Here is a 144179-nt window from a genome sequence, read left to right on the forward strand (position 1 = left end):
TCCCGTTAGCTCTGTTTGTGACTGTTCTGTCCGCCTGTTCTCCGGAATGTGTCATGCATAATTTAACAATGAGACAATCATCTAAAGACAGACAGGGTGTGTGTGTGTGAGTGAGTGTGAGAGCGAGAGAGAGCTTCACTATCTGGCAGTCCGATGGACAAATCTGGGTTTGGCAGATGACGGGAGAATGCTACCTGCCCCATTGCATAGTGCCAACTGTAAAGTTTGGTGGAGGAAGAATAATGGTCTGAGGCTGTTTTTCATGGTTCGGGCTAGGCCCCTTAGTTCTAGTGAAGGGAAATCTTAACGCCACAGCATACAATTACATTCTAGATGATTCTGTTCTTCAATCTTTGTGGCAATAGTTTGGGGAAAGCCCTTTCCTGTTTCAGCGTGACTATACCCCTGTGCACAAATCGCGGTCCAAATAGAAATGGTTTGCCGAGATCGGTTTGTAAGAACTTGACTAGCTTTCAGAGAACCGTGACCTCAACCCCTTCAAACACCTTTTCGATGAATTGGAATGCAGACTGTGTGCCAAGCCTAATCGTCCAATATCAGTGCCCGACCTCATTAATGCTCTTGTGGCTGAAGGGAAGCAAGTCCCTGCAGCAATGTTCCAAAATCTAGAGGAATGCCTCCCAGAAGAGTGGAGGCTGTTATAGTAGTAAAGGTGGGACCAACTCCATATTAATGCCCATGATTTTGGAATGAGATGTTGGACGAGTAGGTGTCCACATATGTTTTGTCATGTAGTGTATATCTTGAAAACTTGATTGCTGAAATGAAAACATATTGGGACTAAATCAACAATAGACTCATGAAAAAAATACCAAAATATCGTTTTTGGTTGGAGTTTTCCTTTAAAGGATAGTCTTATTCTGCGCTGCTGGTGGTTGTGTTCAGTGGTGGTTAGTAGAGTGGTCAAGTCAGACAGGGGATGAGATTGTTAGTAGAGAACCCACTGAGAGTAGTGAGCTTAGGTTGAAGAGAAAGAGAGAGAGACATTAAGAGAGAGATAAATAGAGAGAGGAAAACTGAGCGAGAATGTGCTTGCAAGAGAAAATGAGAGATTCTCAGAAGGTGAGTGTGCTGAGTCTCTAACTAGAAAAGTTTTTTGGGGAGATACTCCCAGCTGGTAAGAGGGAGGGCTGTGGGACAGAATATTCTCTCTCCTCTCCTTTCCACCCATTCACTCTCAATCTATCTTTTTTGGAGAGATACAGCCAGTCGGTGAGAGGGAGGGAGGACTGTGAGAGCATATTCCCTATTCACTCTAAATCTATTCTCAAATGTTGTTCTCTCTCGTTTTCCCCTCTCTGCTAGTGCTGCGCTGGCGGTATTGAGTGTAGAGGGCTGTATCACCCTGACAGAAAACATAGAAAGAATCTATACATCTCTGCCACCCACTGTCCACAGAAAACACACAAACAACCACACATCTACACACCACCCAGCCATGATACATAATGCATGGGATGCACACACACACACACACACACACAACACACACACACACAAATACACACACCCACACACACGAACAGCCATGATACATAATGCATGGGATGCACACACACACACACACACACACATTAGCACACACATGCACGCACCCAAGCACACAAACACACACAATAAATCGCCGCCAGACTAAAAACAGACACACAAACTTACGGGAAAAAGACATATTGCAGCAGTGCACACTTCAAAAAGAGAGGATACTCACAAACATGGACACCAACACTCTCCCATCACTTCACTACATAGGAATGACGTTGGCATATTCCTGAGACTGTGTGTATGCTTGTGTGCATGGATGTGCGTGAGTGTGTGTGTGTGTTTGTACGACGGTGGGTATCATATCAACAGCATTTCTATTAGGAATACACACACAAATCTGGATGATTTCCCAGTAGGCCTTGGGGCAGATAATGAGTTTTTAATTGTTTTGGTGGCTTCTGATGACAGATGCACACACACACACACACACACACACACACACACACACACACACACACACACACACACACACACACACACAGTCACACACAGTCACACACACACACACACACACAGCTTATTAATGACAGATAAAAATATCTGTTCACATTGTGACAACGCCTCTGGATTTGTTCTTTGTTTTTAATAAACATTACTCTTCAGTTTCAAAGCCAATAGAGGTACTCATTTTTCTAAAGTTTTTTATTTTGTTTTGGTCTTTCATCCTGTTATCTTTTTCTTCTTCCCTGTTAATCCTTTCGTGATCATGAACTCATCCTTTAATTATCATATTCATCGAAGATATCTTTGTCATTACATGACATTTTGATTAGATTATGTACATTTAGAATGCCTTCCCCTGTGTTTCTGTGAATGTCTGTGTGTGTTTTCCTGCGTGCATTAGTGAGTGTGAGTGACTCACTGAGTGTGAGTGTGACCAGTGACCATGTGATACACACAGTGCAGTATGTGATCAGAGACTGTACTGAGATACACAGTGCAGTATGTGATCAGAGACTGTACTGAGATACACAGTGCAGTATGTGATCAGAGACTGTACTGAGATACACAGTGCAGTATGTGATCAGAGACTGTACTGAGATACACAGTGCAGTACGTGATCAGAGACTGTACTGAGATACACAGTGCAGTATGTGATCAGAGAATGTACTGAGATACACAATGCAGTATGTGATCAGAGACTGTAAAGAGATACACAGTGCAGTATGTGATCAGAGACTGTACTGAGATACACAGTGCAGTATATGATCAGATACTGTACTGAGATATTTCAATGCAGTATGTTATCAGAGACTGCACTGAGATACACAGTATCTGATCAGAGACTGTACTGAGATACACAGTGCAGTATGTGATCAGATACTGTACTGAGATATTTCAGTGCAGTATGTAATCAGAGACTGTACTGAGATACACAGTGCAGTATATGATCAGATACTGTACTGAGATATTTCAATGCAGTATGTTATCAGAGACTGCACTGAGATACACAGTGCAGTATGTTATCAAATCAAAATTAAATCACATTTTATTGGTCACATACACATGGTTAGCAGATGATAATGCTAGTGTAGTGAAATGCTTGTGCTTCTAGTTAATATCTAACAAGTAATCTAACAATTGCCCAACAACTACCTAATACACACAAATTTAAAGGGATGGGAAAAATAATATGTACATATTAATATATTGATGAGCTATGGCCGAGCGGCATAGGCAAGGTGCAATAGATGGTATAAGGTACAGCATATACATATCAGATGTTGCACTGAGATACACAGTGTGATGTGCAACATAGGCACTAGTACTACTGTACTAACACTGTAGGAAATCCTTTACATAAAGTTTGTGCTGTGGCTTGAGGCAGAGTTTGTCAGCATGCATGTGTGACAGTGGGATTTACAGCGTCTTTGTGAACGTGTGTTTGCGTTTGTGTGCATGATGAAGGAGCGTGTGTGTGTGTGTGCAGGCACGTGCAGAGACAGGGGTCTACCTGTGCCTGAGCACCTGCCCCTTTTCCCTTCCACTCGCCAAGTGCCCATTTGGGTGGTGGTATAACTACACACATATATATATACACACATTTTTAAAACTTCTTAGGGCTGCAATCCCGTTAACGGGACAGCCAACGGGACAGACAACAGCCAGTGAAAGTGCAGAGCTCCAAATCCAAACAACAGAAATCTCATAATTAAAATTCCTCAAACATACATGTATCATATACCATTTTAAAGGTAATCTTGTTGTTAATCCCGCCAAAGCGTCCAATTTCAAATCGGCTTTACAGTGAAAGCACCACAAACGATTATGTTAGGTCAGAGCCAAGCCACAGAAAAACAGCCCTTTTTCCAGCCAAAGAGAGGAGTCACAAAAAGCACAAATAGAGATAAAATTAATCACTAACCTTTGATGATCTTCATCAGATGACACTCATAGGACTTCATATTACACAATACATGTATGTTTTGTTTGATAAAGTGCATATTTATATCATAAAATCTCAGTATACATTGGCGTGTTATGTTCACTAGTTCCAAAAACATCCGGTGATATTGCAGAGAGGCACATAATTTTACAGAAATACTCATTATAAATGTTGATGAAAATACAATCGTTAGACATGGAAATATAAATACACTTCTCCTTAATGCAACCCCTGTGTCAGAGTTCAAAAAAGCTTTACAGAAAAAGCAAACCATACAATAATCTGAGAACATCGCTCAGTAAACAAATAGAGATATCCGACATGTTGGAGTCAACAAAAATCTGAAATAACATTATAAATATTCACTTACCTTTGATGGTCTTCATCAGAATGCACTCCCAGGAATCCCAGTTTTGTTCCTGATTTGTTCGATAATGTCCATCATTTATGTCCAAAGAGCTACTTTTGTAAGCACGTTTGGTAAACAAATCCAAAGTCATGAAGCGCGTTCCCGAGTTGCAGACGAAATGTCAAAAGTTCCTTTACTGTCGGTAGAAACATGTCAAACAATGTATGGAATCAGTCTTTAGGATGTTTTTAACATAAAACTTAAATAATATTCCAACCGGAGAATTCCTTTGTCTTCAGAAAAGCAAAGGAACGCAGCTACCTCTCATGTGAAATGAGCGTGACCAGCGCGTGACTGCTGGCAGACCTCTGACTCATTCCTCTCTCATTCGGTCCCACTTCACAGTAGAATCCTCAAGCAAGTTTCTAAAGACGGTTGACATCTAGTGGAAGCCTTAGGAAGTGCAACATAACCAATATCCCACTGTGTATTCAATAGGGGCTGGGTGGAAAATCGACCAACCTCAGATTTCCCACTTCCTGTTTGGATTTCTTCTCAGGTTTTTACCTGCCATATGAGTTCTGTTATACTCACAGACATAATTCAAACAGTTTTAGAAACTTCAGAGTGTTTTATATCCAATACTAATAATAATATGCACATATTAGCAACTGGGACTGAGGAGCAGGCAGTTTACTCTGGGCACCTCTGGGCACCTTTTCATCCAAGCTACTCAATACTGCCCCTGCAGCCATAAGAAGTTCATTAAATAACATTTTTGTCGCTGTTATTCTGAACCCACTGCCCCCAAGTCGTCGTGTTGCAATAAAGATTGCCATCCTCCATCCATACCTCGTCTGTTGGTCTGCCTCGTATAGAGCTTATGTCCACCCGGTTTGCCTTTTTCCAAATCTTCCCTGCATTGCAAGCAGCTGGTATCCAAACATTCATGGCTTGAAATGTGGTCACCAGTCAAGTGTGTGTTGCAAGCTACCTAGTTTAAACATGAACATTTCTGACACAGCAGCATACCATTTGATTAATACTTGATCATACGATTTACATCATCGTGAATATTCGGTCTGGTTGGCTACAGACAGCAGCATTTCAGAATGTATTTCCTTATTGGATCATAGCCAAGGGAACGGTGTTGAAGGTGCTTCAGTATCTGTGATAAATTGAAATAAGTTTGCCAAATATATAGAATTACTGCTGTCTGTTGAAAAATAAATGATATAATTCAGAATAGCCTATGAGTAGGCATACAATTTAGCCACAGAGGATCAACAGCTTCTTAAAACAATTTTCCTGGCTGTGGATTGTGTGTAGCCCAATAACAAGGCATAGCCTACAGTCGGGAACAATTGCAGGAAAACACAGGTTGGAAAGCAAATGGTTCCTGCTGAAAAGAGAAGACTAATCTATCTGCTGTAGGCTACCAAAATATTTTAATCAACTTCCAAATCGGCCTATTGAGTGAACATTGTTTTAGAAGGTAAAACAAGAGAGAGGTAGGCTTTTGGCTGAAGCGCATCTGCGGGTTAAGTGAGCTGTGCATCATTGGGTGAGTCAGTGAAACTGGAAACCTCTTTTCGGACTATAATTTCCTGCTCATACTGTATGATATGTTTCTCTCAACACAACGTGGTTCAGGCTATTGATGGATTCAGATGATCTCAGATTCTCAGTTTGTCAGGCTAAAAGTAGCCTGTCATTTCAGTCATTTGTGCGGTATTAAAAAAGATTATGTCAAAGTCTACATTCATGTAAAATTACGTAGAATTGCATGAATTGCTTTCCGGTACTTCTGCACTCCCCCCTCTGGCGCTCACTTTTTGTTCCAGCTCCTCACGAATTTAAGCAATGAACATATGTAGTCTAGACTCTAACTAACCACCATATACTAAAATATCCACACAAGTCATTAGCCAGCCAGCCAGCCATGTATCATGAGTTAGAAGATGATGAATATTAGGAGATATTATGAAGTTATTATTTAAGAACATTGAAGATAAATTACAATCAGTAAAAAAATGATCAAGCTAGCTAACTAGCAGATTTACATCAATCATCAACATCAATGATCATCTTATAGCCGACCCTCTTATCCCAATGTTAGTTAAGTCTTCAGGAGGCACTTTCACTAGCTTGCTTACAAGTTGTGATGCGTGAGTGTGTTGTTGCAGATATAAACAGGCCTATGCTAACAAATGTACACATTTCCTCTACAGAGGCATCTAGTATGAAATGAATTTCGAGATATGAAATAAGTTTTTAAAATTTTATTAAGGTGGGAGCCTTTTTTCATTTTGAGCACCTGCACGGCCCTGTGTATGTGTGTGTGTGTGTGTGTGTGTGTGATTCCATAGACTTTGATCAGCCCAGGAAGAGGCAGAGACAGGCTGACAGAGGCTTAGCATCAGTGTTGCTGTTGTCATGTGTCAGTGCTGCTGTTATCATGTCTCTGCTCATCTCTGCTAGAGAAAACAAGACAACAGCAGTCACAAACCACACAGCTAAGTGACACCCACCATACCAGGTCTGTGATTGTGTGTTTGTGGGAGACGAGGGGAGGGCAAATTGTCAGTCATTCCGAGTGACACACACTCCCAGGTGCATATCTTTGTGGAAGTGTGAATGTGTGAATGAGTTCTTGTTCATGTATTTGTGTGTGTGTGTGTGTGTGTGTGTGTGTGTGTGTGTGTGTGTGTGTGTGTGTGTGTGTGTGTGTGTGTGTGTGTGTGTGTGTGTGTGTGTGTGTGTGTGTGTGTGTGTGTGTGAGAGGTTGAGAGGTTGAGAGCGCGAGACCTAAGTGACATTCCCACTAGGCTTTTCAGCTTTGTTTTTGAACCACATCGTGCATCACATCACTGACAACAGAGGAGGGGGGTTTTGCTTTGTATTTTCCTCTTCCTTGTTTTGGTCTGACACTCAGGCTTCATTTGCATAAAGCAGTCTAACCCCTGCCTGGCTATTGGTTACCAGTATCTCTCTCTCAGCAACAGGAACAGGGACAATAGATTTGCACAATTTGCAACACTTGCTCCCCCTGCAAACCTTCAACTTAAAATCTCTATACACTCCACAGTGCCGCCTCTCCTCCTGACAATAAGTGCTGGAGTTGGCCAGAAATACCATTCAATCTTTCCTGACTTATTGAACATAACTCTTTCTTCTCTCTTCCCTCTTCTCTCCTCTCTCTCCTTTTTCAAGGATCTTTCAGAAATATATTGAAGTTAAATTGTTATGAATTGCTCCCTCTCCTCCATTTCTCTCATCTCATCTCTTCTTCTCTCTCTTTCCCTCTCTCCCCTTCATATCTCTCTTCCTATGTCTCTCTTAACTCTCTCTCTCTCTGTCTCTCAGAGATAGAAATGAGCGAGGGATGCTCTTGGGTGATTGTGATAAAAAGGATGAGTGGAGGGGCAGAATGCAGCACAGAGGAGCGGAGGGATCAAGGTACAGGAACAGGGCCAATAGATTTGTACAATTCGCTCCCCTTGTAAACCTTCCACTTGAAATATCCATACACTCCACGGTGCCCCCTCTCCTCCTGAGACTAAGGGCTAAAGAAATACCATATAATCTTTTCTATGACTTACTGAGCTCATCTCCTCGGCTCCCTTCTCTTCTCTTTTCTCCTCTCTACTCTCCTTTATCCTTTCTCAAAGATCTTCCAGATATATCTTAAAGTTCAATTCCATCTGTGGCTCAGACATATGCGAGACAGGATCATATTTTTTTACAGTGCAAACAGACTTGCAATGCTATATGAATTGGTGCACATTTAAAAATCAGGGGTAAATAATAATAAAAAACTATTTTGGGGTCTGTGTCAGTCTCAGTCACTGCTCCCTGCGTGTATGACCTCAGTAGAAGGACCTCTGGTTGTAGAGCTAATGGCAGATCTGAGCATCTAGCTCTGAGGCAGAGGATCACTGGTCGTTCAGTTCAAGGGTCAGTTGGTTTCTCATCACCAAGTCTCTTGATACTTAGTACTTAACTCAGTACTTAAATTCGGTTACTACATGATTCCATATGTGTTATTTCATTGTTTTGATGTCTTCACTATTATTCTGCAATGTAGATAATAGTGAAAATTCAGAAGAATAAAGTAGGTGTGTCTAAACGTTTGACTGGTGCTGTATAGTTATAGTGAGAGTTATAGTGACAGTGTCTTAGCCTCATTTCTGAAGACATGAGACACCTTCTCAATGGTCCTGTTAACCCAACAAGCTCTCACTGTCTCACATCAGAATTAAATGTTCATACGTTTCTCAAATGTCAAAGTTTGAAGTTGTTCCAAACATCAAATGTTTTAGTGTTTAAGGTTGTGTTTAGGCATTAACTCTGCATTTTGAAGGTTATGTTTAATGTTTGGGATAGGCTTAAAACAAAAATCTCAAAAACAACTTTCGATCGCTGGATTCGAACATGCAATCTTTAGCACCAGAGGCCAATGTCCATCCCTGTCCACAATGCCCGAGTAAAACCAAAACTGAATTGAAGGGAACTGCGCTCACTGTTGCCTCTAGTGGTCGGTTTCAACGTCATCTCCTGACATCCTCAGACGTGGACTTAACGTCAAATACTGACTTGCATCACATGTGACCTGGCTGTGCTAAACAACATGTCCCCCAGTCCAGAGGATACACACACAGATACAGTAGCATCCACCCCTCCTCTTCTCCTCATCAATATTGATGCTGTGCTTCGTTGTCACTGACCCTGTGGTCTGGACCCAAAGAAAAGTGCTTGTTCGTGTAACCTCACTATGCCGTTAATTGACGTTTCTCTCATTCCCTCGCTCCTGTTCCCCTGTCCTTCCTCTGATCCCAGGAAGGGATCTTGTTACATAATGTATTGCAGAGTAAAACTCTATTGCGGACTAAACTCTACCTATACCTACAGCAGAACATGTGTGTGTGTGTGTGTGTGTGTGTGTGTGTGTGTGTGTGTTTGTATGCTTCTTCTGTGTCTAGTCGGCACACATGCACATCCTCTAATCCAGCACAATAAAAGGCAGAGTTTGATGTACGAGCTCGTCTGTGTAACTTGGGGATTGAGGCAGAAATTGCTTCGCCACTTCAATGTGAAATTCAATTAGAGCGTGTTCCAGTGATTTGCCCCTTTAATTTATTCTCTGTTCCCAGAAAGAAAGGCTGTTTCTCTCGCTGTGTGTCCATAAAGACACATCTGACTGCCAGACTGCCTCACATTAACCAGGTAAAGACCTGCTGTAACAGCCTGTAGCAGGTGAAGAGTCTATCTAATAGCCTATTACCGCATCATTTACCAATCCCCTGTTGTGGAAAGGCTGTTTTTAACCATAAGTGTTCTCTACCTCCCTACTGGGCCTTCTTCTCTTCCTTCACTTCATACTTCCTCTTTAACTCCACCAGCTATGCCTCGCTACCTCCTTCCCTTCCTCCCTTCCTCTCTTACATCCCTTTATACCTCCGACTTGAGGTGTCTGTGTGTTTGTGTGTGCAGAAGTCCTCACAAGGATAGTAAAACAAGGAAAATTGGAGAAATGTGGGGACATTTCACCAGTCCACACAAGAAAAAAGGCTGTTATAGGCTAAAGGGTTAGGGTTACAATTAGGGTTAGAGGTTAGGTTAAGGGTTACGGTTACTATTAGGTTTAGGGGTTAGGTTTAGGGTTAGGGGTTTGGGATTAAGGGTAGGGTTAAGGTTAGGGGGAAAATAGGATTTTGAATGGGGATCAATGGTTTGGTCCCCACAAGTATAGTAAAACAAACATGTGCATGTTTTGGTTATTTACTAATTGACTGAGATCAGTTCAATAATTTGAATTCCATTTTTTTCAGTTGTTTTTATGTGAGCTCAATGCACACATTGCACAGTTTCTCTAGAGATAAATCAGATCCAGCCTGAACAGTGCGATGTAGTATGGTGTTGTATTTTGCAACAGGACGATATTCTACATGGTTTAGCCAAAGACCATACAGTATGAACTGCTTCTCCAATAGAAATCCCAGATCCCACTTGTAGGCGATGTCATGGTGACGTTGGCTAGCTAAGCTCAAGTGCAGAAACAGGTCACCGGGTCTAACGGTCGTCTCATGTTGTTTTTTATGACAATGAAACGTGTCAGTTTGTCACTTTCACAAGGTTGTGCACTTTAGATTTAGAGAAAATTAACAAACTAAAGAATAATTTTTCACTTCTCACAATGACTTCTCAAACCCGGCCTGGTCTGCTTGGTCTGTTTCACAAGCATTTCCGTAAGTCTTGCGATGCTGCGCCTCTGGGTTAAGAAACTCGTGGTAATTAATTACAATGACCATAATCCAATGCACACCTACTTGTCCTGTCCTCCTGTGTTTCTTTTATGCCTGCTACTAAGAGACAGAAGAATGTGTGGTGGTGAAGGAATATAGAGAGCAGCTTCTCAGGGTATCTCTACCTGAAAATACATGATCTAAGTGATTGATAGTTGTTATTCGGCAGTCATAAAAGTATGCCTTATTTCCTTTGAAGGACTACAAAATAGTGATTTTGTCAGACAGCATAGGCAGCAGCTCTATACAGATGAGATGATGACTTGGAATGAAATAATAAAGTCATCAAATAAAACAAATGTAAAATACACAACAGCTGAAATATTGTATTAAAGTAAAGTAATGTGAATAAATGATGGTTAATAAGTGATAAGCAGTAATGGGCATCACTACCATCATGGGACTTTTATTAATAGTTTTATTCTGTGTTGTTACGTCATTCAACCCACATAATGCATAGTGCAGTTAATGTCATAAAACACTATCAAACCGAAATCGAAAATGGTGATTATTATTTTAGAATTGATCTATGGGCCAGTAACCGAAAGGTCACTGGTTCAAATCCCTGAGCCGACAAGGTGAAAAATCTGTCTGTGCTCTGAGCAAGGCACTTAACCCTAATTGGTCCTGTAAGTCGCTCTGTATAAGACCATCTGCTAAATGACTCAAATGTACAGTGAAATGTGTGTGTGTGTGTGTTGATGGGTTCAGGTCCTAAAAGGTCACAGTTCTTTTGGTTCTTCTTTATAGTTCTGACAGCTAATAGAAGTACACTTTGGTTTACATGGAAATTCTCAAGTAATGTGTCATAGTGATCTGATTTTCACTAGAGCAGAGCAGGTTAGAAACCAAAGTGATGGTAAGTGATGACAATTGCCTCTGTGTGTCAGTTTCTGTTTTTGTGTATGTGTGCGTGCATTTGAGTGTGTATACAGAGCTCTACCTCTCATTATAAATTAGATTGAGCTGTCATCAGTCAAGGCGTTTATTAGCTGTGTGATTCAAGTTGCTTTGAGGGGAAGGAAATATATAATATAATTGGATATTAGTGTCATTTCACTGTCCCATGTTGCACATATATTAGGTTATGAATTATGAAGGGCATGCTAACATTTGGAAATGCCAATCATTATATTTAATAACGCCTCCTCGTGTCTCAATCAGTTGAGGAGTCAAGGTCGTTACTCTATATTTGCTTCACAAATGGACTAGTAGTGCACTACATAGGGAATAGGGTGCCATTTGGGACACAGTCCATGGCTCTCACAGATAAAGAAATATTTAACCCCCGTGGTAATAGATTATTTATAATCAAGCAGGAAGAGACTCAAACGCTGCCTTCCTGCTACTTTGGTATACTGTATATAGGGTAAGAGAAACACACAAACACCAGCATAAACTGGCACAGACACACACACACACACACACACACACACACACACACACACACACACACACACACACACACACACACACACACACACACACAATACTTGTGTAACTGTGTGCTGTATTGGCTGGATTTAGAGAGTGAAAGTAAAGCCCCTTCTCTCTCCAGGCTCTGTTTCATGCTGCTAAGACCCTCCACTATATTAGCATATTTAAAGCTGTCTTCATAGGCAATGGTTGTTACCATATGCATGCATTTTAATATTTTGTTTGTTTAATTGCTTCAGGTTTCTCTTGGGGAGAAGGAAGAAGGGAGTACACAGGGGGATGAGAGGAAGGGGTAGGGGAGCAAGTGTAGGAGGGGAAGGATGAGAGGGAGACATAAGAGGAAGAGTGGAGGAGGAGGATGGGGAATGAGAAGAGGTAGTAAGCAGTGGTGTAAAGTACTTAAGTACAAAATGCTTTAAAGTACTACTTAAATCGTTTTTTGGGGTATCTGTATTGTACTTTACTATTCATATTTTTGACAACTTTTAATTTTACTCCACTACATTCCTAAAGAAAATAATGTACTTTTTACTCTTCACATTTTCACTGACACCCAAAAGTAGGACAGGAAAACATCAAGAAAACATCCCCGGTCATCCCTACTGCCTCTGATCTGGCGGACTCACTAAACACAAATGCTTTGTTTGTAAATGATGTGTGAGTGTTAAAGTGTGCCCCTGGCTATACGTAAATTTAAAAAATCATGAAAATCGTGCAGTCTGGTTTGCTTAATATAAGGAATTTGAAATTATTTATACTTTTACTTTTACTTTTGATACTTAAGTACATTCACTTTTGATACTTTTAAAACCAAATACTTTTAGACTTTTACACAAGTAGTATTTTACTGGTCGACTTTCACTTTTACTTGAGTAATTTTCTTTTAAGGTATCTTTACTTTTACTCAAGTATGACAATTGGGTACTTTTTCCACCACTGGTAGTGAGGAGGAGGAAGAGGGGATGAGAGAGGGAGCTAGAGAGAGGAGAGGAAACAGGACGAGAGATGACAATTCTCGGAGTGCTGGAATTCCACGGTAGTTGATCTCATTTGGGAGAGGACGGAAGTTACACACTGAGAGGAGGTTCAAAGACAAATCTTGCATGAGACGCATACACATACACACAAATCCCTCTGTGTGCGTGTGCATGCGCATGTATGTGTGTGTACAGATATGACTGCGGTGAGATTCTTGTGAAAGCAAAACTCATTTGCATAAGTTTGAGGCAAAACACAGATGCCTGGCGAATCAGCCGCCATTCTGAGGCTGAACGACCAATCATCCTTCAGAAGCTCTAAGGGTGTTGCCCTACAGGCATCCCAGAACCCCAGACTTCATTTTACAGGTTTATGTTCCTGGTTTCTCCTCTGTCAGCTGGTCTTAATTGACATTTAAATGACTAAAACCATATCGAAACTGTGTATAAATGTGAATAGACCTACATTGTGAGTCTTTTGACTCTGCCCAGCTTGCTAACAGTCATCAAAACGAAAGCTAGACAGTCAGGGAGCATCGGAAATTCAAAAAGCGATGGATAGAGGCCAATTTTAAGGTTAGGGTTTTTGACAGCAGGGAAATATAATCAATTTTAAGTGCGGCTCTCCGGACCTTGGTAAAGACTGAATGCGGCCTGTGGGGAAAAATGAGTTTGAGACCCCTGGTCTATATATTCAACGGCTTATGGTCTAGGCCCAGAGCTGCCAGCCCAGGTAAAAGCCAATGACACGCAGATCAAGCTCTCTTCCATTACATGGTGAAGGCCTACTGCATTCATTAACTTTCCTATCTGGCTTATCTCTGCCTCTCTGATTCTCTCCTCCATCCATAGGCAGCCACTTACAGACCTCCTTCTGTTCCCCTACTTTACTGCTCCCCCCACCTCTCTTCTGAGAGAACCCAGATAGCTCAACAAATCGCTACTTGGTCAAAGCACCCCACTTGGGAAATAACACTGTCTCGAGTGTGTGTGCATATGTGTGTTTGACACGCGTGCTTGTGAGTGTGTGTACTTGTGTGTGTGTGTGTGTGCGTGTGTGTACATGGTCACGCCTCTCAGTAAATCACTTTTCAGACACCTACCGGAATATCGCTGAGTTCCCCACTGCCAGGTACACCACTTGTCCCTCTAGTCAAAGCGGGTAGTGCAGGGCTGCCCAACCCTCAAATCAAATCAAATCAAATTTATTTATATAGCCCTTCGTACATCAGCTGATATCTCAAAGTGCTGTACAGAAACCCAGCCTAAAACCCCAAACAGCAAGCAATGCAGGTGTAGAAGCACGGTGGCTAGGAAAAACTCCCTAGAAAGGCCAAAACCTAGGAAGAAACCTAGAGAGGAACCAGGCTATGTGGGGTGGCCAGTCCTCTTCTGGCTGTGCCGGGTGGAGATTATAACAGAACATGGCCAAGATGTTCAAATGTTCATAAATGACCAGCATGGTCGAATAATAATAAGGCAGAACAGTTGAAACTGGAGCAGCAGCACAGTCAGGTGGAAGTTGAAACTGGAGCAGCAGCATGGCCAGGTGGACTGGGGACAGCAAGGAGTCATCATGTCAGGTAGTCCTGCATGGTCCTAGGGCTCAGGTCAGTTGAAACTGGAACAGCAGCATGGCCAGGTGGACTGGGGACAGCAAGGAGTCATCATGTCAGGTAGTCCTGGAGCTCAGGTCCTAGGGCTCAGGTCCTCCGAGAGAGAGAAAGAAAGAGAGAAGGAGAGAATTAGAGAACGCACACTTAGATTCACACAGGACACCGAATAGGACAGGAGAAGTACTCCAGATATAACAAACTGACCCCAGCCCCCAACACATAAACTACTGCAGCATAAATACTGGAGGCTGAGACAGGAGGGGTCAGGAGACACTGTGGCCCCATCCGAGGTCATGTGGTCAACCCTCTTCCTGGGGTTGGGCTGTCCTGTAGGTTTTCAATCCAACCCTAATTTAGCAGTTAGGATTCAGCTAGTTAAGGTCTTGTTGGGCAGCTAATCAGGTGTGTTAAATTAGGGTTGGACTGAAAACCCACAGGACGGTAGCTCTCCAGGAAGAGGGTTGGGCAGCCCTGGGCTAGTTCCTTCACACATGAAGGCAACAGCTGCCGGTGACCATAGCAGTGAAAAGCAAACATTATTGGTGTGTGAAAAGGGAATCGCTATAACACCATAAGCCTGCATACAAAATGTAATTACATAAAACAGAAATTATTAATCCGTGAATAGATTAGAAAACCATTATTTTATTGTTAAACGTGACTCTGAAAACGGATGATGTTAGCCAGGTAGCTAGCTAGAGGAAGTTAGCTTTTCTACTGTGATTGGTCAACAACGACGGCACTGCTTGAAAAATAAAGCATAATCCTATTTTCTCTGCCTCGGCTGAGCAGCTTCCATGGGCATGAGCACCACCAACCGCTCCGCCTGGATCGAATTTCACCCCTAGCCTAGGATTCATTGAAAATGAATGAGCCACCCAGTCCACTGCGCGCTGTCTGTGAGTGCCTTAAGGCAGGCATTACACTAAGCTCAGGAGAGTGTAAGAGCGTGTTATTAGATTTTCAGCCATCCAACTTTAAAATCAGACTTTAATCTAATCCCTGTGCACTGTGGTTATGGATGCGTGCGTTCACACTGACAGAACAGAGAATGTGTAACTTACACGCAGTGGACAATTTATTAGGTATACCCATCTAGTCCCGGGTCGGACGCCCCTGTAGCCATAAAGAGATGCACTTGGTCAGCAACAATGTTCAGATATGCTGTGGCGTTCAAACATTGCTCAATTAGTATCAAGGGACCTAACGTGTGCCATGAAAACATTCCCACACCATTACACAACTGCCGTTGACACCAGGCAGGTTGGGGCCATGGACTCATGGTGCCTATGCCAAATCTGGACTCTGCCATCAGCATGACGCAACAGGAACCAGGATTCATAGGAGCAAACAAGGTTTTTCAACTCCTTAATTGTCCAGTGATGGTTATCATGTGCCCACTGGAGCCACTTCTTCTTGTTTTTAGCTGATAGTAGGGGAACCCATCTGTGACAAGGGCCGACGAGTTCTGCGTTCCGAGATGCCGTTCTGCACACTACCGTTGTACTACTCCGTTATTTGCCTGTTTGTGGCCCTCATGTTAGCTTGCACGATAATTGCCAATCTCCTCTGACCTCTCTAATCAAGGAGCTGTGTTTGCCCACAGGACTGCTGCTGAATGTATGTTTTTTGTTTGTCGCGACATTCTCAGTAAACCCTAGACACTGTCGTGCGTGAAAATCCCAGGAGGCCAGCCATTTCTGAGGTACTAGAACCGGTGCGCCTGGCACCAATATTCATACCACACTTAACGTCGTTTAGGTCCCTTGTTTGGCCCAGTCTAAAGTTCAATTGAACAGTAACTAAATGCCTTGATGCCTGTCTGCCTGCTTTATATAGCAAGCCACGGCCACTGTCTGTAGGAGAGAACCATTTTCGTGAACGGAGTTGTGTACAGCACTCAGTGGCCAGTGGCTGATCTAACTACACACCAGTAATATTACCTTAAATCCAACACTTTGATAATCACAGTAATCTGGAGGAAAGGGAGAGTGTTAGTATTTGGGGAAAAGATGGAAAAGGAAGGTAAGGAGTTAAGGCTTCGACTTGGGGAAACAGGGATTTGACTTAAAGAGATGCTCTGGTACTTTTGTACACTTTTTAGCCAGTACCACGTCATTGCTCTCTCTCTCTCTCTCGCTCTGCTGTGTGTGCATCTTACCAGCTGTCACTCAAATGGTGAGGAGCTCATTGGTTGAACTGAAATTGCTAGGCCATGTGGGGAAGAATGTAGAAAAAATGGCGCAGCACAGCGTCCAGAAAAACAGTTGCTTTCGAACTAGGGATTTCATGGCTAATTAAGGCTGTAAACTCTGCTCATAGATTATGCATGTATGAACTACACATTAACACATCGAGCCCAAAGCGGGAGGTTTAAAAAATAGTTATTAAACCTCCCAGAAGTATTTAAACCAAAGTTCCAGAGAATGTCTTTAAATGCTGGCAGTGGTGTTTCTGTGTTTAAAATCACTTTGAGATAAACAGTTTTTTCTCGTACTGAGTGTTGCACCATTGGCCTCATTGGCAATCCTGAGGGTGTGTGTGTCTGTGTGTATTTGTGAAAAGTCCAATATCTTGAAATCTTGGACTACTGAAAAAATCCCCAATGTTTTTGAGTGGATATTCCCTTTAAGTACCGAGCTACAGGCCAGAACATAACACAAGCATTATGTCCTCCTTATTCATTCATACCCGCACTGCTCTGAGTAATCCATCACACACACATATGCACAGTAACTCACTCACACATGCGTGACTACATTCATGCACATGCAAGCGCACGCGCGCACACACACACACACACACACACACACACACACACACACACACACACACACACACACACACACACACACACACACACACACACACACACACACACACACACACACACACACACACACACACACACACACACAGTATACACTGACAGTGCACCTGTTCCAGAATAGCTCTGCTAGTGTTAATTAGGTGTCTGCAGCCTGCAGCTGCCCAGAGCAGAGCGATGATATCGTTGTCACCACAGTGATATGACACACAGTGCCCAGGGACCTGTATCTGCGACTGCTTGTGTGTTTGTGTGTGTGTGTGCAAATGTGTGTGGGTGTGTGTCTGTGTGCGTGACAACACAGAGTTATGGATCCTACTGAATAGCTGCTGTTAGCGCAGTGTCATTCTCAGATAGAGCCTTATTAGATCCCCACAAACTGTTCATTAATATTGACTGATAAGATACACCAGCCATTTGCCTGGAAAAAGCAAGACAACACTTCATGAATAATCTTCTCCAGACATCACACTGTTAACTCAATAGAAGGCCCCAGTAATATTGAAGGAACGCTGTCAGCGGGAAAGAGGGATAGAGAGGTGGAGGAGTAGAAGAACGAGGGTGTGTCAGATTGGAGCATGGAAATTAGAGAGATGGTGTGAGGAGGGAGCAGAATGAATAGAAGGAGAGTAGTGACAGAGTGAGAGAGAGGAGAGTGAAAGAGAGAGAGAGAGAAAGAGACACTCAGAGTCAGGAGGGAGTCAGAGAATGGAAGAAGTGAGGGGAATTATTCCCCCCATACTGTGCTGGCCTTGAGTCTGAGTCAGCCCCAGCGCCCCTCGGGCTGTTTGAAGCCAGATCAGATAACATGGAGAAGAGAGTTAACATAGAGAAGTTCCACTTCTCACAGACTTTACTGTAGCTTTATAGGGTGAATACAGAACACTGTGGGGAGGGAGGGAGGGAGGGAGGGAGGGAGGGAGGGAGGGAGGGAGGGAGGGAGGGAGGGAGGGAGGGAGGGAGGGAGGGAGGGAGGGAGGGAGGGAGGGAGGGAGGGAGGGGGAGGGAGGGAGGGAGGGAGGGAGGTGGCAGCCAGAGTAGATATGAAAGCGTCCAAGGAGACCAGGTTCTGTGAGTTAGAAACTGTCTATCTTTTGGTGTGTGCTTATGTGGGTGTGCGCGTGTACCTGCCTGTGTGCGTTCGTGTGTGCATGCATACGTGTGTGCGTGCGTAAGTGAGTGTGTGAAAGAGAGTAAGAGACATAGAGAGAAAAGTTTGAGTTGGGAACCATTTCATTCTGTGACAGCGGTGTCCAGGAAACCTGCTCTCTGATTGGCACCACAATATAAAACAGTTATTTTTTAACAACCAACTTTCTCACATATTGGCTCAGTGTGTAGGAGAGACAAAGACAGAGAGAGGAGAGAGCTTTTTCCCCCATGCCTGTCGGTCTGTTCTGATGGTGTGCTGGGCAGGTCTATATTGTGCAGCAGGACTTTGGCTGTAATTTCCTGCCCTGATTCTGGATGGAGATTTCATTTTGATCGACTCTTTGTGTGTGTGTGTGTGTGTGTGTGTGTGTGTGTGTGTGTGTGTGTGTGTGTGTGTGTGTGTGTGTGTGTGTGTGTGTGTGTGTGTGTGTGTGTGTGTGTGTGTGTGGATGGGGTTTATTTCCAGTCATACATAATATCAGGGTTGGTGATCCATTAAATTACCAGCAAAAATATTGTAATCCGATTACAGTTACTTTTGATTACACTAGATAATTACTACTAGGATTTTTTTTTATTCAGAAAGGATGCTTGCGAAAAAGAAAAGAAACTTAATTTTCTCTCAATGACATTCAAATCAGCATCGAAAAAAGGCTTAAGTTTAAGTTTGTTCTGCATGAGCGAGTCATACCACAAGTCACAGACCATTATGATGACACACCAAATGTCATTGATGGATCATGGGAGAAGAGCAGGAATAGGTTTTGTAGGCTACAGTCCAAGCTATGTCTTCCAACGCTGTCGGCATCCAAAGATGATCCAACTTGTATAAATGCTTGGAGGTTAGGATGACAGCAGTGGTGTAACCTACGGGTGATACGGATGTCACTTATTGAATCTACATAGCTCATTGATGTGAATCACACTGCTGCTCTCTCATTTAGCTACTTGTGCCTTACGGATTGTGGTTGTTGTGGATGGCTGTTCACAAATGTACAACATATGTGTGTTGTAACCCAATAATGGTTGAATTAAAGAAGTATAAGCTGCCTATCAATCATTGATTTTGAGATCAATGGACAGACATTGAAAAATACTCTTGCAACAGCTGCATAGTGCGTATCCCAGCCTATGGAATAGAAGTTTGAAAAATATATTTTTTAAGTTCCTCCCTTCTAAACTCCTCTGTGGTAGTCTATAAAAAACAAGTTCAATTTAAGAAGACCACGGGTGGGACTTTTATTGCTCAATCTAATTTGTGCTGATATAAACATACATATTTTTTTCCAATGGGCCTAATGGACACATGTTCAAACTCACACATTTTTGATAGACTTAAAGGGGGAATAAGTAGTTGCTACATCCATTTTCTGACTTAGATATGAATTATGTATACCTATTTATTCTTGAAGAATATAATTTATAAATACCACATGAGCTTAGTTCAACTGTCACACCCCATGAGAACCCAACATATAAGCTTGTTTTTCGTCAAAGTTTGTAAATATTGTAAATGTAAACAAACTCTGTACAGCCTGAAAATATGGTTAAAACAATACTTTTGATATCACAAATGGTATGTCTATTAATATGAGAGTGGTTACATTTCTCCAGGCCCATCCCTCAGTTTTTTACCAAAACAGAGGCAGGGTGCCTGCTTTGTTATTGTTTCAACTATGGATTCTCCCTTTAAAAAGCTGCTTTCAACTGTGGATTTGCCCTTTAAAAAGCTGCAAATTATCAAGATATCAAAGTGTCACCAACAAAACACAAACAATAGGCCTATAGCAAATGCAGCATGCAAATTGCACTTTTCAGTAGTGCTCTAAGCATGCCATTTCATGAGAGCAGCATTTATTTTTCAACTCGAAGCAATGAGCCCAATCAGTCCTCCATGACAATCAAATCATAAACAACAGGCTAATAAGTCCGTAGTTTTTGGGTTATGCTCTGGCAAAAATAATTGGGCTAATCTATCTTTCCATATTTCAAAGATCTATTCTTGAAGATCAAGGGCTATTAAAGTAATTGGAATGACTGGAAATATGTCAGACTTTGATTTTTAATGTAAAGATATATCCTAATCATATTATTATCTGTAGTAGAAAGCATTGGGTTAAAAGAACCTTACATAACCAACCCATAAAATAAATGCAACATCCATTTATGGCCAGCTATGTAAATTCTAACATTGATTTATCCTGCAATAGATGTAATCATTTTTGTATTCTTCTAATCCCTCTTAAGGGGAAAGTAATATAAAAGTAACTGGAAGTAATCCGATTGCGTTACTGAGTTTGAGTAAACTGAAAGTTATGTTACAGATTATCATTTTGGACAGGTAACTAGTAACTGTAACGGATTACATTTAGAAAATAACCTACCCAACCGTGCATATTATTCCGCTGAAGTAGTGTGTGTGTCCCTTGGGAGAAGGCCTTTGATATGAGCCTGGTTGTCCTTGAGAGAACCAGAAGAGACGGTCCATCTCCATGGACCAGGGACATTGTACCTCACTGAACCCATCTGGGAGAAACATGAAGAAATGAATAATTCAGACTTAATACGAAACCATTTCTCACTCCTCTGTCTTCTCTCTCTTTCTCTCTCTCACTCACACACACACACACACACACACACACACACACACACACACTCACACACACACACACACACACACACACACACACACACACACACACACACACACACACACACACACACACACACACACACACACACACACACACACACACACACACACACACACACACACACACACACACACACATGCACTCACTTGTGCAGACAAACACACAAGAAATAAACAGTCCAGTCCAGAGATCCCTGTTAATTTCCAGTGATACTTTCTGACATGCCCTATGATAGATTCATGCCCTGTGATAGAGACTCATGCCCTGTGATAGTGATTCATGCCCTGTGATAGTGATTCATGCCCTGTGATAGAGACTCATGCCCTATGATAGTGATTCATGCCATGTGATAGTGATTCATGCCCTGTGATAGTTATTGGTGTGAGTGTGTATTAGGGATGCATCTCAGTGCTAGAGGTGACACTACAGACCCTGGTTCGATTCCAGGCTGTATCATAACCAGCCGTGACTCGGAGTCCCATAGGCTGGCGCACAATTGGTCCAGCGTCGTCCATGTTTGGCCGGATTAGGCCGTTGTTGTAAATAAAAATTTGTTCTTAACTGACTTGCCGATTTAAATAAAGGTTACATTTAAAAAATATATATATAATATGAGCAGGCAGACACAGGCAAGCTATATATTAACTAGAGGCAATTAACGATTCAGTGAGTGTGCACATACTGTACATGTGTGTGTCTACAGTATATGTCTATGACATTGTGTGAGTGTGTGTGTGCACGCATGCGTGCGTGCATGCATGCGTGGATGGGGATGCATAACTCAAGCTAATTAACAGTCTTGCGTCCCTGTTCCCTCTAGCAGATTCCCCAGGGAGATCGTTCAAGATTGACTTCAAAATTGGCCGTCTATCCATGTCCTGAGGACTTCAGGAAATGCCTTCATAACCGGCCAATAGGGGCAACAGTGAGCACTATTACCATCAATAAATAATAATAATGATTATTATTTATTCAACTTCTATGTCACTTTTCACTGCAGAAATGATCAAAGACTGATTTAAACAGGAACGAGAATCAAATAAAACAAACAAGAATAAAATAAAACAGCTATATGACAGAGTAGGTCTGGGCTACGATTTTAGGCAAGCGTTGAAAGTTTGTTGTTTCAAGCCTACAGTAAATGGAGCGACAGACAAGAGGGATCCACATGGCTTGAGGGAGAGGGAGGAGGTAATCAATGGCGGAGATGAGGAGGTCCTCTGGAGGCAACACAGTTAACTCTCCATTCAAGGCTTGTCACCGTCGCATCGCCGTCCCCGCCATCTGACTGTGGCTTCTTTGTAGCTGTTGACTCCTTATGCCGGTCTTGTAGAATGAGATTATGTTTTTGAGCTCTCCACTTGGAAGTAGGCTTGGGTTTTGGGTTTGGAGGATGGGTGTAATCTCATGACTCTGGATCAGAAGGTTGTGTTTGATCCCAGTCGTGGACACTGTTTTTATTTCATTTGATTTATATCCCAAACCTTAACCCTTACCTTAACCATTTAGAATGAGTGCCTAAATTGAACCCTTAGCTTCACAATGTTATGTTTGATGAAATGGAACGCTACAGAGCAGCAGGAGCAACAAAAACACTTTGAAATGTGACATTTGGAGCAACTTCAACAATTGACATTTGGAGAATGATCTAATTCTGCAGTGAGACTGTGAGAGCTTGTTGGATTCCCAGTCCACACATCAGCCTTTCCCCCAGTACAATGAGAAGTCTTTGAGTGAGAGAGAAAGAGAAAAAGAGAGTAAGAAAGAAAAAGAGAAACAGAGAGACCAAGCGAGTGAGTGACAAAGAGCATTGCATGCTGTTGATCATATCGAACTGTATATTGGGCTTTATCATTCATCTAATGTATGGTGTAGTAGTGTCAAGCCAAACGATTGAGAACTATTGAGAACTATTGAAACTATAAAACTATGGTATTGGTTTGTAGTATTAGACCATACTACTGGGCTTTAATACTACAGCTGAATGATTTACATTTTCACACGTGAGTTCTAAATATCTCTAACGGTCGCCCCAGCATCAGTTTTTTTTATGCACCTGATGTCAGAATGTACTCACTGTTCCAAAAAGTGATTGTTACGCAACAGGACAGTTAACTCGTGCTGCCCTCAAACCAAGACACAATGTTTGCTATTTCACTATGTTTCAACTTGTCAATTTCTAATTATTTTCTAACAAGTTTTATTTTCAAACAACAGTTTGAATAGAGGTGTGTTCTGCCTCATTAATTTACATGGAAGTAGTCCATTTCACTGTTGCAGACAATCTCTTTGATGAGAGCCCAGGCACTTCCCTAATGTTTACGCAGATCAAGACTGCAGAGTATGCAGACATTTGCACAGTCTTGCACAAACGTTTTCCCCCTGGCACATTTTCTGGCTGACGCTCGCATTGCCTACATTGTTGTTTTCCTTACAAATAATAACTTTGGATATGTGTGCGTTCCTAGTACAGTGCCTTCGGAAACTATTCAGACCCCTTGACTTTTTCCACATTTTGTTATGTTACAGCTTTATTCTAAAATAGATTCCATCTTTTTTTCCCTCCTCATCAATCTACACACAATACCCCATAAGGACAAAGCAAACACAGTTTTTTTATTTAGACATTTTTGCAAATTTATAAAAAATATAAAACTGAAAAATCCAAATTACTTAAGTATTCAGACACTTTACTCAGTACTTTGTTGAAGCAACTTTGGCAGAGATTACAGCTTTGAATCCTCTTGGGTATGACGCTACAAGCTTGGCATACCTGTATTTGGGGAGATTCTCCCATTCTTCGAAGATCCTCTCAAGCTCTGTCAAGTTGGATGGGGAGCGTTGCTGCACATCTATTTTCAGGTCTCTCCAGAGATGTTCGATTGGTTTCAAGTCCGAGCTCTGCCTGGGCCACTCAAGGACATTCAGATTCTTGAACCGAAGCCACTACTGCGTTGTCTTGGTTGTGTGTTTTGGGTCATTGTCCTGTTGGAAGGTGAACCTTTGCCCCCATCTTAGGTCTGGAACATTTTCATCAAGGATCTTTCGATACTTTGCTCAGTTTATCTTTGCCTTGATCCTGACTAGTCTCCCAGTCCCTGCCACTGAAAAACATCCCCACAGCATGATGCTGTCTCCATCATGCTTCACCATAGGGATGGTGCCAGGTTTCCTCCAGATGTGACGCTTGGCCTTCAGGACAAAGATTTCAATCTTGGTTTTGTCAGACCAGAGAATCTTGTTTCTCATGGTCTGAGAGTCTTTAGGTAACTTTTGGTCAACTCCATGTGGGCTGTCACGTGCCTTTTACTGAGGAGTGACTTCCATCTGGCCACTCTACCATAAAGGCATGATTGGTGGAGTGCTGCAGAGATGGTTGTCCTTGTTTCCAGAGAGGAACTCTAGGGCTCTATCAGAGTAACCATTGGGTTCTCGGTCAGGTCCCTGACCAAGGTTCTTCTACCCCGATTCCTCAATTTGGCCGGGCGTCCAGCTCTAGGAAGAGTCTTGGTGGTTCCAAACATCTTCCATTTAAGAATGATGGAGGCCACTTTGTTCTTGGGGACCTTCAATGCTGCAGACAGTTTTTGGTACCCTTCCCCTTCCCCTGTGCCTCAACAAAATCCCGTCTTGGACTCTACGGACAATTCCTTAAACCTCATGGCTTGGTTTTTGCTCTGACATGCACTGTCAACTGTGGGACCTTATATATACAGGCGTGTGCCTTTCCAAATAATTTCCAATCAATTGAATAACTTTTAAAGCTTCATACAAATGATCATGGAGTCTACCATCAAACAGCTGGACAACCTGACTAAAGATGTACAAGACATTTAAACCAGCCTTCAGTTCCCACAGAACTTTCCAGAAACTGTTCCTCTATGCAGAATGAAATCACCACAGTAAGGGAGGGCCTGCAGAACATGTCTATGAAGCCTGAATACCTGGATAGACAATCGAGGAGAAATAATCTTGTAAAAGATGGTATCCAGGAGAGCCAAAGTGAGACATGGGCTGAATCAGAGGACAAAGTTCGAAAGCTGTTTGGATCCACAGGTCGAGCTGGAACGTGCTCACCGGTCTGGAAAATCAGGGGGCACTGATGGTGCCAATGGTGGTGCCAATGGAACCAGACCCAGGCCAATTTTAGTGAAATTCCTCAGGTTCAAAGATAAGCTTGCAGTCCTTGAAAAAGCCAAATGCCTTAAAGGATGCTACATCTTCATCAATGAGGATTTCTCTGATGCAGTCCGTCCTAGACGAAAGAACTAATACCAGCTATGAAGGCTGCAAGAGAAAAAGGTGACATAGCATACCTGAGGTATGACAAACTGATTGTTCACCCTCCTCCCCAAGGAGTTAGGAGTAGCAACAGACATAAGTCATTCCAGCGCCCCCCCCCCCCTACTGTAAATCTACCAAAGAAAGGAATGTTAATTGCTCTCTTGAATATATGCAGTTTAAGGAACAAGATTCATGAAATATGATCATAACTTGGTTGCACTTACTAGTAACTAAAATACCAAAGGCTGGTCCTAAGGTAATCTACAGGTCCTACAGAGGGTTCAATCAGGACTCACTCACTAGGAAAACTAAAATACCAAAAGCTGGCCCTAAGTTAATCTACCCAAGGTCCTACAGAGGGTTCAATCAGAACTCACTCACTAGGAAAACTAAAATACCAAAGGCTGGCCCTAAGGTAATCTACCGAAGGTCCTACAGAGGGTTTAATCAGGACTCATTTGTTGATGAGAATAAGAATGTACAATAGTTATAAGTGTGTAGTAAGGATGATCCTGAAATGTCACTAAGTTTGTGTATTAAATGATTTATGAATATAGCTGATAAGCACGCCCCTTTAAGAAAATGAACTGTGAGGTTAACAGTTCATGATCAATTACATCAAAAGCAGCACTGAAATCCAGCAACACTGAACCAACTAAATTCCTGTCATCCATACTCTTTAACCAATCATCTGTCATTTGTGCTGAGGCCGTACTCGTAGAATGCCCTTCTTTGTATGCATGCTGGAAACCCGTTATCAGAGCATTACATGAGAAATAATCCTTGATTTGTACAGATGTACAATTTTTTCCAATAATTTACTTAACACAGGCAGCAAGGTTATAGATTAGGATCAGTGAACGCAGATTTTTCATTCTTAGTTAGTGGAATAACCTTTGACTCTTTCCAGACCTCTGGGCACACCCCACACATCAAGCACTTATTGAAAATATGAGAGATTGGGATAGATATTTGGTTAGCTATAACTCTAAGCAATTTGAGAATCAAGATTATTTGTACCATTTGACTTGTCAATCAAAAGAGACAACAGCATTCTTTCTACCTCTTCCCTTTCTACTTGGTGAAATTTGAACATGCATTGCCTCTCCTACAATATTTTGTAAGTGTATATGACATGGAGCCATCAGTTGGAATCATAGCATTCCTCAACCTGTCCAACTTGCCTGTAAAATTTGAATTGAAGTCGTTTGCGATATAGTGTGGTTTTGTAATAAATACACCCTCTGATTCAACAAAAGAGGCGGACATGTTCCAATTCCTACCAATAATAGCGTTCAATGTTCTCCACAATTTTTTCCCATCACCCTTTATCAATGTTGTGCTGATAGAATCTCTTCTTTACTTTGTTAAGCTTGGTCACAAGATTTCTTAAATTACAATATTTTGCTTATCAAGCAAAGTTTCAGAATGATCTTTTTTGGCATCATAACGTTGAATCATTACATTTCTCAGCTCATCATCAATTCATGGGGCACCGTTTAATAGGTAAACTGAAATGTTATGGTTTTGTCACGTTCTGACCATCGTTCGTATGTGTTTTCCTTGTTTTAGTGTTGGTCAGGATGTGAGCTGGGTGGGCATTCTATGTTGTGTGTCTGGTTTGTCTATTTCTATGTTTGGCCTGATATGGTTCTCAATCAGAGGCAGGTGTTAGTCATTGTCTCTGATTGGGAACCATATTTAGGTAGCCTGTTTTGTGTTGGGTTTTGTGGGTGATTGTTCCTGTCTTTGTGTTTTGCACCAGATAGGGCTGTTTTTGGTTTTCCACATTTATTGTTTTTTGTTAGTTTATTCATGTCTAGTCGTCTTTATTAAAAACATGAATAACCACCACGCTGCATTTTGGTCCGCCTCTCCTTCACCTAAAGAAAACTGATACAGGTTTTAAGTCTGCAGCTCTATCCTGGATGGAAAGCTATCTATCCAGGAGAAGGCAAAAAGTGTTCTTTAATGGTAGCTTTTCAAACAGTAAAGATATACACTGAGGTGTCCTCAAGGAAGCTGCCTAGGCCCACTTCTCTACTCTAACTTTACTAATGATTTACCTTCAGTAATGAACAAAGCAAGAGTGGTAATGCATGCTGATGACTCTACAATGTATAGCGCAGCATCAGGATGTAATGAGCTAACAGATGTACTGAGTAGTGAACTAAGAATGGTGTCTGAGTGGGTTGATATGAACAAATTAGTGTTGAACATTTCTAAAACTAAATATGTTGTATTAGGTTCAAGATATATGCTTGTTGATGATCCCCAATTGAATTTGTCGATGAATAGAACGCATGTTTGGCCCTGTCCGGGGGTGACCTCGGATGGGGCCACAGTGTCTCCTGACCCCTCCCGTCTCAGCCTCCAGTATTTATGCTGCAGTAGTTTATGTGTCGGGGGGCTGGGGTCAGTTTGTTATATCTGGAGTACTTCTCCTGTCCTATTCGGTGTCCTGTGTGAATCTAAGTGTGCGTTCTCTAATTCTCTCCTTCTCTCTTTCTTTCTCTCTCTCGGAGGACCTGAGCCCTAGGACCTGAGCTCCAGGACTACCTGACATGATGACTCCTTGCTGTCCCCAGTCCACCTGGCCATGCTGCTGTTCCAGTTTCAACTGACCTGAGCCCTAGGACCATGCCCCAGGACTACCTGACATGATGACTCCTTGCTGTCCCCAGTCCACCTGGCCATGCTGCTGTTCCAGTTTCAACTTCCACCTGACTGTGCTGCTGCTCCAGTTTCAACTGTTCTGCCTTATTATTATTCGACCATGCTGGTCATTTATGAACATTTGAACATCTTGGCCATGTTCTGTTATAATCTCCACCCGGCACAGCCAGAAGAGGACTGGCCACCCCACATAGCCTGGTTCCTCTCTAGGTTTCTTCCTAGGTTTTGGCCTTTCTAGGGAGTTTTTCCTAGCCACCGTGCTTCTACACCTGCATTGCTTGCTGTTTGGGGTTTTAGGCTGGGTTTCTGTACAGCACTTTGAGATATCAGCTGATGTACGAAGGGCTATATAAATAAATTTGATTTGATTTGATGTAGAGCAAGTGAAAAAAACTAAACTACTAGGCATCATCTTGGATGCTGCTTTATCATGGTCAGAACACATAGATAATATTGTTATTAAGATGGATAAGGGAATTGCTGTTACAAGAAAATGTTCAGAATACGTAACATCTTGCTCTCTGAATCAGGTGATTCAATCCCTGGTCCTATCACACTTAGAGTACAGTCCAGTTATATGGTCAATCCCTGGTCCTATCACAGTTAGAGTACAGTCCAGTTATATGGTCATCTGCAGCAAGGAAAGATATAATAAAGCTAACATTCACTCAAAACAAGTCTGCCAGATTAGCTCTTCATTGCTCTACTCATATGAATATTATCCAAATGCATCAGAATCTCTCATGGATTCATGTTGAAAACAAATTACTATCCAGTCTTCTTATTTTCTTTAGTTAGTACATACTAGCAACACGCATAATCACCAAACCAGACAGGTAAATTCAGGGCTTCTAAGACAACCTAAGCCAAGGACAAATCACCTTAAATCTACAATTTGATATAGATCCATAGCTGAATGGAACTCTTTACAAATCCATATTACTCAGGCAAAAAGTAAATCCACCTTCAAGAAAATAAATAAAGAACATCTAATGCGATATGACTGGATATGAAATAGAAAACATGAACAGAATGTTACATGTGTTTCCTGTCAGATATTTTAATTGTCTGTATTGTCTACTTGTTAAATGTTTGTAAAGTCTTAATTTGTAATTGTTTGTAGTGTCTTACTAATTGGTATTGGACCCCAGGAAGATAAGCTAGCGTTACAATGTTAGCTAATGGGGATCCTAATAAAAATTCACAAATTCACCTGAGTTCAATTTTGAATCTCTTAGTAAATCGTTTGAATATTTATGTAAATAAGGTATTTCAGTTTTTTTTTATACATTTGCAGAAATGTTTAAAAAAATCTGTTTTCGCTTTGTCATTATGGGGTACTGTTTGTAGATTGCTGTTGAATTTGTATTTATTTAATCAATTTTAGAATAAGGCTGCAAAGTTACAAAATGTGGAAAAGGTCAATAGGTCTGAATACCTTCCGAGCAGTAATTGCCTTATTTTCGGTATATTGTGTTGTCGTTTCTACTGTAGCATACAATATGTATGTATGTATGTATGTATGTATGTATGTATGTATGTATGTATGTATGTATGTATGTATGTATGTATGTATGTATGTATGTATGTATGTATGTATGTATGTATGTATTGCCTTTAAATTGTTTAACTTGGGTCAAACATTTTGGGTAGCCTTCCACAAGCTTCCCACAATAAGTTGGGTGAATTTTGGCCCACTCCTCCTGACAGAGCTGGTGTAACTGAGTCAGGTATGTAGGCCTCCTTGCTCACACAAGCATTTTCAGTTCTGCCCACACATTTTTTATATGATTGAGGTCAGGGCTTTGTCATGGCCACTCCAATACCTTGACTTTGTTGTCCATAAGCCATTTTAACACAACTTTAGAAGTATGCTTGGGGTCCATTTGGAAGACATTGTCCATTTGGAAGACCCATTTGCCAACAAGCTTTAACTTCCTGACTGATGTCTTGAGATGTTGCTTCAATATACCCACATCATTTTCCTGCCTCATGAAGCCATCTATTTTGTGAAGTGCACAAGTCCCCCCTGCAGCGAAACATCCCCTCAACATGATGCTGCCACCCCCGTGCTTCACGGGTGGGATGGTGTTGTTCGGCTTGCAAGCCGCTCCCTTTTTCCTCCAAACATAACGATAGTCATTATGGCCAAACAGTTCTATTTTTGTTTCATCAGACCAGAGGACATTGCCCAAAAAGTAGGATCTTTGTCCCAATGTGCAGTTGCAAACCGTGGTCTGGCTTTTTATGAAGGTTTTGGAGCAGTGGCTTCTTCCTTGTCGAGTGGCCTTTCAGGTTATGTTAATATAGGACTTGTTTTACTGTGGATATAGATACAGAACGTATCTCCTTCCTGAGCGGTATGACGGCTGCGTGGTCCCATGGTGTTTATACTTGCGTACTGTGGTTTATACAGATAAACGTGGTACCTTCAGGCGTTTGGAAATTGCTCCCGAGGATGAACCAGACTTGTGGAGGTCTACAATTTTTTTCAGAGGTTTTGGCTGATTTCTTTAAACTTCCCATCATGTCAAGAAAAGAGGCACTTGGTTTGAAGGTAGGCCTTGAAGTACAGCTACAGGTACACCTCCAATTGACTCAAATTATGTCAATTAGCCTATCAGAAGCTTCTAAACCCATGACATAATTTTCTGGAATTTTCCAAGCTGTTTAAAGGCACAGTCAACTTGGTGTATGTAAACTAAGGGCCCACTGAAATTGTGATACAGTGAATTATAAGTGAAATAATCTGTCTATACAATTGTTGGAAAAATGACTTGTGTCATGCACAAAGTAGATGTCCTAACTGACTTGCCAAAACTATAGTTTGTTAACAAGTAATTTGTGAAGTGGTTGAAAACAAGTTTTAATGACTCCAACCTAAGTGTAATTAAACTTCTGATTTCAACTGTAGGTATGTATGTATGGAGCATAATGTATTTACATTTTTATTCACGTTTTCAAGTACTGGTGACAAATCATGCATTCCGATTCTTGCATATATTGTAATGGACACATATGATGTGTGTAAAATACTTATTTGAAGTTTGTACTAATTATGATGAGATAGTGCTATTTGCCAGCTATGTGTGGCACCATGTTTGTTGACATTATACAATGCATTCTGGGTGTCACGTCAACATCTGTCAGAACAAAGATGTTATAACAAAATGAGGTGAAGGGATAGGAAATTTTGAGTTAACTTCCAGAGGTGAATGAAGGGAAGTGAATGATGGAATACCACATACCCCCTTCAACATGCATACTTCAAACAGACAAAACTAATCTTGTCTCCTCTTCTTATCTTTGGTTGATGTGAAAAAACATGGCGATGGGCACAAACTACCCACCTTCGGATTACTTTCGACTTTCAGAAAGTGTTTTATTCAATTATTTCAATCAATGGTGAGCTCACCTGTGATGTGATGAAATTTAAATAGAATTTGCTATTAGCTAATTCATATTATGGTTTCTGTCAGCCGAGAGTTAGCTAAATATGACCGCTTGTATTATGTCAATCTTTCCTCAGTTAGTGCTACAACTCATGTGCCTACATTTTCCAGTTTGGATGAATGTGTTATGCTGTTGCTACTTCTGTGAATGTCTGAACATTGCATCCAAAAATAAACTGGTCACATTCAGGACATAACATAAGGTCTGTTTTTGTGCGAAATGTTTCTGGAAAAAAATTTTGGCCAGCTCAAACGCTGACTGTTGCGTCAACCAAAACAAGACGTTCTAAATAAATGTTCTAATTACACCGGTTTGAGAGTGCTCTGCAGGGACCACTGTAGAATGAACACACCTGTGTGGTGGTACGTGTCAAAGGGTAACTGATAATTCCTCTACTTAAGTTTCCTTTCCAAGGCCACTCTCTCAACAAAATTCTCAGGGCACCTTCCACAGAGTGATAATGTTATACTACCTCTCTATCTCTCCTCTACCTCTCTCCTATACCTCACTCCTCTACCACTACTCTACCTTCTCTACACCTCTCGTCTACATCACTCCTTTTCACGTACGAATAGCAAAAGCCCATAGAGAAGTGTTTCAAAGCCATAATTTCTGCTCCATAATTATACACAGATGGTTAGTGGTTTGCCGTAATGGGAGCCCTATTACCTCTAACTGAAACATAACTGATCTAATGAGGATGATTGTGCATCAACACAAGGAAGTCATTAGAGGAACAAAGCAGGTGTGTGTGTTTGTGTGTGTAAGTGGCCATGGATGTGCAGGCGTGTGCGTGTGTGTGTGTGTATATTAATCCGTGTGATAATTAACCCAACACAGACACACATGATTGGATAATGAAATATTGGCTTATTTATGTGGAGTTCATAAGAGCCCCCATACCAGGACCTATTGTGTGTGTGTGGCGGGGGGGGGGTTGTAGACCTGTGTGTGTGTGTGTGTGTGTGTGTATGGCGATGCATAACACTCAAGCTAATTAACAGTCCTGACTCCCTGTTCCCTCTAGCAGATTCACACTCCACACATCAGCCTTCCCCAGCACAGTGAACAGATCGAAAGAAAGAAAGGAAGAGAGAAAGAAAGAAAGAGAGTATTGCATGTAGTTTATATTATTGCACTCATTCAACTATGGTATGGTGTAGTAGTGTCAAGCCATACTATTGTAATGTATTATTTAACTATGGTATTGGTTTGTAATATTGGGCCCTCATATTGGCTTTTAATACTACAGGTTAGCTGAATGATTTAGCCTATGAATCATCCACTTAACTTTCCTTTCCAATGTGAAGCCTATCGTCAAGGCTACCGTCAACAAAACGCTCAAGGAACAGGAGGCGTATAGCCACTCTGACTATGAGGCGCAAGAGGAGAGTTAACAGGAGAAGACGTTATGTCCCCTACTAACCATCAGCTCCCTGTTAGGTAAGAGTCATTTGGGCAAAAGTCTTCTATAACCTTTTCTTTTTATTGTTAGATGGTTATTAGTTTATTTTCACGTTTTTTGTGTGTTTGGAATGGCACAGTTAGTACGGGAAATGATGCTGTCATAAAGCATTTCATGTAAGCGTTTGTTAATCTGTGGAATGACTAGGTCTACATTACCTCTAACATTCATTGATTGGACATTCTAAATTACCATGGCAATTATGCATCACAACAACAATTTTAATTTTGCAACATGCAGCAATCCACAGTACAGTACACTGTTAAAATAGAAAGACACAAAACACCATCACTGTGTAGTGAAACCATGAAAAGTAGTGCACCTAAGTTGAGATCTGGTGTTTGGATGGTGTTTGAATGTAAACCCAATGTAAGTGTTTTGATACACTGAATGTACAGTATTTAAGAACAGAATGGAAGTACTCTGACACACCCAAAGTGGCGCCGGAGAAGAAGGAAGGCGTTTTACATGTACCCATCCGTTTGTGTTTTTTTGTTCATTTATTTGTGTTGTTTGTAACTTATTTTTTAACTTATTTTGTACATAATGTTACCACTACTGTCTCTTATGACCAAATATAACTTCTAGACATCATTACTGCGATTACTCACCACGGATTGGCAGAATCCTGCTTGTAAAAAGACACACGCGCAAGATCAAACTACCAACGGGACATCCAAAACTGTAATATCTTATGCTTCACGGAGTTGTGGCTGAACGACGACACTATCAACACACAGCTGGCTGGTTAGAACAACGGCATCTGACAAGGGGCGGCTGACTATATATTTTTGTAAATAACAGCTGGTGCACGATATCTAATGATAAGCTGTAGACCACACCATCTACCTAGAGAGTTTTCATCTGTATTTTTCGTAGCTCTTTACATACCACCACAGTCAGAGGCTGGCACTAAGACTGCATTGAATAAACTGTATTCCGCCATAAGCAAACCTGAAAACACTCACCCAGCGGTGACGCTCCTAGTAGCCGGGGACTTTAATGCAGGGAAACTTAAATCCGTTTTACCAAATTTCTATCAGCATGTTAAATGTGCAACCAGAGGGAAAACATCTCTGGACCACCTTTACTCCAGACACAGAGACACATACAAAGGATTCACTCGCCCCCCATTTGGCAAATCTGACCATAATTCTATCTTCCTGATTCCTCCTTGCAAGCAAAAATTAAAGCAGGAAGCACCAGTGACTAGATCAAAAACTGGAATATGTGGAATATGGATTCCTCCGATGGCATTGAGGAGTACACCACATCAGTCATTGGCTTCATCAATAAGTGCATCGATGACGTCGTCCTTACAGTGACTGTACGGCCACCAACAAACTAACATGGTCCAAGCACACCAAGACAGTCATGAAGAGGGCACGACAAATCCTATTCCCCCGCAGGAGACTGAAAATATTTGGCATGGGTCCTCAGATCCTCAAAAGGTTCTACAGCTGTACCATCGAGAGCATCCTGACTGGTTGCATCACAGCAACCGGCCTCCGATCCCAAGGCACTACAGAGGGTAGTGCGAACGGCCCAGTACATAACTGGGGCCAAGCTTCCTGCCATCCAGGAACCCTATACCAGGCGGTGTCAGAGGAAGGCCCTAAAAATTGTCAAAGACTCCAGCCACCCTAGTCATAGACTGTTCTCTCTGCTACCGCACGGCAAGCGGTACCGGAGCGCCAAGTCTAGGTCCAAGAGGCTTCTAAACAGCTTCAACCCCCAAGCCCTAAGACTCCTGAACACCTAATCAAATGGCTACGCAGACTATTTGCATTGTCCCCCCCTCCCCCTCTTTCACCCTGCTGTTACTCTCTGTTGTTATCATCTATGCATAGTCACTTTAATAACTCTACCTACATGTACATATTACCTCAACTAACCAGTGCTCTCCTGTATATAGTCTCCCTATTGTTATTTTACTGCTGCTCTTTAATTACTTGTTACTTTTATTTCTTATACCTAGCCATACTTTTTTAACTGCATTTTTGGTTAGGGGCTCGTAAGTAAGCATTTCACTGTAATGCAAACCACTGCATTTCACCTGTTGTATTCGGCACATGTGACTAATAAAATGTGATTTGATTTGATTCTCAGTCTGAATATTGGTGTTTTTAAGAGGGCCTTGTGAAAACCATTGTTGGTGTTTCAATGCATGTAAAGGTAGCATTAAAACACAAAGTGTGTTTTGGCAGACAGTGTCTCTCATACAATCAAATGGTTTTGAAATGCCAATTGTTTATAGCTTAAATATTGATTGATAATGATTTTCAGAAAAGATTTGAATGAACATTTTAAGGAACAGACTGGGAATTTAATACTTTTCATAGGGTAGAAAATCACTCTAATTATAGGCTACAGTTGCCAGGCCAATTGTACGATTATAAATTATGTTACGATAAAAATGTTTAGGGCTACGTAAGTTATAGCTGGGTTAACATGAGGTGAAATGCTTCAAATGGATCTTCATATGGAAAGGTGGATGTGAACCCAGGTCTCCTGCTTGTCAAAACACTGCCTTAGTCCACTCAGCCAGTCTGCAGGAAGAAGCTTATCTGCTGAACCACCCTTGTTATTTTCAGCACATGGGGCCCGATTCAGGTTTGAGAAAAGTTAATGGATTCATTAAAGCATGGACCTAAGTAAAAAATATATATCTACATTGAAAGTAGAGGCCTTCACGGGGCCAAAAAGTTGAACCTGTTCCGAAATGGACTTGGTGCTTTCCCATCCGAACCTGATAAGACTACATTTATTGTTTTAATACATTTTAATTTCATCTTCCATTGATTAGATATCTCCTAACTTTTGCTCCACATGGAGGCTCCTTGACTGTAGCCTATTGCCCCTTTGATGACTTAAAATTGGCCAACAACAAGCTACACATGCCACTCTCGTGAAAAGCAAAGAGCAGCAGCATAAATTACACAATTTCTCTCTTTCTACCACAGCAGTCACTTTCAGGTCTGTTTTGGTCCTTCTGGACAAGTCAGTACAAATTATACATACCCGAGATCTGTGACAAATCAGATCCGACCCAGACCTGTGACATTATTTAGAATTCTCGATGACGACGACCCGCTCGCAACCCGGTAATCATTAAATCAACTCAAATCTCAAGTCTGAATAGGAATTCCACCTTTAGTTTTTCAAAAACAAATGTTAAATGAAACGCAAACTGTGAAAAATTGTGCTGTCGTACTGTTCAGAATTGGAGAGGGCATTCACATCAAGTGTGACCTCTAGCAAACTCTATGGTCAAGTATTAAAACAGGCAAGTTAGCATTCACCTTAGCATTCACCTCCCCAGTCCTTCACAAACCCAGACAGTAAAGAGCAGAACAAACGCTCAGGTGAAACTTTCCAAAACATTCCAAGAAAGTAGTGATGGGGAAACTCAGCGTCCAGAAGCGTTTATGCTTTCCAGACAATAGTATCAAAAACAGGTTCATCTCTCTCAGCTTCATTATTCGTTCACAATGCACATTAGTGACATCTGCTGGTCAGCAATAAAAAGCAATGTGTGATTATCAGATTTGAGGTTTTAGGTTTTTATTCTCCATTGATTTGATCAAACTCTGTGGCACATCGGTACGTCATTGGCTTTAATAGCCTTTAGTTAGTTATATTACCAGGTTTGCATCTCGCTTCCCTTTTTTACCTTCAGGTTGATTATCTTTAACAATGTTTTAGGATGCTTAAAACAGAAGGTTATACTATACAAAATAAAACAATTTATTTGAAGAACAGCGCAGAAAGTGTCGTTTCACATAAAACTATTTTCAAAATAGTTTAACTTCAGCAGGATTCAACCTCATACCCTCACTTCCCTGAATGTTCCATGGTTCCCAACTCTACCTGCTAAGCTACCAGACAAGGGAAATCCTAAAATGTATTTATAAGTACAGTATCCAGTCAAGGGCAGTGTTTGAAAGCAGTTTAATCGAAGAAACCACCGGAACCAAGCCATTAAAAAGTATGTGTTTAAACAAAGCTTCGGACATCATTGATTACGTACTTCTGATAAAGTGATACATTGGTACACTGCTTCCAAGTTATCTGTTTAGCTACTTTGAAGCATGCCTCAGAGCTTCAGTATCAAACATAACATCACTACAATAACGTATGTGTCAATGACAATGTGAGTACAACATATTATTACACTGAAGAGGAAACTGAAAAGCAAATCACTCAACAATAACATTTGCTTTGTGTAGACATTTCGGCTGCTAATGGTCACTAAATGCTTATAGTCCAAATCAAATAACCATTTTGATTCATTGATCAGTTTTCTTGATGCTACATGTAGTTGTTAATTGACACGTTGTTGTTTGCACTTTTCGTGCACTTGTTTTCTGTGCATATTAAGGCCTTTTTGTTTTTTATAAGGCTGCTTTGTTTGCTTTACATAAGCTTTATGAGCTTTACATATTGTTCGATGCTTGCTGTATGTCAATTTAGCCTGCTCTAGCTCTGGCCTACCACGCCAAATGTTATTGCATCCAACGTTTGACATTCATATTATTATCTTGTTTCTACAGTGTATTTGCCTCACTTCATTCATTTATATGCATTGTGCATTTTGCTATTGATATGATTAAAGGTCCAACGCAGCCGTTTTCATCTCAAAATCGAATCATTTCTGGGTAAAAATGAAGTGCCTTATTCTGGTTGTTTTCAATTAGCTTCTAAGCCAAGAGCAATTTCTCAAGTAAAAATGTTGATAGAACTGTCTGGGAGTGGTCTGAGTGGGGAGGGGAAAACTGGTTTGGAACCCTCTCTCTTAACGGTCTCACCAGGCATTCCATCCCACCAAAACTGGCGGTTTTTCAAACAGCTCCTACACTAAGAGGGCATTATCATTTTCACAATTTCACAGTATTAGTCCAGTGTGGAAAAATATATTAAAAACAGGAAATTATGTTTTTGTTTTCACTGGGCCTTTAAAAATTGTATATTCACATTACAATTTATTAATATCAAAGACGTTCATAACTGAATTATCCAGTCATTTGCTAATTATCTGTGTTCCTGCAGAAAAACATGCATACATACTTTGTTACCTACAGGCTGGATGGACAATCCTAACCAAAGCCAATCAAGACATGGATCACAAATTAATGCTAACTATTGTCAATCATGTCATCTATGTGGACACCCCTTCAAAGTAGTGGATTTGGTTATTTCAGCCACACCTGTCGATCAAACAGCCGTGCAATCTCGATTGATAAACATTGGCAGTAGAATGGCCTTACTGAAGAGCTCAGTGACTTTCAACATGGCACCGTCATAGGATGCCACCTTTCCAACAGGTCAGTTTGTCAAATTTCTGCACTGCTAGTGCAGCCCATGTCAACTGTAAGTGCTGTTATTGTGAAGTGTAAACATCTAGGAGCAACAACGACTCAGCCACGTTATGCCACACAAGGTCACAGAATGGGAGAACAGAGTGCTGTAGTGCGTATCATCTGTCCTCGGTTGCAACACTCACTACCGTGTTCCAAACTGCCTCTGGAAGCAATGTCAGCACAATAACGGTTTCTTCGGGAGCTTCATGAAATGGGTTTCCTTGGCTGAGCAGCTGCACACAAGCCTAAGATCACCATGCGCAATGCCAAGCATTGGCTTGAGTCTGACGAACGAATCTAGGTTTGGCAGATACCAGGTGAACGCTACCTGCCCCAATGCATAGTACCTATTGTAAAGTTTGTTGGAGGAGGAATAATGGTCTGGGGCTGTTTTTCATGGTTCGGGCTAGGCCTCTTAGTTCTAGTGAAGGAAAATCTTAATGCTGCAGCATACAATGACATTCTAGATTTTACTGTGCTTCCAACTTTGGGAAAGACACTTTCTTGTTTCAGCATGACAATGCCCCCGCTCACAAAGCGAGGGCCATATGGAATACCGACTGCGAGCCAGGCATAACCGCCCAACGTCAGTGCCCGATCTTACTAATGCTCTTGTGGCTGAATTGAAGCAAGTCCCTGCAGCAATGTTCCAACATCTAGTGGAAAGCCTTCCCAGAAGAGTGGAGGCTTTTATAGCAGCAAAGGGGGGACCAACTCCACATTACAGTTTTTCTCAATTGCTAAAATACCATTTCTGAAACCTTGTTCCATTTCCTGAAAACATTAAACACAAAACCTCATCTTCAAGCACTATTTACATAACCTCTGACTCCTCTTGCAAAATGAAACATTCGCCTCAAAACAGTTTTACCTGTGTTCAACAAAACAAAGTGATCAAAATGATATACACTCTCAAGCAGTCAGTGAACAATACACCGAAAAATAGAAAATACATTGTTCAAAACATACAATTCTCAGGGAGAAGTACATTTTTAATAAAAGAAAATGTCTTTTGATGAATGAAAACATGTTCTATCATAGTAGCTCAAAATTGATCAGAAATTACTACTCTACTTTGCTCTTTGCAATTTTGTTTTTTGTTCTTCCTCCTCCTTGTACCCCTATTTTTACAGTACTGTACCCTGCATCTCACAAACTTGTCCTTTGTCTCTGTGATACTGTAATTCTTGTTCTTTGTTGATATGAATCTGCAACCAGTCAAAATCTATTGAGCAGTCAGTACTGTTAATAAATGGAAAGCACAATGTTCAGGGCCATACAATTTGTCCATTGTACAGTATACAGCCTACAATGCACTGTACTACAGTATCCATTCTCAGACTTTCTCCTTCCCACCTTCAACAACCTGTTCGCTCTCTGAACTGGCTTATATTGGTTGTGTCGCATCATTTGAAACAGGTTAAATCTATTTTGAGTGGTTGTGTTCAATCAATGACATATGTTCTCTATTTGTATTTGATTGTTGCCACTTGTGTTTACCAGTATGGATGACATGTGCATTAGAGTGCAGAATGTGTTTTGAGAATAAGAATGTGTTTAGAGTTTGGCTGAAAAGTCTAAGTGAGATCTGCAAATTGTGCTTTACCATGTGAAATGGTTTATGGTATTGACAACAGACTGCATAATTAGCTAAATGAGTCCAGGCAACTGAGAACTTTGTTCAGCCAATGGGTTTTATTGTTTTAGCAATTGAGAAAAACTGTAATGCCCATGATTTTGGAATGAGATGTTCGACGAGCAGGTGTCCACATACTTTCATGTAGTGCACATTAGCTGTATGAGTGCTAATGCTTACATTATCAGTAATTGCCTGTCTTTTCTTCCATTACTGTGAAATATAATGCCATATTTCCCTTGATTTTGAAGAATATGAATATGATAAATATATCAATATAAAAATGTGAAACATCTGTTAATGTTTTGTTGTCATTTGATAATTTGCAAAGAAAAGATAAAGCATTTTAAATTTCAAAATAATGTCTTAAAAAAGAAATGTTTTATCCTGGACAAACATATTAATTTGTATTTTTACAAAACTCTATTTTCACGTATCTTTCGTTTGACCATAATACCGTACATGAGATATTTTGGAATTACTAATGAGGAGTTTATCAGCACACCATGTAAGAGTGGGGAATATACAGAAAGAGGAGGGATGTAATTAAACAGGACTCAAAACACCATAATAGTGTTTTCAACCTTTTCCGGGTTAGTGCTCCCAGTCTCTTGCAAGGTGTTGCACAACTCTTGATTAAGTGGTGTTACAACACACCATGTCATGTTTCAGAAAACCTTAGGATGAGTGTTTCAGTGCACATTAAATCTGTCTCGTAATCCCTTACACCCGTGTGTTTCCAACTCCAGCGAAATTAAGGTTTTGTCTCCTTAAAATTGGTGGCAGCTCAGTTGCCACTAGTTGTAGCAAAGATAGGCTAAAACTGCTTCTCCAATAGAAATCCCTGATCACACTTTTAGGCGATATCATGGCGACCTTGGCTAGCTGAGATTATGCGATCCGAACTGTGCATATGCAGGCCGTCAACTCAAAGACACTCGTTTGATATAAAGTACTTTAAAAAAAAAGGAAAACGTGTCAGTTTATCACTTTCACGAGGTTGGAGTAATAACATGTTCCACCACTTAAGACAATGGGTCAAATCTAGGTTGATTTCGAGAAAATTTGATTTTGAGAAAATGAACAACTAAGAAAGAATTGTTCACTTCTCTCATTGACTTCTCAAACCCCAAACACTATCAAGCATTCCTGAAAGTCTCCTAATGTTGCACATCTTGGTTTAGAAACTCTGGTTGTACGTAGTGTTACAAAACACTTCATTTTTACGGTGGCGTATTACTGCCACTCAGAGTATATATTTTTTTATCACTATTATGTGACAAGATCACGTTATTATGAAATAATTCAAAAACTCGTTATTATGAAAAAGCTAATGATATAATGAGAAAGATAATATTTCTTGTCATTTAAAAGTCTCTCATTATATCATTGTCTTTTTCATAATAACGAGTTATTGAATTATTTCATAATAACATAAGATTTCTTGTCATTTAAAAGTTGACCTATTTATTTATTATGCTGAAATGTTGGCATAGGCTACTTGGCAAGGTTACATGACTTCCCCTCATGGACAGTTTGACATTTTGGCAGGTTTGCTTGAGTTCATCAACTTGTATTTTTCTCCTCAGTTTGATGCATTGGGAGATATTCATGTCACTGAGGAATATAGATGGTGTTGTCATTCGTTTACCTAGATTGCGGAAAAATCTGAGTTCTCTATGGCTCGACAGTTAATGTAAAAAATCTAACCTTCTTGACATAGCGTTGTTCCTTGTTGATCAACTGGGTGGACATGGGAAACTTCATGGATACAAGCTAATGCATCTTAAATGCATCCAAACAGATGCAAAACACAGTCAGGCATTTACTTCATATTCTAGACCCCCCATGGGGTGCACATTTGAGGAAGTCTCTGGGATGGACATTAGCTAACTAATTACCTTCAACTGCAAGTCTTTTGGGGTATGTCTCTATAATGTGGGGTGTGTGAGGTATGTCTCTATAAGCTTACATCTAGCCACTGGGATTTCTGCCCATTCTTCAAGGCAAATCTGCTCCAGCTCCTTCAAGTTGGATGGGTTCCGCTGGTGAACAGCAATCTTTAAGTCATACCACAGATTCTCAATTGGATTGAGGTCTGGGCTTTGATTAGCCCATTCCAAGACATGTTTCCCCTTAAACCACTCGAGTGTTACTTTAGCAGTATGCTTATGGTCGTCCTGCTGGAAGATGAACCTCCATCCCAGTCTCAAATCTCTGGAAGAATTAAACAGGTTTCCCTCAATAATTTCCCTGTATTTAGCACCATCCCCCATTTCTTCAATTCTGACCAGTTTCCCAGTCCCTGTCGATGAAAACATGGTATGGTATTCTCGGGGTGATGAGAGGTGTTGGGTTTGCGCCAGACATAGCGTTTTCCTTGATGGCCAAAAAAGCCAATTTTTAGTCTCATCTGACCAGAGTACCTTCTTCCATATGTTTGGGGAGTCTCCCACATGCCTTTTGGCAAATACCAAACGTGTTTGCTTATTTTTTTTATAAAGAAATTGCTTTTTTTTTGGCCAATCTTCCCGTAAAGCCCAGCTCTGTGGAGTATACGGCTTAAAGTGGTCCTATGGACAGATACTCCAATTTCCACTGTGGAGCTTTGCTGCTCCATCAGTGTTATCTTTAGTCTCTTTGTTGCCTCTCTGATTAATGCCCTCCTTGCCTGGTCCATGAGTATTGGTGGGCGGCTCTCTCTTGGCAGGTTTGCTGTGGTGCCATAGTCTTTCCATTTTCTAATAATGGATTTAATGGTGCTCCGTGGGATGTTCAATGTTTTAGATATTGTTTTATAACCCAACCCTGATCTGTACTTCTCCACAACTGTGTCTCTGACCTCTTTGGAAAGCTCCTTGGTCTTCATGGTGCTGCTTGCTTGGTGGTGCCCCTTGCCTAGTGGTGTTGCAGACTCTGTGGCCTTTCAGAACAGGTGTATATATACTGAGATCATGTGACAGATCATGTGGCATTTAGATTGCACACAGGTGGACTTTATTTAACAAATTATGTGACTTCTGAAGGTAATTGCTTTCACCAGATCTTATTTACGGGCTTCAAAGCAAAGGGGGTGAATACATATGCACGCACCAATTTTCCTTTTTTTTTTTTAAACAAGTTTTTATTCTTTATTTTACTTCACCAATTTGGACTATTTTGTGTATGTCCATTACATGAAATCCAAATAAAAATCTATTTAAATTACAGGATGTAATGCAACAAAATTTGAAAAACGCCAAGAGGGATGAATAGGCACTGTACTTGATGGGTATTCGACCTGTCCTTAAGAAATATGTGTTAAACAGTTCAAGCAGTTCATCATTATGCAATCATTCATTCACAATCATTCTGCCATTGTGTGTGTCGACACAAGAATAAATGGTGTACCCCTCCTTATTTGTTTAGTTATTTAACTCTAGTAACTCCCCATCCCGGGTCCGGGAGCGTAATCATCGACTGACACTAATTAGCATAACGCAACGGACATAAATATTCCTAGCAAAAATTCCTATTCATGAAAATCACAAGTGAAATATATTGAGACACAGCTTAGCCTTTTGTTAATCACCCTGTCATCTCAGATTTTCAAAATATGCTTTACAGCCAAAGCTAGACAAGCATTTGTGTAAGTTTATCGATAGCCTAGCATAGCATTTTGTCCAGCTAGCAGCAGGTAACTTGGTCACGGAAATCAGAAAAGCAATCAAATTAAATTAAATCGTTTACCTTTGATGAGCTTCGGATGTTTTCACTCACGAGACTCCCAGTTAGATAGCCAATGTTTCTTTTTTCCCAAAATATTATTTTTGTAGGCGAAATAGCTCCGTTTGTTCTTCACGTTTGGCTGAGAAATCGCCCGGAAATTGCAGTCACAAAAACGGCAAAATATATTCCAAATTAGCTCCATAATATTGACAGAAACATGGCAAACGTTGTTTATAATCAATCCTCAATGTGTTTTTCAAATATCTATTCGATAATATATCCACCGGGACAATTGGTTTTTCAGTAGGACCGATTGGAATAATGGCTACCTCTGTATTTTACGCGAGAATCACTCTGAGAGCCATCAGGTGACCACTTGCGCAATGTAGCCGCTTACGGGTATTCTTCAACATAAATGCGTAAAACTACGTCACAATGCTGTAGACACCTTGGGGAATACGGAGAAAAAGTAATCTGGTTGATAGCCCATTCACTGCTCAATAGGGACACATTGGAACGCAGAGCTTTCAAAAGATGAGTCACTTCCGGATTGGATTTTTCTCAGGCTTTCGCCTGCAATATCAGTTCTGTAATACTCACAGACAATATTTTTACAGTTTTGGAAACTTCAGAGTGTTTTCTATCCTAAGCAATTACATGCATATTCTAGCATCTTGTCCTGACAAAATATCCCATTTACTACGGGAACGTTATTTTTCCAAAAATGAAAATACTGCCACCTTAGTCACAAAAGGCGGTGTGTACATTTCCAAGCCTACTAATTCCAAGCCTATTTGAAATAAAATGAGCTTAACTTAAATTCAATTCCAAAGATCAGTCAACTCAATTGTCCCTACTTCTTAAATTCAGTTCTGGAGAGTACAGGTATTCTTACAACCATTATTACTCCTTTAGACAAATTGTCTAACTTCCCCAGTGAGAAACATCCTGTAGAGAAAACATGTTTTTAACAGAGACAGGAAGTGCAACAAAAAAGTTTTCAACCAATTTAGAGTGTGAAATTGTCTTCCCAGATGAGGTGAGGACCCCACGTTGCTTCCAGAGTGTACGAAAGTCATGCAAAACCCCAAACGCATACCTGCTGTAGGTATACATCTTAACAGTTTTATCCATAGCCAAAATCCATTCTCAGCTTGGGCTGACAGATGTGGTGGTAATTTAGCACTCTCTAGGGAAGTGGCAGCCGTAGCGCCAGTATGTACTAGAAAAATTGATTGAAGGTTCAAGGGTGTCAACTGTCTCTACCTCGCGTCAGTCCATATGTGGGTTGTTTTTGGTGGTGGTCCAGTTTTCCAATCTCCCCCTACTGCCTCCTGTTTAGTAAGTTTGCTTTGACATGTTCTGGTGAAATGTCCCTCCTGTCCACAGACATAGCAGGTCAAGCTATTACCTTGTGGTGTCTGTCGTCCAACCCGTCCATCAGCACTGCCTCCCCTTCCTCTTCTCCCTCTACCCCTTCCTTTTCCTCTCTGTCCATCGTTTTGAGGGCCTCCCTGAGCCTGCCACTGCTGGACCTGTCCTTGATAGAAGGCCACCTGTGCAGCTTGTAACTTCACCCACTTCTCTTCCATTCTCTGTTTCTTCTTATCTTCTTGAGACAGTTGCTGCCTCAGTCCGTTTACAGTGTTCAATGACTGTCTGTAGAGTAGTAGTTTCCCAGCCAATGCAGGTCGTCTTAAACTGTTTACCAAGGGAGGCCAAAAGTCCATTCATCAAGAGGCTGTTATAGTCATTGTAGGCGATGTGTAGAACGAGTTCCTTCTGCTCTGGGGCTGCCTCTGAGGAGTGTGTTAGTCCCAGAAATCTAAAATTTGGACTCATCAGACCAAAGGAAAGATTTACACCGGTCTAATGTCCAAAGCTGAAATAATGATGGACTGTTGTTTCTCTTTGCTTATTTGAGTTGTTCTTGACATAATATGGACTTGGTATTTTCCTAAATAGGGCTATCTTCTGTATACCACCCCTACCTTGTCCCAACACAACTGATTGGCACAAATGCAATAAGAAGGAAAGAAATTCCACAAATTAACAAGGGACACCTGTTAATTGAAATGCATTCCAGGTGACTACCTCATGAAGCTGGTTGAAAGAATGCTAAGAGTGTGAAAAGATGTCATCAAGGCAAAGGGTGGCTATTTGAAGAATCTCAAATATAAAATATTTTTTGATTTGTTTACACTTGTTTTGTTACGACATGATTCCATATGTGTTATTTAATAGTTTAGATGTCTTCACTATTTTTCTACATTGTAGAAAATAGTAAAAATAAAGAAAAAAACTTGAATGAGTAGGTGTGTCCAAATGTTTGCTGGTACTGTAAATAAAATTACTTGGATACAGACACATTACAGAGATAGAGGTGAAAAAATGCTCAACCTCCAGATGAGTATGAGTGGTGAGTTTAATTAAGTACAATTATTACAAGCTTGTTTGGCTGGTAGCTTATTCTTTAGAAGTTTGAGGCTGCTGGTGAACCATAATGTGCAGGCATAATCAAAGTGACACTGGACTAGCGAGTCTTTAGGGGGTCCATACCTACACGTAGGTTTCAATCCAATTGGCGAGACTTTCTGGTGAGTATTCTAAAATCTTGATAAAAACTATATGTAATTTCAGAGTTTCCTTTAGGAAAATTTGGCGCCGGACAACATGACATGGAAGATTTTGATATACTGGACATTTGAGAAATTTTACAAACATCCATATGCATTCAGATCCCACCTGTGGCAGCCAACACCATCAATAAATGAGGGATGTTGGTCAAATGAGCCACATTTACGTACCTAACCCTCTACAGTCTAGACCCTCTCTACTATCCAAACTTTGAGCCAGTGTTCGGTCTAGTCTCCAAAGCTTCAGGTTTAAAGATAAATAAAGAGGGATAGAAGCAGGATATGATCCTTCCTTCTGATCTTTAAAATGCCCCGTAACCACGGAGATTAAGATGGTGATCTCATCCGCCATCTCCGCTAATCTGATTAAGATTTCAAGGTTCTACAGTTTTGTTGCCAATCTTTAAGAATTCATTTTCTGTAAGGTTTTCTGGGAGTTTTAACATTTTCCCCTCTCCACAAGTTCAAAGATGTCTACCTACTTGTGATTGATTTTCCTGGAACTTTGAGAACTTACAGCTGTGGTCTAGGTTAGAGGATGGTGTTGATCACGCCAGTTCATGTCTTACTTTGACATTTCTGTCATAGTTAAAATCAGACATCCAAGGTAATAGGATAGACATCAAATAATACAGTTAATGTTGGTCATCCATGTTGTTTAGGAGATATGGTCACTCTGCTGGAGGTACAAGGTCAAAGATGCCTACCAACATGTGGTTGTTATGTCAATGAAGATTTCCTCAAATCAAATCAAAGTTTATTTGTCACGTTTACTGACTACAACAGGTGTAGACCTTACAGTGAAATGCTTACTTACAGGCTCTAACCAATGGTGCGGGAAAAAAAGTAGTTGTGTGTGTGTGTGTTGTGTGTGTGTGTGTGTGTGTGTTGTGTGTAGGTAAGTAAAGAAATAAAACAACAGTAAAAAGACATTTGAAAAAAAGAGTAGCAAGGCTATATACAGACACCTATTAGTCAGGTTTATTAAGGTAGTATGTACATGTAGGTATTGTTAAAGTGACTATGCATATATGATGAACAGAGAGTAGCAGAAGCGTAAAAAGATGGGTTGGCGAGTGGTGGGACACAATGCAAATAGCCCGGTTAGCCAATGTGCGGGAGCACTGGTTGGTCGGGCCAATTTAGGTAGTATGTACATGAATGTATAGGTAAAGTGACTATGCATATATGCTAAACAGAGAGTAGCAGCAGCGTAAAAGAGGGGTTGGGGGGGGGCACAATGCAAATAGTCCGGGTAACCATTTGTTTACCTGTTCAGGAGTCTCATGGCTTGGGGGTAAAAACTGTTGAGAAGCCTTTTTTTCCTAGACTTGGCACTCCGGTATCGCTTGCCATGCGGTAGTAGAGAGAACAGTCTATGACTGGGGTGGCTGGGGTCTTTGACAATTTTTAGGGCCTTCCTCTGACACCGCCTGGTGTAGAGGTCCTGGATGGCAGGCAGCTTTGCCCCAGTGATGTACTGGGCCGTACGCACTACCCTCTGAAGTGCCTTGCGGTCGGAGGCCAAGCAATTGCCATACCATGCAGTGATGCAACCGGTCAGGATGCTCTCGATGTTGCAGCTGTAGAACCTTTTGAGGATCTCAGGACCCATGCCAAATCTTTTTAGTTTCCTGAGGGGGAATAGGCTTTGTCGTGCACTTTTCACGACTGTCTTGGTGTATTTTGACCAATCTAGTTTGTTGTTGATGTGGACACCAAGGAGTTTGAAGCTCTCAACCTGCTCCACTACAGCCCCGTCGATGAGAATGGGGACGTGCTCGGTGCTCCTTTTCCTGTAGTCCACAATCATCTCCTTAGTCTTGGTTACGGTGAGGGTTAGGTTGTTACTCTGGCACCACCCAGCCAGGTCTCTGAGCTCGTGTTGAATGGTGTTGAACGCTGAGCTGTAGTCAATGAACAGCATTCTCACATAGGTGTTCCTTTTGTCCAGGTGGGAAAGGGCAGTGTGGAGTGCAATAGAGATTGCATCATCTGTGGATCTGTTTGGGCGGTATGCAAATTGGAGTGGGTCTAGGGTTTCTGGGATAATGGTGTTGATGTGAGCCATTACCAGCCTTTCAAAGCACTTCATGGCTACGGACGTGAGTGCTACAGGTCTGTAGTCATTTAGGCAGGTTGCCTTTGTACCAGGGACTATTGTGGTCTGCTTGAAGCATGTTGGTATTACAGACTCAATAAGGGACATGTGGAAAATGTCAGCACATGCCCAGAGCACACGTCCTGGTAATCTGTCTGGCCCCGCAGCCTTGTGTATGTTGACCTGTTTAAAGGTCTTACTCACGTCGGCTACGGAGAGCGTGATCACACAGTCGTCCGGAACAGCTGATGGTTTCATGCATGCCTCGGTGTTTCTTGCCTCGAAGCGAGCATAGAAGTGATTTAGCTCGTCTGGTAGGCTCGTGTCACTGGGCAGCTCGCGGCTGTGCTTCCCTTTGTGGTCTGTAATAGTTTGCAAGCCCTGCCACATCCAACGAGTGTCGGAGCGGTGTAGTATGTCTAGGATAATGGATGGAAGGACACCGTCGTCCATGTCGATTAGGGGACATGGTCATTGAGTGTCCCTGCAGTTTCTGTAGAGCGGTTGGGCGGAGACTATCTGTCATACAGAACAGGACAACAGCAGCATTATCAGATGACACTCATTAGAGAACACAAGCTACTCAGCAGGACAGTCCTTAATGCCTGACACACACACACACAGAAACAGGTACGCACACGCAAACAGACACACACATACTACTCATTCCCACCTGTGCTGTCCAGGAGACTTACCAAGCTGCTTACCAAGTGTCAGTATAAATCACCTCTTTGATTGGACGGTGAAGCCCCCCACTCCCTTTCTTTCTTTTTTGTGTAGTAGTCCACTATAAAGGGAATATGGTACCCTTTGGGACTCAATCCCCAGCTTCATTTTCTCATTGGCTCCTCTGGCTGCTGATCAATCATTCACTAATAATCCTCCTTTATTTGTTTATGTTATGTTCTTCTTAAAGAAGATTGTCCTAATTAAAAGTTTGATTCCCTGGTGAGTTTAATAGATCTTGTCCTTGCATCTCATTACGTTAAGGTTAAAGCCCTACTGGGTCCGAAATAGCACCCTATTACCTATAGGGCCCTATGGGCCCTGGTAAAAAAGTAGGGCACTATATAGGGAATAGGGTGCCATTTTGGATTCAGCAGCAGTGAATGATAAGGACGTCCTTCGCTAGGCTAAACTCTACAGCTAATCGACTAACAGAGGTAATTTAATGGAGGCTACTGTGACGGTTAGGAAACCTGAGCCTGTATATCCTATCCTCCATTCTGGTGTCCTCTCACTCACCTTCACTTTCTCTTCCTTTCCCATGGATTAGCCTCATTTCATCTTCTCTGTTGCCCTGCGATAGACTGTCATCCTGTCCAGGGGGGGTACTTGTTACTTGTACATCAAGCTGACTCAAGCTACAGAAACAGTAGAATAGCCATTCTGGTTCAGACAAGGCTACTTACTTTCTTCTCGCTCTCCCTCTGTCTTCCTCATAGTCCTACAGTAGTAAACCCAGTGCTTATACAGCCTTGTGGGTTTCGCTCCAACTGTAATCTAGCACACCTGATTCTAATAATTAGCTGTTTGCTAAACTGAATCATGTTAGTTCTCCAGGAACATAGTTGGAGAGCCCTGCTAATATAGCATCTATAGCTGACTTTATTACCTTCTTTAACACAGGCCTCTATACCAACTTCCACCTTGTCAATGTGTTCTGGAAATGTTTTTCTGCCTATTTTCTCAATACATGTCTCAAAATAGTAAATGTTTTTCTTTCACTCATTGAGCAGGTGAGGTGTTGAATATATCAGGCTGAATTCAGAGCATAAGAACAATAACTACTTTGATTTGAAGTAATTGACTAGTTTGGCTCTTTGAATGAAAGAGACCAATTGATATAGCAGAAAGGAGAGTGATGGGAGGAAAAATATAGGTTTGAATGTTCTTCTGCTCTGCCTGATGGAAATGCATTAGCTTCAAGTGCGGAGAGACTCAGAGAGAGAGAGAGAGAGAGAGAGACTCAGAGAAAGAGAGAGAAAGAGAGAGAGAGAGAGAGAGATAGAGAGAGAGAAAGGCACAGAGAAATAGAATGGGTGAGGCAGAGAGAGATTGGCAATAAAACACATTTAGAGTATTTTTCATTTTCAGAGGAAATGATCCCATACTCACTTGTCCCTCCAGGCATCAAAACAACCACCCAAGAAACACAATGGAAGTGTGTGTGTGTGTATATCTGTGTGTGTGTGTTTGTATTTGTGTTTTTGTTTGTGCTTGTATGTGTTTGGGTTTGTGTGTGTGTATGTGTTTGTGTATATGTTTGTTTGAAAGTGAGTGTGGGTGTGTTTGTGCTTATGTCTGCATGTGTTTGTGTGTGTGTTTGCGTTTTTGTTTGTACTTGTGTGTGTTTGTGGGGGCTTTTTCTAATAAATAGTCATACTCCTCTTGTAGGCATGTTAAACTCAATAACAACATTTTCTTATCGAAGTTTGATATATAGTATTTCCTGAGCTTTCAAATACCATTTAAACAGTTGAGATGGTAACCAGTTGAGAAGGTAACCATTGTTTTGTAAAAGGTCAAATGTGAGAAAATAATATCGTCATCCTTTCGAATGCAATATTTTTGGTGTGAAATCACAAAGTCCATGTTGTGATTTTCATTCGATAATGAAAAGAGCAAGTGGAGTTTAACATATTACGAGCTGTCGTGTTTTCACTGAGATGATGTTATCAGCTGACAGAGACTGATAGTAGCGCCTTGGCTTTATTCTTTCTGACACAGCATTTATCTTACGTTGACAGGGATATGTGTCCTCAATGGCACCCTATTCCCTATTGGCCCTGGTGAAAAGTAATGCACAGTATAAGGAATTGGGAGCCATTTGGCACACAACCATGGAGACAATCATTTATCTGAATGACAACTGTTTCATATTTTAATTTCTGTTTCCTTTTTTAGATTTGCAGATATGACTGACTCTACGGCTGACCCATGCCATAACAACACACATTTTCAAATGTTTATTGTTATGTCCACTAGTACAGTGATATCCCTTTCTTGCTCTTTTCCAACAATGCAGTAGTACTATAAAACATAAATAAAAAAGTCAAGTAGAACAAAAACACGAGAAACAGAAATAAGAAGAACAGGCCTCCCGAGTGCCACAACAGTCTAAGGGACTGCATTGCAGGGCTTTAGGCATCACTACAGACCCGGGTTCAATCCAAGGCTGTGTCATAACCGGAAGTCCCATAGGGCAGCGCACAATTGAGCCAGTGTCGTCCAGGTTGGAGGAGGGTTTGGCTGGGCTAGTAATTGCGCCGAAAGTGATGGCTGCCGATTTACGGGCTCCTAACACATCAGGCAGGTGTTAAGAAATGCGGTTTGGCGGGTCATTTTTTGGAGGACGCATGACTCGACCTTCACCTCTCCCGAGTAATGAGACAAGATAGTAATTGGATCGCAATTGAATATAACATAATTGGAGAGTAAAAGGGGGTAAAAAATTTTTTTTTAAAGAAGAAGTACATGAGAAAGTAAATAAGCTATACATGCCTATTCCTAGTTGTTATACAATCTGAGAGAAAAAGAGAGGAATAAATAGATAAAGGGAGGATATTAAAGGAATTATAGAGAGAGAGAGAGAGAGAGAGAGAGAGAGAGAGAGAGAGATATGATTGATCATGTCTGTCTCTCCTGTTAATAGCCCATCCAGTAGCAGCTTGGCTGTTTTATATTAGACACCTAAATCACCATCACACACACACACACACACACACACACACACACACACACACACACACACACACACACACACACACACACACACACACACACACACACACACACACACACACACACACACACACACACAAGCTATTGTTTGAGGAGAGTGCACAATTATGAACTTGAATATGTATTAATAAACCAATTAGGCACATTTGGGCAGTCTTGATACAACATTTTGAACAGATATGCAATGGTTCATTGGATCTGTCTAAAACTTTGCACATACACAAATCTAAATTGCGCCTAGAGTCTGTCTAAAACTTTGCACATACACAAATCTAAATTGCACCTAGATTCCTAAGTCTTACATTGGCCATTCTCTTGCATTTGAAAGATGATGGTATAGAAAATATAAAAAATCATGTTTTACCAGATCTAATGTGTTATATTTATATAACAGTTATAGTTATATCCTATGTTAAATGTTAAATGTCCACAAACTTCAAAGTGTTTTTATTCAAATGGTACCAATAATATGCATATCCTTGCTTCAGGTCCTGAGCTACAGGCAGTCAGATTTGGATATTTCATTTTAGGCGTACATTTTTTTTAAAAATCATAAATTACATTAAATAAAACAAATTAAAATTAGGGAGTGGTGACTGGCCTTAAATCCAATCTTGTCTACCCCCTGCAGCACTTCCATCCCCTACCAGTGTCTCCTTTGGTCTCTCCCTGTTTCTTCCTGCCTTCCCCTTTTTGCTCCCATTGTCTCTACAGCTGCCTCTCCTTCTCTGTCACTTCTTTCCCCCCTTTAATCTGCCTTCCTTCCTCCCCCTGCCTCCTCCATCCCTCCTTTATAGTAAATAAAGAAATTAACGATGATAGTCATTTATCTTCATTCAGATAAAATATTTATGGATGCAGGAGAGTGCAATGTGACATCATCACAAATTGGGAACTGGATATGTACAGTACAGTATACACAATATATAGTGCCTTTGGAAGTATTCAGACCCTTTGACCTTTTCCACATTTTGTTACGTTACAGCCTTATTCTAAAATAGATTAGATAAAAAAATGCCCTCAGCAATATACACACAATACCCCATAATGACGAACCAAAAACAGGATTTCAGAAGTTTTTGCACATTCATAAAAAAACAGAAATACCTTATTACATAAGTATTCAGACCCTTTGCTATGAGACTCGAAATTGAGCTCAGGTGCATCCCGTTGATCATCCTTGAGATATTTCTACAACTTTATTCTAGTCCATCTGTGGCTAAATTCAATAGATTTGACATGATTTGGAAAGGTACACACCTGTATATACTGTATAAGGTCCTACAGTTGACAGTGCATGTCAGAGAAAAAAACAAGCCATGAAGTTGAAGGAATTGTCCGTAGAGCTCCAAGACAGGATTGTGTCAAGGCACAGATCTGGGGAAGGGTACCAAAACATGTCTGCAGGATGGAATGTCCCCAAGAACACAGTGGCCTCCATCATTCTTAAATGTAAGATGTTTGGAATCACCAATAGTCTTTCTAGAGCTGGCCACCCCACCAAACTTAGCAATCAGGGGAGAAGGGCCTTGGTCAGAGAGGTGGCCAAGAACCTGATGGTCACTTTGAAAGAGTTCCAGGGTTCCTCTGTGGAGATGGGAGAACCTTCCAGAAGGTCAACCATCTCCACAGCAGTCCACCAGTCAGACCTTTATGGAAGAGTGGCCAGACGGAAGCCACTCCTCAGTAAAAGGCAGATGACAGCCTGCTTGGAATTTGCCAAAAGACACCTAAAGACTAAGACTAAGACCATGAGAAACAAGATTCTCTGGTCTGATGAAACCAAGATTGAACTCTTTGGCCTGAATACCAAGCATCACATCTGGAGGAAACCTGGCACCATCCCTACGGTGATGCATGGTGATGGCAGCATCATACTGTGGGGATGCTTTTCAGTAGCAGTGACCGGAGACAAGTCATGATTGAGGCAAAGATGAATGGAGCAAAGTATGGGATATTCTCAATGAAAACCTGCTCCTGAGCACTCAGGACCTCAGACTTGGGTTAAGGTTCACCTTCCAACAGGACAATGACCCTAAGCACACAGCCAAGACAATGCAGGAGGGGTTTCGGGACACGTCTCTGAATATCCTTGAGTGGTCCAGCCAGAGCTCGGACTTTAACCCAATCGAACATCTCTGGAGAGACCTGAAAATAGCTGTGCAGCGACGCTCCCCATCCAACCTGAAAGAGCTTGAGAGGATCTGCAGAGAAGAATAGAAAAAACTCCCAAATAAACGTGTGCTAAGCTTGATGAGTCATACCCAAGAAGACTCGATGCTGTAATCACTGACAAAGGTGCTTCAACAAAGTACTGAGTAAAGGGTCTGAATATTTATGCAAACATAATATTTCAGTTTATTATTTGTAATAAATTAGCAAAAATGTATAGATACCTGTTTTTGCTTTGTCATTATGGGGTATTGTGTTTACATTGATGAGAAGAATAAACAATTTAATCAATTTTAGAATAAGGCTGTAAAGTTACAAAATGTGGAAAAAGTCAAGGGGCCTGAATACTTTCTGAAGGCACTGTATATCAACAAGGGGTGAGACCCCTGAAGTCAAACAAGGAGCATGTCCAAAGAAAGCTATCATAGCAAACTGGGAACATTTCCAGAACATTACCTAAGATTCCTATTAATTTCTAGTTAGGTTTTTACCTAACATCCCAAAAACATTGATGCTTTTTGAAAAACAATAAATGTATTTATAAAAAATGTCACATTTGTCTATTCTTTAATGATTCCCCGGATGTTTCCTTAGGTTGTGGTAACATGTGGGGACATGTTTTTTGACGTTCATAGCATATTTGTTTTAGGTTTAACATAATATTCATCCAATATACATTTTACCTTGTCTTGAAGGTCCTCAGAACATTTGAAGAACGTTTAGAAAATGTTATATTTAAGTTTCACCACAACTTTCGAGTCTTTTATCTACTACACCACCAGAGAAGATAGCTTTCCTTGTCTTTTTTTCTGTATATATCCATGGCAGTGTGGTCAAACAGGAATTCTATACTTCCTTTTTAGGCTTGTTAAACACAATTTACCCAGGGAAATACTGGTAAGTGGGTTATTTACCATCACCTCACGCATCTTTTTTTATATACTGCATACTTCTGGGCCCATTATTACAAGGTATCTGTTACGCACGCCTTTTGTGAAGAGGGAACGCAACACCCTGCTACAACACAACTCCCCGTGAAGTGAAAGAGGTATGGACTGTAGGTGCGAGTAAGGATGACAAAGGCAGAGAGAGTGGTACCGTTAACAAGGAATTTATTCCGTCACACGGTAATATGGGGAAAAGGGGCTGGACGGATCCAGCCAAAGCAAAGAAAGTAAATCTAAAAGCCCCCTCTCCTACCTTACCTGCCTACCCACTACTTACCACCACCTGTTGCCCTAACCAAGATACAGGGGGTGGTCCGCCCAGGTCTTACCTAGTGTGCCTAGACAGTGAATATACTACGGGTATATGTATGCCCGCGGGCCTCTTGCCTAAGCACTCCCTAGGTGCCTTCCCCTTCTCCCCTGGGAACAAATGAAACAGAATATTATTAACAATTTCACAAACACACTGAGAAACACAGGACATCAAATAAGCTCTGACTGAGCAACAAACTCACACAGAACATAACAAATCTCTTAGCAACAACCAACATGATTATAACCATCAGCTCTCTCTGTCTCTCTGTGTCTCTCTCTCTCTCTCTCTCTCTCTCTCTCTCTCTCTCTCTCTCTCTCTCTCTCTCTCTCTCTCAGCAAAAATCTTTCTGCAATGATCTCTCTCCTGAACAACAGAACAACAGAACAGGACGAGAGGGCGGGGTCAGCTACAATTAGCCCTAGAGTCGACCAATCAGCTGCTTGGGGGATTTCCGGAAGCCATCAAACGCACACTCAAATACACAAACTACAACACAGAAAGTGGGGAACTTAACATGCCCACCACAAAAATTGCAAACATACAGTTTGTAATAACAAAAACCAACGCATGCACAGTTAGTAAACCCGTGATAGAGCGTCGGCAACCACATTCGCGAGCCCTTCACATAAGCTATCTGTACATTATATCCTTGGACAATCAGAGCCCACCGCATAAGGCTGCGGTTCTGATTGTACATTTGCTTCAAGAACACCAATGGATTATGGTCCGTGAAGACCATTACAGGCTAGGCACTGGAGCCCACATATACCTCAAAGAACTGTAAGGCAAGCAACAAAGCCAGAGTCTCTTGTTCAATTGTAGAGTACCTTGACTGACACGCGTTGAACTTACGGGAGAAGAAACTGACGGGCCGATCCACTCCATCTTCATCTTCCTGTAAGACAACCACACCCACCCCCACTATACTAGCATCGACCTCCAACTTAAAAGGTCTGTCAAAGTTGGGGGCGGCAAGCACTGGGGCACTACAAAGTAGAGCTTTAGCGGACTCAAAAGCATAGTTACAGTCCTTGGACCACTTAAATGGTACCTTGGGACTAAGCAGAGATGAAAGGGGAGCTACTACCGTCGAGAAATTCTTACAGAATGTACGATAGTGCCCTACCATCTCTAGGAATCTGTGCAACTAGAGGCGAGTCGTGGGAGCAGGAAAAGCAACAATTGCTTCCACTTTGCCAGTTACTGGGTGCACTTGACCTTGTCCCACTTGTTTCCCTAAGTAAGTCACAGTAGCCTTCCCAAACTCACACTTGGCCAAATTGAGGGTTAAAGAAGCATTCTCCAACCGCTCAAACACACTTTTCAAAATGGAGAGATGATCAGACCAAGTAGACGAATGAATCACCACATCGTCAAGGTAAGCAGTACAATTTGGCACATCTGCAAACACAATGTTAACTAGCCGCTGAAAAGTAGCAGGTGCATTACAACCGGCAGAGATAAACAGAGCATAGACAGGATCCGGTTTCTCAAATTCTGAATCAATAACTCGATCCAATGGACGAGCCAAAGACTTGACTAAACCCAAACTTTTCATTTTTGGGGACGGTGACTGGGACTGTTTCGGTTTATTTTTCAAAACTGGGCAGTCCGCAATCAGGTGACCCTTTTGGTGATAGTAAAAACATTCACGGATTTCATGAAAACGCTTAGGGTTGTCAGTGGAAAAAGCGACCTGAAGGAGGCACTGATGACGTAATCGTCCGGCCTTCAAAACGCGGCGCACCAAAGACAGTCTTGTGTGTCAAAGCGTACTCATCTGCCAACACTGCTGCCTGGGCCAATGTCCCAACCTTCTGTTCATTTGAATGAACTACAATTCTATCAGGGAGGTTGCTTTTAAAGTCCTCCAACATCATCAACTCCCGAATATCAGCAAAGGTGTTAGCTTTACTGGCTGAACACCAACGATTAAACAGAGACCCTATTCCCTAGCAAACTCAACAAAAGTACGGTGAGATTTTTTTTTTGTGGTTCCTGAAGCACTGCCTATAGGCTTTAGGCACCAACTCATAAGCCCTAAACACGGTAGTTTTAACTGTATTGTAGTGTAAACTGTCTTCCAGGGAGAGAGCAGCTACTACTTCGTTTAAAAAAAAAATAACCGTCAATTTTCACACATTTTATTCATAAAATTCTCAATTTCTGACTAAATGTATAAATCTGGACAAAGTAAAGACATCCTCTCCTTTAGTAGAGTATATCTAAGCCTGAATAATAGCCTGAATAAAGGAAACATGGTTACATAACATGTGGGATGGAACTTGCAATCTTTGGATCTGCAGCCAGATCATCAACACTCTGCACCACCAGGGGAATAGCTATAGATCATAAAATACAGTGTAACAACTACAAAGCATATATAAAGGATGGGATCATTTTAACCTCTAAAAGCTCAAATATGGAATTGTTTTAAGATGGTCATAGCATTGATCCTGTAGGTATATAAAAAAAACATTTCAAAATGATTTGATAAAATATTTAATTTGGCCTTTATTACTATAGTCTATAGAAACATCATTGGAATAAGGGTATGAAGTGTCTTTCCTCTATCTAGGACATAAAAGAAAGCTATGGATTTTTTGGGGGGGACATCTATATTAACCCCTTTTTTGTTGGCACAAAACTACCTCCATATTTCCATTAATGCTTAAAATTGGTACTGGTTACCTTCAGATGAGAATGGCAACGTGTTCGTGAGAATCTCTCCTTTCCATAGAAATGTCATATTAGTTTGTAGCCCAAACAGTTCGGACGCTATAGACATTTTTGTGAGAATACAGATTTTTGGGATGTCTCATGGTCTAACAAACACAGGTGTAGCTCCTCCACCTTCCACAGCAGATTCAGAAGGCTGACAAAAGGTGATGTGGTGGATTGAGACTCAGCCGACACAAAAAAAACCCAGATATATCTTCTTGCTTAAACTGATCTATTTTGATGGGGATTTTTTTTATTATGTTACTTAGATTGATGCATGGGCGCATCAATAGACTCTCAAGGATTTAATAACTTTTCTGTCTTCTGTGTCCTGATTGACCATATTTAACTGAAAAAACCCCACAAGTCCATAGCTGTCCCCTGGTGGCACAGAGGGTTAATGATCTACAGTAGTTAAGGAACCAAACATTTTAGATTCAAACTCCAAATGTGCAGCTTGTCACCATATTTCACTTGTTTCAGGAAACTAGGCATATGTCACATGTCACTACTTCACAGGAGAAGAATTTGAACATAAAAATTGTGTTTATCAAAACGCATTTTTTGGGCAACAATGCCTTCTCAAACATGTGAACTTTCATGTTATTCCAAACTTCTGTTCCATCCGCAAATACGAAAAAACGTGCTCAATTATGAACCTAGTTGGTTTAGCCATGGAAAAACTTGACAGGAACCTTTCAGTTAGCCATGATTGGCTGAGATAATGAATGGGCTGGACATGCCGGGAGCTGAGTTTGGATTGGTCTGCCATGTAGCATGCTCTGTCTATAACGGGAGCTGCTCAGTATGTGTTGATAGTCTTTCTACTGCTCAGTTTTTGAAAGATAACGCTAGCCATCGAGAACTACAAAAGTTTTGCTACTTTTCTCAACATTGATGCCCTGAATTTAGCATGCAGAATTTAGTTTATAAGCATTTTCTTCACATGAATCATCAATTTAGATAAGTGTGTCAGGTAAGCGTCATCAAATTGAGTGAAAGGATGCCCAAGAAAAAAACACTTCTTTCTGAAGGAAATGGCACTACTCAAGCTTCACTTTATACCCTGTCTCTTTCAGTCTGTTCAGAACTATCTCTATAAGGGCACAAGGCGAGACCCAGATGCAGACACAAGAGGCAGATGGTTTGAGTCTTTGATATTTAATAATCCAAAAGGGGTAAGCAAAAGAATGGTCGTGGACAGGCAAAAGGTCAAACCCAGTTCTGGTTTTGTCCAGGAGGTACAGTGTGGCAGGCAGGCTTGTGGTCAGGGCAGGCAGAGTGGTTAGGCAGGCAGGTACAGAGTTTAGAAAACAAACAAGTGTCAAAACTTGGAGGACTAGCAAAAGAGAATAGAAAAGGCAGGCACACAGGAAAAACACACTAGTTGACTTGGATCATACAAGACAAACTGTCACAGACACACAGAAAACACAGGTTTAAATACCCATGGGATAATGGGGAAGATGGGTGACATATGGAGGGGGTGGAGACAAGCACAAGGACAGGTGAAACAGGTGGAAATTATAGGCATTTAGCAAGACACCCCCAATAAAGGAGTGGTTCTGCAGGTGGTGACCACAGACCACTTCTCAGTTCCTATGCTTCCTGGCTGATGTTTTAGTCACTTTTGAATGCTGGCGGTGCTTTCACTCTAGTGGTAGCATGAGACAGAGTCTACAACCCACACAAGTGGCTCAGGTAGTGCAGCTCATCCAGGATGGAACATCAATGCGAGATGTGGCAAGAATGTTTGCTGTGTCTGTCAGCGTAGTGTCCAGAGCATGGAGGGGCTACCAGGAGACAGGCCAGTACATCAGTAGACGTGGAAGAGGCCGTAGGAGGGCAACAACCCAGCAGCAAGGAGGAGCAGGAGGAGCACTGCCAGAGCCCTGCAAAATGATCTCCAGCAGGCCACAAATGTGCATGTATCTGCTCAAACGGTCAGAAACAGACTCCATGAGGGTGGTGTGAGCGTCCACAGGTGGGGGTTGTGCTTACAGCCCAGCACCGTGCAGGACGTTTGGCATTTGCCAGAGAACACCAAGATTGGCAAATTCGCCACTGGCGCCCTGTGCTCTTCACAGATGAAAGCAGGTTCACACTGAGCACATGTGACAGACGTGACAGTCTGGAGACGCCGTGGAGAAAGTTCTGCTGCCTGCAACATCCTCCAGCATGACCGGTTTGGCGGTGGGTCAGTCATGGAGTGGGGTGGCATTTCTTTGGGGGGCCGCACGGCCCTCCATGTGCTCGCCAGAGGTAGCCTGACTGCCATTAGGTACCGAGATGAGATCCTCAGACCCCTTGTGAGACCATATGCTGGTGTGGTTGGCCCTGCGTTCCTCCTAATGCAAGACAATGCAAGACCTCATGTGGCCGGAGTGTGTCAGCAGTTCCTGCAAGAGGAAGGCATTGATGCTATGGACTGGCCCGCCCGTTCCCCAGACCTGAATCCAATTGAGCACATCTGGGACATCATGTCTCGCTCCATCCACCAATGCCACATTGCACCACAGACTGTCCAGGAGATGGCGGATGCTTTAGTCCAGGTCTGGGAGGAGATCCCTCAGGAGACCATCCGCCACCTCATCAGGAGCATGCCCAGGCGTTGTAGGGAGGTCATACAGGCACGTGGAGGCCACACACACTACTGAGTCTCGTTTTGACTTGTTTTAAGGACATTACATCAAAGTTGGATCAGCCTGTAGTGTGGTTTTCCACTTTCATTTTGAGTGTGACTCCAAATCCAGACCTCCATGGGTTGATACATTTGATTTCCATTGATAATTTTTGTGTGATTTTGTTGTCAGCACATTCAACTATGTAAAGAAAAAAGTATTTAATAAGTATATTTCATTCATTCAGATCTAGGATGTGTTATTTTAGTGTTCCCTTTATTTTTTTGAGCATTGTATACTATCTAAGTATACTAACAGTATCTGAAAGACTAGGTCACTCATAGAAACTTGCATGAGTTGTTGAAACGTCGCAGGCCCATTACAAACCACCAAAATCAATTATAATCAAGACATGGGTGGAATAAATCATGTTTATCTTCAACAAATATAAATTAAACAAGGTTTTCATCACTATTGATGTTAATTGCTTTGAACTGAAGGACACATTTTACATACACTATTTCACGGAAATGATAAATGAGTCCCATTGAACACAAATTTAGAATGGTCTACACACCACGAGGGACAGAGTTTTACTGTATGTGTGTTGCAAATGTATTTCTTGCACTTGATGCATGTGTACTGTGTCTTCCTGTCTTTCTTGGGTCCACATACATCGCAGCACTTCGTCTTGTTGCTATCGGGCTGCAATCTAGAATGATGAAAACACTTAGCTCAGGAATTTTACTAAAATCTCACTCACTCACATATATATTCACAGCAGGCCAAGGTAGGAGAGTCAGACAGCCACACATGCAACAACATCACAAATCAAATCAAATCAAAATCAAATCAAATTTTATTTGTCACATACACATGGTTAGCAGATGTTAATGCGAGTGTAGCGAAATGCTTGTGCTTCTAGTTCCGACAATGCAGTAATAACGAGCAAGTAATCTAACTAACAATTCCAAAAAAAACTACTGTCATACACAGTGTAAGGGGATAAAGAATATGTACATAAGGATATATGAATGAGTGATGGTACAGAGCAGCATAGGCAAGATACAGTAGATGATATCGAGTACAGTATATACATATGAGATGAGTATGTAAACCAAGTGGCATAGTTAAAGTGGCTAGTGATACATGTATTACATAAGGATGCAGTCGATGATATAGAGTACAGTATCAACGTATGCATATGAGATGAACAATGTAGGGTAAGTAACATTATATAAGGTAGCATTGTTTAAAGTGGCTAGTGATATATTTACATCATTTCCCATCGATTCCCATGATTAAAGTGGCTGGAGTAGAGTCAGTGTCATTGACAGTGTGTTGGCAGTAGCCACTCAATGTTAGTGGTGGCTGTTTAACAGTCTGATGGCCTTGAGATAGAAGCTGTTTTTCAGTCTCTCGGTCCCAGCTTTGATGCACCTGTACTGACCTCGCCTTCTGGATGGCAGCGGGGTGAACAGGCAGTGGCTCGGGTGGTTGATGTCCTTGATGATCTTTATGGCCTTCCTGTAGCATCGGGTGGTGTAGGTGTCCTGGAGGGCAGGTCACTCACACGTCCGTCCGGTATTGGAGTTGTTGGTTCTGTGGGTCGGCCGGATGGGGCACCAGCATCCTCCTCTTGAATCCTCCTCACAATGGCTGCAGAAGCCGGGGTCCTTGGGATGTGTTGCCTCCTCTGGATTTGAGGTCTTACCAATGCCTTGCCAAGCTCCTCAAGAAAGAGCCGTCTCCACTGGAGCTTCCCTTTGTTCCAATCTGGGTTCAACTGGTTGTACGCCGAGATGTCCAAGATGTTGAAGAATATCACAAGTGGCCAGAATAGAGTTGTTCTTTTGCAGCTGTAGCCAGTCACCACCTTGTCTAAATTGTCCACCTCTCCTTTTGTGGCATTGTAATCCGTTATGATTTCTGTTTTTTGATGTTCCTGGCCACAGATTATCCCATCCCTATGCAGCGTACTCATGAGTACCACATTTTTACCTTTCTTTGGCACGTAAGACACTAAGGACGTGTCGGCCGTGAACACAAACTTAGAGGAATTGATCGGCCTGCTCCGTGTATTTAACAGCTGAGATGGGAGCTCTGGCTTGTTTTTTCTTACCATCGTCAGCTTCCTCTTGAGGAGCTGCTGTCCCAGCTTGTGCGAAGTAAAAAAGTTAGCGCATGTGATGTTGCAGCCACAGAGTACCTGTGTCACGTCTAGGACATCCCTTGGTTCTTCTCAGAGGCTTATTCATCTGGCTTCCCTGTATATACTTTCCACGCATATGATGAAGCAGAATCACAGGCAGCCCAAATATTGATTCCATATTTTGCAGGTTTAGATGGTATGTACTGACTGAAGTGGAAGCGGCCCCTAAATGGCATAAGCTGCTCTTCAACAGCAAGGTTGGGCCCAGGGTTGTAAAACAGGGGAAGGCGGTCCACCCACTTGTCCCACACTGACCTGATTTCAGCTAACTTGTCTCTCTGCCGCCGAAATGGTCTGGTGTCTCAGTTATCGAAGCAGATAATCCCGGAAATAATGTGGAAGTTTTCCAGAGACATTGTTGCACGGAAAAGTTCTCTGCCAGTTTCTGCATCCCACAGGGATTCTTTGGATTCCCCATTAGATCTTAAAACACCAGCAAGGATAAGAACCCCAAAGTATGCATGTAAATGAGTTGATAAATGAGTGATCCATCTCCTTCCATCTCTCTCCAGAATCACACATTCCCTCCTAAGTAGTGCAGTCCAGAATGATTTTATGGATGGTGTCTGGAATCAACAGTTCGAAAGAAGACTTTTTGTCCTGCACATGAGTAACCGCCCTCTGCGTCAGCCCTGGTTGCATCCTTATCACATTGGCAGCCATGCGGGGTGGCTCATTCCTTGGGCAAGAAGTCCATTCAGTTTCATTTTTTCATTTTTTTACATCAATATTTCTCCTCCTGCAGGCAGCTGATGAGCTGGTTGATGACAGGCTGGTCCTGGGGCTGGCTGAGGGTCAATCTCATCCTCTTCTTCCAACTCTCTGTCAGACTGAGAATTGACAGAGACATGATACTCATATTTGGAAAGTTCTTCATCTTCTAAAGTGGAAGACACTTCTTAGACAATAGCTTCTCTCTCTCTGCAAAAAAAAAGATTTCTAAGGCCCTCTGACATAGATTATGTTTGCCATAATGATTGATTGTGGAAAAGGAGCCACACATGCATAGCTATTTATTTGTTGTGTCTCTCCCACAATTTGAACCTCGCTGGGGTAGTGTGGGAAAAGCCAGCATTTTTAACAATGTCTTGAAATGATGTGTTTTAATAATATTGTGCAGATTCCCACAAGACACTACACAGGGTAAAGAGTGTGAAAAAAGTGGGAGACAGGCAGACAGGCAGGGAGTCAGACAGGTTCTTGCTGCTATGTTGAAACAGCCGGCCCAGGGAGGAGGAAGACAGAGTGAAGGCAAACAGCAAACCTTTTAATTTCCTTTTTACATGTTTTCACCTACACACACACTTTTCCAGTGGATCCAAACACCACATACAGTGCCTTGCAAAAGTATTCGGCCCCCTTGAACTTTGCGACCTTTTGCCACATTTCAGACTTCAAACATAAAGATATAAAACTGTATTTTTTTGTGAAGAATCAACAACAAGTGGGACACAATCATGAAGTGGAACGACATTTATTGGATATTTCAAACTTTTTTAACAAATCAAAAACTGAAAAATTGGGCGTGCAAAATTATTCAGCCCCTTTACTTTCAGTGCAGCAAACTCTTTCCAGAAGTTCAGTGAGGATCTCTGAATGATCCAATGTTGACCTAAATGACTAATGATGATAAATACAATCCACCTGTGTGTAATCAAGTCTCCGTATAAATGCACCTGCACTGTGATAGTCTCAGAGGTCCATTAAAAGCGCAGAGAGCATCATGAAGAACAAGGAACACACCAGGCAGGTCCGAGATACTGTTGTGAAGAAGTTTAAAGACGGATTTGGATACAAAAAGATTTCCCAAGCTTTAAACATCCCAAGGAGCACTGTGCAAGCGATAATATTGAAATGGAAGGAGTATCAGACCACTGCAAATCTACCAAGACCTGGCCGTCCCTCTAAACTTTCAGCTCATACAAGGAGAAGACTGATCAGAGATGCAGCCAAGAGGCCCATGATCACTCTGGATGAACTGCAGAGATCTACAGCTGAGGTGGGAGACTCTGTCCATAGGACAACAATCAGTCGTATATTGCACAAATCTGGCCTTTATGGAAGAGTGGCAAGAAGAAAGCCATTTCTTAAAGATATCCATAAAAAGTGTTGTTTAAAGTTTGCCACAAGCCACCTGGGAGACACACCAAACATGTGGAAGAAGGTGCTCTGGTCAGATGAAACCAAAATTGAACTTTTTGGCAAGAATGCAAAACGTTATGTTTGGCGTAAAAGCAACACAGCTCATCACCCTGAACCCCCCATCCCCACTGTCAAACATGGTGGTGGCAGCATCATGGTTTGGGCCTGCTTTTCTTCAGCAGGGACAGGGAAGATGGTTAAAATTGATGGGAAGATGGATGGAGCCAAATACAGGACCATTCTGGAAGAAAACCTGATGGAGTCTGCAAAAGACCTGAGACTGGGACGGAGATTTGTCTTCCAACAAGACAATGATCCAAAACATAAAGCAAAATCTACAATGGAATGGTTCAAAAATAAACATATCCAGGTGTTAGAATGTCCAGACCTGAATCCAATCGAGAATCTGTGGAAAGAACTGAAAACTGCTGTTTACAAATGCTCTCCATCCAACCTCACTGAGCTCGAGCTGTTTTGCAAGGAGGAATGGGAAAAAATTTCAGTCTCTCGATGTGCAAAACTGATAGAGACATACCCCAAGCGACTTACAGCTGTAATCGCAGCAAAAGGTGGCGCTACAAAGTATTAACTTAAGGGGGCTGAATAATTTTGCACACCCAATTTTTCAGTTTTTGATTTGTTAAAAAAGTTTGAAATATCCAATAAATGTCGTTCCACTTCATGATTGTGTCCCACTTGTTGTTGATTCTTCACAAAAAAATACAGTTTTATATCTTTATGTTTGAAGCCTGAAATGTGGCAAAAGGTCGCAAAGTTCAAGGGGGCCGAATACTTTCGCAAGGCACTGTATGTAATATCAATGTGTAGGGCAGTGCACAGTGTGCACACAATTAATATGTGTTATTTTACATGTTCTTCACATAAAATTAGCTAAGGCCAATGAGTCTCAGGTTGAACAAAATAATTCATTGTATAATATTTATTTTAGTAAAGTTTGAAAATGGGTCCCACAGACCCCTTGCGTAGACTGTGGCTACGGAAGATGCAGGTACATGTACAGTATACCTACTGTACCAGCCACACGGGCAGCTGAAGACTTTTCAATGACATCATTTCTGCACTCGCTGAAAGGCTTCTCTCCAATCAGAATCCAACTCACACCTAGAGTTGTGTCAAACTCAGCATGGACTAGTTGTCGGCATCTGATGATGATATTCATTCCAAGGAAACCTGGTACTGTAGTCTGTGACTGCTAAGGATCTTTGACTACCAGGAAGCCACATACAGGTAAAGTTGTCACCATGGTCTCTAAGTCTAACTCAAGGTAACCTAGGTAAGGGATGTCCAACCTGTTAGCTGCAGTTATCTTAAGCCATCCTGCTATTGAAAGCATGTCTTTATCATCCCCTAATAGGAGTTATCTGAAGAATGACCCCCCCCCCAATATTGAGATCTGCAACTGGACATTTGCCCACTGCATGCTCAAGAAATCTGTCACGACTACAAGTACTGTCTGGTAAGCCTACATATTGTCCCCGAATTGCCTGGCTCTTGGCAACCTAGGATGCTTGCTTTCCTGCACACAAGCAGCTTGTGTGGTAGTGCTCATTTGCAGACATGCTCTTCTTTGTGCACTGCAAATGGGCTGACCGTCATCAGTAAACTACAGTTTTCCTCTAGGTTTCCTACCTGTGCCATTACCAGTCTTCTCCTTGTTCAGATCAAGACCCTGGACTGAGTTTGTTAGCTTCCTAATGGACCTCCAGTGACCAGGCGATGGCTTCCTCACGTACATCAAACAGAGTAGACTGAGGCCACTTCCTGACTAACTTCAACCACTCCCTCTTAAGAGCAGTATCTATGATGCACAAAATTAACTGGTTTCTGACAGTTTTATCAACTTTATCCTCTGGAATGGCGTCTTGTTCTTGTTTCAGTACATAACTAAGTATATGCAATAGTGTACGTGAGTAATCATAAGAAAATCCTCCCCCTCTCCCTAATGGCGGCCATAGAAGGTGTGCAACAGCAGACATACACTGGGCTTTTCTGTATAAGCTCCACTTAGATATGAGAACAGGTCACTGGGCTACTTTGACTCCCCACCCATGCATAACCACACTTCCTCTAAGGCTGACCCCCTCTACAGAGATCGTATGAAATGTACATTTTCATCAGTACTCTGATCTCTGGCTCAAATTACACATTCAACCTCCTCAATGAACTCATCAACTAACCAACCAACCATCTTTAGAGACATCACCACTAAAAGGCTGGATCTTACACTCTCTAGGTACATACACATATGACCTTGTGGACCCATTACCTAGAGCTGCAATTGTTGCCATTGCTTCGTCATATTTCCTATTTAGCTCTGCAATCTGTAACTGTAAGTCAACTACAGGGCTACCCTCACCACCTGGGGCCGCGTCACCATCACCTGCTGACTCTGACATTGTGAAATGGTTGTACTCAAACTCAGTTCAAGGATATAATGTAGAGTAGAGACAATCTCTGAAAGTTGCTAGATGGATGGAGGTGATGGCAGATGGTGGCAGATGGTCCTCTTCAATGCTCTGTGATGATCTACAATGGTTGACAGCGTTCTCTGGATTTTAGCAGTCTGGTTACAGAAGTTCCACAGCCACCCCAGGCAGGCATCATTGCCCATTCTCAGATCCCCTGGCACAGTCCCTCATCAGATTGCTCTGGCCCAGTACCACTCTTCATCACTGCCGAAATTATGCAATTCACTAGCCTAACAAAGCTATCAGAACTGCACTCCTGGTATCAAAATGTGTAACCTGGCAAAAGTAAACCCAGCACAGGACACAAACTAATTTGGAGTTGTTTATTTTTTCGAAGCTTACAATTCAAATAGGATAATGTTGGAGGGAAATCACCAGAAGGTGAGGACACCATGAAGTAAAGTTCAGTCTAAATCACAATCAAGTGAAATAAATATGTTAGTAAAGTGCATAAAAAATAATCTCAGTACAATAATTACAAAGTGAAATGTATAAAAGGTAGTGGCTCTGCTTTAAACACACTGTCCACATGATACCCTAACCCCACATGGAACAGTAGATCCTCATCTCACCCATATAGCAGCTTCAAATAATGTTATGATCATCAACTCCACAATGTGGTTCTGAGATCACTGGTATTCAGCTAGCAAGAAGCTAACATCCTCATGTCAATCCATCTAAAGTATTGTTGGACCCACAATGAATCTCAACAGCTCTCTAGTGTAATTGCTTGCTCTCACTCTTACACACTGTGCATGCACCATCCCATAACCACTTGCACACATTATTTATGGATCTCTAAAAGGGACAGTGCCATCTAGTGGATATAAATGAATACAGCTATGTGCTTTAACCACCTGGCTACTTAATAATTATACAATATTTCAAACATGTTTTTATCTGGACACTTTCTGTTTTTGGTTTTGCTTCTCTGCAAGTAACCATTCCACTGTACCGTTTACGCCTTCTGTATCCTGTGCATGTGACTAGTAAACTTGTGTTTACCAGAGACGATAATGTGAAGATCGAAATGAACTGAACCAAAGTCAGACTAGCATATATGCAAAGGACTAGATCAAGTGTATTTTTATTTGGAGTTTTTCCTTATTGTAGGCTACTACTTTTACTACCTTTAGTCTTGAAATCTTTCATTGCTTACTGAACTTCTCAGTCTATTTAGCACATGGCCTCACGTTTGAATCCTTAAAGAGATGCGTGGGGCTATGGCTTAGGATGGTGTGACTTTGGGATAGGTGGCACAGTAGCGTCCCACCTGGCCAACATCCGGTGAAATGGCAGAGCGCCAAATTCAAATTAAATTACTAGAAATATTTAACGTTCATGAAATCACAAGTGCAATACATCAAAATAAAGCTTAACTTGTTGTTAATCCAGCCAAGGTGTCAGATTTCAAAAAGGCTTTAGGGCGAAAGCTAACCAAAAAACAGCCCCAAAGCATGATGTTTCCACCCCCATGCTTCACAGTAGGTATGGTGTTCTTTGGATGCAACTCAGCATTCTTTGTCCTCCAAACACAACGAGTTGAGTTTTTACCAAAAAGTTATATTTTGGTTTCATCTGACCATATGACATTCTCCCAATCTTCTTCTGGATCATCCAAATGCTCTCTAGCAAACTTCAGACGGGCCTGGACATGTACTGGCTTAAGAAGGGGGACACGTCTGGCACTGCAGGATTTGAGTCCCTGGCGTCGTAGTGTGTTACTGATGGTAGGCTTTGTTACTTTGGTCCCAGCTCTCTGCAGGTCATTCACTAGGTCCCCCTGTGTGGTTCTGGGATTTTTGCTCACCGTTCTTGTGACCATTTTGACCCCACGGGGTGAGAACTTGCGTGGAGCCCCAGATCGAGGGAGATTATCACTGGTCTTGTATGTCTTCCATTTCCTAATAATTGCTCCCACAGTTGATTTCTTCAAACCAAGCTGCTTACCTATTGCAGATTCAGTCTTCTCAGTCTGGTGCAGGTCTACAACTTTGTTTCTGGTGTCCTTTGACAGCTCTTTGGTCTTGGCCATAGTGGAGTTTGGAGTGTGACTGTTTGAGGTTGTGGACAGGTGTCTTTTATACTGATAACAAGTTCAAACAGGTGCCATTAATACAGGTAACGAGTGGAGGACAGGCGAGCCTCTTAAATAAGAAGTTACAGGTCTGTGAGAGCCAGAAATCTTGCTTGTTTGTAGGTGACCAAATACTTATTTTCCACCATAATTTGCAAATAAATTCATTAAAAATCCTACAATGTGATTTTCTGGATTTTTTTTCTAATTTTGTCTGTCATAGTTGAAGTGTACCTATGATGAAAATTACAGGCTTCTCTCATCTTTTTAAGTGGGAGAACTTGCACAATTGGTGGCTGACAATACTTTTATGCCCCACTGAATATATACATTACCAGTGAAAAGTTTGGACACACCTACTCATTCCAGGGTTTTTCTTAATTAATTTTTTACTATTTTCTACATTGTAGAATTGTGAATTGTGAAGACATAAAAACTATGAAATAACACATATGTAATCATGTAGTAACCAAAAAAGTGTTAAACAAATAAAAAATATATTATTTGAGATTTGAGATTCTTCAAAGTAGTCACCTTTCGCCTTAAAGACAGTTTTGCACACTTTGGGCTCCCTTATGGCGCAGTGGTCTAAGGCACTGCATCTCAGTGGAAGAGGCGTCACTACAGTCCCTGGTTTGAATCCAGGCTGTATCACATCTGGTTGTGATTGGGAGTCCCATAGGGCGGCACACAGTTTGAACAAAAAATCCTCCGCAGCATAGGTAACTCTGGATCTTCCTTTCCTGTGGCGGTCCTCATGAGAGGCAGTTTAATCATAGAGCTTGATGGTTTTTGCGACTGCACTTGAAGAAACTTTGAAAGTTCTTGAATTTTTCCAGATTGACTGACCTTCATGTCTTAAAGTAATGATGGACTGTCGATTCTCTTTGTTTATTTGAGCTGTTCTTCCCATAATATGGACTTAGTCTTCTACCAAATAGGGCTATCTTCTGTATACCACCCCTACCTTGTCACAACACAACTGATTGGCTCAAATGCATTAAGGAATGGAAAACTAGTCACTTCTACAATGTTTACATATCTGGCATTACTCATCTAATATGTATATACTGTATTCTATACTATTCTACGGTATCTTAGTCACTTAATGTTTACATATCTGGCATTATTCATCTCATGTGTATATACTGTTTTCTATACTATTCCACAGTATCTTAGTCACTTAATAATGCTTACATGTCTGGCATTACTCATCTCATATGTATATACTGTTGTTCTATACTATTCTACTGTATGTTAGTCCGTTCCGCTCTTATATCACTCGTCCATATGTATATAGTCTTAATACATTCCTACTTAGATTTGTGTGTATTGGGTAAATATGTTGTGTAATTTGTTAGATATTACTTTTTAGTTATTACTGGACTGTCGGAGCTAGAAAAACAAGCATTTCGCTACTCCCGCAATAACATCTGCTTATCATGTGTATGTGACCAATACAATTTGATTTGTGAATGCCAAGAGAGTCCAAAGCTGTCATCATGGCAAAGGGTGGCTACTTTTAACAATCTCAAATATAAAATATTTTTTGATTTGTTTAACACTTTTTTGGTTACTACATGATTCCATATGTGTTATTTCATAGTTTTGATGTCTTCACTATTACTCTACAATGTAGAAAATAGTAAAAATAAAGAAAAACCCTTGCATGAGTAGTTGTGTCCAAATGTTTGACTGGTACTGTATATAAACAGCAAATTCAGAAGTTGCTCTAAAAGTCACTTTTTGATATGTTTGTTGACACCATACTGCCTATCACTGGGAGTGACCCTCGGATCTTACTGCCTAGACCTCATGAGTCTTGATGTCTGCATCTGTTAAAAGAGATCAGAAGACGAGGAGACAGGAAGATGGAAAAAAAAACAGTTAACCTCACTCAACCTATTCATGGAGATTATTATGCTATTTCAGCACAACTAGGAAGCTCAGATGAATGACAGTGTAAATGAAGAAAAGACAGATGGAAAGAGTGTCTGAGGATCACATGCTCAAGTCTTTTTCCTTACCTTTTTAGAATTATTATGTTTTGACTCTGGCACAGAATGACTTACTGTATTTCCTAGTTGAAGGTTTTTATGACAGAATAGTTCGAATGAAGTGTGTTTTATTATGCAAGTTCCCTGCTCGGACGAATGTGATTCTGCACTACCAGTGATATTAAATTAAGGGATATTAAACAGCTGTGTTTTCACGTGCGTGTGAGTAATATTTCTTCTGTGTTTCTACAGGGATATCAATGGGGTCTTACAGGGACATAAAAGAAGCCTTAGCAGTCACACTCAGAGTAAGCATTGGTCTATGAAAATGACACAGCTAAGCGTTCCCGCATTGACTGGCTGGATGTCTAATCGTGCCAACTAGCTCGCTGATAGCTAGGCCTGGAGGCGGGATACACACACACACACACACACACACACACACACACACACACACACACACACACACACACACACACACACACACACACACACACACACACACACACACACACACACACACCCTGGCTATTACACAGATTGGATTCCTCCTAATACCAAGCTTATGTACCAATCAGCGGGCTGATAGCTTCAGGAGGAGAGGAGCTGTTGCTGCCGCTCTCTAACATTCATAGGCTCACAGCGATGTCTGAGGAAACGTTAACTCACTTTACTGATATAAATCTTCTTTTTATTTTAAGGCGTTGTCTCAAATGGCAGCATATTCCCTATATAGTGCACTACTTTTGACCAGAGCTCTATAGGCCCTAGTCAAAAGTAGTGCACTATATAGGGAATAATAGGGTGCCATTTGGGACGTTATTTGTTCTTTTGACCAATCAGATCAGCTCTGAAAAAGCTCTGACGTGAAAAGATCAAATGTGATTGGTCAAAAGGCCAATTAGTAGAAAAAATATCAGAATTGTAAATGCAGTCAGGGGCTTATATTATCTGGGATGGCTGATTATGAGGCTCCCTGCATGGGTCGAATGGTCATTAGGACTGAGTGTGTGTGTGTGTGTGTGTGTGTGTGCGTGTGTGCTGGGATTTAGTGGGGCTGTAGTCTCTTGGCCCAGGCCCATGGGTGGCCCAAGACGCAGCATAATAAAAGTTTTCATAAATAATAAGAAAAATAAATAAATGTATATATATATTATACATACAGTATATATTATATATGTAGTATATATTTTATATTTTTCCAATGCAACCGCCAACCACAGGAAGACTCAGGAGCCCGTGTACACAGCCTAATGAGTGTAGACAGCCTACTGCTGCCACTCTGCTAATCACCAGATTAGGGAGGAGAGGAGGTGGGGGTTAATTTGGGAAACTGGGGGGACCAGCCTTGGTTGGGTAACTGATGAATAAAAAAATGTATGAACTGCATAATAAATAAATGTGACTGGTCAGTTGTGTGAGTCTGGGGCTAGGCCCAAGCCCGTACGGGCCCGAGAGGCCCAAAAAATAATAATTTGGTCATTTTTTCAGGAGCCCGCTCTCAATGTTCAAAATACACTAGAGAGCATAATTTAACCACAGAGGATCAACAGTTAATAAAAAATAACTGTAGATTATAAGCTTTACAGGTATCTGCCAAAATTAAGGAAACACTAACCTAAAGTGTTGGGCTACCACGAGCTGCCAAAATACATCAATGCACCTTGGCATAGATTGTACAAGTGGCCCTAAACCATGCCAGGAAAATGCACAGAAATAATCAAGTGTTTCTTTATTTTGGCCATAGACATTTAATCCATAGAAAGATTTTGTAACCTCTGACCATGGAAATTTGACTGGTAAACTCATGGGTACACTAGCAATGGTTACCAGTCCTGACTTGAATGGGAACTGTCATCTATGGATTATACACTGAACAAAAATATAAATGCAACACGCAACAATTTCAAAGATTTCACTGAGTTACATTTCAAATATATTCATTATGCCCTAATCTATGGATTTCACATGACTGGGAATACAGATATGCATCTGTTGGTCAAAGATACCTTAAAAAAAGGTAGGGGCGTGGATCAGAAAACCAGTCAGTATCTGGTGTGACCAGCATTTGCCTCATGCAGTGCGACACATCTCCTTCGCATAGAGTTGATCTGACTATTGATTGTGGCCTGTGGAATGTTGTCCCACTCCTCTTCAATCGCTGCGCGAAGTTGCTGGATATTGGGAAGAACTGAAACATGCTATCGTACACGTCAACCCAGACCATCCCAAACATGCTCAATATGTGACATGTCTGGTGAGTATGCAGGCCATAGAAGAACTGGGACAATTTCAGCTTTCAGGAATTGTGTACAACTCCTTGCGACACATGCTGAAACATGCTGAAACATAAGGTGATGGAGGCGGATGAATGACATGACAATGGCCCATGACAATGGGCCTCAGGATCTCATCACGATATCTCTGTGCGTTCAAATTGCCATTGATAAAATGCAATTGTGTTCGTTGTCCATCGCTTATCCCTGACCATAACATAACCCTACCGCCATCAAAGGGCACTCTGTTCACAATGTTGACATCGGGGCGGCAGGTAGCCTAGTGGTTAGAGCGTTGGACTAGTAACAGAAAGATTGCAAGAAATCCCCGAGCTGACAAGGTGAATATCTGTCATTCTGCCACTGAACAAGGCAGTTAACCCACTGTTCCTAGGCTGTCATTGAAAATAAGCCTTTGTTCTTTACTGACTCGCCTAGTGAAATAAAGATAAAATAAACAATAATAAAAATCAGTGAACTGCTCGCCCACAAAATACCATACTGCTATCTGCCTGGTACAGTTGACCAGGATTAATCCATGAAGAGCATACTTCTCCAGTGGCCATTGAAGGAAGGCATTTGCCCACTGAAGTTGTTTACAACCTGAAATGCAGTCAGGTCAAAACACTGGTGAGGACAATGAGCATGCAGATGAGCTTCCCTGATACTGTTTGTGCAGAAATTATTGTGGGTTGTGCAAACCCACAGTTTCATCAGCTGTCAAGGTGATTAGTCTTAGGTGGTCCAGCAGGTGAATAAGCTGGATGTGGAGGTTCTGGGCTGGCATGGTTACATGTTGTCTGCGCTTGTGATGAAGGTTGGACGTACTGCCAAATTCTCTAAAATGACAATGGAGGTGGCTTGTGGTAGAGAAATGAACATTACATTCTCTTGCAACAGCTCTGGTGGACATTCCTGCAGTCAGCATTTGAATGCATGCTCCCTCAACTTGATACGTCTGTAGTATTGTGTTGTGTGACAATACTGCACATTTTAGAGTGGCCTTTTATTGTCCTCAGCACAAGGTGCACCTACTGTATATAATGATAATGCTGTTTAATCAGCTTGTTGATATGCCACACCGGTCAGGTGGATGGATTATCTTGGCAAAGGAGAAATGCTCAATAACAGGAATGTACTTGACTTCCTGACTTGCCTAGTTAAATAAAGGTTAAATAAATAAATAATAAATACACAAATGTGCAGACATAATTTGAAATAAATAAGCTTTTTGTGGGCATGGAACATTTTTGCTCATGAAACATGGGACCAACACTTTACATTGCATTTATATTTTTGTTCAGTGTATTTCCATGGTTGTTTGCAGCTGCTGTTTTGCAGATTTCAAAATACAATGCCGGGAAAAACGAATGCAATTGCCTACTGCTAAAAACAAAAGACTAATCTTTACATTACAAGCAATTTCGAGCAAACAGCAGCAATGTTTTTCAAAGTAGCTCATCTTGAGATAAGCTGTTGCCACAACAAGCGCATCGGCCATCATCGTAAGTAGCCTATGGCTTCATCTTTATCATTAGGTGAGTCACTGTGCCACTGGAAATTTGATTTAGTATCCTACTGTAGCCTATGATATACAGTGCATTCGGAAAGTATTCAGACCCCTTGACTTTTCCCACATTTTGTTACGTAACAGCCTTATTCTAAAATGTATAAAATTGTTTTTTCCCTCATCAATCTACACACAATACCACATAATGACAAAGCAAAAATTGTTTTTTCGAATTTTTGCAAACGTACTACAAACAAAAACAAAGGGAAAAAACACATTTACATAAGTATTCAGACCCTTTACTCAGCACTTTGTTGAAGTGATTACAGCCTTGATTCATCTTGGGTATGACACTACAAGCTTGGCATACCTCTATTTGGGAAGTTTTGTCATTCTTCTCTTCAGATCCTCTCAACCTCAGTCAGGTTGGATGGGAAGCGACGCTGCACAGCTATTTTCAGGTCTCTCCAGAGATGTTAGATCGGGTTCAAGTCCGGGCTCTGATTGGACCACTCAAGGACATTCAGAGACTTGTCCTGAAGCCACTCCTGAGTTGTCTTGGCTGTGTGCTTAGGGTCATTGTCCTGTTGGAAGGTGAACCTTTGGCCCAGTCTGAGGTCCTGAGCACGCTGTACCAGGTTTTCATCGAGCATCTCTCTGTTCTTTGCTCCGTTCATCTTTCCCTCAATTCTGACTAGTCTCCCAGTCCCTGCCGCTGAAAAAAATCCTCACAGCATGATACTGCCACCGCCATTCTTCACCGTAGGGATGGTGCCAGGTTTCCTCCAGATATTATGCTTGGCATTCAGGACAAAGAGTTCAATCTTGGTTTCACCAGACCAGAAAACCTTGTTTCTCATGGTCTGATAGTCTTTCAGATGCCTTTTGGCAAACTCCAAGCGGGCTGTCATGTGCCTTTTACTGAGGAGTTGCTTCCGTCTGGCCACTCTACCATAAAGGTCTGATTGTTGGAGTGCTGCAGAGATGGTTGTCCTTCTGGAAGGTTCTCCCATCTCCACAGACGACCTCCGGAGCTCTGTCAGATTGAACATCGGGTTCTTGGTCAACTCCCTGACCAAGGCCCTTCTCCCCCTATTGCTCACTTTGGCCGGGCGGCCAGCTCAAAGAGTCTTGGTTGTTCCAAACTTCTTCCATTTAAGAATGATGGAGGCCACTGTGTTCTTGGGGACCTTCAATGGTGCAGAAAAATGTTGGTACCCTTCCCCAGATCTGTGCCTTGACACAGTCCTGTCTCAGAGCTCTGTGGACAATTCTTTCGACCGCATGGCTTGATTTTTGCTCAAACATGCACTGTGAACTGTGGCAACTTATAGACAGGTGTGTGCCTTTTCCAAATCATATCCAATCAATAGAATTTACCTCAGGTGGACCTAATCAAGTTGTGGAAATTAAGGATGAGATGGAAACAGGATGCACCTGAGCTCAATTTTGACTCTCGCAGCAAAGGGTCTGAATACCTATGTAAATGTATTTTTACATTTTATTTTTACAAAGAACTCTAAAAACCTGTTTTCACTATGGGGTATTGTGTTGTTTGGTGAGTACACTCTCTGATGCTCCCTGTGGTGAAGAGTCATTCCGTAATGTGTGCGCTGGGAGTCGGGAAGTAAGTTCAGGGAGTGAATAATTTAATAAATGAACAAAACATAATACAAAACAACAAACACAAACAACTCACAGACATGAAACTGAAACAGAAATAATGACACCTGGGGAAGGAACAAAAGAGAGTGACATATAAAGGACAGGTAATCAATGAGGTGGTGGAGTCCAGGTGAGTGTCATTATGCGCTGATGTGCGTAACGTTGGTGACAGGTGTCCGCCATAACGAGTAGCCTGGTGACCCGAGATGCCGGAGAGGGAGCACCTGTGACAAATTAATGCATTTTAGAATAAGTTAATACAATGTGGAAAAAGTCAATGGGTCTGAATTCTTTCCAATTGCACTGTATCTACTGTATATATCACCTCCTAATATTGTACAGTCTGTGTCATGGGCCTGAGCTATTTGTTTGAATTCAAGACCAGATTGAAATCAGTTTTTCAGTGTCAGTGTAGCCACTCATTTCAGTCATTTGTGTGGTATTCAAAAATATTCAGCTAATGTTTTTGTCATGTAAATGATAATGAATTGCATGAAATGTGTTTAAAAAGCTAAAACAAAGCCGCTGGACTATGATTTCTTAATCCAGCTCTGTGTGTGTGTGTGTGTGTGTGTGTGTGTGTGTGTGTGTGTCCATCCTGTCTGTCTGTCTGTCTGTCTGTCTGTCTGTCTGTCTGTCTGTCTGTCTGTCTGTCTGTCTGTCTGTCTGTCTGTCTGTCTGTCTGTCTGTCTGTCTGTCTGTCTGTCTGTCTGTCTGTCTGTCTGTCTGTCTGTCTGTCTGTCTGTACCTCATCTAAGAGCTAAGAGCATGCTATTTCAGCCTTGTTCCATACCTCCTGGGGTTTATAACACAAGCATGTTCTCGTGCTCTCTTGTCTTACTCTCTTGTCTTCGGCTACCCTCACCCCCTAGCCTTACTCTTTCTCCCTCCCACGCCCGCTCCCCTCACGCCCCTAGCCTTACTCTTTCTCCCTCCCTCCCACTCCCCTCACCCCCTAGCCTTACTCTTTCTCCCTCCCTCCTACTCCCCTCACCCCCTAGCCTTACTCATTTTCCCTCCTGCTCCCCTCGCTCCCTAGCCTTACTCTTTCTCCCTCCCTCCCTCCCTCCCGTTCCCCCATCCCCCTAGCCTTACTCTTTCTCCCTCCCTCCTGCTCCCCTCACTCCGTAGCCTTACTCTTTCTCCCTCCCTCCTGCTCCCCTCACCCCCTAGCCTTACTCTTTCTCCCTCCCTCCCGCTCCCTTCATCCCCCTAGCCTTACTCTTTCTCCCTCCCGCTCCCTTCATCCCCCTAGCCTTACTCTTTCTTCCTCCTGCTCCCCTCACCCCCTAGCCTTACTCTTTCTTTCTCCCTCCCTCCCGCTCCCCCTCCCTTCTGCTCCCCTCACCCCCTAGCCTTACTCTTTCTCCCTCCCTTCTGCTCCCCTCACCCCCTAGCCTTACTCTTTCTCCCTCCCTTCTGCTCCCCTCACCCCCTAGCCTTACTCATTCTCCCGCCTGCTCCCCTCACCCCCTAGCCTTACTCTTTCTCCCCCTGCTTCCCTCACCCCCATAACCTTACTCTCTGTCTCTCTCCCTCCCTCCTGCTCCCCTCACCCCCTAGCCTTGCTCTTTCTCCCTCCCGCTCCCCTCACCCCCTAGCCTTACTCTTTCTCCCTCCTGCTCCCCTCACCTCCCTAGCCTTGCTCTTTCTCCCCTCCCGCTCCCCTTACACCCTAGCCTTACTCTTTCTCCCTCCCACTCCCCTCACCCCCTAGCCTTACTCTTTCTCCCTCCCTCCTGCTCCCCTCACCTCCCTAGCCTTGCTCTTTCTCCCTCCTGCTCCCCTCACCTCCCTAGCCTTGCTCTTTCTCCCTCCCGCTCCCCTTACACCCTAGCCTTACTCTTTCTCCCTCCCTCCTGCTCAACTCACCTCCCTAGCCTTGCTCTTTCTCCCTCCTGCTCCCCTCACCCCCTAGCCTTACTCTTTCTCCCTCCCTCCCGCTCCCCTCACCCCCTAGCCTTACTCGTTCTCCCTCCTGCTCCCCTCACCTCCCTAGCCTTGCTCTTTCTCCCCCCCGCTCCACCTAACCCCCTAGCCCCCTCACTCCCCTAACCCCCTTAAGCCTTACTCTTTCCACCCCACTCCCCTCACCCCCTAGCCTTACTCTTTCCACCCCACTCCCCTCACCCCCTAGCCTTACTCTTTCACTCCTCTCTCTTGAAGGAGATTGATGTCCAATGGGTCTTTGTCTGGTTTGTAGGCTTCAGACAGACTCAGACAGACTCAGACAGACTCAGGTACTGTATAGTACATGGGGGGAGGAAGTGTTTGTGTGTGTGTGTTTGTGTTTGTGCATGTGTGCGTGTGTGCGTGTGCGTGTGTGAGGCTGTGGACAGAACCAGTGTGTGTTTATGGCCATTACTCATCATGTCCATGCCTCACTGGGCTGCTGCTCTGTTGCCGTGGGGATAACTGCTGGGTAAGCAGGGCCGAGGGAGTCTGCCTCTGTCTGTCTGCTGTGGACTGATGCACAAACACACACACATACACACAAACACGCACACACACCCGCCTCATATCTCTCTCTCTCTCTCTCTCTCTGCCTTAAGGAAAATCACAGCCAGGGTGAGAAAGGACATAATGCTAACTGATGCCTAGCTAACATGCACCAGCCAGAGAGGTACCAGGAGGACAGGGAGGACAAGGAGATATAGATAACTGCCAGAACGTTCTCTGTGTACCCTGATCATTTCCCACACACAGACGACAGGGGGACCTGGCCATGACGAAGAGGTCGCCATGCCAACGTGTCGCTGACACCTGTTTGGCCCAGCGTTACTGAGCTGTCACCCGCAGAGAGCCCTCCGCCAGGTCGTGTTTAGCCTGTCACCATGACAATGGGATTATCCATGACAGGGGCCACCTGAGTCAGACCCTGATGGGTCAGCCACCTGCAGCTGAGTCTTGGTCTGTGTGTGTGTGTGCGGTCAGGTTGCTCAAGATCCAAGTCAAAATTCAACATCTGTCCAGATACTCAGGACGTCGGGAGTTGATTCAAAGCTGGCCACAAGGGGCAACTGTGAAGTAGGGTAAGGTTTTGCTAGGGTGTTGTGGAAAGGGATGGAGGATGGCTGAAGGTGCGAACTCCTGCTCCGAGGCTCGCGTATTCAATCCCAGTGCTAGGCACTCGTTTTTATTTTAACCCCATCCCAAACCTTAACCCTGACCTTAACCTTTCGGTATAAATGCTTACACTTTCGAAATTTGGCGTTTATGGACAAACCTCAAATTCTGAAGTGAGACTGTGATAGCTTGTTGGTGTGTTTATGTGTGTCTGTGAGTGTGTGTTACAGCCATACTGGTCATTCCACCTGCAGCATATTAGAGATCCTTCCTAACAGTGGCAAATAAATGACACTCAAATCACTATTCCTGAAGCTGACGAACAAGCAGACAGACAACACGTGAGTCATTCTAGGAGCCAACAACAACACTGTGGCTTTACTGACCTCATCTGAAGGAGTTGGCCTGCATCCCAAATGGCACCCTATTCATATACCTTACAAAGTGCACTACCTTTGACAAGAGCCTTAATAGGCCATGTCAAAAGTAGTGAATAAAGGTAATAGGGTGCAATGTGGGATGCAGACCTGGTCTGTCCAATCCACAGTGTGTGTAGATCTGTGCTGCTAACCATGGCTCTGTCCCAGGGTGCCTTGCTGTCTTCTCCAGACATCTCATGATGCCTTGAGGGTGATTTATGCACCTCTATCCTCCCCTGTTCAGTGGCTCGGTGCCCTGCCATGGTGCCTTCTGGGTAAACACGGAGGGTGAGTGGCTGAGAGGTGAGTTATTAAAGAGGAGTGATATTCCTCTGTCACGCTCGACCTCTCAGTGTGTGTGTGTGTGTGTGTGTGTGTGTGTGTGTGTGTGTGTGTGTGTGTGTGTGGTTGATGTATTTGTTACCGTTCCACTTATTCCGCAGTCATTCGAACGAGCGCGTTCTCCCCAATTAAGGTGCCACCAACCTCCTGTGGCGTGTGTGCAATTGATTGTCCTCTCCCAGGGTTTTCTCATTATGTGTTTCTATGTGAAACATGCCCTGCTCATAAAGCTGTCTGTATTCCTCTTCCTCTCTCCCCACTTTTCTCAAAACGAGGACTTCCACCGAGGGCGCAATGTGTGTCTGTGTGTGCGTGTATCTTGTATCCTGATAAGAAGACTCAGTGCTTGTCTGTAGTCAGGAGAGCTGTGGCCCTGTAGCTCTAAACCTTTTATCAGTACTTGGTACACATACACTGTAAAAAAAATATATATATATATAGTACCAGTGAAAAGCTTGGAGTCACATACTTATTCAAGGATTTTTCTTTATTTTATTTTATTGTAGAATAATAGTAGAATAATAGTGAAGACATCAAAACTATGAAATAACATATATGGAATCATCATAAAAAGTGTTTTTTGCTTACAAAAAATTCTAAACATGTTTTAAATTTGAAATTCTTCAAAGTAGCCACCCTTTGCCTTGATGACAGCTGTGCACACTCTTGGCATTCTCTCAACCAGCTTCATGAGGTACACGTAGCCACCTGGAATGCATTTCAATTAGCAGGTGTTATTTTGTGGGATGTATTTCCTTCTTAATGTTTTTGAGCCAATCAGTTGTGTTGTGACAAGGTAGGGGTGGTATACAGAATGGTATTGAAAACTTTTCAAGTGCAATCGCAAAAACCATCAAGTGCTATGATGAAACTGGCTCTCATGAGGTCCGCCACAAGAAATGAAAACCCAGAGTTACCTCTGCTGCAGAGGATAAGTCCATTAGAGTTACCGGCCTCAGAAATTGTAGCCCAAATAGATGCTTCACAGAGTTCAAATAACAGACACAACTCAACATCACCTGTTCAGAGGAGACTGCGTGAACCAGGCCTTCATGGTCGAATTGTTGCAAAGAAACCACTACTAAAGGACACCAATAAGAAGAGAGACTTGCTTGGGCCAAGAAACACGAGCAATGGATACTTTAGAGTAGTATAGAATACAGGATATACATATATGAGATGAGTAATGCAAGATATGTAAACATTATTAAATGACTAACGTTCCATTCCTTAAAGTGACCAGTGATTTCTAGTCTATGCTTATAGGCAGCAGCCTCTAATGTGCTAGTGATGGCTGTTTAACAGTCTGATGGCCTTGAGATTAAAGCTGTTTTTCAGTCTCTCGGTCCCAGCTTTGATGCACCTGTATTGACCTTGCCTTCTGGAAAGTAGCGGGGTGAATAGGTAGTGGCTCGGCTGGTTGATGATCTTTTTGGTCTTCCTGTGACATTGGGTGCTGTAGGTGTCCTGGAGGGTGGGTAGTTTGCCCCCGGTAATGCATTGGGCAGATTGCACCACCCTCTGGAGAGCCTTGCGATTGCGGGCGGTGCAGTTGCCGTACCAGGAGGTGATACAGTCCGACAGGATGCTTTCAATTGTGCATCAGTAGAAGTTTATGAGGGTTTTACCTACATTTCTTCAGCTTCCTGAGGTTGAACAGGCTCTGTTGCACCTTCTTCACCACATTGTCTGTTTCAGTTTGTTTCAGATTGTTTCAAATACATCCCACAAACCTCAGATTTCTCACTTCCTGGTTGGATATTTCTCAGGTTTTGGCCTGCCATATGAGTTCTGTTATACTCACAGACATCATTCAAACAGTTTTAGAAGCTTCAGAGTGTTTTCTATCCAATACTAATAATAATATGCATATATTAACATCTGGGACAGAGTTGGAGGCAGTTCACTCTGGGCACGCTATCCAAAAGTGAAAATGCTGCTGAAAATCCCTATCCCAAAAGAGTTTTAATCGACATATCATCACCTATTTAAACTCACTACCTCTTGGTTCATTGTATTCCAATCTTCCTGCTACACCACCATTTCTTTGTCAGTTATCAGTTAATCTGACTATTCTCTCATCATCGATTTGATTACTTATTTAAGCAATTTCTGTTTTTTCTTATAGTTGTGCAAATGTCGGTGAGCCATATCACACTTTTTTATGTTACTTCTTAATCCCTATGTTAAATAAAATTGTTTTCTTGAGTGTACTTTTAAGAGCTGAGATTTAAGTGGAAAGTGTAGCAATACAGGTGAAATCAGTCATTGACACAAACATTGTGGCATCGCAGGGAAATTGGATTTCTATGAACCAAGAGGTTGTGAGTTCAAATCCCAGGTATGGGATATGTTGAATAATAATGACTTTATAATTGAACTTGCACAATGTAATCATGTCAAATATGTATGTTGAAAGCATTGTCTGTTAAAAGCACTGTGTGTGTGTGTGTGTGTGTGTGTGTGTAACTAGCTCCATTGTCTTTTTTTCAGGTAAGATGCCCAAATAATAAGTTAGAGTTGAATGAACATATGAGACAACTTGAGAAAACACATCATTTTAAGTTGACTGAATTTGTGCCTACATTTGGGCCAACTAAAAATGTTAAGTTCAGCTACAAACAACAACAAAAAAGGCTGCGGAAACAACTACCCAGTCATATTTATTTGAAACAACTACCCAGTAATATATATTTGAAACAACTACCCAGTAATATTTATTTGAAACAACTACCCAGTAATATTTATTTGAAACAACTACCCAGTAATATTTATTTGAAACAACTACCCAGTAATATTTATTTGAAACAACTACCCAGTAATATTTATTTGAAACAACTACCCAGTAATATTTATTAGAAACAACTACCCAGTAATATTTATTTGAAACAACTACCCAGTAATATTTATTTGAAACAACTACCCAGTAATATTTATTTGAAACAACTACAGTGTTAGAGTTTGGTGTGTGTGACAGTGACACAGTTTGCTTATCAGGCAATCTGTGTGTGTGTGTGTGTGTGTGTGTGTGTGTGTGTGTGTGCCCTGTCCACTGATAGATTTGTCTATGAGTAGCTTTCACAGGGATAAAGATTACCTCTCGCTGTAATTGGTCAGATAACATCCATAAACTACACAGGTAATCTTTCCTCCGTTTATTAAGATCTGATCTACGACCTGCTCCTGCTGTGGAGATCACAGGCCTTCATTAACTCTACCTGCTGTCCTATCTGATCTAAGGCCTGGGCTGCAGTAATTTTCTCCCACCCTGACAGACAGACGGATCAACATTAACTGATATGATAACACTGTGTCCCTCAGCAGTTTCTCATACTATGGTGTTTGGGTTTTTAAGTGTGTGTTGATGATGTGGCTCTTTTTTACCACCACATAGCAGTGAATTAGTCATCTTCCCTCCTCTTTCCCTGTCACTAACTATATTCTCAATGGCTTCAGAATGCAACAGACATGCAGATACTGTACAATATATGAAGTCAACTCTGTCTACAACTCTGAAGTAAAGATGTTTCACCACAGTGTTCTGTATTCACCATATAAAGCTACAGATTGATCAATCACTCAATAAAATGTATTTATAAAGCCCTTTTTACATTAGCAGATGTCACAAAGTGCTATACAGAAACCCAGCCTAAAACCCCAAACAGTAAGCAATGCAGATGTAGACGCACTGTGGCTAGGAAAACTCCCTAGAAAGGCAGGAACCTAGGAAGAAACCTAGAGAGGAACTAGTCTCTGAGGGGTGGTGTAGCATTATCTAAAATAAGAACGCATGATAACGAGGTTCTAGCTCCAGAATGTTTACTAACCTAACCCTCACATGTCATACATAGGTACGGATACCCCCAAGGGACATCCTACTACATCTTCCCCTCTTCCATGAACAAGAACTCAACATGCATAACCATTGAAGCATAACTGAAATGCAATTTGGAAACCAGTATTATTCTGTAACATGCTTCTTCACATCCTGAAACAGTATGAAAGCATTAAATTACACAGTATGAACATTAACTTAGGTACACTCTCTTTTTGCTGGGTATGGTCCCCAATAGTATGTTTTCTTTTCACGTAGCATAGTCTTTCAGCCACTCTGGTGGCTTCACATCCCTTTTTGGGCGCGCTTGTGGCTCTGTGAGCATTCCCTCTCACAACCTCCCCATTGAGTTTAATGTCTGAATGCCAGCCAGCATTGTTTTCCCTTACTTCTCCTAGAATGATGCTGTCCTGCTGTACCTCCTCTGAGACCTCATGCATTTGCTTTAATCGACAGACAGCTGAAAAGTATCCTCTCCTGAGACATTTCCTGCATTCCACATCCTTTGCTGGGCAATCTTTCCATCTGTGGAAAGGGGATATCCCACATTTGCGACAAACACTTGAACTAGCTACTGGTGCTGTCTGTGATTGTTTTCTCCACATCTGTCTCTGTTCTGTGTTCCCCTCCATTTGTTTAGCTCGGTATGAAAATGCATTTATTTCCTCACTCTCTTCGCTCTGCAAGGAGCTGCTGTCGAGCAGCATCGTCTGCTGTCTTTTTACTGTCTCACTCTGCTTAACCTGGTTTACAGCTTTGGACAAGGTAAGCTGGGAATCCAACTCTAACTTTTCAGAAAGTGCTATATTTCTTATTCCCACTACAATCCGATCTCGGATCAGCTCTTCCCTGAGCGTGCCAAACTGACGTGTTCTGCTAGTTTGTGAACAGCTGTGATAAAACTGTTGGTGGTTTCACCCTGTTCCTGTTTGCGCATATTAAAGCTAGCTTTCTCAAATATAATGTTGCGTCTCACTACAAAATGTGTTTCAAAACAGTCTTTATTGGCACTGTAGTTAAGTTTTTCTTCCTTAGTCAACGATGAAGCATTTAATATATCCTCTGCTTCATCATCCATAGAGTAGACGGGTTAGGGGACCCTTTTGGGAACGACCCCTCCCCCGTTCAGCTGGAACGTGGCGCATGGAACGCAAAAATATTCTTAGAAATATTTAACCTCCACACATTAACAAGTACAATAGCTCAAATGAAAGATAAACACCTTGTTCATCTAGCCAGCAAGTCAGATTTCTAAAATGTTTTACGGCAAAAACATAGCACATATTTTTGTCAAACCACCACCAAAGACAGAGCTAATTTGAATAGCCACGGTGAACAAAATATGCAATCAACAACCGCAGGATTAAAAGAAAAATAATTCACTAACCTTTTGAAAAGCCTTGGTTTCATGCATGTTAACAAGCCTACTCCCTAAGTTTGTTTTACTCACTGCTTTAGCACACTCTGCCAAACCGGATGTCTTAGCCATGTCTGAATCCTGTCTTAGGAAAACCTCCAAAACCCCTAAAATCTCCATCCCTAACTGTAACATTTTTCACCAAGATAGAACTGCCAAAGGGGGTGGTGTTGCAATCTAATGCAAAAATAGCCTGCAGAGTTCTGTCTTACTATCCAGGTCTGTACTAAAAAAATTCGAGCTTCTACTTTTAAAAATTCACCTTTCCAGAAACTAGTCTCACATTGTTGCCCCTTGCTATAGACCACCCTCTACCCCAGCTATGCCCTCGATACCATATGTGAATTGATTGCCCCCCATTTATCTTCTGAGCTCATGCTACTAGGTGACCTAAACTGGGACATGCTTAACACCCCGGCCATCCTACAATCTAAGCTTGATGCCCTCAATCTCAAACATATTATTAATGAACCTACCAGGTACAACCCCAAATCCGTAAACACGGGCACCCTCATAGATATCATCCTAACTAACTCGCACTCCAAATACACCTCTGCTGTTTCGACCTGGCCGGGGTATCCTGCAATGACATTGACCTCATCCCGTCAGTAGAGGATGCCTGGTTATTCTTTAAAAGTGCCTTCCTCACCATCTTAAATAAACAGGCCCCATTCAAAAAATGTGGAACCAGGAATAGATGTAGTCATTGGTTCACTGACCCCATCACAGACCCCGTGATATGCAACTTTTCAGAGAAGTTAGTAACAAATATACACAGGCAGTTAGGAAAGCAAAGGCTAGCTTTTTCAAACAGAAATTTGCATCCTGTAGTACAAACTCAAAAGAGTTTGGGGCACTGGGACACTGTAAAGTCCATGGAGAATAAGAGCACCTCCTCCCAGCTGCCCACTCCTGTGAGGCTAGGAAACAGTGTTACCACCGATAAATCCACAATAATTGAGAATTTCAATAAATTCCACCTGGCTAATCCTACCCCGGTCAACTGCCCGGCACCCTCCACAGCAACCCGCCAAAGCCCCCACCATTTCTCCTTCACCCAAATCCAGATAGCTGATGTTCTGAAAGAGCTGCAATATCTGGACCCCTGCAAATCAGCTGGGCTAGACAATCTGGACACTCTCTTTCTAAAATTATCTGCCGAAATTGTTGCAACCCCTATTACTAGCCTGTTCAACCTCTCTTTCGTATCATCTGAGATTCCCAAAGATTGGAAAGCTGCCGCGGTAATCCCCCTCTTCAAAGGGGGTGACACTCTAGACCCAAATTGCTACAGACCTATTATATCTATCCTACCCTGTCTTTCTAAAGTCTTCAAAAGCCAAGTCAACAAACAGACTACCGACCATTTCGAATCCCACCGTACCTTCTCCGCTATGCAATCTGGTTTCAGAGCTGGTCATGGGTGCACCTCAGCCACGCTCAAAGTCCTAAAAGACATCATAACCGCGATCGATAAGAGACATTACTGTGCAGCCGTATTCATCGACCTGGCCAAGGCTTTCGACTCTGTCAATCATCACATTCTTATTGACAGACTCGACAGCCTTGGTTTCTCAAATGATTTCCCCCCCCCTCCATGGTTTACCAACTGCTTCTCTGATAGAGTTCAGTGTGTCAAATCGGAGGGCCTGTTGTCTGGACCTCTGGCATTCTCTATGGGGGTGCCACAGGGTTCAATTCTCGGGCCGACTCTCTTCTCTGTATATATCAATGATGTCGCTCTTGCTGCTGGTGATTCTCTGATCCTCCTCTACGCAGACGACACGATTCTGTATACTTCTGGCCCTTCTTTGGACACTGTGTTAACTAACTTCAAGACTAGCTTCAATGCCATACACCTCTCCTTCCGTGGCCTCCAACTGCTCTTAAATGCAAGTAAAACTAAATGCATGCTAATTCAATCGATCACTGCACGCACCTGCCCTCCCGTCCAGCATCACTACTCTGGACGACTCTGACTTAGAATACGTGGACAACTACAATTACCTAGGTGTCTGGTTAGACTGTAAACTCTCCTTCCAGACTCACATTAAGCATCTCCAATCCAAAATTAAATCTAGAATTGGCTTCCTATTTCACAACAAAGCATCTTTCACTCATGCTGCCAAACATACCCTCATAAAACTGGCCATCCTACCGATCCTCGACTTCGGGGATGTCATCTATAAAATAGCCTCCAACACTCTACTCAACAAATTGGATGCAGTCTATCACAGTGCCATCTGTTTTGTCACCAAAACCCCATGCACTACCCACCACTGTGACCTGTACGCTCTCGTTGGTTGGCCCTTGCTTCATACTCATCGCCAAACCCACTGGCTACAGGTTATCTACAAGTCTCTGCTAGGTAAAGCCCAGCCTTATCTCAGCTCACTGGCCACCATAGCAGCATCCACTCATAGCACGCGCTCCAGCAGGTATATCTCACTGGTCACCCCCAAAGCCAATTCCTCCTTTGGTCGCCTTTCCTTCCAGTTCTCTGCTGCCAATGACTGGAACGAACTGCAACAATCACTGAAGCTGGAGACTCATATCTCTCTCACTTGCTTTATGCACCAGCTGTCAGAGCAGCTAACAGATCACTGCACCTGTACATAGCCCATCTGTTAACAGCCCATCATCTACCTCATCCTCTTACTGTATGTATTGATTTATCTTGCTCCTTTGCACCCCAGTATCTCTACTTGCATATTCATCTTCTGTACATCTGGCATATTTATTACCTTAACTCCCTTATCTTACCTCATTTGCACTCAGTGTATTTATACTCCTCCCCTTTATTTATTTATTTACTACTGTATTATTGACTGTATGTTTTGTTTATTCAATGTGTAACTCTGTGTTGTTGTATGTGTCGAATTGCTATGCTTTATCTTTGTAACGGTTTTCTATGTGTGAAGGAGAGTCGGACCAAAATGCGGCGTGTAGATTGCGATCCATGTTTAATGATCAAACGTAAAACACAAATCAATATTCAACACTACAAAACAAAGAACGTAACGAAAACCGAAACAGCCTACACTAGTGTAAACTAACACAGCGACAGGAACAAGGACACTAAGGACAATCACCCACAAAACCCAACACAAAACAGGCTACCTAAATATGGTTCCCAATCAGAGACAATGACTAACACCTGCCTCTGATTGAGAACCATATCAGGCCAAACATAGAAATAGACAAACCAGACACACAACAAAGAATGCCCACCCAGCTCACGCCCTGACCAACACTAAAACAAGGAAAACACATACGAACGATGGTCAGAACGTGACAATCTTGGCCAGGTCGAAGTTGCAAATGAGAACTTGTTCTCAACTAGCCTACCTGGCAAAATAAAGGGGAAATAAAATAAATAAAATTAAATGATATGCGCTGTTTTATTTCCAACACTGTGCCCTCCCTGCTTTGAAACAGCCTAAATGTATGATGTACTTGGTACGTCCTTCACGTTTATGTGATTATTAAAACCACTTCTGACACCATGTAGTATTAACTAAAATAAGGACGCATGACAACGAGGTTCTAGCTCCAGCATGTTTACTAACCTAACCCTCGCATGTCATACATAGGTACGTACACCCCCAAGGGACTTCCTACTACAGGTGGCCAGTCCTCTTCTGGCTGTGCCAGCTGGAGATTATAAGAGTACATGGCCATTAAGGCCAGATTGTTTTTCATGATTTTCAGACGTTAATAGATGACCAGCAGGGTCAAATAATATTCACAGTGGTTGTCTAGGGTGTAACAGGTCAGTACCTCGGGAGTAAATGTCAGTTGGCTTTAAATAGCTAAGCATTCAGAGTTCGAGACATCAGGTGCGTTAGAGAGAGAGAGAGAGAGAAAGAGAGAGAGTCGTAAACAGCAGGTCCGAGACAAGGTAGCACGTCCGGTGAACAGTTCAGTGTTTCATAGCGGCAGGCAGAACAGTTGAACCCTGTGGCCCCATTCGGCCCCATCCAGCCCCGTCTGGCGATACCCCTGGACAGGGACAACCAGGCAGGATATAACCCCACCCAATTTGCCAAAGCACAGTCCACATACCACTGAGCAGTGTTTCTCCATGTTAACTCTCTTTTTCAAACAGACCGAGGGGTGCTGAGGCTGACCAGACTCGAACATAGCATGAGGTGAATAATTCCCCTCACTTCTTCCTTTCTCTGAATCCCTCCTGACTGGGTGATTCTTTCTTTCTTTCTTTCTTTCTTTCTTTCTTTCTTTCTTTCTTTTTCTTTCTTTCTTTCTTTCTTCTCTTCTTCTGTCTGTCTGTCTGTCTGTCTGTCTCTCTCTCTCCCTGGTGTGTAGGTCCCATCATTCTCTCTCTCTCTCTCTCTCTCTCTCTCTCTCTCTCTCTCTCTCTCTCTCTCTCCTTGTAGTGTGGAGTGTGCAGGTCCCATTCTCTGTCTGTCTGTCTGTCTCATACTCCAAAATCTTTCTCTCCTGACTGAGTGACTCTCATCTTACTCTTTCTCTCCCTCTATACTTCTCTCTTTCCCTTTCACATCAGCGGAGCTCAGAAGTTGTCCGGTCTCGCTGTCTCTGTCTCTCTTTCTCTCATGGCTCTACAGTATGGCAGCCTTCCTGCCAACTGTAGAGTACTGAGTGTCTGATCCTCAGTGTTTGAAGACAGACACAGATACAGCCCTCTGACTCTGATAAGACTGGATGGCTTCCTCAGCTCTCCTTTCAAACTAGCTCTGTCAGCTTCACTCAACTTCTATCTCCCTAACTTAGAATGACTGTTGAATACTGACACTACTCACCATTCCCACACTGAGAATCAATGTATAAAACTGAGACTGATGAGCAACAATCTTTAGCTGTAACACACACCGCTTGGAAGTATATGAGCACATGGGTAAGCGAGTAAGAAGGCACGCAAGCCTGTAGTCTGGCCTTCACATGCACACACACACCAACAAAATCTCACGGTTTGACTTCAGTATTCGACATCTGTCCAGGATGAAACAACTGAAAGGTTAAGTTTAGGCATTCATTCAGAAAGGTTAAGGTAAGGGTTAAGGTTTGAGATAGGGTTTAAACACTTTAATAAATATTTGTGCCTAGCTCTGGAATTGAACAAGCAAACCTCAGAGCCAGATCTCGCGACTTATGCCCATTCACCATTCCCATCTACAAAGCCCTAGCAAGCCGCAAACTTTATTGATGGTAATAGAAGTCACCATTGCCCCTAGTGGACGGTTTTGAAGGCATCTCGGAAGTCCTGAGGACCTGGATGAAAAGGACAAGAGACTGGTTGAATATAAGAATTGCAATTCTGCCTTGGACTGCACGCACGCACGCACGCACACACACACACACACACACACACACACACACACACACACACACACACACACACACACACACACACACACACACACACACACACACACACACACACACACACACTCAAAAGTGACCTGGCTACCTATGCACACACACACACACACACACACACACACACACACACACACACACACACACACACACACACACACACACACACACACACACACACACACACACACACACACACACACACACACACACACACACACACACACACACACACACACACACACACACACACACACACACACAAATTCTAACCAGAAAGGACAAGAGACTGGTTCTTTAAACAACCACTTTTTTTATATAAGAATTGCAATTCTGGAGCGGTTAACAATCACTCAAAAGGTGCAGAGTTAAGAGCCCAACGAACAAGAGTTGGGTCTCAACTTTTATAACCTTTGTCTACCTGACAGTTTAGCAGGTGTTGTACATCATGATGGGAACATAGTGTACAAACAAGTGATAACGCCAGTTTTGTTACTCCTTTCTGTTGATAGAATTGTTGCTGTTGTTCAAGCTAGTGTCTGTTCTCTTCATATCTCCACACAGCTGTGCCCTTGAAAGACAGGAAAAAAAACAGGATGGACCAAAAACTCGTTACTCTCAGATGGCCCTTTGTCTTTGGCCACGATTATGTTGGAGTGACTAATTTTCTCAAAAACAAGAGAGGAAAAACACTGGCTTCTTCTTATATGAGAGAAAAAGACAGTGGACATGTACAGGTTTAAGGCTCATACAGTTCATGTGCATAACACCATAACACACACACTTACTCTTATGCCTTATGAATAAACCTTGGAAATAACGCATCCCTATCCACTCACTCACAAACCAAATCTTAAACTCGCACACCGTTTCTTCCTGCATTCCTATAGCTCTTAGATCAGGCTATGCCATTCAGTAACTCTAACATGTTGAATTACTACAGGTGTAGGATTTTCAATTGGAATTTTTGTAGGTGATGATCGATCAAGTCGGAAAGGTCAAAGTGGAATTTACAAACTTCAGAAGCCATTTTAAACATCAAACACACTACAAGTTGAACATCTCCTGCATTGCATTGTATTCTGACCTTGAACTTAAGCATGAGAATAGCTTTCTTTTCACCCACTGTTCATTCGGGGTGTAGAGCTAAGAAATGAAGGTGTGGTGGAGGTGTGTCTACAGATACGCTGCATTCTGACCTTGACTTAATTCCCTCATAATTCCACCACCTTTACGCATGAGGACACCATGAATAAGGTAGAGCAAACCTGCCAGTTCCAATTGGAAAAAACATCAACTTTCTTTAAAAAAAAAAGAAGTTTTTTATCATTATATTACACACCTACTGGGGCGGCAGCGTAGCCCAGTGGTTAGACTAGCAACCAAAAGATTGGAAGATCAAATGACCGAGCTGACAAGGTACAAATCTGTCATTCTGCCCCTGAACAAGGCAGTTAACCCACTGTTCCTAGGCTGTCATTGAAAATAAGAATTTGTTCTTAACTGACATGCCTTGTTTAATAAAATTAAGCTAACATTGTGCAATCATTTGGGACATGCAGCCTATTTAAATCATTATGGAGCTAAGACCACATGTAGGTTAAGCTTGGAGCCGGCGGCACGGTTCACGACAACTGGACCATTGTCATAAGGTTCAATAATTAATGAGAATTAAGGTAGATTTACAGGACTATTGTTCAACCCCTACTATACATTTTTCCCACCTTCCAATATTTAAACGATTGAACGTGAAAATGATCTAAATCATCTATAAAGTCTGTATTTTTTTAAATCTCAGTTGGTGCTGAAACGGAGATGAATAGATGGCATTTTTTCATTGATCATGTATTCTAGTCTGTTGACAAAATTCTAATTAAAGGTACACCATATTTAAAGGGATGGCTTAAGATAAATGTACTGAAAACCTGTTGGCCAGCAAGTGGGAAGGTTTTCAGCGGTTAAATTATGTTTATTAAGCACGTGCAAGGGAACCACGCCTGCAAAACCCATTACGCACCTTCAAAAGGTCTGAATACCAACAACTGAGAAGTGCATAGGAAAGGCGTACGTAAGAAAGGTGTGATTCCCTAAGTCGGGTCCGATGTGCTTAGTTTGGAGGTGCAGTACGCATGAAATTACTTTGATGTAGATATATGAATGTTGACATGCACACACAGCAGCATACTTATACTGCAGAGAATAACAGATAGAGCGGATGCAACTGGCAAACAGGTACAGAATACACTGTGTTATGAGAAGGACAGGTTTCAGCAACAGTAATATACTCTATTGAGATAATATGAAGTTTATTCTGTTCCAATTGTTTACTGATTAATCTCCACACACACACACACACACACACACACACACACACACACACACACACACACACACACACACACACACACACACACACACACACACACACACACACACACACACACACCTCTACTGGTGGGCTCATCCATACTGCATTGATTGGAAAATAATTGCTGCAGTGGACCTTGGACACAATAATGGATGGGGGGATGGAGAGAAAGAGAGCGAGAGGGAGAGATATGAAATTGTTCCCAACACTCTCTCTGTGTTTTCTCTGGGGAGTTATCCCTCTCCTCCCATGTTGGAATGCTGAAGTGGTGTCATGCTGAGTTTGGAAGCGCCTGTGTGTTTACTTTCACTACGCTCTATTGAGAAATGCATAAAGGCCTGAAATTATATGTTAGAATGAGGGAAGACTCACTCAGAAACCACCCATCAGGAATGGTTCAAATTACTTCATTAAACTGAGTTAAAATCTGGTTGAAATAATGTAGTTTTGTCCACTGGGTAGCTCCTACTTTACTACCATACACACCCTATAGGGTCGCAATCAGAAACTAAAGAATACGCGAGAGGGAGGGCAGCTAGAGAAAGTACAGCAAGATATACAGTAATGTATTATTGCTATGTGATTGCTTTATATAATAGTACCATGTATGTCAAATGTAACAAAACAATGCCAGGAGTGTGCAGAGCTGTCATCAAGGCAAAGGGTGGCTACTTTGAAGAATCTGACAGAGACAGAGAGAGAGAGAGAGAGAGAGAGACAGAGAGAGAGAGAGACAGACAGACAGACAGACAGAGAGAGAGAGAGAGAGAGAGAGACAGAGAGAGAGAGAGAGAGAGAGAGAGAGAGAGAGACAGAGAGAGAGAGAGAGAGAGAGAGAGAGAGAGAGAGAGAGAGAGAGAGAGAGAGAGAGAGAGAGAGAGAGAGACAGACAGAGAGAGAGAGAGAGAGACAGAGAGAGAGAGAGAGAGACAGAGAGAGAGAGAGAGAGAGAGAGAGAGAGAGAGAGAGAGAGAGAGAGAGAGAGAGAGAGATTTTACTATAGTACTGAAGTCGAAAGGTTGCTGGTTCAAATACCCGAGCCAACAACTTGAAAAACCTGTTGAATGCCCTTGAGTAAGGCACTTAAACCTAAATTGCTCCAGGGGCGCCATGCTACCATGACTGACCCTGTAAAACAGCAAATTTCAGGGCCCATATCCAGTGTACGTGGCAATAAAACATCTTTATTTATTTGTTATGTTTTGGTGAGATGAGGGTAGAACGCTGACTGTTGTGGTTTGGAACTGACTGAAATGTTGATGAAAAGCAGACTGATGAAAATGTCTGTGGGGGGGGTAGCTGCCTCAGCAGAACAAGTGTGTGTGTGTAGAAACAGAGACATTTCTGACAGACAGGGGGGTGAATTACATCTGAATCTGACCGTCAGCACTGCCAAAAAACTGTCATAACCCAATGTGGGATCAGTTACTCCAACACTAAAAACACAATGTCATTTATTTCTGCTTTAGGCAACAGTAGCAAAGCTTTAGGCTGCAGGCAGGGTAAATATCTCAGAAACTCACTCTGTCTCCTGAAAGGTACATCTTCCTTCACTTCAGAGACTGTGAACTGTGCAACAAACACCTGGATTATTGACCTGAACCAACCTGTAAAACTGATCCACCTGTCAAGCCCTGATCTGTTTAACCTGTCCTTGTGCTTGTCTCCACCCCCCTCCAAGTGTTGCCCATCTTCCCCATTATTCCCCTGGGTACTTATACCTGTGATCTACCAGTTCATCTTGCTTGTCAAGTCAACCAGCGTTTTGGCTCTGCTCCTGCTTTCCCTATTTCTCTCTTTTTCTCGCCCTCCTAGTTTTGACCCTTGCCGGTCCTGACTCTGAGCCTGCCTGCCTGACCACTCTGCTTGACTCTAAGCCTGCTTGCCATCCTGTACCTTGCCCCTACTCTGGATTATCGACCCCTGCCTGTCTTGACCTGTCTTTTGCCTGCCCTTGTTGCTGTAATAAACATTGTTACTTCAACACAGTCTGTATTTGGGTCTTACCTGAAACGTGATACCACCAACAGTCATATCTTGTGTGTGTTTGCTTGTGGCTGAGAAAGAGTCCATGTGTGAATGATAATGTATTTGTGTGTGTGTGTGTGTGTGTTTCTGTGTTTGTGTGTGTGTTTCTCTGTGTGTGTGTGTGTTTCTCTGTGTGTGTGTGTGTGTGTGTGTGTGTGTGTGTGTGTGTGTGTGTGTGTGTGTGTGTGTGTGTGTGTGTGTGTATGCTTTTGTCTGTGGTTCTGTGTGCAGTTGCATGCATGTGTTTGCAGAGGTGGAAAAAGTACTGAATTGTCATACTTGAGTACAAGTAAAGATACAATAATATAAAATGACTCAAGTAAAAGGGAAAGTAACCCAGTAAAATACTTTTAGACTTCTACGTAGTATCAGATTTTAAATGTACTGAAGTGCAGTGGTGGAAAAAGTACTCAACTGTACAAAGTAAAAGTAAATGCTATACATCAAATTCCTTATATTTAGCAAACCAGATGGCACAATTTCCTTTTATTACTTTATTTTGACAGACGGGCACACTCCAACACATTTACAAAGGAAGCAGTTATGTTTAGTGAGTCCACCAGATCAGAAGAAGTAGGGATGACTAGGGACATTCTCTTGATACTGCAGGTGTGTGAATTTGACCTTTTTCCTCTACTGCTAAGCATTCAAATTGTAACTAGTACTTTTGGGTGTCAGGGAAAATGTATTGAGTAAAAAGTACATCATTTTCTTTAGGAATGTAGGGAAGTAAATGTAGTCAAAAATATAAATAGTAAAGTACAGACCCCAAAAAACAACTGAAATAGTACATTAAAGTATTTTTACTTAAGTACTTTACATAACTGTGTGTTTATGTGCATGCGTGTTCATGTGCCTGTGTGTTTGCATCCGGGTTAAGGTGTATCCTGGAGAGCCTGAATCCAAGTCTCTACTCCACTCCTCAATCAACGTCATTGATCCATCCATTCCCCTCAATGCTCTGTCTACCTCTCAGGCTAAATCCCCAAATGGCACCCTATTCCCTATGTAGTGCACTACTTTTGACCAAAGCCCATAGCAGTGTAGTGTATAGGAAATAGGATTCCATTTGGTCCTGCAGCAGACACAGTTACTCTGTACACTAACTGTGTGACAGAGTTGTGAAATGGATGGGTCTGCTCTGAGTAATGGGATTGGATCACTTCAAAAACGTCATTTTTGGCTCCAGGACCCAATGCTAAATATCATTATTTAAAGATGGATATCCACAGCACAGCAGCACTGGACGGCATGCAGTTCTACAGCACTCTCAGGCTATTTTACTACAAGTCTGTCTGTCTCTCTCTCTCTTTCGCTGTCTCTCTCTCCTCTCTCCCTGTCCTAACTGCACATCTACGTCTCACTTTCTCTTTCCCTCTGCTTCTCACTGTTTCTCCTTCCTCTCTCCTTCTCTTGGTCCCTCTCTCTCTCTCTATCACTCTTTTGTTCTTTCTCTCTCTCTGTTTCTCTTTCTCTCTCTCTGTTTCTCTCTCTCTCTCTCTCTCTCTATCTACTTGTACTACTATAGTGTGATATTATTCATTAGTTCTGAAATATTTGTTATTTTATTTCTATTTAACCAGGTAGGCTGATATTATTTAACCAGGTAGGCTAGTTGAGAACACCTTTATTTAACCAGGTAGGCTATTTTTATTTAACCAGGTAGGCTAGTTGAGAACACCTTTATTTAACCAGGTAGGCTAGTTGAGAACACCTTTATTTAACCAGGTAGGCTAGTTGAGAACACCTTTATTTAACCAGGTAGGCTAGTTGAGAACACCTTTATTTAACCAGGTAGGCTAGTTGAGAACACCTTTATTTAACCAGGTAGGCTAGTTGAGAACATGTTCTCATTTGCAACTGCGACCTGGCCAAGATAAAGCGTAGCAATTCGACACATACAACAACACAGAGTTACACATGGAATAAACAAAACATACAGTCAATAATACAGTAGAACAAAAGAAAACAAAAAGTCTATATACAGTGAGTGCAAATGGGGTAAGTTAAGGAAATAAATAGGCCATGGTGGCGAAGTAATTACAATATAGCAATTAAACACTGGAATGGTAGATCGGCAGAGGATGAATGTGCAGGTAGAGATACTGGGGTGCAAAGGAGCAAAATAAATTAACAAATAAATACCAGTATGGGGATGAGGTAGGTAGATAGATGGGCTGTTTACACATGGGCTATGTACAGGTGCAGTGATCTGTAAGCTGCTCTGACAGCTGGTGCTTAAAGCTAGTGAGGGAGATGTGAGTCTCCAGCTTCAGAGATTTTTGCAATTCGTTCCAGTCATGGGCAGCAGAGAACTGCAAGGAAAGACAACCAAAGGAGGAATTGGCATTGGGGGTGACCAGTGAGATATACCTACTGGAGCACGTGTTACGAGTGGGTGCTGCTATGGTGACCAGTGAGCTGAGATAAGGCGGGGCTTTACCTAGCAGAGACTTGTAGATAACCTGTAGCCAATGGGTTTGGCGACGAGTATGAAGCGAGGGCCAACCAACGAGAGCGTACAGGTCGCAATGGTGGGTAGTGTATGGGGCTTTGGTGACAAAATGGATGGCACTGTGATAGACTGCATCCAGTTTGTTAAGTAGAGTGTTGGAGGCTATTTTATAGATGACATCACCGAAGTCGAGGATCGGTAGGTTGGTCAGTTTTACGAGGATGTGTTTGGCAGCATGAGTGAAGGATGCTTTGTTGTGATATAGGAAGCTGATTCTAGATTTAATTATGGATTGGAGATGCTTAATGTGAGTCTGGAAGGAAAGTTTGCTGTTGCGCAGCAACTCACTGCCTTCCTGAAGACAAACAATGTTTATGAAATGCTTCAGTCTGGTTTTAGACCCCACCATAGCACTGAGACTGCACTTGTGAAGGTGGTGAATGACCTTTTAATGGCATCAGACCGAGGCTCTGCATCTGTCCTCATGCTCCTAGACCTTAGTGCTGCTTTTGATACCATCGATCACCACATTCTTTTGGAGAGATTGGAAACCCAAATTGGTCTACACGGACAAGTTCTGGCCTGGTTTAGATCTTATCTGTCAGAAAGATATCAGTTTGTCTCTGTGAATGGTTTGTCCTCTAACAAATCAACTGTAAATTTCGGTGTTCCTCAAGGTTCCTTTTTAGGACCACTATTGTGTTCACTATATATTTGACCTCTTGGGGATGTCATTCGAAAACATAATGTTAACTTTCACTGATATGCGGATGACACACAGCTGTACATTTCAATGAAACATGGTGAAGCCCCAAAATTGCCCTCGCTAGAAGCATGTGGTTCAGACATAAGGAAGTGGATGGCTGCAAACGTTCTACTTTTAAACTCGGACAAAACAGAGATGCTTGTTCTAGGTCCCAAGAAACAAAGAGATCTTCTGTTGAATCTGACAATTAATCTTAATGGTTGTACAGTCGTCTCAAATAAAACTGTGAAGGACCTCGGTGTTACTCTGGACCCTGATCTCTCTTTTGAAGAACATATCAAGACCATTTCAAGGACAGCTTTTTTCCATCTACGTAACATTGCAAAAATCAGAAACTTTCTGTCCAAAAATTATGCAGAAAAATTAATCCATGCTTTTGTCACTTCTAGGTTAGACTACTGCAATGCTCTACTTTCCGGCTACCCGGATAAAGCACTAAATAAACTTCAGTTAGTGCTAAATACGGCTGCTAGTATCCTGACTAGAACCAAAAAATTGGATCATATTACTCCAGTGCTAGCCTCTCTACACTGGCTTCCTGTCAAAGCAAGGGCTGATTTCAAGGTTTTACTGCTAACCTACAAAGCATTACATGGGCTTGCTCCTACCTATCTCTCTGATTTGATCCTGCCGTACATACCTACACGTACGCTACGGTCACAAGACGCAGGCCTCCTAATTGTCCCTAGAATTTCTAAGCAAACAGCTGGAGGCAGGGCTTTCTCCTATAGAGCTCCATTTTTATGGAATGGTCTGCCTACCCATGTAAGAGACGCAAACTCGGTCTCAACCTTTAAGTCTTCACTGAAGACTCATCTCTTCAGTGGGTCATATGATTGAGTGTAGTTTGGCCCAGGAGTGGGAAGGTGAATGGAAAGGCTCTGGAGCAACGAACCGCCCTTGCTGTCTCTGCCTGGCCGGTTCTATTACAGGGGCTGAGTCACTGGCTTACTGGGGCTCTTTCATACCGTCCCTAGAAGTGGTGCGTCACTTGAGTCGGTTGAGTCACTGATGTGATCTTCCTGTCTGGGTTGGCGCCCCCCCTTGGGTTGTGCCGTGGCGGAGATCTTTGTTGGCTATACTCGGCCTTGTCTCAGGATGGTAAGCTGGTGGTTGAAGATATCCCTCTAGTGGTGTGGGGGCTGTGCTTTGGCAAAGTGGGTGGGGTTATATCCTTCCTGTTTGGCCCTGTCCGTGGGTGTCCTCGGATGGGGCCACAGTGTCTCCTGACCCCTCCTGTCTCAGCCTCCAGTATTTATGCTGCAATAGTTTATGTGTCGGGGGGCTAGGGTCAGTTTGTTATATCTGGAGTACTTCTCCTGTCCTATTCGGTGTCCTGTGTGAATTTAAGTGTGCTCTCTCTAACTCTTTCTTTCTCTCTCTCGGAGAACCTGAGCCCTAGGACCATGCCTCAGGACTACCTGACATGATGACGACTTGCTGTTCACAGTCCACCTTGCCGTTCTGCTGCTACAGTTTCAACTGTTCTGCTTTATTATTATTGGACCATGCTGGTCATTTATGAACATTTGAACATCTTGGCCAGTTTCTGTTATAATCTCCACCTGACACAGCCAGAAGAGGACTGGCCACCCCACATAGCCTGGTTCCTCTCTAGGTTTCTTTCTAGGTTTTGACCTTTCTAGGGAGTTTTTCCTAGCCACCGTGCTTCTACACCTGCATTGCTTGCTGTTTGGGGATTTAGGCTGGGTTTCTGTACAGCACTTTGAGATATCAGCTGATGTACGAAGGGCTATATAAATACATTTGATTTGATTTGATTTATAGTCTAACCAGACATCCAGGTATTTGTAGTTGTCCACGTATTCTAAGTCAGAGCCGTCCAGAGTAGTGATGCTGGACGGGCGAGCAAGTGTAGGCAGTGATCGATTGAATAGCATGCATTTAGTTTTACTTACGTTTAAGAGCAGTTGGAGGCCACGGAAGGAGAGTTGTATGGCATTGAAGCTCGTCTGGAGGTTAGTTAACACAGTGTCAAAGGAGGAGCCAGAAGTATACAGAATGGTGTCGTCTGCGTAGAGGTGCATAAGAGAATCACCAGCAGCAAGAGCAACATCATTGATGTATACAGAAAAGAGAGTTGGCCCGAGAATTGAACCCTGTGGCACACCCATAGAGACTGTCAGAGGTCCGGACAACAGGCCCTCCAATTTGACACACTGGACTCTATCAGTGAAGTAGTTGGTAAACCAGGCGAGGCAATCATTTGAGAAACCAAGGCTGTCGAGTCTGCCAACAAGAATATTGTGATTGACAGAGTCTAAAGCCTTGGCCAGGTCGATGAATACGGCTGCACAGTAATGTCTCTTATCGATGGCGGTTATGATGTTGTTTAGAACCTTGAGCGTGGCTGAGGTGCACCCATAACCAGCTCTGAAACCAGATTGCATAGCGGAGAAGGTACGGTGGGATTCTAAATGGTCAGTAATCTGTTGGTTAACTTGGCTTTCGAAGACTTTAGAAAGACAGGGTAGGATAGATATAGGTCTGTAGCAGTTTGGGTCTAGAGTGTCACCCCCTTTGAAGAGGGGGATGACCGCGGCAGCTTTCCAATCTTTGGGGATCTCAGATGATACGAAAGAGAGGTTGAACAGGCTAGTAATAGGGGTTGCAACAATTTCGGCAGATCATTTTAGAAAGAGAGGGTCCAGATTGTCTAGCCCGGCTGATTTGTCGGGGTCCAGATTTTGCCGCTCTTTCAGAACATAAGCTATCTGGATTTGGGTAAAGGAGAAATGGTGGGGGCTTTGGCGGGTTGCTGTGGAGGGTGTCGGGCAGTTAACCGGGGTAGGGGTAGCCATGTGGAAAGCATGGCCAGCCGTAGAGAAATGCTTATTGAAATTCTCAATTATAGTGGGTTTATCGGTGGTGACAGTGTTTCCTAGCCTCAGAGCAGTGGGCAGCTGGGAGGAGGTGCTATTATTCTCCATGCTCTTTACAGTGTCCCAGAACTTTTTTGAGTTAGTACTACAGGATGCAAATTTCTGTTTGAAAAAGCTTGCCTTAGCTTTTCTAACTGACTGTGTGTATATTTGTTCCTAACTTCCCTGAAAAGTTGCATATCACGGGAGCTATTCAATGCTAATGCAGAACGCCACAGGATGTTTTCGTGCTGGTCAAGGACAGACAGGTCTGGAGTGAACCAAGGACTATATCTATTCCTAGTTCTACATTTCTTGAGAGGGGCATGCTTATTTAAGATGGTGAGGAAGGCACTTTTAAAGATTAGCCAGGCATCATCTACTGACGGGATGAGGTCAATATCCTTCCAGGATACCCCGGCCAGGTCGATTAGAAAGGCCTGCTCGCAGAAGTGTTTCAGGGAGCGTTTAACAGTGATGAGGGGTGGTCATTTGGTCGCAGACCCATTACGGATGCAGGCAATGAAGCAGTGATCGCTGAGATCTTGATTGAAAACAGCAGAGGTGTATTTGGAGGGCAAATTAGTTAGGATGACATCTATGAGGGTGCCCGTGTTTCCTGATTTGGGTTATACCTGGTAGGTTCATTGATAATTTGTGTGAGATTGAGGGCATCAAGCTTAGTTTGTAGGATGTCGGGGTGTTAAGCATGTCCCAGTTTAGTTCACCTAGTAGCACGAGCTCAGAAGATAGATGGGGGGCAATCAATTCACATGTGGTATCGAGGGCACAGCTGGGGACAGAGGGAGGTCTATAGCAAGCGGCAACAGTGAGAGACTTGTTTCTGGAAAGGTGAATTGTTAGAAGTAGAAGCTCAAATTGTTTGGGTACAGACTTAGATAGTAATACAGACTTTTGCAGTAGATTGCAACACCGCCCCCTTTGGCAGTTCTATCTTGGCGGAAAACATTATAGTTAGCAATGGAGATTTCAATGTTTTTGGTGGTTTAACTAAGCCAGGATTCAGACACGGCTAAGACATCTGAGATGTCCAAGTGTGCTAAAGCAGTGAGTAAAACAAACTTAGGGAGTATGGCTTCTAATGTTAACATGCATGAAAACAAGGCTTTTACGGTTACAGAAGTCAACAAATGAGAGCACCTGGGGCGTGGAAGTGGAGCTAGGCACTGCAGGACCTGGATTAACCTTCATATCACCAGAGGAACAGAGGAGAAGTAGGATAAGGGTAGACTGTACGAACTGGCCATCTAGCACGTTCAGAACAGAGAGTAAAATGAGTAGGTTTCTGGGCACGATAGCATAGATTCAATGCATAGTGTACAGACAAAGGTAAGGTAGGATGTGAGTACATTGGAGGTAAACCTAGGCATTGAGTAATGAAGAGAGAGATATAGTCTCTAGAGATGTTTAAACCATGTGATGTCATCGCATATATAGGAGGTGGAACAACATGGTTGGTTAAGGCATATTGAGCAGAGTTAGAGGCTCTACAGTGAAATAAGAGAGTAATCACTAACCAGGACAGTAATGGACAAGGCATATTGATATTAGAGAGAGGCATGCGTAGCCAAGTGAACATATGGGTCCAGTGAGTGGTTGGGCTGGCTGGGGACACGGCGATTCAGACAGTTAGCAGGCTAACAAGCTAACAGTTAGTAGGCCGGGGCTAAACAAGCTAGTAGCTAGTAGCTAGTAAACTGGGGCAAGCTAGCAGTTAGCATACCGGGTTAGCAAGCAAGCAGTTAGCATGGGCTAGCAGTTACAGACCGGGCAGGTAAACTAGCAGTTAGCAGGCCGGCAGCTAGCAGTTAGTAGACCGGGGCAAGCTAGCAGTTAGCCGGCCGGGTTAGCAAGCAGTTAGCAGGGGCTAGAAGTTAGCAGACCGGGTTAGCAATCAAGCAGTTAGCAAGGGCTAGCAGTTAGCAGACCGGGCAGGTAAGCTAGCAGTTAGCAGACCGGGCCCGGCAAGCTAGTAGTTAGCAGACCGGGTTAGCAAGTAAGCAGATAGCAGGGGCTAGAAAGTTAGCCTTTGGGGACGTCGCAATGGGGGTAAGTCTGTTTTTGCCTCTTCGTGCGGTGACGTCGATAGACCAGTCGTGGAATTAGTAGGGTTCCAAGTAGTTCTAGGTAGCTAGCAGGCCTAGCTTGTTAGCATAATGGGCCTTCAGCGGGCATCGCGCCAGAGGGGCCTGTTGGAGTCCTCGGGCAGATTATGTTGGTATTCCAGTCGTAGGAGATCTGCGGGGTTCCATGCCCGTACCGGCTGTATAAGGGGTCCGGATATTGTAGCCCAGGAGTGGGCTTCGGTGGTAGCCCAGGAGTATACTTTGGTGGTAGCACAGGTGCCCTGGCCGGGCTAGCTTCAAGCTAGTTGGTGCTTGCTCTGGGATGGAAATGCTAGCCAGGAGTAGTCATCCGGGATTGCGGTTAGCTAGTTGTGAAGATCCAGATGAAAATGTTCAGTTTGCGGTAGGAATCCGGGGATAAAAATAACAGGTCCGTTATGCTCTGGTTAGAGTCACGTTGTTCGAACTGACGAGAGCTTTCCGAGCTGAAGGTTAGCTGATGACCGCTGGCAATGGTTTGCTGACTGATAGCTGGTAGTTAGCTGGCTAGCTTCAGCTGAGGGACTCCAGATCCGAAGTAAATATTTAAAAAAGCAGATCCACGCCACATTGGGTGAGGCGGGTTGCAGGGGAGTATTTAAATGTTGAGATTTAGCTAAATATTTTAAAGGATATGCGGCAAAAAATATGTAAAACGATATATACAAGGGACACGACAGGACAAAGACGTCTGACTGCTACGCCATCTTGGATTCAGAAGTTGAGGGGTTAGGATCAGGGTAATTTACCATGTTGGAAGCAGTGATTCCCAACAGGGAAATTATTTTAATTCATCGGTCCAGTTACACAATCTCTCATTTACACTACAAACAACATTTCTAGGACAGCAAGGTCACCAAAGGTAAATGTTTCGATGTACTGTGGGTGCATGGGTATGTATTTGCTGTGTATGTAGATTGTACATAAGAGGAAACTGTCAAATGCATGTGTGAGCTTCACACTATGGATATGCTTTAAGAGCAGAGTGTTGTAACCATGTAAACTATTGGCCTTTACTTACTGCATTTTATCTTCCATTAGTGTCATGAGAAAGACTGGAAAAAACATGTCCAAAACATCCATTTAACTCTCGTTCTATCACTCTACCTCATCTAACCTCCCTGCATTCATCCGAACTACCGCTCTCAGCTTCTTCTCTTCCCTCTTTCTTATCTCACCCACTCTGTCTACCTACATCTAAACCTTCCTCTCTTTTTTCCAGCAAAGTCGCTTAAGAATCACTTAGGAATTGGACATGTATCCATGTCCCAGAGACGTCAGGAGATGCGCTCAAAAGCTGCCACTAGAGATGACATTGATTGCTATTATCATCAACTATGCTTGGGTTTTGCTAGGGCACGGCGAATGGGTATAAGTCACAAGTTTCAATCCCAGTGGTACATTTTTAAATACCCTATCCAAAACCTTAACCATTAACCTAACCATTCGGAATGAACACCTAAACTTTATTTGTTTTCTTTATAATTATTTATTACAAAAAACACAAGGAAGGGGTAACATTAAAGTATTAGAACATAAAGGACAAACACTACAGCATCAAGACACTATCAAACATGTATCAGTCTTTCCGCAACAGAGCCATCCTTATGTGTGAGGGTGCGTGTGCACGATAGTGATATAAAATATATGTCATAGTTTCCTTTTTCATGATCACAATCTTGTGAAACCCGAAACTTCAAGATCCCCCCACGGTTCCCCAATAGCTGTCCCTTAACCATTCGAGACCCATCCCACAGTCCCCCCGAAGAAAAATAATAATAATAATAATTCCATTCCCCACCCCCAAGAACCCCCCAATGCACCAACAACCAAGAGAATAAACTAAAGAGAAAGAAGGAAAAGACAGAAGAAAACAGTAAACAATGCAAAAGAGAAAAGAAAAAAATAATACATTTAAAACAAAGGACATCAAGGACAACTGAAATCATAACAGCAATGCCTACTGTATATGTTTGTGTGCATGTCTGGCACTATTACATGTATCTGTGTGTTCTTGTATGTGTTTATTTGAATGAGAGTGTGTGTATATGCATGTGTGCAAACACCTGCACGGCATCAGCCTCAGGCAAACCGGCATCAGTTGTAAAAACACGGCCCCTTAGTGTCATTCAAATGTACTATGATTAGGATTTATTTTGACTTTTTTTTCTCCTTTATCTTTTGACCATCATTCTTTCTCTCACACAGCAACTCCACTCCCACTTTTCTCCAATTCCACATACCAACCTCAGCTTCCCTCAGCCCCTCCCATCTATCTCTGCTGGCCACCCACTTCGTGTTTCTACGCAACACATATCTTTCAACTATGCTATGATGTTTAACGTACAATTTCAATCTATCTAATCGAATAGACTCTACAGCGTGTTGAAGATAAATACTTTTACTAAGAGTGTTAGTATATTAGTAATTGACTGACCCGATTTCCTAACAGTACTATTTCTAGGGTCAATTTTAGATCAATGCTATGCATTTTCAGCCATTCCTGAACCTGAGACCAGAAACAGGCTACCTGAGGGCAATACCAAACTCAATGGTCTGTTGATTCTGTATACTCACAACAAAATCTGCAGAGCTTCGATGATTTTATGCCCCAAATATTCAACATTTTGTTGGTGGCAAGAATTCTATATAATAATTTTAGCTGAAAAGCAGTCTTGAATCTTGAGTTGTTTTACATATCAACTCATACACCCTGTACCATGGAATCGGTACATCAAAAATCTCTTCCCAACTATTTTGCAATCTGTATGACACAGTTGTCAACATTCTGGTCCTCAAATGAAACTGGTATACTTTCCTATTTATGCTATTTTTATTCCTCCGCCAGTTTTGATCCTTTATATTGGGCAGACAGAGCAGTTCCCTACCACCTCCCGCTGCCACCCGCCTCCTCCATTTTGGGGGCAATGCTGTAATCATTTGATTGTACTCTTGGATTGAGCAGACCTTCCCGTACTATTCTGATAACTCCATGAAGGACATAACTCTACCATTACAATTTGCAATATCATTTCAGAACAAAACACCCTGTTCAAACATCTTCCCATAAATACAGGTATTTTATCAACCAGCACATTTGAGTTCAGCCATAATATTTGTTCTATCTTTTCAGGGGGGTGAAATTGAAATTGTAGCCAGCTCTGCAATGCTTGTTTGAAAAAGACAGATACTTTGAAAAAAAGTATAATTTTCAATTAATCGAAAATGAGACATTGCAATCTGCACAAAGGCAAAAAGGCCATTTTTAAACAGTGTATGAGCTTTTCTTATTAATCTACTTGAGAACCATTTAGGGTTCAAATAAAACTTTTGAAGGAGTGAAGCTTTTAGAGAGAGCTTTAGTGCTTTTATATTTAATAATCTCAACCCACCCAATTCATATTCATTATATAGATAGGCTCGTTTTATTTTGTCTGGTTTAGCGTCCCAGATAAAGCAAAATATATTTTGCTAATATGATTTGAAAAACTAATCATCAGGAGTAGGCAGCGCCATAAGTAAGTGAGTAAACTGAGATATGATTGAGATAATCAGGGCAATTTTTAAAAAAAATAGACAGGTATTTACCTCCCCATGGTTGCAGGATCTTGTCTATTTTTACATGTTTTCTATTGAAATTCATTGTGGAGAGCTTATTTATATCTTTTCTATGTCTACTTCACCATCAGACCATTTTATAGGTAAGCTGCAGGGTAATGTAAAAGTTGTATTTTTTAAGGATCCAATACGTAGCATTGTACACTTAGCATAATTAGGTTTTAGTCCAGAGAGTACATAAAAGTGATCTAGATCTTTAATGAGACATTGCAGGGATCTAGCTTGAGGACCTAAAACATAAGACTTGAGTCATCAGCATACATGGACACCTTTGTTTTTAAGCCTTGGATTTCTAATCCTCTAATGTTGTTATTGGATCTGATTTTAATAGCTAGCATTTCGATGGCCATAATGAATAGATTTGACAGCGGACACCCTTGTTTAAATCCTCTTGACAATTCAAAATTTATAAGAGAATTACCAAAAGTGAAAAAATCCAGGCTTTTATAAATAAAATCCAGTCTTACTTTATCAATGCCTTTTCAAAATCCGCTATAAATACCATTCCTGGCTTCGTATATGTTTCATGATGTTCTATTATTTCTAGTAGTTGTCGTATATTATCTCAAATGTATCATCCATGTAAAAAACCTGTCTGATCAGGATGAACAATACCTGGTAAACCCCTTTTAATTCTGAGTGCTATGCATTTTGTTAGTATTTTTGCACCACAACATTGAAGTGTAAGGGGCCTCCAGTTTTTTTAGATAGACTGGGTCTTTATATTTGCCATCTGGGTCATGTTTTAATAATAGAGAAATCAGACCTTCCTGCTGAGTACCTGACAGACTACCATTTCTATAGGGGTAGTTTAAATAATCTAACAATGGAGCTTTTAGTATATCAAAAAATACTTGATATACCTCTACCGGTATGCCATCCCCTGTAATTTGGCCTCCACATGGATCTTTCTGTATATTTGTTAATTTTCCATTTCTTATATTATTTGGTAATAATTCCTTACTGTGATCTTCATTCAGTGGGGGAGGATGAGACAGAAAAGAGAACATCTGCCTAAAATAATTAGCTTCCTCTTTTAAAATATAATTTGGAGAATCATAGATGACTCCGTCCTCAGTAAGGAGTTTCTGCAAATAATTTTTGTTAGTGTTCCTGTATTGGAGATTCAGGAAAAAATGTTGTGCATTTTTCTCCATATTCCATCCAGTTTACTTTATTTTTGTAATAGATTATATTAGATCGTTCTTAAATAAGTTCCTCAAATTCTTTTTGTTTTTCCTCTAACTTATTTTGTATCTCTGTAGTATTGTTTTTATTGCTATCTACCTGTACTATTAGTTCATGGATTTCCCTTGTTAGTCTTGTTTCTTTAGCCAGAAACTTCTTTTTTAATATTGATGAATATTGAATTGAATGACCCCTGAAGGTACATTTAAAGGTATACCAAACAATAAGGGGATTTGCTGAACCCATATTATACTGGAACATTTCAGTTTTAAATGATTTTGTCTTAGTTATAAAATAAGTCCTCCTGTAAACTTTGATTACATTTCCAATATCCCCGTCCACGTGGAAAATCTATAAGAGTTATGTGAAGGCCAATTAGATGATGATCCGATCGCATTCTGCCTCCTAATTAAACTTTTTGAACCTTTGATGCAAGAGAGAAAGAGACAAGAAAGTAGTCAAGACGACTAGCTTGATTAAGTCTCCTCCATGTATATCTCACTAGGTTGGGGTTTTTTAGTCTCCAAATATCCACTATTTCTAATGTGTCCATAATATTTGTGATTTCCTTAAGAGCACGGTGATGATAGTTTGTAGATTGATTACCTTTATGGTCCATTGAGGTACTTAACATTGTGTTATAGTCTCCTACCACAATGATTAGATCATTTGTTGCCTGTAAGTTCAATAAATTGGTATAAATGTTTTCGAAGAAGTGTGGATCATCCTGATTTGGACCATATAGATTAATGAGCCAAATCTCTTTTTCGTCCACTTTCATATTCAAAAGGATCCACCTTCCTTGCGAATCATTCCTGATTATTTGCACATTCATATCGAAATATTTGTTAATTAATATCATCACACCCTTTGAGTTCCTTTGTCCATGACAGAAAATGATTTCACCACCCCATTCCTTTTTCCACGCAACTTCATCTAAGGATGTAGAGTTTCCTGTAAACATACTGTATATGTTATATTCCTTGTCTTTTCACCATGTCAAGACTGATCTTTTTTTATAATCTGCCAAACCGTTACAATTATAACTAGCTATACTTATTTCACCCCTTACCATACCTAGATACTATTCTCAGGCTAAATTGACCATAATTAGTGCTTGTAAAGTTACTGCCATCAGAGGTATGATGAAGGTCAAAACTAGAGCTTTCAAATGTCTGATATTTAGAATTCAAGAAATAGTTTCAAGCAATATTTATTTTATTCCCTTGCCTGTTTGCCTGTGAGCCAATGCAACAGATGTTAGAAAATTTAGACAAATTATGTGTGTAACAAATCTGAGTAGGTTGATGTGTATGATATTGGATATGATATAATGAGAGTGTGTATTATGTCTGTATAAGAGTAAGACTATAATGTGTGATGTCCAAATAAATAATAACTCTGCCAATTTGCATGTTTGAGTGTCTATGTGTGTAATATGTAGTGTGTATAGCCTTAATATTCATAATTCTAATCCATATCGTATCACCATAATAGTTGCATCATAATTAACTTTAACATCATTGAAAACACATCCCAGCATTTCCATAGCAATTGACATTTCACATGATCATGAAAGAGACCTTGCATTACTCTAGAGACGGCTTCACTACAGTACAAATGTATTCCATACAATATGTTATTATTCCTTAATGCCCCTATTCTGATATCTTCCCCTTGCTTGTTGTAAACATATATAAACTTGTAGACAAATACCTAAAAAAGATAGACAAACAATACACACATTAAATTATAAAACAGTTCTCGACAATAGCGAGAGAGGGAGAGAAGAGAATAGAGAGAAAGAAAGAGTGAGAGAAGAGAGCGAGATCAGGTGTGTGTGTATGTATAAGTCCGTATGTGTAAGCAAGCATGTAGTTGAGTATGTGTGTGTTCATATCCACTTCATAATGTTCAGACATTTTAAACAGTTCCCATACCTTCTTTTTTTTGTAGCCTGAAGTCGCTGTAGAATTTAATACAGCCACGCTGTTATGGAGCTGTCTCAGAATAGCTGTCCTTCTATAAAGAGTTTGTCCACAATGATAAAGGCACAGAAATAGAAATATTTAACCTTCATGAAAATACAAGTGTCATACATCAAATAAAGCTTAACTTCTTGTTAATTCAGCCGCTGTGTGTCAGATTTCAAAAATGCTTTACAGCGAAAGCACACCATGCGATTATCTGAGGACAGCGCCCCGCATACAAAAGCATGAATAACATTTTTCAACCAGGCAGGTGCGCCACGAAAGTCAGAAACAGCGATATAATAAAAGCCTTACTTTTGAAGATCTTCTTCTATTGGCACTCCAAAAGGTCCCAGCTACATCACAAATGGTCCTTTTGTTCGTTAAGTTTAGCTGGCGCGCTTCATTCAATAATTCACCTGTTTCCCTCCTTCAAAATGCATTCAAAATGAATCCCAAACGTTACCAATAAACTTCTCCAAACAAGTCAAACAATGTTTATAATCAAATCTCAGGTACCCTAATACATAAATAAATTATAAAATTTAAGTAAGTGAATCGTTATTGTCTTTACCGGAGATAAACAACAAAGAAAGCGCTCTCATCGACACGCATAAAAACATTACAGCCAAAATGGGAGCCACTTAGAAGAACTACAAATTCTAGCTCATTTTTCCAAAAACAAGCCTGAAACTCTTTCTATAGACTGTTGACATCTAGTGGCAGCCCTAGGAACTGTAATCTGCGAGGATTTTGCCTCATAATAATCATGACAGCCATTGGAAACAGTGGTAGGCTGAAAATGATTATTTTTTGGATGGTTTGTCCTCGGGGTTTCGCCTGTCATATCAGTTCTGTTATACTCACATACATTATTTTAACAGTTTTAGAAACTTTAGAGTGTTTTCATCCAAGTCTACCAATTATATGCATATCTAGCTTCTGGGCCTGAGTAACAGGCAGTTTTTCATCCGACGTCAAAATACTGCCCCCTAGCCCAAAGAGGTTAATGAAGGAGAAGCAGCAGACGGAGAAGCAACCCAGGGTGTCAAAAACACCTCGACATTTGACGTTTGGAGCAACTTCAAAATTTGACATTCGGAGAAACACGAACAAATGTCATTATCTGAAGTAAAATTGGTCAAACTGTGAGATCCTGTTGCTTCTTTCTGCCGTATCTCTCGTTCTTTCTATACCCTCCCTCTCTCCACCACAGCTCATTTTATTAAGAGCTGCATTTTAAAGGACTCTCTCATAATTTCATTCACAGTCAGCTTGCTGCTTGAGGAGGATGTGGAGGATGCAGGGAGGGGTGTGTGTGTGCGCGCGCGTGTGTGTGTGTGTGTGTGTGTGCGTGTGCGTGTGTGTGTGTGTGTCTGTATCATGTGTGTGTGTTTTCTGCAGGAATGCTGTGCATCACAGAGAATACTCTAGCAGCTGCAAATCTCAGATTATGTCAGCTCATTCATCTGTGCTGAGCCAACTGCCCCTCCCTCCCTCCCTCCCTCCCTCCCTCCCTCCCTCCCTCCCTCCCCCTCCCTCCCTCCCTCCCTCCCTCCCTCCCTCCCCCTCCCTCCCTCCCTCCCTCCCTCCCTCCCTCCCTCCCTCCCTCCCTCCCTCCCTCCCTCCCTCCAGTATCTCTCTCTCTCTCCCTCTTTACCCAGCATTCCGCTGCTTGGACAGCCAATCAGAGAGTTCATGACGCACTTCTTTACTATGACTGAAGACGTGTATCTCTGTGTGTGTATCTCTGAATACACACTCACTGATCTCTGAGGACACTGCAATTACACACTGTGCAACCACAGAGTATAGGAAAACATGAACATATTGATCAACACATACCTGTATATTATATGTACAGACACATCCTGCCAGATGTGCATTCACTCACCCTAATGCAAAAACACTTATGTAATTCAAGCAGTTTTGAAACCATCTTCAGACCTCTAAAGGAAGTGAGGATGACTTAAGAAAGATAGAGGGAGGGAGATGGAGAAGGGAGAGGGCAAAAGAGATGCAGATGAGAGAGAGGTAAGGAGATGGAGAAGGGAGAGGGCAAAAGAGATGCAGATGAGAGAGAGGTAAGGAGATGGAGAAGGGAGAGGGGAAAAGAGATGCAGATGAGAGAGAGGTAAGGAGATGGAGAAGGGAGAGGGCAAAAGAGATGCAGATGAGAGAGAGGTAAGGAGATGGAGAAGGGAGAGGGCAAAAGAGATGCAGATGAGAGAGAGGTAAGGAGATGGAGAAGGGAGAGGGCAAAAGAGATGCAGATGAGAGAGAGGTAAGGAGATGGAGAAGGGAGAGGGCAAAAGAGATGCAGATGAGAGAGAGGTAAGGAGATGGAGAAGGGAGAGGGCAAAAGAGATGCAGATGAGAGAGAGGTGGAGAAGGAGATGGAGAAGGGAGAGGGCAAAAGAAAATGCAGATGAGAGAGAGGTGGAGAAGGAGATGGATGAGAGGGTAGAGATGGAGAAGGGAGGGCAAAAGAGATGCAGATGAGAGAGAGGTAAGGAGATGGAGAAGGGAGAGGGCAAAAGAGATGCAGATGAGAGAGAGGTAAGGAGATGGAGAAGGGAGAGGGCAAAAGAGATGCAGATGAGAGAGAGGTAAGGAGATGGAGAAAGAGGAAATATGGTGAGAGAGACTGATAGAGAACAAGAGAGGTAAGGAGAGATACAAAGAATGAGAGGTAAAGCGAGAGACTGATCGAGAACGAGAGAGAAACTGTTAGAGAATGAGAGAGGTAGAGAGAGAGAGAGGTAGAGAGACAGAGAGTGAGAATGAGAGCGAGAAATTGAGTGCCTGGGGTGTGCCTGGAGCCCTAGCATTGGTCCATTGACTAATTGCATTGTCTTGCTGGGGAGAAAGTGCACATCATTAGCATCATTAAGGGTAATCATCCCCAATTATGAGCACAGCTCGCGCCCACCCTCCTCTCACAGCACATAGACCACTGTTCTCTACCTCTCTCTCTACCTGCCTCTCCCTCATTCCATTCTGTATCTCATTATCTTTACCTATTCTCTCTCTCCACCTCTCCCCTATCTCTCTCTCGCCCTCTCTGTCTATTCCTCTCTCTCCCTCTCTCCATATATCTGCTGTGTGTCTCTATCCTGCTTTGTTTTCTTCCTCTGTACTGTTTCTCTGAACAATTGGAAACTAGACAGATGGGAATATCGAGAAAACATATCCATCCTGTGAACAAAAATTCATTAACCACATATCTGAAAGCTCAGCAGAAACATCTTTGTAAAGAAAAAGTAATTGTTTGGCTCTTTTCTAGAAATATAGTCCTTTGTTTGGCTGTGGATTACCAGGACCTAGTCTGATATGAACCAAATACAGGCTTAAGACGCAGAAGGAGAATTAGAAGTGTGCATACATGTGTAAGAGAGATATATGAGAGAAAAGGAGAGAGGGAGAAAGAGATACATAAGGGAGAGATATATTAATAAAAGATAGAGCAAGTGAAGAGCAACTTGAGTGTATGAGGTCAGTGTAGCCTCAGGTGGTGTGAGTAACAAGCCAGCCAGCAGCCAGCCAGCAGCCAGCAGCCAGCCAGCAGCCAGCCAGCAGCCAGCCAGCCAGCCAGCAGCCAGCCAGCAGCCAGCCAGCCAGCCAGCCAGCCAGCCAGCCAGCAGCCAGCCAGCCAGCCAGCAGCCAGCCAGCAGCCAGCCAGCCAGCAGCCAGCCAGCCAGCAGCCAGCCAGCCAGCCAGCCAGCAGCCAGCCAGCCAGCCAGCAGCCAGCCAGCCAGCAGCCAGCCAGCCAGCCAGCCAGCCAGCCAGCCAGCCAGCCAGCCAGCCAGCCAGCCAGCAGCCAGCCAGCCAGCCAGCCAGCCAGCAGCCAGCCAGCCAGCCAGCCAGCCAGCAGCCAGCCAGCAGCCAGCCAGCAGCCAGCCAGCCAGCAGCCAGCCAGCCAGCCAGCCAGCAGCCAGCCAGCCAGCAGCCAGCCAGCCAGCCAGCAGCCAGCCAGCCAGCCAGCCAGCCAGCCCAGCCAGCAGCCAGCCAGCCAGCAGCCAGCCAGCAGCCAGCCAGCAGCCAGCCCATGTACAGTATGAGTTGAAATCATACAGCATTTATATCACCTGCATTTTACAATACGCAGAACAGTTTATTCTGTATTAGTAAGAGAAGTGGCTGGTATGCATCCCAAATGGCACCCAATCCCCTATATATATATATATATATATATATATATATATTTTAGGCAAGTCAGTTAAGAACAAATTCTTATTTTCAATTATGGCCTAGGAACAGTGGGTTAACTGCCTGTTCAGGGGCAGAACAACAGATTTGAACTTTCAACCTTCCGGTTACTAGTCCAACACTCTAACCACTAGGCTACCCTGCCACCCCAAATATATAATGTACTACTTTTGAACAGGGCTCTGCCAGTATGTTTCTGTCCCAAATGGTATAGGGTGCCATTTGGGATGCATCCTGGAGTGCTGGACTCCGACAGAACTGTAGAGAGAGGCATTAGTCTACCTCAGATTTTCCCAAACATGGTCCTCGGGACCCCAAGATGTGCATGTTTGTTTTCATGCAATACACAGCTGATTCATATAATCAACTAATCATCAAGTTTTGATTATTTGAATCAGCCGTGTAGTACAAGGGCAAAATCCGAAACGTGCACCTGGGATCCCCAGGACTGAGTTTGGGAAACGCTGTTCTACCTGCTGATGTATAATGTGAGGAACAGATCGTTCTGTCTGTCTGTCTGTCTGTCTGTCTGTCTGTCTGTCTGTCTGTCTGTCTGTCTGTCTGTCTGTCTGTCTGTCTGTCTGTCTGTCTGTCTGTCTGTCTGTCTGTCTGTCTGTCTGTCTGTCTGTCTGTCTGTCTGTCTGTCTGTCTGTCTGTCTGTCTGTCTGTCTGTCTGTCTGTCTGTCTGTCTGTCTGTCTGTCTGTCTGTCTGTCTGTCTGTCTGTCTGTCTGTCTGTCTGTCTGTCTGTCTGTCTGTCTGTCTGTCTGTCTGTCTGTCTGTCTGTCTGTCTGTCTGTCTGTCTGTCTGTCTGTCTGTCTGTCTGTCTGTCTGTCTGTCTGTCTGTCTGTCTGTCTGTCTGTCTGTCTGTCTGTCTGTCTGTCTGTCTGTCTGTGTGTGTGTGTGTGTGTGTGTGTGTGTGGATAGATGGGTAGGCTAATTGTACGGGACTGCTGGCAGCGACACCACTCATCGCAGGCCACGCACCCTTTACCACCCCACAACACTCTAATCGAGCAGCCATTATTACTCTCTATCTTAATGTGTGTCACACTACATGACACGGCTGCTCTGTCTGCTGCCACTATGCATCTGGGTTGCAATGGTGATGGGAGAGAGGAAGGGGAGGATGGAAGGGAGAGAGATGGATGGGAGAGAGGAAGGGGAGGATGGAAGGGAGAGAGAGAGAGGGATGGTGGTATGGGGAGAGAGGAAGGGGAGGATGGAAGGGAGAGAGATGGATGGGAGAGAAGAAGGGGAGGATGGAAGGGAGAGAGAGAGAGGGATGGGAGAGTGGTATGGGGAGAGAGGAAGGGGAGGATGGAAGGGAGAGAGAGGGATGGGAGAGAGGAAGGGGAGGATGGAAGGGAGAGAGAGGGATGGGAGAGTAGTATGGGGAGAGAGGGAGTGGAAGGTGAGGGGGAGAGAGAAGAGAGAGAGGGAGTAGAAGGTGAGGGGGAGAGAGAGAGAGAGAGAGAGGGAGTGGAAGGTGAGGGGAGAGAGAAGAGAGAGAGAGGGAGTAGAAGGTGAGGGGGAGAGAGAAGAGAGAGAGAGGGAGTGGAAGGTGAGGGGGAGAGAGAAGAGAGAGAGAGGGAGTGGAAGGTGAGGGGGAGAGAGAAGAGAGAGAGGGAGTAGAAGGTGAGGGGGAGAGAGAAGAGAGAGAGAGGGAGTGGAAGGTGAGGGGGAGAGAGAAGAGAGAGAGAGGGAGTAGAAGGTGAGGGGGAGAGAGAAGAGAGAGAGAGGGAGTAGAAGGTGAGGGGGAGAGAGAGAGAGAGAGGGGAGTAGAAGGTGAGGGGAGAGAAGAGAGAGAGAGAGAGAAGGTGAGGGGGAGAGTGGAAGGTGAAGGGAGGGGGAGAGAGAAGAGAGAGAGAGGGAGTGGGTTGAGATTTAAAGAGAGAGGGAAGACTTTAGTCTGTTCTTAGTCTCACTGGCTGTTCACATTGATTAGTGAGGCACCGTATGTCCATGCAATGTATGTAAATATATGGCAGTTAACCAAAGCGACTAACACTATAGTAACCACCATCGTTACACTGAACTATAATAAACAACTACAGTTGAAGTCGGAAGTTAACATACACTTATGTTGGAGTCATTAAAACTCAACAAATGTCATGCTAACAAACTATAGTTTTGACAAGTCGGTTAGGACATCTACTTTATGCATGACACAAGTCATTTTTCCATCAATTGTTTACACCCAGATTATTTCATTTATAATTCACTGTATCACAATTCCAGTGGGTCAGAAGTTAACATACACCAACTTGACTGTGCCTCTAAACAGCTTGAAAGCTTCTGATAGGCTAATTGACATCATTCGAGTCAATTGGAGGTGTACCTGTGGATGTATTTGAAGGTCTACTTTCAAACTCGGTGCCTCTTGGCTTGACATCATGGGAAAATCAAAAGAAATCAGCCAAGACCTCAGAAAAACAATTGTAGACCACCACAAGTCTGGTCCATCCTTGGAAGCAATTTCCAAACGCCTGAAGGTACCACGTTCATCTGTACAAAAAATAGTACGCAAGTATAAACACCATGGGACCAGGCAGCTGTCATACCACTCAGGAAGGAGACGCGTTCTGTCTCCTAGAGTTGAACGTACTTTGGTGCGAAAAGTGCAAATCAATCCCAGAACAACAGCAAAGGACCTTGTGAAGATGCTGGAGGAAACAGGTACAAAAGTATCTATATCCACAGTAAAATGAGTCCTATATCGACATAACCTGAAAGGCCGCTCAGCAAGGAAGAAGCCACTGCTCCAAAAGCGCCATAAAAAAGCCAGATTACAGTTTGCAACTGCACATGGGGACAAAGATCGTACTTTTTGGAGAAATTTCCTCTGGTCTGAAGAAACAAAAATAGAACTGATTGGTCATAACGAAAAAGGGGGAGGCTTGCAAACCGAAGAACACCATTCCAGCCGTGAGGCACGGGGGTGGCAGCATCATGTTCTGGGGGTGCTTTGCTGCAGGAGGGACCGGTGCACTTCATAAAATAAATGGCATCAAGAGGGAGGAAAATTATGTAGATATATTGAAGCAACATCTCAAGACATCAGTCAGGAAGTTAAAGCTTGGTCGCAAATGGGTCTTCCAAATGGACAATGACACCAAGCATACTTCCAAAGTTGTGGCAAAATGGCTTAAGAACAACAAATTCCAGGTATTGGAGTGGCCATTACAAAGCCCTGACCTCAATCCTATGGAAAAATGTTGGGCAGAACTGAAAAAGCTTGTGCGAGCAAAGAGGCCTACAAACCTGACTCGGTTATACCAGCTCTGTCAGGTGGAATGGGCCAAAATTCACCCAACTTACTGTGGGAAGTTTGTGGTAGGCTACCCGAAACGTTTGACCCAAGTTAAACAATTTAAAGGCAATGCTACCAAATACTAATTGAGTGTATATAAACTTCTGACCCACAGGGAATGTGATGAAAGTGAAAACTGAAATAAATCTTTCTCTCTACTATTATTCTGACATGTCACATTCTTAAAATAAAGTGGTGACCCTAACTGACCTAAGACAGGGAATGTTTACTAGGATTAAATGTCAGGAATTGTGAAAAACTGAGTTTAAAAGGTATTTTGCTAAGGTGTATGTAAACTTCTGACTTCAAATGTTTTTCTCCACAGCCAGCGCGATACTGATCTATAATAAACACTTATTTGTCACGACTTCCGCCGAGGTCGGCCCCTCTCCTTGTTCTGGCGGCATTCTCCTTGTTTGGGCGGCGTTCGGCGGTCGATGTCACCAGTCTTCTAGCCATCTCTGATCCACCTTTCCTTTTCCATTGGTTTTGTCTTTCTTTTCTACACCCCTGGTTTTCATTCCCCAATTATATGTTCATGTATTTAACCCTCTGTTTCCCCCATGTTTTCGTGCCTGATTGTTTCTATGTTCATTTCGGTTCATGATGGCTGTTTTTTCGACTGGTGCTGTTTTCACCCATGCGTAATACTTACCATTTGTATTTGGTCAAGTGTATTTTGTTACCTTGGGCCTGTTTTTTTAAGAAAAGTACGTTGCTCACTCATTTTGCTCTCATGCGCCTGACTTCATGCACCAGCTACACTCACCTTCTGACCCTATTTCTCCATATCCAGTGGGATGCTGATCTATAATAAACACATATTCCTCCACAGACAGTGGGATACTGACCAGTAATAAACACCTATTCCTCCACAGCCAGCAGGATGCCTTATCATAGTCCCCATCTGCTCCTCCCAAAATAAATGTTTTATTTCTCACATACTTTGAAAACATGCGAGTCAAAAAGTTAGTGCAAAAATGGTCAGCGCAAGTGGTTCGGGTAGATATTTGTTTAACTAACTACAGTGCATTCAGAAACTATTCAGACCACTTGACTTTTTCCACATTTTTGTTACGTTTCAGCCTTTTTCTAAAATGGATTAAAAAAAACAATCCTCATAATCTACATGATAATAATGACAAAGCGAACCATATATGTAAGTATTCAGATCCTTTACTCAGTACTTTGTTGAAGCACCTTTGGTAGCGACTACAGCCTTGAGTCTTGGGTATGACGCACAAGCTTGGCATACCTGTATTTGGTGAGTTTCTCTCAATCTTCTCAGCAGATTTTCTCAAGCTCTGTCAGGTTGGATGTGGAGTGTCACTGCACAGCTATTTTCAGGTTTCTTCAGATGTTCGATTGGGTTCATGTCTGGGCTCTGGCTGTGCCACTCAAGAACATTCAGAGACTTGTCCTTAAGCCACTCCTGCTTTGTCTTGGCTGTGTGCTTAGGGTCCTTGTCCTGTTGGAAGGTGAACCTTCGCCCCAGTCTTAGGTCCTGAAAACTCCGGAGCAGCTTATCATCAAGCATCTCTCTGTACTTTACTCTGTTCCTTTTTCCCTCAATCCTGACTAGTCTCCCAGTCCCTGCCGCTGAAAAACATCCCCACAACATGATGCTGCCACCACCATGCTTCACCATAGTGATTGTGACAGGTTTCCTCCAGACATGATGCTCTTTTCAGCCTCTTGAGGGAGAAGAGGAGTTGTTGTGTCCTCTTTGTGATTGAGTTGGTGATAGATCCTTAGTGATATGGACACCGAGGAACTTGAAGCTCTCGACCCGCTCCACTACAGCCCTTTGCCTTGCTGATGTTAAGGGAACGGTTGTTGTACTGGCACAACGCTGCCAGGTCTCTGACCTCCTCCCTATAGGCTATCTCATTGGCTTCAGTGATCAGGCCTCCCACCGTCTTGTCATTAGCTAATTTGATGATGGTGTTAGAGTCGTGCGCTGCCACACAGTCGTGGGTGAACAGGGACTACAGGAGGGAACAAAAAATGTTGAGGGTCAGCGTGGCGGATGTGTTGTTGCCTACTTTCACTCCCTGGGGGCAGCCCTTCAGGAAGTCCAGGATCCAGTTACAGAGGGAGGTGTTCAGTCCCAGGGTCCTTGGCTTAGTGATAAGTTTGGAGGGCAGTAATGGTGTTGAATGCTGAGTTTTATTCAATGACCAGCGTTCCCACATAGGTTTTCCTTTTGTCCAGGTGGGAGAGGGCAGTGTCGAGTGCAATAGCATCATCTGTGAATCTGTTGTGGCGGTATGCGAATTGGAGTGGGTCCAGGGTGTCTAGGATAATGGTGTTGATGTGAGCCATGACCAGCCTTTCAAAGCATTTCAGATGTGAGTGCTACTAGGCGATAGCTACTAGGCGTTAAACATTTAGACAGGTTACCTTGGCGTTCTTGTGCACAGGGACAAGAGCTCTGCACAGGAATACATTGTAAGCCCGAGCTCTACCTGTAGCAATGGCCCCGCTTGGGCTGCTCTGCTCAATGAAGACACATGAGACAGCAGTTAACTGTTAGCTACATTTTCTCACTCTAAACTCTAAATTATTTTCTGTGAAATCTCTTCTGTCTTATATTTGACACCGTTGAAGGACTTCTAACACCATGATATGATCTTAGTCAGTTATGACTGTACTGCACAGCAGAGCACGTGCAAATGGCTCAGATACAAAATGTTAGTGATCCACCTAACCCGATGTATAATGAATCTCAGGGCCCATCGAGCTAGGGTTAGGGACTATAATGGTGGTCTGCTTGAAACACGTAGGTATTACAGACTGGGTCAGGGAGAGGTTCAAAATGTCAATGAAGACACTTGCCAGCTGGTCAGCACATTCTCTGAGTATTTGTCCTAGTAATCCATCTGTCCCTGCGGCCTTGTGAATGTTAACCTGTTTAAAGGTCTTTCTCACATCGGCTATCGAGAGCATCACATATCCAACGAACGTCGGAGCCGGAGTAGTAGGATTCGATATTAGTACAGTATTGAAGCTTCGCCTGTTTCATGGCTCACCGGAGGTCATAGCAGGAATATATATAAGCGTACGGATTAGTGTCCCGCACCTTGGAAGCGGCAGCTCTAGCCTTTAGCTCAGTGCGGATGTTGTCTGAAATCCGTCGCTTCTGGTTGGGATATGTACGTACGTTCACTGTGGGGATGATGTCATCAATGCACTTATTAATGAAGCCGGTGACTGATGTGGTAAACTCCTCAATGCCATAGGATGAAACATATTCCAGTCTGTGCTAGTGAAACAGTCCTGTAGCTTAGTATCTGCTTCATTGGACCAATTCTGTATCGAGAGCATCGCGAGGGAGAGCTTTGTATGCGTTTCTGTGTGTGTAAATGTGACCTAGAGTTTTTTTGCCTCTAGTTGCACAGATGACATGGTAGAAATTAAGTAAAACGGATTTCAGTTTCCTTGCATTACAATCACCAGCCACGTGGAGTGTAGAATCTGGATGAGCATTTTCTTGTTTGCTTATGGCCCTATACAGTTTGTTGAGTGTAGTCTTAGTCCCAGCGTCGGTTTGTGGTGGTAAATAGACAGCTACGAAAAACATAGATGAAAACTCTATTGGTAAATACACTGAACAAAAATATAAATGCAACATGTTTCATGAGCTGAAATACAAATTCCCTGAATATTTACATAAGCACGAAAAGTGCTGAGGAGTCTAAGGTAAAACAATATCTAGACCTAGGCCTATATCATAAGATATTTGAGTAACTTTGGTTCGGGTTATGTTATGACCATAGGATACTAGTCTGAGAGGATATTTCTGTCCTGCCCTTTGGAGCAATACATGAAATGTTCTTTTCATTGCAAAAGTCCTGATCTTCTCAAAAATATATCTTTGCCGGGTTGTGTCCAGTCCAGGGGATGCTTCAAAATCTCTGGGAGGAAGGACGTCAACATTGCACAGCAGCTGAAACTTGGTTCCATCTGAGTGAAAACTTCTTGGCCACAATGAACACCAGGCTCCAGACAATTAATGTTTTAACCTGCTTCCAGTCAAACAATGGCAGTGCAGACACAAGATAACTAGCTAGCTAGCTAGCGAACTCTGCCTATGTCGCTATAACATAACATGGGATTTGATTAGCTTGCTAATCGATTAGCATTCACACCACAGTGGCTATTTTCGGTAGCTAGCTAATTAAACATGTCAAACTGGTAAACATGTCAAATATCATCATCATGTCATGCATGTCTTAGCATATCAGCAATCAACAATAACAGCAGAATGCAACTGTCCAGCTCAGCCAACTATCTGTCTTAACATTGCTTCGTCCCGCAGCGATCTATCTGTAAACAATTGCTCATTGCATGACGAAGCATGCTATAACAGTATCTGTATGCAACTCTTTAGTTAGCTATATAACTAACAATAGTCAGCAATGAAAACAACACTTTGATACAGTTGAGACAATAACGTACAGTATGTAGCTATCTTGGCATTTTAACTGTAGACTTAATAGTGTATGGATGACGATGATTCACGGCAGACTGAAACACATTGAAAATAATCCATCATACTTGGCTTCAACCAGTCCAGACTGCTTTAGCCACAGGAGACAGAGCTGTCTCGATACCAGCAGCTGTATTCAGGATAACACTGGTATTGAAAGCTGTAGCTACACTTTGCATGTAGTCCATGGTGAAAATATTTGTAAATCCAATGGATCTTTCAAATATCCGCAGTAAAGGAGTGCAGGATGTGCCATTTAACAGAGAAGCCTTGTGACAGAATGGACTCTATCTCATGAATGTCTCAGCCTCCTCATTACCTCAACCAATCATATCTCGCCAAGATTCTGTATTTTCTCTGTGTCGAAACAGCTTTGTGATTTCACATTTTATTTATATTTACAGATTACACATGAGTTTGTTATGAAGGCACATGAAAATTCACATGTTCAAGAAGGCATTTCTGCCCAAAAAATATGTTTTTCACATTCAAATACCTATACTCTAAAGTAGTTACGTGTGACATACGCCCAGCTTTCTGTAATGGGTCACAATTGACCAGGAGCCCGTTAAATGGCGGCTATCCATTGTAGCACCATTCTCCCATGCAGGATGCAGCCAAGCGACAAGTTTAATTTGTGTGTGTGTGTAATAGTGTCCAAAACATTAGGAACACCTGTTCTTTCCATGACATAGACAGACCAGGTGAATCCAGCTGAAAGATATGGTTCCTTATTGATGTCACTTGTTAATTCCACTTCATTCAGTGTAGATGAAGGGGAGTAGACAGGTTAAGCATTTCCCACTCAAAATGTACAACTGTTACTTCCCACTGCAAAAAAAAACATTTCACGTTTAGTACACAAAGTAAAGTTTAAAGTGGAACTGACAGCATTTTCACGACATTTTAGATATTAAACCAACAGACAATCATAATAGATTCTATTTGACTCAACATTCCATGATGTACACTAAGGCATTGTTTGCAGAATAGATGGATGCAGTTCAGTGCATGATTCATATAATTCACCAATACATTTCTTGGTAGTCAAAAAAATATTGCTATCAGGTTGTAAATCACAGCTGACCTGGTACATTGTTTGCTGCCTCCATTCGGGATGTAATGTTTCAGTTTCAATGACTCAATATTCTGGACTAAAATCTAATCTAACTAAGGCTGGGAATGTCAATACAATCAAACGAGCAACGGCAATGATCACAAGTCAGTCATAACAAGGATATTTATGTAGAAAGCTAAAAACAGTTAACCTAAAGTTAGCTAGATAGCTAACTAGCTGCTAGGAGGATGTCATATCATGCCATTGGAGGAGTGTGTGAGTGACTGACTTTTTTCCCTCATATCATTTTTTGGTGGCTATACACAGCTAGAGTTGCAGGTGTCATTTGGTTAGCTAGCAAAAACTTGAACAACTATTATACAGTTAGTATATCTCTTTGCATTCGCAAATTCACTCAGGCTATCTGTAACGATCGTCTGTTGAAGAAGGTGTGGACCAAAGGGCAGCGTGGTAAGCTTTCATTCTGTAACGATCGTCTGTTGAAGAAGGTGTGGACCAAAGCGCAGCGTGGTAAGTGTGCATTCTGTAACGATCGTCTGTTGAAGAAGGTGTGGACCAAAGCGCAGCGTGGTAAGTGTGCATTCTGTAACGATCGTCTGTTGAAGAAGGTGTGGACCAAAGCGCAGCGTGGTAAGTGTGCATTCTGTAACGATCGTCTGTTGAAGAAGATGTGGACTGAAGCGTAGCGTGGTAAGTGTTCATACTTTTATTTCAACTGAACACTAAGTAACAAAAATCACAAAGCGAATGAACGAAAACCGAAACAGTCCTGTCAGGTGCAGAAACACAAAACAGAAAATAACTACCCACAACAACCTTGTAGGGAAAGCTACCTAAGTATGTTTCCCAATCAGAGACAACTATAGACAGCTGTCCCTGATTGAGAACCATACCCGGCCAAAACAAAGAAATACAAAAACATTGAAAAGGGAACATAGAATGCCCACCCAACTCACTGTCACGCCCTGACCTTAGTATTCTTTGTTTTCTTTATTGTTTTGGCTAGGTCATATTGTGACATGGGTGATGTATATGTTTTTGTACTGTCTATGGGTTTTGTAGGTTTATGGGGTCGTTTACTATCTAAGTGTTTATGTATGTCTATTGTTGCCTAGATTGGTTCTCAATTAGAGGCAGCTGTTTATCATTGTCTCTAATTGGGAACCATATTTAGGCAGCCATCTTCTTTGTGTATTTTGTGGGTTATTGTCTATGTCTATATCTAGTTGCCTGTGTCTGCACTAGTGGTATTATAGCGTCACGTTCAATTTGTTTTGTATAGTTTGTTAAGTGTTCTTCATCTTCATTAAAATATCATGTATTCACATCACGCTGCGCTTTGGTCCGCTTCTTACGGCGAAAGTGACACTCACACCCTGACCAAACCAAAATAGAGACATAAAAGCTCTAAGGTCAGGGTGTGACACTATCTACGATTTCAGAGCCCTCTCGGCTGAGTGTGCCAGAGCGCAGAACAACTGATACATTTACAAACACGCAACACCCGCTGAATATGACCGGTGTCAGTAAACGTAGGCAAAAAAAGTAATAGTTAGTCAAGAACGCTCTAGATAACATGTAAACAGCCTAACCATCTTTGCTACGGTGAGTAAAATGGTCAGAGTGAGTTATTTAGCCAGTTAGCTTGGGTGCTTGTTTGGGACAAGCATGCATTGGCAGGCAAGCTGCAGAAGGACAAGAAGACTACAATTCTCCATTGTTTATTAGTGCAATATTGACAGCCAACTAGCTGAAAAAGTTTGAGAAATGTTATCTAATGTTCCTTCGTTTTGAGCTCATCTTGCTCTGACCAGCATTAGTTGTTGATCTTGTTGTTGTTGTTGATGTGCATGACTGAGGGAGAGAGAGCCTACCTTTTTATTGTTGTTTGATCAATAGGACTGTAAAGATTCCAAATGTAAGAGGACTCCGTGGTGTTTACATATTTACAAAAATCCATTCAGGTGTATTTTGTGGTTTTGGCGAATGTGTTCTAATCTAAAGTCCTGCTGTTGCATTTGCCTGTAAACACACAGTCAAGTTCAAAGTGAATGATGGCAGGCCTGTGTGGCAAATGGCTTGTTTGTATAAAGGTCTACTGTTGCTCTGATTGGCTATAGTGCATGGGTCTGTGTAGACTCTGTTCCTGGACGAGACAGATGTTTTTTATTCTGTTTTATTTACTGCAGTGTCTATTAATTGTCCAAATGCACAGCCGCTTTCCCACTCTATATTGGAATAGAATTTTCACCAATACCTTTTATATATATATATATATATATGTATAAAAATATTACAAATATGTAATTCTCAAACATTCTAAGAATTTATGAAATTGTGAAAATGGCCATATCTAGTAAGTGTCGTTTATCGTATTCTTCCTGGGGGTGAAAATGAACAGATTTTAATAAGATTTCCTGTTGCTAAAATGCTTGATATGACTTTGAGAAGGGATTGCGTGATGATTAGCTTAGCAACTGCATGACGCAGCATGGCAACGTGAACACGATTGGTCAACAGTCTTCTGGATGGGGCGTTATACGTTCCTTCATTCATTAGATTCTTATGTTGTGTCTTTTTTTTTGTGATTTTTACCACTTTTTCTCCCCAATTGGTAGTTACAGTCTTGTCCCATTGCTGCAACTCCTGTACGGACTCGTCCTCTGAAACACAACCCCTCCAAGCCGCACTGCTTCTTGACACACTGCCCGCTTAACACGGAAGCCAATGTGTCGGAGGAAACACCTTACAGCTGGCGACCGAAGTCAGCATGCATGTGCCCAGCCACCACAAGGTGTCGCTAGAGCGTGACGGGACAGGGACAAACCCGCAATGGGACAGGGACAAACCCGGATCTGTAGTGACGCCTCTAGCACTGTGATGCAGTGGGCTAGACCGCTGCGCCACTCGGGAAGCCCTGCCTATGTCGTTTCTATAATATCTCTAGCAATGGCACCATGCTATGCACCCTGGACTAAAGAGGCAAACAAATGTGACCAACCATCTCGAGTTGGTCATAAACTCACAACAAGATCATTATTTACAAGTTAATGATGAGGGAATTACAGAAAATAACTTACGGTTGTGAGTGTGATGAAATAAAAGCAGTGCATTCTACCGCAGAATTTTAGAACTTGGACACTCTCTCGTTGGCCTAACGTTATATCCTAAATTGACTTTGATGCAGGTTATGTTGTTCTTCACATTACCGTTTTCAGTAAACACACACTATATCAAATAAAATAAAAGTTTGTCACATGCACAGGATACAGAGCTGTAAACGGTACAGTGAAATGGTTACTGGCATAGTGGAGTCTTTTGTTTAGACATGTAGCTAGCTAGCTAAACAATGAACCATAATCCCAACTCATAAAATTACTACCCCGCATGAATCTGCTGGTAGCTAAAAATAACCAACTAGGTTCAATGTTAGCTAGCTAACTAACATTAGGCTATAACTAGCAAATGCAAATGGCTCTGAGATTCAAATAATATTACTACACAGATCATACATGTAGGTTAACGTTAGCTAGCTAAAAGTACTATTTAACTTGCAATGAAAACGACTTTCTGTCAAAACGTATAATATCTGAAAATATAGCTGGCTAGACTCTCTATCCCGAATACATGGATGAACGCTTCTCCCCTTCTGTCATGGATTCCATGGTTGCACTTAGTTTCAAGATGTAATCCGGAGGTGCTTCATACAAGAGCTTTCTGCTTTCTCTTTTTGACTCCCTCCACATATTTGCAATCAAACACCAGAATTTTTTACATCTCCATAGCGATCATGCTCTGCTTCCACCGGACATTCCACTTATTTCAAAACTTGGTCCTCCAGAAAGTGGACAGCTTTTTTCAAAAAAGCCACATTGGTAAGAATTATCTACATTATCTCAGCCAATACTGGCTAGCGGGAAGGTGCCTGTCAATTTCTGTGGCTCAACCAACTAGACTCGTAATTTAACAATTTTATTTGTGTTTACACATGGCATACACGTTTGTTATTAAGGCACATGAAAGTTCACATGTTCCAGAAGGCATTTCTGACAACAAAAGTTTTTCGATATTTAAAAAAAAAATGTTTACATTGAAATACCTCTCATGTAGAGTAGTGACGCGCGACATACGCCTAGTTTCCTGAAACAAGTCACAAATAAGAAAAATGTGCTGTACCCTCAGTTAAATTACACATTTCTAGAGGTAGGAATATCGCAAAAATATGATAAATTGCTCATTCGAGAGAAGACATCCTCCCAAGTCATGACATCGGCCAGTATTGAAATCTGACATGTAATGATACATGTTTTCGTCATCCAAGAGTCCTATTCCTATTCACTTCCTGTGTAGTGAGAGCGACTATATCATACCGGACGGATTTCTGCCTGCTTGAATGCCAATTACTCAGATACATAGGAAAACATGAAATGACCCAGGGAATCGATAGAACATAACTCAGAGATGCACAAAAACAATATAGCATTCAAAATGGGTGAACCTTTACTTTAAGTGCCTTCAGAAAATATTCATACCCCTTGAATTATTCCACATTTTGATGTGTTACAGCCTGAATTCAAAATGTATTAAATTGACATTTTAGAAATTTTAGCAAATGCATTGAAAATTAAATACAGAAATGTCTAACTTACATAAGTATTAAGACCCATTTGCTATGACACTCGAGATGTCACTACAACTTGATTGGCAAATTCAATTGTTTGGAAAGATACACACCTGTCTATATTCAACACTGTGTGTGTGTGTGTGTGTGTGTGTGTGTGTGTGTGTGTGTGTGTGTGTGTGTGTGTGTGTGTGTGTGTGTGTGTGTGTGTGTGTGTGTGTGTGTGTGTGTGTGTGGAGATTAATCAGTAAACAATTGGAACAGAATAAACTTCATATTATCTCAATAGAGTATATTACTGTTGCTGAAACCTGTCCTTCTCATAACACAGTGTATTCTGTACCTGTTTGCCAGTTGCATCCGCTCTGTCTGTTATTCTCTGCGGTATAAGTATGCTGCTGTGTGTGCATAGTCTATGATGGTAATGTGATGGCAATGTGTTCTAAAGGTATGTGTAACGTTAGTGCTTGGTTCATAATTCTGAAGCTCTTATACAGTACACTGAAGCTTTTACAGGTACTCAGACACAGTCAGTTGAGACGTCCGTGCTTTTACTCTAGAGCCATCATTTATACATCCTTAAACACTCCGCCCCCACACTCCTAAAGATATTCAACACTGTTTTTACAGGCGGACATAACTTTTAAGTGGTGAGAGGGAGGTGGTAATATGTTTATTTCTTGATTTACATCCTGTAGGTTAGTGAAGTATATGATGTGCGGTAATGTGCTTTGGTTGTCTGGCGGTGGTAACTGGAGATTTGGGCTTGCAGCGTGTGCTAAAGTGGGCCATTATGACTGTGTGTGTGTGTGTGTGTGTGTGTGTGTGTGTGTGTGTGTGTGTGTGTGTGTGTGTGTGTATGGTTGGTTGGTTTTACTATCCTTGTGGGGACCAGATGTCCTCACAAGGTTTGTGAAACAAGGAAAATTTCACACCAGTGGGTGCATTTCACCGGTCCTCACAAGGAAAATACTATTTTAGACTTAGGTTAAAATTAGGGTTAGGGTTAGAATTAGGGTAAGGGGTAGGAGTTAGGTTTAGGTTAAAGGTTAGATTAAGGGTTAGGGGTTAAGGTTAGGTTAAGGGAAAATGGAATATTGAATGCCAAATCAATTGTTAGGTCTCCACAAACATAGCACAACAAACGTGTGTCTGCATACGTGCATGAGTTTGTGTGTGTGCCTACGTGCATGAGTATGTCTATAGTGGTCAACATCCCAAGGCTTGCAGAGCGAACATAAGGACTGTAGCCACTATATGGGCTGCTGGAGCATCCAGGAGCATTCCTGTCATTAAGTTTCCGTAGTGTACAGCAGTGCTCTCCCTGTTATACAGACTCCATAGTGTAGCACATCATAGTGTTTACAGATAGTGCAGTGCTCTTCTGTGTGGGGTTTTACAGGTTTATTTTTCATTTCAGACAGACACATCCAAGGCTACAGTACAGCCTGCTCAGCTGTCTGTTAAAGACACACACACACCTGGTCCTGGACCTAGGCTCAGGTAATGGGATTGTGTGTGTGTGTGTGTGTGTGTGTGTGTGTGTGTGTGTGTGTGTGTGTGTGTGTGTGTGTGTGTGTGTGTGTGCACGCTCGTGCATATGGGCGTGCATGTGTGTGTGTCAGAGAGAGGGAGAAGCTCTGCTGTCTCTCAGTAGGTGCCAGAGTGTTGATTTCTGTATTTTATTTGTTCAGTCTTAGTTTATTATTGTCAGCCCTGAATCCCTGTATGGGACTGGTTGGCTTCAGACTCGTTTGAACTGGTTCTCACACTGGTATGGGAAGATACTACTAAGAGGAGCGCAAGGAAAAAGAGAGAGAGGAATAAGAGTGGGAGGGAGGAAAGGAACAGGGAGGAAATAGAGAGAGTAAAGACAGAGAGAGAAGAGAGAGAGGAGGATGCGGATTCTATTCATCACGACTCTTTCACAGAGCACTGATTTCTTCTCTTAAAGTCATCTGAATCTTCTCAAGCATTACACCTATTTCACAGCAGATAGTTTAGGGGCACTTGAAGAGTAATGCTTTCAAAATTCTCTAACAAACGAGAGAGAGAGGGCAGGGAGAGGGAGAGAGTGTGAAGGAGCAAGAGGGAAAGAGCGAGCGAGAGAGAGGGAGAACGGGGAGAGAGAGGGAGAGAGTGGAAGAAGAGGGCAATCCTTTTCGTTAAATCCATTAAAACATTCTGCTGCAATCAAAACAACCCTAAAACATTCATGAGCTCTGATTAAACTCTCAGTTATACACTCCATAAAACACACACACGCACATGCACACGCATGCATACACATGCACACACACACACTCACACACACACGCACGTGCACACACATACACATTCACACACACACACACAAAATCACCACATTGTTAAATATTTTAACATGCTTATGGTCATCGGCTGGTGTTCTTTAATAATGCATGGCGTAAACAGCCTGTACCATAACTACACGTCGATGAACCACACTTTAAAGTTCTCCCTGGTGGTTTAGGTGTGTTTTATTGCTCCAATATACCACTACAGACGGACGTAGTAAAGCCACTCAACCCCCATTAAATTAATAGTAAGACGTGTGTTCTGTGTAGTGTGTTTTTAAATTCACTGGACACAGCTCACACCCTTATTGTGGTATTATAGCCTTGTCCAAAATAACCCTAATCTTAACACTAATTGAGATATCAGAGCAAAACAGAAAATAGAATTGATTTGACCACATGGAGAAAAGGTATAGCATGTTTATACCCTACTGCATAAATAATTCTGCCGGTATACTGTACAGTATATGCTGTGATGTGAGCAGCCTGCCATGCTTGGTTAGAGCAGGCTGGTGAGTGGCAGGTTGCTGCAGGCTGGTTTCTATATTTACTGACGTGTTGTGTGCACTAGTCACAGGCATTTTGTGTTCCAGGCAGACCTATGCATCTGCTGGTTGGGATTGGAGCAGCCAGGTTGCCCATGAAACAAGTCAGTATTCGACGTCCATCCATGTCTGAGGATGTCGGGAGATGATGTGGAAACCGGCCACTAGGGGCAACAGTGAACGCTGTTTCTTTCAAGTACAGTGGGGCAAAAAGTATTTAGTCAGCCACCAATTGTGCAAATTCTCCCACATAAAAAGATGAGAGGCCTGTAATTTTCATCATAGGTCCAATTCAACTATGACAGACAAAATGAGAAAAAAAATCCAGCAAATCACATTGTAGGATTTTTAATGAATTTATTTGCAAATTATGGTGGAAAATAAGTATTTGGTCAATAACAAAAGTTTATATCAATACTTTGTTAAATACCCTTTGTTGGCAATGACAACATACCCCCCCCCCCCTTCAGAGGGACGGTTGAGCTAACATAGGCTAATGTGATTAGCATGAGATTGTAAGTAAAAAGAACATTTCTCAGGACATATACATATGTGATATCATCAGAAAGCTTAAATTATTGTTACTCTAACTGCACTGTCCAATTTACAGTAGTTATTACAGTGAAATAATACCATGCTATTGTTTGAGGGGAGTGCACAGTTATGAACTTGACAAGTTAATAATAAACCAATTAGGCACTTTTGGGCAGTCTTGATACAACATTTTTAACAGAAATGGAATGGTTAATTCGATCAGTCTAAAACTTTGCATACACACTTCTTCTATCTAGTGGCCAAAATCTAAATTGCGCCTAGATTCCTAATTCATAAATTGGCCTTTCTCTTGTATTTCAAAGACGATGGTACAGAAACGCATGTTTTTTTCTTCATATTATCTTTTGCCAGATCTAATGTGTTATATTCTCCTAAATTCATTTCACATTTCCATAAACTGTGAAAATGTGTTTCCTTTCCAATGGTATCAAGAATATGCATATCCTTGCTTCAGGTCCTGAGCTATAGGCAGTTAGATTTGGGTATGTCATTTTAGGCAAAACATTTTTAAAAAGGGTTGGATCCCTACATTGCAGTTCAAGAAAGAGTAAAAAAAATATTTACCAAATAAACTAAAGTAAATAATAACAAAAAAATAACACAATAAAATAACAGTAACGAGGCTGTATACAGGGGGTACTGGTACCGAATCAATGTGCGGGGGTACAGATTAGTCGAGGTAATTTGTACATGTAGGTGGGGGTGAAGTGACTGTATTATTAAACAGCGAGTAGCAGCAGTGTACAAAACAAATGGAGGGGGGGTCAATGTAAATATTCCGGTGGCCATTTGATTAATTATTCAGCAGTCTTATGCTTTGGGGGTAGAAGCTGTTAAGGAGCCATTTGGTCCTAGACTTGGCACTCCGGTAACGCTTGCCATGTGGTAGCAGAGAAAAGTCTATGACTTGGGTGACTGGAGTCTCTGACTCTCTATCCCTCCGTTTGTTTTTCCACCAAGCTATGTAGGTCTATGCATCTCCAGCTTCCCCTTTCTATTCTTTCTTCTGCCCTCTCTTCCACTCTTCCACCTCCCAATCTCCTTTATCTATTTAACCTTTTTTTAACTAGCTGCTCTGCATCTCCAGTTTCTTGTTTCTATTCTTTCTTTCTTTTTGTCCTCCCTCTTTCATCCCCCTCCTCCCAAACAGCAAATCTGGAGTTGACTGTGGAGCGTGGTGTGTGAGCCAGGGCACTTCTGAATTCTTACACGACCACTTTCATTTTGTGCTCATATTCTGCCGATATCCTGCTTGTCCAGCAGACACTTATACAGGCTGGGTCTGGATATTATCTGGGCCAGATGTGGATTACTGATGCTACACTGTGGAAGCCCAGGCCTCGTTGTTCAGAATGTCTGTGTGTGTGTGAGCATGCCTACATGTGCAACGACATGGGGGAGGTGGGGGACAGGACTGGTTTCCGGTAAGGGTTAAGGAAAAATGTAAACGAGTGTCTAGCACTGGGATTGAACCCGTTATCCTCGAAGCCAGAGTGCACGGTTCAAGCCTTTCCTCTATCCCCATCCATAACGCTCTAGCACACACTTGAGCCTCCTAGATGGTAATAGGTGCTCACATTGCCCCGTTGGACGGTTTTGAAGACATCTCCCGACATGCTGGGGACATGGACAAATGTTGAGTACTGAAGTCGATACAGGTGTGCAGGCGGGTTTGAGGCTCATTCCTCTCACATCCAGTTTTTTTTGTGTTCTCAGAGTAATTCCATACTCAATCATATCTACCCCATAAACCTCAAACAAACCAGACAGGTTTGACTCAACAACTAAAATATTACAATTGTTATTACCCCCCCCATACACACACACACAGACACACACAACACACACTCTGACAGTGCTGTAGGATTACATGACAGACCGCATTACAATTGATGGGAGATTCCATGTTGTGATATCAGACAAATCTATTTGATAAATCCTCTTAATGACAATCAGTACATGGTCACCATAACAGGCTGGAACAGAATATCTGCACTTATGGGCCCTGGACAAACGTGGTGCACTATATGGGGAATAGGGTGCCATTTTGGACAAAGCCAAGATCATATTATAATGAATTAATGTTCCTGGGTTATGAAGAAGGTGGGTTATAATATAATGTGAGGGATTGTTTAGTATTGTGAGAATGACAACGCTTTGCCTAGACTAAGACTAAGTCTGCTGTAATTGAGACTCAACAGAATCAATCTCTTCTTCTCTCCCTAAAGTCAGCTAGAGCTCTCTGAAAAACAGAAACACCAAGATCGGATATGAGAGTGTGTGTGTGTGTTCGTGTGTGTCTTTGCCATCCTTGTTGACCTCATTTCCAGTCTTACCAGTATGTTCAACCAGCCTGAGTGCTTCATGACAGACAGATCCCTCTCTCTCTCTCTCACTCACTCTCGCTCTCCCTCCATCTCTATGTAGGTCTGAACAGCAGTACTAACCCAGCAGTACATCAGAGTCTCAGCCCTACTCAGCCCCAGCATGTCTCATAAACTATGCATTAGGAACCAAAAAACAACAACAAAACAACATCAGTCTGTGGATCTCTCTCTGTGGCATGGCAATACAGCACACCAACCATATAGCAGATATATTGACACATCTGGCAGAACTAATCACTTTAATCATTCCAATCTTTTTGTTTTCTATTGTTTTTCCACAGCACCCCACAAACAGCACAACACAAAAACACAAACAAATCAGCCACTAAACAACACATTCCTCAAGGTGATCAATATATAGTTTACAAATTCCGTCAAACACTTCCAGTTTGATTAACTTTATAATATACCAAATCTATCAGTATGTGGCTAGATAGTTCAGTCCTCCAGTTTATTATTGAGTCTGAATATGAGGATTTCAAATTGATGGAAATACATTTTTGGTCAGCAATTAGACCTAGTTTACAAAACTATCTCACATAATCGTGGAAATGAATGGATATAAATTCCTAGATACAATGACATGAGAGCATATACATTTTCCCAAAATGGTGTTAGTTTATCACAGGACCACAGCATAGAGTACCAGTCAAAAGTTTGGACACATCAACTGATTCAAGGGTTTTTCTTTATTTGGACTATTTTCTACATTGTAGAATAATAGTGAAGACATCAAAACTATGAAATAACACATATGGAATAATGTATTAACCAAAAAAGTGTTTAATCTTACGCCTGAAATCACGTTAACGGGATCGATTTGACAACAGCCAGTGAAAGTGCAGGGCGCCAAATTTAAACAACAGAAATCTGATAATTAAAAGTCCTCAAACATACAAGTATTATACACCATTTTAAAGATAAACTTGTTGTTAATCCCACCACAGTGTCCGTTTTCAAAAAGGCTTTACGACGAAAGCATACCGTACGATTATATTAGGTCAGAACCAAGTCACAGAAAAACACAGCCATTTTTCCAGCCAAAGAGAAGAGTCACAAAAAGCAGAAATAGAGATACAATTAATCACTAACGTTTGATGATCTTCATCAGATGACACTCATAGGACTTCATGTTACACAATACATGTATGTTTTGTTCAATAAAGTTCATATTTATATCCAAAAATCTCAGTTTACATTGGCACGTTATGTTCAGTAACGTTTTGCTTCCAAAACATCCGGTGATTTTGCAGAGCCACATCAATTTACAGAAATACTCATCATAAATGTTGATGAAAATACAAGCGTTATGCATGGAATTAAAGATATACTTCTCCTTAATGCTTGGTTCACCCCAGACCTGACTGCCCTCGACCAGCACAAAAACATCCTGTGGCGGACTGCAATAGCATCGAATAGTCCCCGTGATATGCAACTGTTCAGGGAAGTCCGGAACCAATACACGCAGTCAGTCAGGAAAGCTAAGGCCAGCTTCTTCAGGCAGAAGTTTGCATCCTGTAGCTCCAACTCCAAAAAGTTCTGGGACACTGTGAAGTCCATGGAGAACAAGAGCACCTCCTCCCAGCTGCCCACTGCACTGAGGCTAGGTAACACGGTCACCACCGATAAATCCATGATTATCGAAAACTTCAATAAGCATTTCTCAACGGCTGGCCATGCCTTCCGCCTGGCTACTCCAACCTCGGCCAACAGCTCCTCCCCCGGCAGCTCCTCGCCCAAGCCTCTCCAAGTTCTCCTTTACCCAAATCCAGATAGCAGATGTTCTGAAAGAGCTGCAAAACCTGGACCCGTACAAATCAGCTGGGCTTGACAATCTGGACCCCTATTTCTGAAACTATCCGCCGCCATTGTCGCAACCCCTATTACCAGCCTGTTCAACCTCTCTTTCATATCATCTGAGATCCCCAAGGATTGAAAGCTGCCGCAGTCATCCCCCTCTTCAAAGGGGAGACACCCTGGACCCAAACTGTTACAGACCTATATCCATCCTGCCCTGCCTATCTAAGGTCTTCGAAAGCCAAGTCAACAAACAGGTCACTGACCATCTCGAATCCCACTGTACCTTCTCCGCTGTGCAATCTGGCTTCCGAGCCGGTCACGGGTGCACCTCAGCCACACTCAAGGTACTAAACGATATCATAACCGCCATCGATAAAAGACAGTACTGTGCAGCCGTCTTCATCGACCTTGCCAAGGCTTTCGACTCTGTCAATCATCATATTCTCATCGGCAGACTCAGTAGCCTCGGTTTTTCGGATGACTGCCTTGCCTGGTTCACCAATTACTTTGCAGACAGAGTTCAGTGTGTCAAATCGGAGGGCATGCTGTCCGGTCCTCTGGCAGTCTCTATGGGGGTGCCACAGGGTTCAATTCTCGGGCCGACTCTTTTCTCTGTGTATATCAATGATGTTGCTCTTGCTGCGGGCGATTCCCTGATCCACCTCTACGCAGACGACACCATTCTATATACTTTCGGCCCGTCATTGGACACTGTGCTATCTAACCTCCAAACAAGCTTCAATGCCATACAACACTCCTTCCGTGGCCTCCAACTGCTCTTAAACGCTAGTAAAACCAAATGCATGCTTTTCAACCGATCGCTGCCTGCACCCGCATGCCCGACTAGCATCACCACCCTGGATGGTTCCGACCTTGAATATGGGGACATCTATAAGTACCTAGGTGTCTGGCTAGACTGCAAACTCTCCTTCCAGACTCATATCAAACATCTCCAATCAAAAATCAAATCAAGAGTCGGCTTTCTATTCCGCAACAAAGCCTCCTTCACTCACGCCGCCAAGCTTACCCTAGTAAAACTGACTATCCTACCAATCCTCGACTTCGGCGATGTCATCTACAAAATGGCTTCCAACACTCTACTCAGCAAACTGGATGCAGTATACCACAGTGCCATCCGTTTTGTCACTAAAGCACCTTATACCACCCACCACTGCGACTTGTATTCTCTAGCCGGCTGGCCCTCGCTACATATTCTTCGCCAGACCCACTGGCTCCAGGTCATCTACAAGTCCATGCTAGGTAAAGCTCCGCCTTATCTCAGTTCACTGGTCACGATGGCAACACCCATCCGTAGCACGCGCTCCAGCAGGTGTATCTCACTGATCATCCCTAAAGCCAACACCTCATTTGGCCGCCTTTCGTTCCAGTACTCTGCTGCCTGTGACTGGAACGAATTGCAAAAATCGCTGAAGTTGGAGACTTTTATCTCCCTCACCAACTTCAAACATCAGCTATCTGAGCAGCTAACCGATCGCTGCAGCTGTACATAGTCTATTGGTAAATAGCCCACCCATTTTCACCTACCTCATCCCCATACTGTTTTTATTTATTTACTTTTCTGCTCTTTTGCACACCAATATCTCTACCTGTACATGATCATTTATCACTCCAGTGTTAATCTGCAAAATTGTAACTATTCGTCTACCTCCTCATGCCTTTTGCACACATTGTATATAGACTCCCCCTTTGTTTTCTACTGTGTTATTGACTTGTTAATTGTTTATTCCATGTGTAACTCTGTGTTGTCTGCTCACACTGCTATGCTTTATCTTGGCCAGGTCGCAGTTGTAAATGAGAACTTGTTCTCAACTAGCCTACCTGGTTAAATAAAGGTGAAATAAATAAAAAAAATTTAAAAAACACTGTGTCAGATTTCAAAAAAGCTTTACGGACAAAGCACACCATGCAATAATCTGAGTACAGCGCTCAGGCACCAAAACAAGCCATACAGATACCCACCATATTGTGGAGTCAACAGAAGTCAGAAATAGCATTATAAATATTCACTTACCTTTGATGATCTTCATCGGAATGCACTCCCAGGAATCCCACTTCCACAATAAATGTTTGTTTTGTTCGATAAAGTCCATAATTTATGTCCAAATACTTCCTTTTTGTTCACGCGTTTAATTCACAAATCCAAATTCACAAGGCGCAGGCACTTAGTTCAGATGACAGTTCCATCACAGTTCATAGAAACATGTCAAACAATGTCTAGAATCAATCTCTAGGATGTTTTTATCATAAATCTTCAATAATATTCCAACCGGACAAATCCTTTGTCTTTAGAAATGAAAAGGAACAGGGTCCGTGCTCACGGCCGCGCGCGAGACTTAGCTCATGGCACTCTGATAGACCCCTGACTCAAACAGCTCTTATTTGCTCCCCCTTCACAGTAGAAGCCTGAAACTAGGTTCTAAAGTCTGTTGACATCTAGTGGAAGCCTTAGGAAGTGCAATCGGACCAGATCTTACACTGTATATTGGATAGGCAAAGACTTGAAGACCTACAAACCTCAGATATCCCACTTCCTGGTTGTATTTTATTCTCAGGCTTTTGCCTGCCATATGAGTTCTGTTATACTCACAGACATCATTCAAACAGTTTTAGAAACGTCAGAGTGTTTTCTATCCGAATCTACTAACAATATGCTTATCTTAGCTTCTGGGCCTGAGTAGCAGGCAGTTTACCCTGGGCACCTTATTCATCCAAGCTACTCAATACTGCCCCCCAGCCATAAGAAGTTTTAACAAATCAAACTATATTTTATATTTGAGATTCTTCAAAGTAGCCACCCTTTGCCTTGATGAAAACATTGCACACTTTTGGTATTCTCTCAACAAGCTTCACCTGGAATGCTTTACCAACAGTCTTGAAGGAGTTCCCACATATGCTGAGCACTTGTTGGCTGCTTTTCCTTCACCCTGCAGTCCAACTTATCCCAAACCATCTCAATTGGGTTGAGGTCGGGTGATTGTGGAGGCCAGGTCATCTGATGCAGCACTGCATCACTCTCCTCCTTGGTCAAATAGCCCTTACACAGCCTGGAGGTGTGTTGGGACATTGTCCTGTTGAAAAACAAATGATAGTCCCACTTGAATTCTAAATAAATCGCAGACAGCGTCAGCAGCAAAGCACCTCCACACCATCACACCTCCTCCTCCATGCTTCACGGTGGGAACCACACATGCGGAGATCATCTGTTCACCTACTCTGCGTCTCAGAAAGACAAAGTGGTTGGAACCAAAAATGTCTAACTTTGACTCATCAGATCAAAGGACAGATTTCCTCCCGTCTAATGTCCATTGCTCGTGTTTCTTGGCCCAAGCAAGTCCCTTATTCTTATTGGTGTAATTTAGTAGTGGTTTCTTTGCAGCAATTCGACCACGAAGGCCTGATTCATGCAGTCTCCTCTGAACAGTTGATGTTGAAATGTGTTTGTTACTTGAACTTTGTGAAGCATTTATTTGGGCTGCAATTTCTGAGGCTGGTAATGAACTTATCCTCTGCAGGTCCACATGAGAGCTAGTTTCATCATGGTTTTTGTGACTGCACTTTTCCGCATCGACTGACCTTCATGTCTTCAAGTCCTGATGGACTGTAGTTTCTCTTTACTTATTTGAGCTATTTTTGCCATAATATGGACTTGGCCTTTTACCAAATAGGGATATCTTCTGTATACCACCCCTACCTTGTCACAACACACCTGATTTGCTCAAATGCATTAAGAAGGAAAGAAATTCCCCAGATAAACTTTCCAGAAGGCACACCTGTTAACCTCTCTGCGCACGGAACCCGGTAGCGGGCTGAAATTCCACAACATATGGTGATCGCTCATATTAAACATGAATGAAAATACAAGTGTCTCCCATGTATCGAAAGCCTAGAATTTTGCTAATCCAACTGCGTTGTCAGATTTAAAAAAGGAATTACTGCGAAAGAATATGATGTGATTATCTGAGGATAGAGCCCCATAAAAAAAATATATATTTCAACCAGCACAGGCGTAACAGAATCACAAACTGCATTAAAATAAATCGTTTACCTTTGACGATCTTCGTCTGTTTGCCATCCCAATGCTCATTGTTACACAATGAATGATCTTTTGTTTGATAAAATTCGTTTTTATAGCCTAACACGAAACACTTTGTGAACCGCTTGTGTCGTGAATTCCGTCTCATTCCATTTGACGACACATTCCAGGTAAATAACCCACACAAAACGTTATTTTTCCAGTCATGTTTGGTTTCATTGCAATCAACTGGTTTGTTTGTAACACAACCAAACTTGATGGGCCATTTCGCTGGACGTATTGACTGAAAAAAACGATTTGAAGACAACAAGTAATGACATCACTGTGCACCAATGATATGACCACTGTTTCATTGATTGACTGTATTTTAACCCAATGACCACTGATCGTCTTGAAATCTAGCTGGGTAGATAGCCAATGAGCTGAGGTAAATGGCAATATGCAATGGTTATGTGTTGGAAGACCAACCCATGTAGTAAACTCCTGCGTAAAGAGAGTCATTCGCTATTGAAGTTTTATACCGGAAGGAGCTACGCATATTACGCACTGCATTGTTTGGTAAACGCGCAGATTCAGCTGTTTATATATCAATCGGTATGGCAACTAAGTCAGGGAAAGCTAAATCGAAGTCTAGATATACAGGTGTACACACAATGTTAGAAGAAATTGATCTGAAAGGTGAGACAGAGATTGTTGTAGGACGATTCATTTAGCGATTCCCAAGTGGAGGAATATTTTTTGAACAGAGAGGACATGTTTTGGATTGGTAAATTCTTCTCATGCTAATGCCCTTGTTTGAAATTAATCTAAAATATTATTTGTGATTTTATTTTATTTTAGAAGCAATATATAAAAATGTAATGTAAATGAAATGTGAGATACGTGTGTCTGCCGCCCCACCCCAACCCACATGAAATAGCCTATTTGAGGCTGTTGAGGGGAGGGCAGGCCCACAACAATGGCCAAAGTGAAATGGAGACAGTAGATACAGCTGGTCTGTTGTAGTAATATAATAAAGACAGTAGATCTAGCTGAAATGTCATAATATAAAAGAGACAGTAGATCTAGCAGGTCTATAATAATATATTCAACCTTATGTTCCCTGTACTCTCTCTCTCTCTATATATATATATATATGTTTATTATACCTGTTGATACTCACTTTACAGCAGAAAGAGACTGCTATGGCACCTCGCATCAGCAGCACAAAATTGTGTAGAGCTCATCGGATGGGGCCACAGTGTCTCCTGACGCCTCCTGTCTCAGCCTCCAGTATTTATGCTGCAGTAGTTTATGTGTCGGGGGGCTAGGGTCAGTTTGTTATATCTGGAGTACTTATTCTGTCTTAACCGGTGTCCTGTGTGAATTTATGTATGCTCTCTCTAATTCTCTCTTTCTCTCTCTCGGAGGACCTGAGCCCTAAGACCATGCGTCAGGACTACCTGGCATGATGACTCCTTGCTGTCCCCAGTCCACCTGTCCTTGCTTCTTTTCCAGTTTCAACTGTTCTGCCTGCGGCTATGGAACCCTAAACTGTTCATATTTACTCTAGAGGTGCTGTCCTGTTGCATCCTCTACAACTACTGTGATTATTATTATTTGACCCTGCTGGTCATCTATGAACGTTTGAAAATCTCGGCCATGTTCTGTTATAATCTCCACCCGGCACAGCCAGAACAGGACTGGCCACCCCACATAGCCTGGTTCCTCTCTAGGTTTCTTCCTAGGTTTTGGCCTTTCTAGGGAGTTTTTCCTAGCCACCGTGCTTCTACACCTGCATTGCTTGCTGTTTGGGGTTTTAGGCTGGGTTTCTGTACAGCACTTTGAGATATCAGTTGATATATGAAGGGCAATATAAATAAATTTGATTTGATAGAGGACTGAGGGTCTTCCAAATATTGATAGTGTGTAAATAGTTACCCATGTTATTTTGTAAATGTATATATTTTTTTCTTCATATTTCTTCCCCCATATTTTTTTCTCAATTTTGGGGGGGTGTGTGTTAGAATACCATGTTGGCATTTTGTATATTGTTATTTGTTTCCAAATGTATACCTTCACCAATTTGGCCACTTGGGTACATTTGGGCTACTTGTGTGGGACACCTGGGTGACTTCATGATAAATATCATTTTCGAAGTTATCATCCCTCTTATATTTTTCACTGAAATTGTCCCCATCATCCTATCTGAATGTTTGTTTTATCTTGTTCATTTTTAAAATTATGAATTTACACAAACTTCAGATTGTTTTCTTTCAAATGGTACCAAGAATATGCATATCCTTGCTTCTGGGCCAGAGCTACAGGCAGTTAGATTTGGGTATGTCTTCAGGCGGAAATTGAAAAAAGTAGGGGGGTATAGCTCGTGAAGTCGTGAATATTTTTTAGGTCTTAAGGTATTAAATGTATTACCCCTCCATGCACAAGGATAGTCTGCTATCCATTTTTTGTGTGAATACAGTTGTGCAGTAATACAGTAATATGAAGTAATACATCTTCATATGAAGTAGCCAGTAATACATCTTCCAGTAATACATCTTCATATGAAGTAGCCCAAGACCCAGGCAGGTCAGCCAGGTTACCCATGATAAAAGTCAGTATTCGACATCCATCCATGTCTGAGTACGACGGGAGGTGACGTGGAAACCGTCCACAAGGGGCAACAGTGAGCATTGTTACCTTCAAGTAGGTTTCGGTTTTGCTAGGGTGTTGTTGACAGGGATTGGTGGATGGGCGTAAGCATTGGCCTCTAGTTTGAAAGGTTGCATGTCCGAATCCAGCGATAGAAAGATGTTTTTGAAATGATTGTTTTAAGCCTATCCTAACCCTTACTTTAACCACGAAGAGTTCCTTCCTAACCTTAAGAATACAGAGTTAATGCCTAAACTTAACCCTAACCTTAACAGTTCTGTTAGTGCCTAAATGTAGCCTTAAACACTTCAACATTTGACGTTTGGAACAACTTCGAAAGTTGACATTTAAAAAACATGGATAAACGTCTAATTCTGATGTGAGACTGTGAAAGCTTGAAGCCAAGACCTCCAGCTTTATAGGGTAAGTGTGAAAACAGTCAATATACAAATAAAATTGGAGAGCAGGCCATTTACTTTATTTAAACAGTTGGATGAAATTGAAACTGGCAGGGCCTGGAATAAATACATCAACCTTTGTCAAATGTTAATTTTGATTATGTTGAAACTACCTAACATAGAAATCGGGAGAGCTCTCCATCTCTGAACATCGGCATCAATCTTTACATTTTAATAAAGGAAAGTAAAAAAAAATATATTCCTCCACCAGATTGTATGGTATCAGTACACCCAGGTTTTTAATTTGTGTCTTTGTTCATTTCCACTATGTACTTTCTAAACTTCAGAAGTCATAATTAGAAATGGGCATTATTTTAGTTTTTTCCCCAATTCACTTGGAATCCTGACACAGCACCATATGTGTCCAACAGTAGTACACGAAATGACAGAGAATCTTCTAGTTAGGAT

The sequence above is a fragment of the Oncorhynchus tshawytscha genome, linkage group LG05, assembly GCF_018296145.1.
Source record: "Oncorhynchus tshawytscha isolate Ot180627B linkage group LG05, Otsh_v2.0, whole genome shotgun sequence".
NCBI lineage: Eukaryota > Metazoa > Chordata > Actinopteri > Salmoniformes > Salmonidae > Oncorhynchus > Oncorhynchus tshawytscha.